At 44.6% G+C, this 144,179-nt stretch overlaps 1 protein-coding gene across 1 annotated transcript; it reads left to right on the top strand.

The window, feature by feature from the left end:
• Positions 1 to 76,634: 76,634 nt before the first annotated feature.
• Positions 76,635 to 133,426, top strand: LOC138492176 (phosphatidylethanolamine-binding protein 1-like). Its single transcript, XM_069619195.1, has 4 exons — positions 76,635 to 76,876; positions 105,972 to 106,081; positions 114,046 to 114,146; positions 131,731 to 133,426. Exons 1-4 carry the CDS (start codon positions 76,742 to 76,744, stop codon positions 131,946 to 131,948), a joined length of 564 nt encoding a protein of 187 aa, XP_069475296.1. The 5' UTR covers positions 76,635 to 76,741; the 3' UTR covers positions 131,949 to 133,426.
• Positions 133,427 to 144,179: the final 10,753 nt, after the last annotated feature.

The raw sequence follows: 144,179 nt of genomic DNA, 5'->3' as shown, positions 1-144,179 counted from the left end.
TGGAAAGAGCCGGCAGCATACAAGGACCACTGGCCCTGTTGGCAATTGACTTTGAAAAAGCCTTCGATTTGGTGAGGTGGGAGGCTGTCTGGACCATCATGCGCCGCATGGGCTTTGGTGAGAACTTCATGACTTGGGTGAAGCTACTATACGAATCCCCGGTTGCCAGGACCAGGGTCAACGGTTGGCGATCAGAACTCTTCTGTCTGGGAAGGGGTACAAGGCAGTGCTGCCCACTATCCACCATGATCTTTGCTATTGCGATCGAACCCCTGGCGATCCTGTTACGAAACGACCCAACATGGGAGGGTTTCCGATAGTCCGATACCTGGGAAGACAGAATATCCCTCTACGCAGATTACCTACTCATCTACCTGAAGGACCCAAGTACCTCCTGCCCCAGAGTCGTGCAGCTGCTGGGCCAATATGAGGCATTCTGTGGACTACACGTGAACTGGTCCAAGTCCATCCTTTTTCCTATAGGGAACACTCCATCGTCGTGTCTGGCGACCGGCCCCTACCAAATTGAGAAGGACCGATTTAAATACCTGGGTATACATATTACAATGCACCTTACTGAATATACTACCCTGTACCTGTCCCCCTTGATGGCAAAATTTGCAGACGACACTCACCACTGGATCTCCTTGCTGCTGACACTGATGGGTAGGGCGGCATTGTTTAAAATGATCGCCCTCCCGAAATTTCTATACGTCCTGCAAAATGCGCAATTACATATCGACCACCGGGAATTCCACAAAATCGAATGCATCCTGCGAAAGCTGCTCTGGAAAGGTGGTCACCCGAGAATTGCCCTTGCGACCCTTCAGAGGTCTGTTTGGGAGGGGGGATCGGGCTGCCCAGGATGCAATCATACTACTGGGCCAGTCAGATGGATGTAATAAACGACATGCTTCATGGTGACAGGAGTCTCCCACATATCAGGGGCTTCCATTACAACACTACAATCAAACCAATAGAGCACCTCTACAGAGACTTGGACTGCCCTCCGAAATCTGACATGGCATCCCACATAACGAGAATTTGGAAGGAAGCGCTTCGATTCTTGGGCTGGGGCGGGAAAACAACACTGGTCCAGCCATTGTGGAACAATTGCAACCTCCCCGAAGTTCGGAAACTGCCGAAATGGCCCGAATGGACCCAGCGTGGAATCTCCACTGTTGGAGAGGTGGTACAGGAAGACAACATGGCAGCATTTGAAATGATGCAAGAAAGGTTCTCCCTGCCGGACACGGAAAGGTTCCACCACATGCAGCTAAATCATGCCTGGACAGCCCAACGACGGACCATACAAGATCAGCCCGAAAGCTCCCCGCTTGAATGAAACATAGTTCTGGATCGGGTGGAGCGGAAGGTCACCTCCACCATGTACACTATAATAACCTCCTTCGCAACTTCAGAGCTATCCGACCTGAAAACAAAATGGGAACAAGATGTAGGTCCCCTCCTTCCGGAAGACTGGACGGAGGCCCTGATGTACCCGCGTGAAACCACCATCTCCTCGAGACTCCGACTCGTCCAGCTGAAGATCCTGCACCGCACCTACTACCCGAGAGTAGCACTCTTCCGATGGGGCAGGGCCGTCGACACAAAGTGCCTACGCTGCAAGCGAGAGGAAGGTACCTTTTTTCATATTCTGTGGGAGTGTAGCAGTATTCAGTTGCTCTGGCATAAATAAACTGTCTAACGTCCTGGGAAAGACGATACAGAGGTGCCCGATACAATTGCTTCTGGGGGTCTCCGGGGACACTGACTTATCTCGATATGAGAAACTGCTGTGGTCAACCGCACTCGCAGTCCTTAGGCAGAACATTGCACAACTGTGGGGTTCGGAGCGCACACCCAGCTATGACCAGTGGGTCACGGAAGTGGACATATGTGCGGTAATGGAGCACCGGGTGTATAAAGCAAGAGGGTGCCCCCATAAAGCAGAGAAAATATGGAGAAGATGGGAGGAGGACAGCTGATGGCTCATTGAAAGGGAAGTACTAATTCTGTTAAGACCGCCCTTTGCCACGAAATCATCCTATGAAAAACCGATGGTCTGTCGGACCAAGGTCCCTGAAGCTGAGTTTGTAACGGTTAATGCTGTTTTCTTTTGATTACATTGCTCTCTCCCCCCCACACTCCTGCCTTGACATTTCCTCCCTTCTCTCCCCTTCTTCCCCCCCTTCCTTCCCCCCTCTGCCCTCCCACACCCACTATGCCCCCTCCCTGAAATGTTGAGAGATGTTTGTAATGATGTTTAACTTTGAAAATCAATAAAATCTTTGATTAAAAAAAAAAGAATTTGTATGGTGAAACGAGTGGCAGGAGGGATATTTTCCCCTGTTCACATTCACCCGGGGACCCCGTGTTATATGTTATGCTGGCCTGTGTGTTGAACACCAAGAGCAGGGTCGAAATGGGACAAGAAATAGGCCCGGACACCCAAAAAAAAGGGTCCCACCCCTTGCCTCAAAAAAGTGGCCTGCCCCTCACCTCATGACCCTTCACCTCTATTGACATCACCGGAAGTGATGTCATTTGACCCCCCCCCCCCCAACCCCAAAGTGACATCACGGGAAGCGATGAGACACGACCTTTCACCTCTTGACAAAACAGGAAGCGCATCAAATAGCATTGTTCCTAAGTACACTACGAAAATATGGTTATGATTTCACTAATGTGATATACATTTCATATAAGAATGGATCACTATATGTATCATTAATATCTGTGTGTATGGATACATATTGTCAAATTACTGTGAATGCAAGCAGACGTGCAAGGCCAAATGATAATATGTTATTGTATAGCACTTATACGTAAGCTCTTTTTTACAGAACAAATATGCATACAATAACACCTAACCTGTGCTGGTACGCATTTATCGACCTGAGAAGGATGAAAGGCTGAGATGGCATTGCTGGGATTCGAACCTGCAACGTGCAGTTCACAAGCACATTGCAGCAGCGAGCGCTCAACCCACTGAGCTATCATATTGGCTATAGTAAAATGAGCAATTATTCTGTAGTGGATACAATTAAACTGGTAACTGAGATTTAACAGCAGACCAGTTAAGTTCCTCTGCAGGTCTGGTGCAAGGTTGGCCGCATGTCAAGCCTGCGTGCATCTACTCTCAGGCTTCAGAGGTTGGCAAAATAGGGAAAGCAGCGCACTCACAGGACATCCCATACTCTGAGCACTTGTTACCTCATACATGCAAACAAACATCCTGAGCAGCATGCCAGGGAGATGGGAGTGATAGACACATCACAACAAAGCATTAATTGTGGCACAATGTAGTAAATGGCCACTTGATGTGCTATGGACAAAAATGTCTGCACTCTACACAAGCTTTTAGGCACAAGGATTTTGTTAAGTGACCGTGGACACCAAGCCAGCAGCTGTGAGGTGAGTCAGTACTCGGAGAAATGAGGAAGAGTGCGGAAATTTCCCACTAACCTTGAAAGTCAGAGAATCACCGCAGGGCAGGAGTCCCCGGGATGTGGCAAGTCGAGTACACAAGCTGGATAATGTCATGATGCCTGCCCCCGGAAGACCAGACCACGCCCAGCAGCCCTGTAAGCAGGCATCATGCCACTTGGAGCATGCCCAAAAGCCCCAGTTAGGGGCTGTTTGGGTGCAGTCCTGGCACCAGGCTCATAAAGATAAAGTCAGTCCTGGCGCCATGGGCGCCAGGCTCATTATTGATAACTTACCTGAAGCAGACCATGCTGCATACTCACCTGAGGCAGACCATGCTGCATGAAGACTCAAGCCAAATGAGGTTTCGGAGGGACTATTTTACTGAAGGGACTATTTTGTTACTTGGGTGGGGCTGTGGAAGAATACTTACCTGGATCTTCTTCCAAGGCTATTTAAACCACGCCCGGACAGCCACACGTGCTTCGCGTTATTCTGCTTGCTGCAGTGTAACGCTCACAGTGTTTTCAGCAGCTCCAGTCTTCAGCCACGCCCGCTTCAGTCATGGGACTCCTGAAACAAGAAGAAAAGAAGGATAAAGGTTAGAACAGGAGTTTTAACTTTAATCCTTACCTGAATCCTGATCCATTTCGCCACGGAGCTGAAAGACAGAAGTCTTTGAAGCATTGCTTCGCATTCCTACGGCGCCGCGCTGAACTCACCTGCTTGGCGGTACTTCAGCATTCCATCACGCTCTCTCCATCTCGCGGCCGCCCTCCGACACCTAAGGAGACAAAGACAGCAAGGTGAGCAAGGGGACTCTCTAAGGCTATACAAGCTACACCCAAGGACTTACCTGATTTACCACGGGGGGTACTCACCTCATCTCAGGTCGGCACAGTCAACTCTGCTTCATATCCGTACCCCGGCCCCTAAGGGGAAAACCACAATACACTTACCTGAATCTTACCAATTGCCATTTGGAAATCTTCGAGTGGATTAATCGGCAACCTGCAAGGAATCGGACAGAGTGAAGATCAGACATTTGAACTCTTATGAACAATTGGACTTTAGAGTCAATACTGGAACTCACCAATTCCTCTACGCCAGTGAAGTAACTGGTCATCAACGCGCCCCTGCGGTCGACGCAGGATGGAGAGCTCATCCTTCCAAACCATCAGGTGAGACTAAGGAGGGGACATCAAGAGTGATCTGTGGGAAGACAACGGGAGTGGGGAAGGTGGGTTGACACTCAATTCCACGGACGGTTAATTCCTCTTCTCCTTTGCAGAAGAATATTCCTGCGAGCCAGACAAACTAGGCTGAGCGGGCCAGTCCAGTCAGTCATCTCGGCGCTACACGTCACGCTGGTGGAAACAACAGCGGCCCAGTTCCGGTCAACGCCCCCGTGGGAACCAGGTGAGCGTAACAGAACGCGAAGCCTACCCACAATTACCCACCTGGGCGTCATGGAGACCTCGGAAACTGATCAGTTGGCCCAATTATTAGGGGAATTAAGGGCCGAAGTGCATTCCGCCCACCAAGAAACCAATGCCCTCAGGAGGGAACTGATAGTGTCAAAAGAACGAACTGATGAGTTGGCCAGACAACTATTACAGAGCCAGGCTGGACAAACACCTCTACCAGGACTTGGGGCAAGTCCAGCTCCTGTACCATCGAGTAACCGGGTGCAGATAAATTTACCTGGAGCTGTTCCTTTGGCTCCGCCTGAACACTTTGCCGGAGACCCAAAAGGGTTTGCAACATTCATGAATCAATGCCGCTTGCACTTTTTATGTAGACCTGGAGCTTTCCCAAACGATCAGGCCAAGGTAGCCTTTGTACTGTCATATCTCAGCGGCAGTGCGGCGGATTGGTCCATTCCACTAGCTAACCAGGATGACCCGATTCTTCGAGATTTCCAGGGTTTTCGAACAAGCATGGAAAGACTATTCGCCCGACACTCCCGAGGACAGGCTTTGGACAACAAACTTTTATCCCTACATCAAGGTAACCAGGATCTTTTATCTTACATTGCAACTTTCAATAGATTAGTAGTGGAAACCGAATGGCCTGAAGCCAAGCGAATCACATTATTCCATCGAGGACTTCGGGGAGAACTCAAAGATGTTTTAGCCCAAATCGTGAACCCGCCTCAAGACTGTGCTGAATATATAGATCTAGTGGTCCAGCTCGATCACAGACTTCAAACCAGGAAGGCTGACCGAACCAAGTTTGAGAACAGGGTGTTGGTTAAAACCCACGTAAGCTCCAAGGGAGTAGATGTCTCAGAACCTATGCAAATCGGGGGGGTTAAAGGACCCTTAACCCAGAAGGAAAGAGATAGAAGACGGCAACTGCAATTATGTTTATATTGCGGAACTACTGGTCATTTTCTTCGGAACTGCCCTGTAAAACCACCCAAGAAAGTTATAGGAGCAGCAGACGAAAACCATGTGAAATCTGACTCGGGAAACGACCACGCCCGGCAAGCGTAGAGGTCCGCTTGCCCATCTTAAAGAAGGACACTCTGACCTCGCATTTCACCATACCCATGGTCCTTGTAGATCCAGAGCAGCCATCACGCATGCACGCGGTAAAGGCGTACGTAGACAGTGGAGCCATAGGAAATTACTTGGACTGGGAATTGGCTACCAGGATGAATATATCTCTCACCCGCAAGACCACGGCCGATGTTGTCACCACTGCCTCTGGACCCGTAACTCATTCCACTGCAGAGATGACATTGCTGAGTCAAGATGGGCATCGGGAGGCTATGGTGTTTGACTTAATCAAGGCCCCACAGTTTCAGCTGATACTGGGGATACCTTGGTTGGAAAAACATAATCCCTGTATTGATTGGCGAGAGAAGAGACTAACCTTCCCAGAATGTGCTCACACCTGCTACCCAAGGAAAACTCAAAACTCAGTCCTGGCCCCAGTAATTCCAGTAGGCATACAATTACCTGTTGAATACCAAGACTTTCAGGATGTCTTCCAAAAGGAACAGGCAAACACCTTACCACCTCACAGATCGTATGATTGTCAAATAGATCTTGTACCTGGAGCACAACCACCTTGCAGCAGAATCTATGCCCTTACGCAACCCGAAAATCTCCATTTGCGCTAGTACCTAGACCAGTACCTTGCTAATGGCTTCATTCGCCCGTCCAAGTCCCCTGCATCTTCAGCTTTGTTCTTCGTACCGAAAAAGGAAGGCGACCTTAGAACATGTATAGACTACCGCGCACTGAATCAGATAACCATCAAGAATCGATACCCACTGCCTTTGATCCCAGAACTACTAGACCAGGTGAAGGACGCTTGTATATACACGAAACTAGACCTTCGGGGGGCATATCATCTGGTACGTGTCAAAGAGGGTGACGAATGGAAGACTGCTTTTCACACCAAGTACGGACTATTTGAGTACCAGGTGATGCCCTTCGGACTATGCAATGCACCAGCAGCCTTCCAGTTCTTCATGAACGATGTCCTCCGAGAGCTTATCGACGTTTGTGTGGTCGTTTACATCGACGACATCTTAGTATACTCTTTATCAGAATCTGAGCATGTAAAACACGTCAGAGCAGTCCTAGAGAAGTTACGCCAGCATAAATTATATGCTAAACTGGAAAAGTGCATCTTCCACACTACAGAAGTGGAATTCCTTGGATTTATTCTGACCCCGAGAGGAATCCGGATGGATACACGAAAAGTGGGTGCCATTCTTAATTGGCCTTCGCCAAGTTCAATCAAAGGAGTGCAAAGCATGCTTGGCTTTGCCAATTTCTACCGCAGGTTTATCCCAGACTTCTCACACATTGTACATCCCTTTACCAATGTACCCTGTAAGGTGCGCGCCTGTGCGGCCGCACACCTTTTGATTCTGAGCCGCGCATAGTGCTTTTTTTGCCACGCACTTGTGCTCCAATCACCATTTCATGATTTTTTTTTTTTTTTTTTTAAAAACATTTTTTAAGGCTGGCCACCAAATATAAATACTGGTGGGTTGGCGGCCAGCCTAGATGCAGGCCAGAAGGCAGCAGCAACGTTCGTGATTGCTAGAAAACACACCTTCGTGCGGTGACACAAACTTTGCTGCGGCCTCCTGGGCTGCTACTCGTGCTGACTGTGCTTGGCTCAGGGCTGCACTCTGCACGTGCGCAGGGAGCCTAGCCACCGCCCTGTCGCGGGAATGCACGTGCCCTGCTGCTGGGTCTCTCCTTGCCTTGCGCACTAGGCACTGTATGCCAGTAGCAAGTGCGAGAGACCCCAAGTCTGCATGCAGACACTGGCTGAGCCTGAGGAACTCGAGCTGCCAGTGCCACGACGGACGACGCCACAGGCACCTGCTGCAGCTTGTGTGACCCCACCCCTGTGAAGAGAGCTGCACACAGCCACGTGCCACCTAGCCTAAGGTAGGTACAAAAATAGTTATATGGGTGGGTGGCAGGGCGGGCAGCCTAAGTTTGGATTTGGAAGTCCATTTAAAATGAGACTTCAACTATCTGTCGGATTTCATCAGCAGGGGACCGTCTCTTATCACCCCCATGACAGCAGGCCCAACCTGCCTCTACCCCCGTGGATTTGGCGCTCACGCCGGCATTCTACACCTTATTCCCCTCCCCCGCCTTCCACCAGACCGCACCTAAGGCATGCTCTATTTTATTGCATTTTAAGTATCCGGGGGGATCCCAGGCCAGCTTTAAAAACACGCTGCGGGCCGCGCTGAGGACTGAAAAGCCTTCTTGATAATGTCCAGGCGTATGAGTGGCCTGTACCCGAACATTGCACCCTCCGAATTCAGGAGGATCAAGACACACTACTCAGCGTTATAAAAGTAATGTCTTTTTGCACAGCCCGTCATGTTGGAATTCTCCAGGTTCTAGGACCTGTAACCTGGATAATTCCAACATGACGGGCTGTGCAAAAAGACATTACTTTTAAAATGCTGATAGTGGGAGACGCTAGCAAGCAATGACGCTTCCCTTCCAGTTGGCTGCAAGCGCTTTCACAAATTGCCATGAGAAAGCATCCTCAAAGCCCCAGCCTTTGCTGTGGCAACCTTGGAGGGTCTAAGCAAAAAAACACCCCAACAACAACAAATAGCTCACAAAGCAATTACAAACAGAGCAACCTCTCCGACAGATCTGAACCCTCACATCGTTCATTGCACCCATGGGGATTAATTAACATGTGCGCATGGGAAGGGACAGGGGTTGCAATGTTTTCTTCCTTTCAAAGCCTGGCCTCCGCTTCAATAATCCACCTTGTCTTCTTATGGGTTGAAAATCAACACAAGTGCACTGAAAAAGTCTAACCATCTAATGGACATCTCATGCGACACAAAAGCAGGGACGGACTGGGTCATAACATTGTCTCGGGCACCAATGAAAAAGTGGCTCACAGTTGCAAATGGCAATTCATTCCTTTTGTGACGGACAGTTTGAGTAGTACCCAAGAGGGTGGTTTTTGATAAAATGCAATGCAAATTGTGCAATTTCAAGAATATTTATTCAGAAACACTGGTCAAAACGACTAGCCACATGGTGAAGTAATTCATTGGGCCAAAATAGTGACCCACTTTGACCAAAAAACTGGCCCACACTAGCATTTTACGTTTTTGGCTCGGGCATTGCTCTATTGACCTATAGGCCATTCCGAGCCTGCGACAGAAGAAACCCCGTTGTTGAACTGTCTGCATTTCATTCTGCATAATCTCGATGGGTGGTGGGTCCGCTTTCTATGTCCTCCTGATGTTGAACACATAGGAGCTCATCTTTTTGGAGGCATATGTCAATGTAATGCATTGAATTCACGTTACACCTCATTTTCATCCATTTCTATGGCGGAGGGGAGGCATGGATCGTAAGTTATGACTCTGCCTCCCTCTTCCTCTCCGCCATACAAATACTCCCGCATTTATGACAGCATGACATGTACATGCTGCTGTAAATGCTGTGGGTGCCATAGTAATCCATTGCAAATGCTGCCTGTGGTGCGTAAATGGCAGGCAGAGCGGCGTAAAGGCGAGTATGCCACCATTTTACACTCCACTTTCAACTCTGATGTGCTAATGTTGAACAGTCCACAGAGGAGACCTGTTTACACCAAAGTGCAAACGTAACAGGTCCCTTCTGTGTAATTTATGCACATTTAAAACATGGGCTAATGAGTCTGCATTTTGAGCAGCAACACACACTGGTCATCTCTGCCTTACCTATACTGGGTCTAAAATTGACACAATAGTGACATTGACACTGTGCTGTATGCACCACAAAGAATGTCCAGGGGAAATAGGGTGCTACAGACTAATGAATATTCTTAGGATGGATCTATGTGATTATTGCGAAAAGCAGTTGTCAGGTTTCCAGGCTGGACGCTTCACCAATGCACTATATAACCTATATAAGTCCCAGGGAAAACATTTGTATTGGTTGTTGGAGTTTAAAACATGCACACCTTTTAACGATTTCAAATACACTATTGGAAGAAAATATCCTCTCTTGGTTTTGTGTGTGTGTCGATTTTATGAAAGCCAAATGCCGTTCGTCCTGTGCAATTTTGGTGGTTATGCAAAGGCAATTTAATGAAATGCACATATTTCACCTTGATATGTTAACTTCTGGTAGTGTCACATCTGATTGCGTTTGTGGATGAGTCCCCCGACTTTCATTCTTAGGACTTGACCCCTGGCTATTGGGCTGCATTCGAAAGTTAGGGCATCCACGGCGCTGCATTTACCTATGTGCCACACTTGACCTTGAAATATGCTGATAGTGGGAGACGCTAGCAAGCAATGGAAGGACTGTTGTCATGACTGGTTTACTTTCTGTTGTTTGAGTTGAGTCCCGAGTTTGAGTCTCAGCACCTCCGTTTCAGCATGTAGTGTGTGTCATCCTTGAAAAGTCACTATCCCCCAACCCCCAGTAAATGACTAGAACTCAGGGGCGGTCCGACTATAGGGAACTCCGTAGATTTCCTGGCAGGCCTCTGCGCCATGGTCGTCTTTTGTGTGGTAAGGTAACTGGTATTTTATTTCCACAGTTTCTCATAGGAAAGGGCTTGGGCTTGCTGAAAATGTGTAATTTGGGGAAATGGGGCCACTTATAAAGTTTTTCCAGAGCCTCTTTTTGTTCCAGGTCCACCCCTGCTAGAACCAGCTCTCTACTGGCACAGTGACAAGCGTTGGATTCCATATAAGTGAAATAGATGGCGAAACCTCAAGCCCACTCCGAGCCTTCGCGCATCCATCCAGAATGGGACCCTAGGGCTTCCACTTATAGGTGGCTATTGGGCTGCATTCGAAAGTTAGTACACCCGCTGCATTTTAGGGTCCTGCATTTACTAATGTTCCACACTTGACCTTGAAATATGCTGATACTGATTTTTTTCTGTTTTAAAATACTTGTTGTCAGACTTCCACTCTCAATTTAAATGCGGAGCGAAAATAAACAATATAAATGCGAGACATAGGGCCTCATTACAAGTCTTGTGGTAACCATGCTGGATTTGGGAATTTTACTGGCGGCTAGCTTGCCGGAAACACTGGGGCCTTATAGCCCCTGCGGTTCCGGGAAGTCAGGCGCCAGTAAATGGTAAATCCCAATTTCCCATTTTGGGAATGGGGACTATGATATGTTATGATAATAGTCCAATGTCCATTCATACCCCCCCTTCGTCATCTTTGTCATTAATCATGTTCATGTATTGTTTATTTCATTAAACCAATAGAAAGCATTTCCTTTATATTCCATACATTTAGTGAACTGAGAATGGAGAAGCTAATGCTGTGCTAATATTAATTTGTGAGGCAGAATCTGTGTTCCACTACAAGAACCACTCTGTTCTTGTACCAACCCATCATAAAACGAATGATCTTGCTAATGTTTAGAGATGTAAAATGGCACAATTTCAGATGAGCTAAAGTCTTGAGAATAGAGCACCCAAATATCCCTTGAAGTAGAGCTTGTTGTGCCGCAAATTCGCATTCCTCGCTTGCACACTGTGGAATCTGATCACTAAGCCTTGCTCACTGGTAAGGCGCTGCACCACTGCCGCCGTGCCGCCGCCGACCACCCTCGGTCTGGCAGCGTATCACTCAGTTGCGCACATGACTGAAAAACAGCCCGCACACAACTATTCTTTGGCGCACACAGCCTAAAAAAATTAGAGGGAACATTGCCCATTACGACGCTATTGCGAAAAAACAAACACTTTGTGTGGACTGAGGAAGTCGAGAACGCCTTCCAAGAGTTAAAAGCTAAATTCACATCTGCTCCCATATTAAGACACCCGCGCCCCGAGCTTCCCTACATAGTCGAAACAGATGCATCCAGTTCAGCCATGGGAGCAGTCCTTTCCCAAAAGGATCCCGAAACTAACCAGCTTCACCCAGTGGCGTTTTGGTCAAGAACATTTTCAGCCCCCGAATTAAACTATGCCATAACCGACAAGGAGCTGCTGGCCATCAAGTCCGCCTTCAAGGCTTGGCGGCACTATCTACTGGGTGCCAGACATACCATCACGGTCATCACCGATCACCGCAACTTACAATACCTAAAGACAGCCAAAGCCAAATCTTCGCGCCAACTCCGTTGGGCATTGTTCTTCGCCAAGTTTGATTTTGTAATAACCTATCGACCAGGTTGTAAGAATGGTAAAGCAGACACCTTGTCCCGGATTGGAATGGGAGAAGCAGAAATAACTTTAGAACCCGTACCCATAATTCCGGAACAGAGAATCCTTGGCCTGACATCCATACAGACAATGGAGGACATTCAAAACAAGATCCACCAACTCTTTGATTCCGTTGCCCTACAGGACTGGGCAAAGAAAGGTCCAGAGTACTCTGTCATCGATGATTTACCTTATTACCAAGGCTGGCTATTTTTACCGCAAAAAGAACTACAGGAACTTGTCATTTCCCATTACCATGACACCTTAATAGAAGGGCATCCGGGTATTGCAAAAACCGAAGCTAAAATTAGGAAGCAATTTTGGTGGCCCACCTGGCGAAAGGATGTCAAGTCATTTGTCATGTCTTGTGGCATTTGCGCACAAAATAAAGGGCAAAAGAAAAAACCTGCTGGATTATTGCAACCATTAGACATACCACCTACCCCTTGGCATACCTTGTCATTAGACTTTATCACAAATTTACCCCCGTACCAAGGTTACAATACCATTCTATTTATTGTAGATCTTTTTTCTAAAATGGCCCACTTCATTCCTTTAAAAGGGATACCTTCAGCTTCAATCCTGGCCAAGGAATTCCTTGAAAATGTTGTCCGCCTGCATGGCTTTCCTTCAGTGTTAATTTCAGATCGGGGCAGTCAATTCATTTCACATTTTTGGAGGAAATGCTGCCAACTGGCACAAATTGATGTTAGGCTTTCGACCAGTCACCACCCTCAGACCGACGGTCAAACGGAGAGGACCAACCAGACTCTTGAACAGTACCTCCGTTGTATGCTACATCAGTCTGAGGGGAATTGGAAAGACATTCTGTGGATCGCAGAGTATGCGTACAATAATTCTGTACACTCAGGAACTGGACAAAGTCCTTTTTTTACCATTTATGGGCACCATCCTCGAACCTCGGATTTGGACTCACCCCAGCATTTAGAGATGCCCGCAGTGGACCATCTCCACGCTGTTATTACACAAGCCTTTAAAGAAGCAACCATCCATTTGCAAAAGGCTAAGGAAAAATACAAAAAGGATGCGGATCAGCGCAGAAGTGAAGCTCCTCAATACCAAATAGGGGACCAAGTATGGTTAGCCACTAAGCTCTTACCACTCACGGGGACTCGGACCTTTAACCCCAGGTATTTGGGACCTTTTTTGTCAAGGCAATTATTAACCCAGTGGCCGTCAAGTTGGACCTACCTGCTCATATGTGAATCCATCCCGTCTTCCACGTGTCTCTTTTGAAGCCAGTGCAACCAGGAACTAGGCTAACCACTCCACCTGAATCTATCCTCATAGACGGGGAGCCCGAGTTCAAAGTCAAGAATATTTTGGACTCAAAAAGAGTGAGATCAAAACTCTTTTACCTAATTGACTGGAAAGGTTATGGTCCGCAGGAAAGGTCTTGGGAACCTAGTGACCACGTGCATGCACCTCGTTTAGTGAAGAGGTTCCATCGGGAATTTCCAGACAAACCACGGCCAAGGGGGAGAACGACTTTAGGAGGGGCCTTGAGGGGGAGTGCTGTCATGATGCCTGCCCCCGGAAGACCAGACCAGGCCCAGCAGCCCCAGAAGCAGGCATCATGCCACTTGGAGCATGCCCAAAAGCCCCAGTTAGGGGCTGTCTGGGTGCAGTCCTGGCGCCTATGGAGCCAGGCTCATAAAGATAAAGTCAGTGCGCCAGGCTCATTATTGATAACTTACCTGAAGCAGACCATGCTGCATGAAGACTCAAGCCGAATGTGGCTTAGGAGGGACTATTTTACTGAAGGGACTATTTTGTTACTTGGGTGGGACTGTGGAAGAATACTTACCTGGATCTTCTTCCAAGGCTATTTAAACCACGCCCGGACAGCCACACGTGCTTCGCATTATTCTGCTTGCTGCAGCGTAACGCTAACCGTGTTTTCAGCAGCTCCAGTCTTCAGCCACGCCCGCTTCAGTCCTGGGACTCCTGAAACAAGAAGAAAAGAAGGATAAAGGTTAGAACAGGAGTTTTAACTTTAATCCTTACCTGAATACTGATCCATTTCACCACGGAGCTGAAAGACAGAAGTCTTTGAAGCATTGCTTCGCATTCCTACGGCGCCGCGCTGAACTCACCTGCTTGGCGGTACTTCAGCATTCCATCTGGCTCTCTCCATCTCGCGGCCGCCCTCCGACACCTAAGGAGACAACGACAGCAAGGTGAGCAAGGGGACTCTCTAAGGCTATACAAGCTACCCCCAAGGACTTACCGGATTTACCACGGGGGGTACTCACCTCATCTCGGGTCGGCGCAGTCAACTCTGCTTCATCGCCGTACCCCGGCCCCTAAGGGGAAAACCACAATAGACTTACCTGAATCTTACCAATTGCCATTTGGAAATCTTTGAGTGGATTAATCGGCAACCTGCAAGGAATCGGACAGAGTGAAGATCAGACATTTGAACTCTTATGAACAATTGGACTTTAGAGTCAATACTGGAACTCACCAATTCCTCTACGCCAGTGAAGTAACTGGTCATCAACGCGCCCCTGCGGTCGACGCAGGATGGAGAGCTCATCCTTCCAAACCATCAGGTGAGACTAAGGAGGGGACATCAAGAGTGATCTGTGGGAAGACAACCGGAGTGGGGAAGGTGGGTTGACACTCAATTCCACGGGTGGTTAATTCCTCTTCTCCTTTGCAGAAGAATATTCCTGCGAGCCAGACAAACTAGGCTGAGCGGGCCAGTCCAGTCAGTCATCTCGGCGCTACACGTCACGCTGGTGGAAACAACAGCGGCCCAGTTCCGGTCGACGCCCCCGTGGGAACCAGGTGAGCGTAACAGATAAAGTAGGACAGCCGCCAAGTCACCTTGGAGAAATGTGTGCCAATCGCTGTTCATGTCTGTTCAATTTTACTAACTTCCGGGAAAGGAAGTAATTATCTGATTGTGCGATAGAACTGTGCGTAACCTGCATGCACACAGGGCACGATATAGCAACAAGATGGGGGAGGGAGGGGAATATGCACGGCTGCAAAGATGCGTGCGTACCCTGCTTCAGGTCACAAAGTGGGCTAGTTCACAGAGACTATGATACGCAGGCGCCCCAGGGCCAACTGAAGGTGAGCAAGGGGGCCCATTTAAGAATATTGCATGCCCCCTTCCTCAAGGGCAAAGCATGGGGGTTGGTGGTTTCATACAAAAAGGGGGGGGTTACTGTTATTGTTAGAAGTCCTAGGCACCTCTGAGGGGACACAAACGGTGCCGCCGGTGGCATGCCGGTCACTTGCGAAAGGCAATTCCATGCTGGCTAGGAACTAGGAAGCCGTATGTGGGAAGAAGGGCTTCGATGGGGTCGATGGGGAGGGAGGGAGGTAGAGAGAGAGAGAGAGCACAAGAGAGAGAGAGAGAGAGAGAGAGAGAGAGAGAGAGTATCCCTGGATGAGAAGGCTATTCAATGGCTGGATTATGTAAGTCAACTCCCATAAGCAACCAGCCTCAGCCTAAGAGGATTCCTGCCTCACAAACCACTATAACGATTCTCCACAAATAGGACAGAGAAACCCCCAGAAAGCTCAGATAGGGACTTCTTCTCAAAGAGAAGCCGTGGTCCGAATCCCACCCTAATTTAAATTTCTCCTCTGATTTTGGTAATTCTACTGTCTAACTTCTCTTTCCTATCAACCCCTCCTCACGCATGCCCTTCCATTCCATAGATTAAAGTCTGGCGACAACCATTCATGGTCACAACATGCCACTTTTTGGACTTGGCCAGATGCTGTAGGTTCACTACGGTGGTGACAGGTGCAGTATAAATATTGGATAACATAACATGTATGATGGAGAAGGGAAATCTGACTCACTCCTTGGTCTGGAATTGGTTTCTATATTGTGATCTTGATCTACCTTAAAATGATCTGCCTGAAAAATGATGCACTGTACTTACATGTTCTCACTGCAAAATGTATTGTTTGGAAATTGTTTCTTTTACTGCCCACTTTTAAAATGTGATCAATAAAAACATTACAAAAAGAGTAAAACAATGTGTTACAGTTTATTATGCGGTCACTCTCAACTCATGGAGTTCCTTTCCCCCGAAGCAAGGTGGCGCAAAATAAAGCACTTTTATTTTAGGTTCAATTTGGTGAGACATCCAACCCGTCTCGCCCCAACCCTAACAAATACCCTGTGTTACCAACGGACTAGGAACCAGGCCGGTGTGTTGTAAAAATATATATTTATTTATTTCTTTATTTAATATTGGACACAGTGCTAACATCAGCCACCACTGCTCTGGCAACACCAAAGATCACACAATAACCCAGATATATAAAACAAAACAGGTGAAATGTTGAAAGACGTGATAATAGTTTACACAGATTTAATTTCAATGTAACCAATGGAAAACGTTCCCAATACCATATAAGATCCAAAGAAATAACTTAATTTGAAATGATACTTTCCTCCCAGAAACCCCCACCCTCCAGCCCTCAATTAAATATGACCCCTTTGATTGAAGGACAAGGTGCAAAGAGTGTGAGCACAATGGAAAAATAGTTTTGCTGCTTATTTAAAAAGGCTCTGTTTGGCAAAAGGAATTTGAAGAATTTCGTTTTTGCACTCTCCACACTGACTTGAATGGTGGTGTTTTGTTGATTACTTCCTTTTTGGATGATGGGCACTCCCCCCTTTCTATGTGCAAGTCTAAGATTTCAGAGACAGTCAACCAGGTCTTTATGGGCCATACTAGCTAAAACACACTGATCATGAGCATTGTTAGTTTAGAATTCTAACAACACTCATCCTGTGATTTTCTATATGGGAATTCATTGATTTACTTTAATCAAATGTGCTTAGGATCTACACAGTTTGCCCCCTCCCCACACTTTAATGGAAAGGTTTAAGGATGGCTGATCCCAACACAATGCAATTTCAACAGATGGGTGGCCTTCTAATGAGGAAATTTGTTTGAGTAAGATTTAATAAATTGTGCGAACGCCCTACTCAGTTTCACCCCACTTTACCCCTTAATGGAAAGGATAAAGGCAGGTGGCTCCCCGCACAATTGTTGGCTTTGGGATATCTACTTGCATGGGAGGCTTTGGTCAGGGAAAACAGCAGGGCTCCTCTGCGTACAGCACAGGTCTGATCAAGGGATTTCAGTTAGGGATTTTCTACTGCACCCAGACTCCTTCTGCTCCTCTGGTTTGGGTGCCGCTAGCTTCTCTATGTCCCAGTCGCTGCCTCCAATGCCAGGATTGAGGCCTCTCTGCTAGTTATTCCGTGCAAGACCCCAGCAGAAGCTCTCTCCCCGAATAATTCACAAAAAGTCCAGTTATGATGCAAAACCAGCCTTTTCTATGGCTAGTGGCACAGCAACACAGCAAGGATTGGCTAGCATGTTCCCTTCACATCCCACCAGAACGCCCACTGGCTTCTGATAGGACCAGAGGGTGGGAGATATGTATAATGTAGGCTGGCGGAGGGAATAGATTACATCATTTCAAATTGACAGGGATGTGTGCAACTTTTGTTCTGAAAAATCTCATACTGCAATAACTCGCTTGGTCTTTCAAATAATCCCATGATGATATATATATGGGTTCTATATTTTACGGTGAATACAGCCATACTAATTTTACTTCAGCGCGCCCTACCTGAGCAGAGTTATTGTTTTTCATGGTTTTCTGATGCACCAAAATATCAAAAAAGGGGACGATTTCCCATTTAGACCTTTTTTTCATGATCTACCCCCGGGTCAACTCTCCAATTGTTCAGGTGTATGTAAATGGCAAAAATCATACTTTTATATAGTCACAATGGGCTTTTTCTCCTGTCTAATTTGAACCCGGGATGGGCTCTATTGGACACATGCTGCTCCTCTTATTATGGAAAAACTGTATTCAATGTAATCAATGGCAAAGCATCAAATGGCCTCAGTAGGCTGGTTTCCATTCCCCTGAAAGCATGTGACCAGCCATCTGGTTTACCTGTGTTTATCTTCACATGTTCTTCGTGGCTTCAAATGCCTTGCTCATTGCTTAAAGTACAGTTTAATGGAAAGCTTGACCTCAAGGTTACTTCTGCAGGACCTGTTATCAGCTACTAATTGACAATCAGACATCTTTCTCCTAGAAAGCCCAAACCAACAGGTCATGGGTCACAGTTTCGTTTCAGTGGAAGTGCCCCTCTGCATCTATGCTTCTCAAAGTACAGCTTTAGATCAACCAAAGGCGTTTACATTTTGCACGGCATTGTGTTTACACAGTTGCATAGTAAATTACATTGAAATCTGTTGTTTATAACATATAGTTTTTGCTTCCACAATATTAACCCTGAGGTACATTCTGAATTTAAAAAAACAGGGCAGTTAACAGAGAGCATCAGTGTTCAATTATGAAAAATGAAATAAGCCTTTCCATTAAATAACATTTTTTTAATTTTATTTTATTGTTTTAGCTGAAATATTTCAACTTTAGAATGCTTTATACACATTTTTAAATGAAAAATTACAAAGAATGAACATAAAATAATACAATTACTACCTAGAATAAAAACTCATACATCTTGCTAAGAATTTTAACGAAGAAAATCAAGAACACATGAAATCACACCAAGTCAGACACTATGATAAAAAGAAGTACAAATAAAAGACCTAATGAATCCATTCCTTACATTATACTTGAATTGCCAACTATTTTCAACATATGAAGAAAACCAAGAGCTCCAATTCTCACTCGTGTGAGTAACCACTATGGATCAAAAGCCATAAAAAAATCACAATCAACATTTTTATAGACATGTTGGAAATGCTTCTTTCTCTTGTCGTCTAAAATAACGCATTCCACTAATATATGTCTTAGTGTCTCTCTGCGTAATAGAACAACAAAACCTACATCTGTTGTCAGTCTGCGTAATCATCTTCCTTTTGGCCAAGATATCTTTTGTTGGCCACAGATTAACCGAAAGCGCATAAATTCTATGCAATGCATACTTGATGGGAATTTTAGTATGTAAGCCTCCGATATGCCATATTTTTTAGACTGAAAAGGGTTGCTGCAAAGGTTTTGATAGGTATTGCACCTTGCTATTGTTTGGCACCAGTCCTATTGAAAAAGCTTGGTCTTAACTCTTGTAGGATGTTGAATCATAGTTATTTGAGTAACTTCAATACAAGCAATAGTGTGAACAACCATTTTGCGCCAACTCGATATGCACTTATCTTTTGAAGTGAATATATAGTCTGCCAAAATGCCAACAACCATTTTGGACTGGGCTGCAATAAGACATTTCCTAAATAGGGCTATAATTTGCCATATATAGCGAGCATGCAGCGAGATCAAACCCAACTCCTGTCTCACCCACACTATTGGTACACAATTCGGCAAGTACAGCAATTTACGCCAAAATCTTCCTTCAACAACAGGCCAGGTTTTTTCAGCTATGATAGGTTTTGTCTCAGCAGCATATAAAATAGTAGGTGTGAGTTTCTGTCTGTAGTAAGTGAGGACTGGAGTAGTGGTAAATTTCCCATATTTATTCTGAATGATCTTTGCTTGGGATATTCCCGTGTTTAGTTTGGTTTTCAAAGTGTCAATGTATTCACTCATATCGTGCACATTTGCCACATTGACTCCCAAATACGTATACTGGGAGACACATTCAAGCATTTGTCCATCCAAAAGCCATGTATAGTTTTTAGAATTAGTCTTCCTACTTCCAAAGCACTGCATAGCTTTTGTTTTGTTCAAGTTTATGCTCAGATGATTCTTGTGAATATAGCTTGCCAAGGCATCAAGCATTCCTTGCAGGCCTCGCTGAGTTGTGGACATAATAATCAAGTCATCAACATAGAGTAAATAGCTAATTACCTTATTCGCCAGCTTAGGTGAGTCAGTGATGATATTCTCAAATGATTTACCTACATCTGAGATGAAGAAATTAAATAATATGGATTCAAGAGTGCACTCTTGACGTAAACCTCTAGAGGTGTTAATTAGGGCAGTTAATTTCCCATCCAATGATTAAATATCATTTTGGCTGTTGAAAATAAACACTCTTTTCCCTAATGTGAAATGCCATAGACTTGGTTTCACCTTGTTGGGGAGGACCCCCAGGTATGCCAAATGGACACTGGAAGTCCACGGACTTGGAGGGCCCAACTCCCTCCCCCAAGATACATGGAGGACTCAGTCAACGGCAAGTTCAAACTGTGGTTTATTACAGGCAAAACCAACAGGGATCAACACAGGAACAGGAAAGGTCCATGCATGTCTCGCTCTTCCTCGGCTCGCAGTCTGGTTTTACTTCCCACTGGCATCATTATGAACTCACAACCTGGGCCCTTCTCCAGAAAACCTATTGGGCCAAATGGTTAGGTATTGAGTATCCTACCACCTATAGTGGACTATATAGTTGTTACTCTACTGGCCCTCGCATGTCAGGTGGCTGGCCTGGTCCATCCCCAAGTCACTTGCTATAAGAATATTACAGTGTGGTGGACTTACCATTGGTTCTTGCCTGTTGCTACCCACCCCTAGTGTACTAAACTGTGGCTGGCTAGAGCTGATGTCCCCCAGGCCTGGGATCCGCAAAGGTTCTCAGCTTGCTGTGTACCTCTTCAAGGTAACAAGAATCTCTATGTGTCTGCATTGTAACTTGTGTACACCGCCTTAGCTTATGATCTCCTGATGGGCGCAACACATGTTACATACTGTTGCATGCTTGTCGCTGTCTGTGTCTGGTGGCCTGGGACCAGTGCTCCTTTCTCACCGCTGCTCGCTGTCCATTGTCTGCTTCGGCCACGTCACGTGTTCAGAGACCACGAATTTGAGCTGTGAAGCTCTGAATTATGAGGATTTATTAGCCTTTTCTGTAGCTGGTCCCCTTGTCATATGTGGATTGGAATGTCATCCGTATCTCTTGGCCTTAGTTACGACTCCTGTTTCACACGTCTTGCTCTCTGTCCAGCCTGAATCAGCTCAGCTTGTCTCTTGCTCAGAGGCCCGAGGACTGCTGTAATTTTCCTAAACCTTATAAGGTAGTTTCTACAGTGTCCATACTATACTACATTTGCATGGGTTAGTCACACTTGGTTCTGTCAGGTCCCATAGGTGCTCCTGCAGTTTCATTTGGTCATTTGCATGCAAGCCTCTGCAAGCTTTGCTGAAGATCTCTTGTCTCTTCGGTTTCTGCGTTGCTGCATTTGGATAATGGCAAAAATAATAAAAGCAATGACCATATGTATATGTATCTGTCCTCTAACTATAGAACTGTAGGCTCATGTTCTTCATGTATTCAAGTGTGTGTTTGTGTCCCAAAGTGCGGATGACACGTGTGCTTCATGTCTAACGGTGCTATGTCGTGTTTCGGGAACTCATCGAGGTTCACATCCTTTCTTGGCACCACCAACAAAGGCATGTTGATGTGTACCAACGAGCAATCTCCTCCCCAGTCAGGAGGCGGCTTATCATATGCTTTTGATATGCAAGCCCAATAGTAATCCATCAGCACTGCTGTTCCTACCTTCATAGCTGTGAGTTGTTCAATGCTTTTGCACCCAACATTCTCACCAACTTCAATTTTGCCATTGTTCTGATAGCACAGTTCTGGTGTCTTCAGAGGCATTATCTGCATCGAACCAGCTTCATTTTCCACCCATGTCAGTAACCTTTTTCACTTGCCTCCCATTCCTTCAGGCACTTGTCGTTTTCTTGCTGTACCTTGTTCACTGGTGACTGTTCTAGTGTCAGTGCTTTGCTTCCCACCAGTCCATCTTTCCATCCATTGTTTGTATATACTTGTCCATACACTAGTATCTGTGGTGTTTCCCAATAACCAGGCTCTCCTTCTGTCTCCCTCACTCTTGTCCAGGGACATGGCAGTTCCTTCAAGGTAATAGTCTTTGTTTCTCTTTTGTCAGGTCCATCAGTTATGCACTGTATAGCTTCATCTAGCTGCCAATAATTGTTTATCAATACGGGAACATTGCTTTGGACATCCATCTCACAGTGGCTGTCTTCCCTTGAAATCTTCCTCGAGCTTGCACCATCGAGAAATACCTTTGGCATTGTGCTCTTGCGGCTGGTATTTCCGTTGCTATGAACGTTCTGGAGGCACTCATTGCATAGGCGATTAAAGAGCAGCTATAACAGCTCTCCCTAGTGGTTTCCTTACCTACTTTTGTCATGTGTTTGTACCACATGTTATTAGACACTCGAGCAGTGGCGGTGAGATACATGTCAACCCCCTTCATTTCTGTGTCAACACTGTACTTACCTCTCCTTACCTTATCAGCAGTGTTCTCCCGTCCACCTGGCATGGGCATTCCACCTGCTCAGGTTGGGGCAATGTTAGTAGAGGGTACAGCAGTAGCACTAGCAACAAGGTATATTTGCCAGAATATGAATCCCATCAACCCACTTGGACATTAACAACATTATTAACATTTTCTTTATTGCTTCCCTCATTTTCACTTATGTTGCTTGATCCTTGCAGCTTGAAGATGTAGTTGTCCACCTGAAATGCATGAAGAAACACATTATTTTGTTAATGTTGTAAATGTTGTTAAACCCTGCGGACAAAGTAATCACTGATGGTAAAGGCAAACACCTCTTCCCACAATTGTCTTACTCGTGGGTCTGTTGGAGTGGCAAGTACTGGGGGATCACCGTACTCAAGCTGTGGGTATGTTTAGGCCAAATACTCTATGAAAGCAAGATAGCATACTCCAGGGGATCAAGCTCGGAATCTGCTGGGTCTCCTTACAGCATGGACAAATTGGTTGGAGTCAGTATCTGGGTGATGGGTAGAGGGCAACATGAATATACACAAGCATCAACAGTTACATTGACTTTCACATAGACTCTATGCGTGCGGAAGAGAAAAATAACAAACAAACAGGGTGTCCTAATCTATGTCCACAAGTATTCCAGTCTCTACTTCTGCTGTTCGTGAGCATGTGACCATGGGATGCCTTTCTCTCGGTCGTGTCAGTTCAAACGCAGTTTTAGCTCTCCTAGGTCCTGAACATTGGCCTTGTCGGTCAAGATGACTTTGTTGCCAGGTGAGGCCACTGCTTTGTAGGGCTTGCCATCCCCCAAGTTGTTCCAGATTGTCTTACCCTCTAGTTTCATCCCCCAAGTTGTTCCAGATTGTCTTACCCTCTAGTTTCACAGCCCGGTCGACCTCTTTCTCCACGATATGCGGGCCAGTGAACCTGGGCGCAAAATTCCTGAGGTGGACGATGTCCCCCACACTCACAGGGTTTTTGAACTCAGAGTCTTGTGGTGCTCTGTCTTTGTTGCTCTCTTCGCTGTCTTCTGGGCCTCCCCGGTGTTGCTGTATCTGCCGAGAGATAAAAGAAGTGCTAGCCACCAAAGAAGTAACATAATCATTCATCTCTTATCCTAACACAGCTGCACTATTCTCACAATTTTTTAGTGCTCATGTGGGAGGAGCCAGGGTAAGATGCATGCGCCGTCCAGTCACCACCTCATGGGGCGTTAAATGGTGGCCAGACTTAAGCTTATTGCGCAATGCAAACAAGGCAAGACATAAACAGTGCAACCAATTGTTTTGGCTATGCATTCATTAAGAAGGCCATTCAGGTGCTCACACATTCCATTGGCTTGTGGGTGGTATGCACAAGCAAATTTGTGTTGGATGCCCAACAATGCTGTGATATGCTGAAACACTTAGTTGACGAAGTGAGGCCGATTGTCAGACCGCAGGACCTTACACACCCCCATCTTGGGAACACCTCTCTGACTAGGAACCTGGCCGCTATAAGGGCGTCAGCATGTCAACAGGGCCCAGCCTCAATCCACCTGGAGAATGGGCATACAACCACTGTCATGTAGCGGTATCCTTGACAGACTTGAATCATGTCAACATAATCCATGTGTAAATGCTGGCATGGGCCTACTGGTCTCAGTATGTCTCCTCTCACCACTCTCAAGGTATGCCCTGCTATAAACTGCTAGCAGGTGAAACAGTTGCTCACAAATTTAGTCACATGTTCCATCAAATTAGGACAGAATCATGTTTCTCCAATGCGTGTAGCAATGACCTCCTTCCCTGTGTGTGTTGGATAGCGCAATTGGGTCAATATAGTGTTCAATAATGCTAGTGGCACCACCACATTCCCTGTGTTATCTTGTCACCATAAGGCATCTGTCGGGGACATTGAACATCCCCTCCTAATCCATAGCTCCTTCTCTTCCTTAATGAACTCTGCCTTAATGCCAGTAAGACTGACATTCTCCTCATCCATGCCATCCTGCTCAACCATCTCTGTGATAACCTGGGCATCACTGGCCAGGCTCTGGCGTGGCTGACTTCTTTCCTCTCTGACTGCCCCTCCGAGGTCCAACTTGGGTCCTTCCTCTCCGCTACCTTTTTCTCTACATGGGGTGTCCCCCAGGGGTATAACCTCTCTCCCTGGCTGTTCAACCAATACCTTGCACTCCTTGCCCACTGCATCGCCGCACTCTGCCCCAAATTTCAATGCTATGCAGATGACACCCAGCTCATTTTCAGGCTACCCTCTGCCTCCTCCTCTCCTTCCCTCATCTCTGACTGTCTGTCTGCTATCCAGGAGTGGTGTGCCGCCAATGACCTCTGCCTTGATGCCAGTAAGACTGAGATTCTCCTCATGGGCACACCCGCTCCCTCCTTTCCTGTTGCTCTCTGGCCGGCCTCTCTTGGTCCTCCTCCCGTTCCCACCTGCAAAGTCAAAAACCTTGTGGTCATCTTTGACTCCACACTCTCCTTCTCTCCTCACATCTCTGACGTCTCTAAGAAGTCACACTACCAGCTGCACCTCCTCAGAGGTATTCTGCCTTTCCTGTCCATCCCCCAGAAGCTCACTGTCTCCAGAGCTCTGGTTCTCTCTAGGCTGAACTATTGCAACAGCCTCTTTCTAAATCTGTCTGCTTCTACTCTCCGCCCTCTGCAACTCATCCAGAACAGGACTGCGAGACTTGTTCTTGTCCTCAAGCCCAGGGATCGTATCTCTCCAGGGCTAAAATCTCTGCACTGGCTCCCAGTGGCTGCGAGGATTAAGTTCAAAACCCTCTGCATTGTCCACAAGGCCTTCTGGGGTCTGGAGCCTCAATACCTTCAACTCGCTCTTCCTAAATATCTTCCTTCTCAAGTTCTTCGCTCATCTGCCTCCAACTCCCTCAGGGTCAGTCACTTCTCCAAGCAATGAGTTGGTGATAGATCTCTCTCCTCGGCTGGTGCCTCCCTCTGAAACAGCCTCCCTGCCTCCCTTAAACTTGAGGAGAACCATCTCTGGTTCCGGAAACACCTCAAAACCTTTCTCTTTGCCTCTGCTTTCTCTCTTCCTCTCCTCTGCTGACCTCCTGGCTGATACTGGCACTGCACTGGCTACCTGGACAGCCTCTGATTCCGGGCCCAGGTCCCTCTCCCACCAGCGTCACACACCTGCACTGCCCTCCTAGCAACCCACGCACTTGGAGACTGTGCTGTATCCCTACAGTCCCCCACCAGACCTCAATAGCTTATGTCTGCACTTACTCATGCACTTGCCACATGCTGGCCGCCATTTTACTTATTGCTATTATCTATTCCCATGTACTGCACTTTCCTTCCTCCCTTCCCACGCACTTGTGTGATCTGAATGACACCTGGCCTAGAAGGATCGTTGTATGACCCCCTTGTTTCCCCTCCCTTGCCTCGTCATGCCTTGAAACACTTGTGTATAGGCACGTTATAAATACCATATCATATCATATAATTTCCTTGGGTGCAGCTCCCTGCAACTCTATAATCTGTGCTTCTGACAGCACATTGTATCCTTCCTTGAGTACCATATTCCTGGTGCACTCTCTCACATTTGAAGCTCCTCCTAGTTCCCACTGCTCTTCCAAAATATGCTGGGCGCATGGCCTCAAGGTCTGCTGCTTTGTTTCCCATTGAGATGGGATCTTCCCCTTTTGTGTGGGCTTGGCACTTCACTATTGCTACCTGTGTTGGATAAGCAGTTACCTCAACCAGTCTGCCCAATAAAAGTGCATGTTGTACTGGAGTCCCGTCTGCCCTTTTGAACCCTCTCCTGAGCCATCGTGACAGTCCAGAGTGTACCGTCAAACGTCACATAGGCGGAGTCAGAATAGATCATCACCTCCTTCTCTATGCTGTTTTCCAGTGCTACTATTAGAGCCACTAGTTCTGCTGCTTGTGCTGAGTAATGGGATGACAGCCACGCACCGGCTACTACTTCAATTGTCCCATCTTCCTTCAGGTTTACCACTGCAGTCCCAGTATGTCTGACCCCATCTGTTTGGTCAATTGTTGACGACCCATCTATGTAGAGCACATATCCCCCCTCAAGTGCATCCTCTTCTACCTTACGAGTGCCACTGAACATCTCTATGTTTGCTGTACAGTCGTGTGCATTTTCTCCTGTCTGTAGAATGACTGCTAGAAGTGTTGCTATGTCGACAATCCTGCATCTCGCTATTTTCAGGCCTACATTGGACAGTATCACCTCATATCCTGAAGCTCTCTGTGTGGTCAAAGTGTTCTTTGGCTTCTGCAGTATTGCAAATATGGTGTGCTCCATGTAAAGAGTGGTGGTGCATCCCATTGTTATTGCTGCTGACTTTTCCACTGCGAATGTGGCATCTGCCAAAGCTTGTAGGCACTTATAGTGTCCTCTCATAACTGGGTCCATTTGCCCACTGTAGTTGGCTATTGGTTTGTGCCCCATGCTTGTCTTTTGTGTCAGTAATGCCTTCATCACTACACCGTCAGTGTGAAAGAATTCCCTTTTGTAGTCTGGGATCCCTAACACTGCTGCTGTGCTTATTGCTCCTTTCAGTTCCTCAAAGGACTCAGTCATCTCTCTGGTCCATGCCAGTGTCTTGTTTCCTTTCTGTGCTTCTTTCAATGCGCCCAGTAGTGGCCTCATGTATGTACTGTAGTCAAAGACCCATGCTGTGCAGTAGTTGCATAACCCTAAGAACTGTTGCATTTCCCTCACTGTCTTGGGCTTAGATGTCTTGCGTATTGTCTCTGCTCTCTCTGGGGTGATCTGTCAGCAATTTTGGGATATCGTCTGTCCAATGTATAGCACCTCCTTCTGGCAGTATTGTAACTTGGCCTTGTACACCTTGTATCTGTCACGACCCTCGCTCAAAACCCCCTCTGGCAAACCCATTGGCCAGGTGGAGTCAGGACTCGGGCCTCTAGAGCCTGGCATCCTCTTCAAAGCGCTCATGGGGCCAGTCATGGTGCCTATGGCGCCAGGCTCATACACCATAAAAAACAATGTGCTTGGGAACTACTTCATTGTATTGTCAACCAACATGGAGGCATCCACATAGCTTGGTTCATAAGAACCAAGCTATGCGGTCTAGTGTTTTGGGTGTGGTAGCCTAGGGACTACTTTACCTGGACTATTTTGTTGGGGCTATTTAAACCACACCCGAGCAAGACAACACGCTTCGCATTACTTTGCAGCTTGCAACGTGACGCTCACCGTGTCCAGCTATTCTCTCGAACCTCTGAGAAGCCGAACCTGCAAGGAGACAAAAGGAACATCATTAGCATCAGCATCTTACCTGCAGTCTTAATCTTTAAACACTTGCAGCTACTGAGAACAGCTTCCTCGAATCTGCACGCCTCCCGGACAGAACGACCTGAAAGAGGAAGATAGAGGCAACATTACAGAAAGCAGTAGAGACATTTACAAATTACGAACTGCTCAAAAGGCTTACCTGGCTGGTCGAGTCTCGGCTGGCACCACTCCGGACATTCCACTCGCGCTCAAGAACACTGCAACCTACAAGGAAGGAAAATACAGGTTAGCAAAGGCAAGACTTCGTAGCGCTGCGCATAGCGTTTACTTACCACATCATAGCGCTCTTAATGCACCATCATTTACCAGCGGGCTCAACCAAGCCAGTTCGTCGCGCTTAAGCTCTAAGGGTGAAAAATGAGACATTTTAAACAAAGAAAGGCATGCAGGATAGCAACAAAACTAAAGAACAGCAATAAGACCTACCTGAACAATATCAAAATGGCCAGCGTCAGTGAAGTAACTGGACTGCACTCGCCCATGAAAGACAATGCGCCCCTGCAAAGAAGGCAGGACGGAGAGCACGCCTAATTCTACCAAAAGATGAGGAGAGGGCGCCAGAGGGACTGAAATCATATGGGGGTGGAGGGAGGATACTTACCCCAGTCGGTCAGTCTTGAACACAGTCCTCCTGTATTTTCAGGCAGAACCTTCCGCGCAGACCACATCAGGGTAACGCTGAGAAGCATACCAGCGAGTAACCCGGCTTGGTGGCGTCCCTGTAGATACCAGGTGAGCGTAACAGTATCCCTTGTCAGCTAACACAGTCAGCATGTGTACTGAGTTCTTTCTACACTGATTTTCTGTCGTTCTGGAGATCAAAATGTCATCTACATATTTCAAAACTGTGCTCTCCTTCTGTATGTTGCTTAGGTCCATATGTATCACTCTGTTGAAGATAGATGGTGACTCGCAGTACCCTTGTGGTAAACAAGTATGTTTCCACTTCTGATTTCAACACATAAAGCTGGTCAAATTGTGTGAGTCTGGATGTAGTGGCACTGGGAAGAACACATTCTTCAAATCACTTGCTGTGAAACAGGCAGCTTCTACCAGAATGCTGCACAAAATTGTCACTGGATTTGCAACTAAAGGATACTCGGTTTCTACAATATGGTTAAGAGGTCTTAAATACTTTATGAAACGCCATGACCCCCCTTTGCCTTGTGCACTGGGTATACCACAGTGTAGCATGGGGATTCCGATGGTACAAGAATGTCTCTCTCAATCAGGGCTGTGATTGTCTCATAAATGCCCGCATATACCTCTTTGGTAAGGAGATACTGTCTTACTCTTGGTAAAATTGCTCCAGGCTTCAGCTTGATCTTCACTCCCCCTATGCTCTTTATGCAACCCACTTGGAGTCCATAGGGTGCTGAGTACCTTGGCCATGTCCTCCTCCCAGAATGGGGCGGTGCCTCCAGCGCCATTGCCATTCTCTGTGGTACTTCCATGTAGTGTATTTGCAGCCAATAGGTCACACTCATTTCAAACACCATCTCTATTTCTAGCCTCTCTTCCCTGAAAAGCTCTTTGTCTGTCACTGTGGTCAACCTGCATCCCTTTGCCACTGCAATCACTGCTCTCCATGCCAGTCCTGTGTCACCCAACCCATTCACTGCAATCCACTCATCTCTTGCAACCACTGCTTCTATTTCTATTCCTCATCCATTGGTAGCTCTGGCCTGAATAGGTACTTGTTTGGAACTCGCCACATCTTCCCTGCAATTCCTGGAAGCCATTCAATGGCAATGTCATTTCTATACTGGAACATCTCTGGGTCCACTGGCACCCCCCTCTGTACCTTGGGTCCACAATAAGCTTGAACAGTCTGCCTTACATTGAGCATGTATATTCCTGGTGTAGAGCATATTATTCCCTTGTCTGTGAATGAGATGGTTATGTTCAGTCTGCTCACATTGTCTCGTCCCAGAATGTTTACAGGTGTCTGTCAAGAGTAAAGCAAAGGTAATGATTGTGAGAGTGTTCATGGCATCGCCTGACAATGTAAATGCTCCTTCCCTGATGCAGGACCTAGTCACCCCTGTGTCAAAAAGAAAGGAAAATGTTTTGTCACCTATCGCCACCCCTATGTGAGGTACCTCCATAGGTTTGGGTGTGATCGACAGGATGAGACACATCAAGTTTGTCTGTGGGCTGTCGTATTAAGGGTAAAGGGACATCCCGTTCCCTGCAAAGGGGTTGTTCCCCACCATGGTGACTCCTCCCAATTGCCTGATGGGAACTGTTGCCACTGTGTCCACGTATGCTGGTGCATCATTGTTCTGTATCTGTGCTAATGGCTGCGTGTTCCCTAGAATCTGTGGTGCTTGTAAATACTGTGGCACTGGTGCTAGCATCTGTGGTACCTGCATTTGTGCTGGTGGTGCTTGTGCTTGTGCTGGTGGCATCTGTTGATATGTGCCCTGCATCTGTCCTTGTTGTTGCTGCTCCTGTGCATAATAATTGTCCTGGACTCCTTTGTTAGGGCTGCTGGACCTGCCCTCTCCAATTCTGCTGCATCCCCCTATATCTACACACTCTTGAAATATGTCCTGTCTGCTCACATGTCCAACACTGTGGTGGCTCCCTCCCTTTCCCCTGAAAACACCCCGAACACATCTCCAGGGTTCTGTTGCAGCTGCTGCCCATATCTTCGAAACCCCACTGGGAAGCCCCTTTGGTTGTGATGTATCTGTGGTCTGAAGCCATGCCCTCTCTGTTGGAACCTGTAACGCTCACCTGATTCTCGCAGAGGCGCCGGTCTTGAGTGGGCGACTACCGTATCTTCAAAGGTGATGTGTAGCACCCGGTTGGCTCTTTGGGCTGGACCTCTGTGCACTGTATGCCTGACGTGTAGAGTAAGATGTCTGCAGATAGAAAATATGGGGTTAATGAACTGGGGTTATTGGGGTGTCCCTATCTCTTTCCTCTTCTCCTCTCCTGTAGACCCCCAAAGGTTAACGCTCTCACCTTAGGTAAGTGAATGCCGAGCTCTCCATCTGCCTCGGGGCAGGGTGCTGTAACCAGTTTCTTCACTGGATAGGTAGCGCAGGCCTCTTGACTTCAGAGGACTGCTGTCCGTCGTTTACTGCACGAACGGTAAGTTTCGAGTCATTCAAATGTCTTTAAAGTCTTTAGTAATGATGTCTCTTGTTTTGCAGGGTTCCGGCGATGGCGGATGACGGGCTGAAGTGAGTTGAAGATGGAGCCCGTGTGATGAATAGAAGCGCCTGGAAGCACGTAAGTAAGCGCTTGTTGCCTGCTTCACTATGCGCTCTAACTGTCTTTTTATTTTGCAGGTACGAGTTCGGAGCGGCTGCAGGGTGCCGGAATACCCACTGGATTAGATGTGGAAAGGAGTAATGGCACGTGAGTATTAAAGTTCCCCAATGTCTTTAAACGCACCTTGTTTTGTCTTTCAGATGCGGGATGCAGCGCCGAAGGCCTCCGGAGCGTACGAAGAGTAGGTAAGCCTTTGCCTTTCAGATGCCGGAATGCTAACCTGTTCTTTCTTGTCTTTATAGGTGTTGCTGAAGACTGGATTCAGGATGGTAAGCCTTTGCCTTTGAGATGCCGGAATGCTAACCTGTTCTTTCTTGTCTTTATAGGTGTTGCTGAAGACTGGATTCAGGATGGTAAGCCTTTTTCCTTAGGTCCAGGACCGGATGCAGAAGACACGATGAGCGTTCTGCTGCAGAGGTTGCAGAATAACGCAAAGCAAGATTCATCCACCGGGTGTGGTTTAAATAGCCTCCTGTAGTGCTTAGGTGTCTCCTTCCACAGCCACGCCTAAGTAAGAAAAGAGTTCCTGGTAAGAAAAGAGTTCCTGCCTTCCAGAAGAGTTCCAGTGTTCTGAATCTAGGGAGTGGCTCCAGCCCCACCCAACAGGAAAAGTAGTTCCAAACAGAAGAGGATCAGAGGCTCAACTGGCAGGCAAGTAAGCAGCATGGTCTGCTGAAGGTAAGTCCACCCAAGCATTATGAGCCCGGCGCTTCCAGCGCTGGGACTGGGCATATTTATGAGCCTGGTGCCACTGGCGCCAGGACTGGGTCCAAAAGGTCCCAATTGGGACTGGTTGGCACTCGGAACCTGGGTTATGGATCTGCTTCCAAGGGAGTTGGGAAAACCCTGACCTTTTGGAAGCAGAGATCATGACAGTACCCCCCCTCAAGGCCCCTCCCAAACCGGGCTTCTCCGGGGGTTTTGGCTTGTCAGGAAATGTTCGGTGAAATCTTTTGATTAGGCGAGGAGCGTGGACATATTCAGCAGGTTCCCAGGATCTCTCTTGGGGGCCGTAGCCTTTCCAGTCAATTAGGTAGAATAGTTTAGATTTGGAGATCTTGGAGTCCAGAATGCTTTTGACTTCAAACTCGAGTTCTCCATCCACTAGGATAGGTTTTGGAGATTTGGTTAGTCGGGTTTGAGGTTGCACGGGTTTTAATAGAGAGACGTGGAAGACCGGATGTATCTTCATGTGCGGGGGCAAGTCCAACTTGACCGCTACTGGGTTTACTATGGTAGTGATGGAATAGGGACCAAGGTATCTTGGGTTGAATGTGCGTGGCCCTTTTAGAGATAGATATTTGGTGGATAACCAGACTTGATCCCCTACTTGATAGTGAGGGGCTTCCTTCCGATGTTGATCTGCTCCTTTCTTGTATTGTTCTTTAGCCCTTTGAAGGTGAGAAACAGCTTCCTTAAAGAATTGGGTGATTGTAGAATGCAGGTAGTCTACTGCTGGTGTTTCAGGATCTTGGAGGGGATCCAACTCCGAGGTTCGAGGGTGACTGCCGTACAAAAGAAAAAACGGGGTTTTCCCAGTTCCCGAATGGACAGAGTTATTGTAGGCATACTCGGCTATCCAAAGGATATCTTTCCAAGTTTTTTCAGTTTGTTGCAGCATGCAGCGTAAATACTGTTCCAGAGTTTGATTGGTCCTCTCGGTTTGTCCGTCGGTCTGAGGGTGGTGACTGGTCGATAGTCTCACATCAATTTGAGCCGACCGACAGCAACTTCGCCAAAAATGAGAAATAAATTGACTACCTCGATCCGAAATTAGAACCGAAGGAAAACCGTGCAGTCGGACGATGTTTTCGAGAAATTCTCGGGCCAGAGTTGCTGCTGTTGGCAAGCCTTTGAGCGGAATGAAATGCGCCATCTTGGAGAATAAGTCCACGATTACTAGAATCGTATTGTATCCGGAGCATGGAGGTAGATCGGTGATGAAGTCCATAGAAAGCGTATGCCAAGGGCGAGGTGGGATGTCAATAGGGCGTAAGAGGCCTGCTGGTCTTTCCTTTTGACTCTTGTTTTGGGCGCATACTCCACAGGACATTATAAAGTCTCTGATATCTTTTTTCCAAGACGGCCACCAGAAGTAGCGCTTGATCTTTTCTGAGGTCTTGGCTATACCGGGATGACCTTCCATTAAAGAGTCGTGATAACAAGAGATTACTTTTTTCTGTAAATCTGTGCTGGGTAGGTATAATCGTTCTTGGAAATACAATAAGTTGTCCTTTACTGCAAAGTCCTTTCCCTGCAGATGCCAATTCTGTATGTCTGCTGGAGTTACAAGTTGCCTGGCTTTATCCTTAACTTCCTCTATGGATTCTGTGGCGATTACACCCAGAATTCTTTGTTCGGGAATGATTGGTACAGGTTTAGGGTTGACCAAGTGTTCTTCCACTCCCATCCGAGAAAGGGCATCGGCTTTACCGTTCTTTGTACCAGGTCGATAGGTAATTATGAAGTCAAACTCGGCAAAGAATAATGCCCAACGGAGTTGTCTAGAGGATTGGGCTTTTGCGGTCTTCAAATATTGCAGGTTTCGGTGATCCGTAATCACAGTAACGGTGTGTCGGGCCCCCAGCAGATAATGCCGCCAAGCCTTAAAGGCAGACTTGACAGCCAGAAGTTCCTTGTCAGTAATCGTGTAATTGATTTCAGGAGGCGAGAATTTGCGGGACCAAAATGCCACGGGATGCAACTGATTGGTTACCGGGTCCTTTTGTGATAGAACTGCCCCCATGGCAAGGCTTGAAGCATCAGTTTCCACGATGTAGGGGAGTTCGGGGCGAGGGTGTTTTAAGATTGGTGCAGAGATAAATTTAGTCTTCAAATCCTGGAAAGCTTGTTCCGCCTCGGTAGACCATTCAAAACGTTTGTTTTTCTTTAACAAGGCAGTGATGGGCTGGACTATTCGAGAGAATTCGGGGATAAACCTGCGGTAAAAGTTAGCGAAGCCTAACATGCTTTGCACACCTTTTACGGAGGATGGTGATGGCCATTTGAGAACTGCATCGACCTTCTTTGAATCCATACGCACTCCGCCAGGTGATAATATGAATCCCAAGAATTCAACTTCAGTCACGTTGAAAACACATTTTTCCAATTTAGCGAAAAGTTTGTGTTGACGCAATCTTTCGAGGACCATTTTCACGTGTTTCCGATGTTCAGATTCCGATGAAGAATAAACGAGGATGTCGTCAATGTAAACAACAACACATACATCTATGAGCTCTCTGAGGACATCGTTCATAAAATATTGAAAGGCGGCCGGGGCATTGCAAAGTCCGAAGGGCATGACCTGATATTCAAATAGCCCATACTTGGTGCGGAAGGCCGTCTTCCATTCATCGCCCTCTTTTACTCGTACCAGGTGGTAAGCTCCTCTAAGATCCAGCTTTGTATATATGCATGCTTTTCTGACTTGGTCCAGGAGTTCAGGGATCAAAGGTAACGGATACCTATTCTTAACGGTGATCTGGTTCAGGGAGCGATAATCGATACAAGTTCTAAGGTCTCCTTCCTTTTTTGGAACGAAGAACAAAGCTGAAGAAGCAGGGGACTTGGAAGGACGAATAAACCCATTTGCCAGGTATTGATCCAGGTATTGTCGAAGGTGAAGGTTCTCAGGCTCGGTGAGGGCATAAATTCTACTACAAGGAGGAGTAGATCCAGGTATCAGGTCTATCTGGCAGTCATAAGACCTATGAGGAGGTAGAGAGTTAGCCTGATCCTTCCGAAAAACATCTTGGTATTCTAGGTATTCGGGAGGTAACTGGGGAGTCTCTGAAGAAATTGCGGCCAGTGCAACACCAGGTGGAGGGTGACAAGATGAGACACATTCTGGAAACTGGACCGTTCTTGCTCGCCAATCGATCAGAGGATTGTGTTTCTCTAACCAAGGTATTCCTAGAATAATCTGAAACTGAGGGGCCTTGATCACATCGAACACGATCTTCTCATGGTGTCCATCTTGACTTACTAGCGTCACCTCTTGAGTGGTATGCGTTACTGGCCCGGAGGCTATCTCCGTACCATCCACCGTAGTAATGACGTCCTTTACAGCCTTGGGACAAAGAGTTAGATTCATCCTCAAAACCATTTCATGATCCACATAATTGCCGATGGCACCGCTGTCGACGTAAGCTTCAATTGCATGTAATCGATCCGGATTATCAGGGCTAATGAGGACCATAGGTATCACGAAATGCGAGGTCACGGAACTGGTTTTCACGCTCGGCAAGAGGACCTCTATTCTTGTCGGGCGAGGTCGTTTCCCTGCTCAGAGTTTGTAACTTTGGTAACTGCAGCTCCTACTGCCTTCTTGGCAGGTTTCACCGGACAGTCTCGAAGAAAGTGCCCTGAGTTTCCGCAATATAGGCATAATTGCAACTGTTTCCTCCTTTCCCGCTCCCTTTGTGTTAGAGGACCTTTCAGACCCCCTATTTGCATGGGTTCCCCGGAGTCTACTCCTTTGGAAGGAGTTGGCGGTTTGGAAAATACTCGAGCATCAAACTTGGAATGATCGACCTTCCTGTTCTGCAGCCTGTGATCTATTTGAACGACCAAGTCTATATAATCCGAACAGTCTTGTGGGGGATTCACTACTTGGGCTAAAACGTCTTTGAGCTCTCCACGTAGACCTCTATAAAACAGCGTAATCCTTTTGTCCTCAGGCCATTGAGTTTCCACTATTAGTCTATTGAAAGATGCAATATAAGCCAAAAGGTCTTGATTACCCTGTCGCAACGAAAGAAGCTCATTGTCCAAGGCCTGCCCCTGTGAATGTCTTGCGAACAGTTTTTCCATATTAAGCTGAAAGGCTTGAAAATCATGGAGAACCGGATCATCTTGATTAACTAAAGGGATCGACCAGTCTGCCGCATTGCCACTAAGGTACGAAAGTACAAAAGCTACTTTTGCTTGATCAGTTGGAAAGGCTGCTGGCCGGCATAAGAAGTGCAACCGGCACTGATTGATAAATACTGCAAACCTCTTTGGGTCACCAGAAAATCGTTCGGGCGGAGCCAGAGGTACATTCCCAGGTAGGTTGATCTGCACTGGATTCATAGAGGATGTTGAAGGAAGATTTGCCCCTGATGCGGGTAACGGGGTCTGTCCGGCTTGTGACTGTAGCACTTGTCTAGCAAGATTGTCTGTTCTCTCCTTGGAAATAATTAGTTCCCTTCTTAGAGCATTTGTTTCCTGACGAGCTGCATGCACTTCTGCCCTTAGTTCCCCAAGTAACCGGGCTAGGGGGTCAGTATCCGAGGTTTCCATAGCGCCTGGGCGAGAGTTTTGCGGTAGGCTTTGCGTTCTGTAACGCTCACCTGATTCTCGCAGAGGCGCCGGTCTTGACTGGGCGACTACCGTATCTTCAAAGGTGATGTGTAGCACCCGGTTGGCTCTTTGGGCTGGACCTCTGTGCACTGTATGCCTGACGTGTAGAGTAAGATGTCTGCAGATAGAAAATATGGGGTTAATGAACTGGGGTTATTGGGGTGTCCCTATCTCTTTCCTCTTCTCCTCTCCTGTAGACCCCCAAAGGTTAACGCTCTCACCTTAGGTAAGTGAATGCCGAGCTCTCCATCTGCCTCGGGGCAGGGTGCTGTAACCAGTTTCTTCACTGGATAGGTAGCGCGGGCCTCTTGACTTCAGAGGACTGCTGTCCGTCGTTTACTGCACGAACGGTAAGTTTCGAGTCATTCAAATGTCTTTAAAGTCTTTAGTAATGATGTCTCTTGTTTTGCAGGGTTCCGGCGATGGCGGATGACGGGCTGAAGTGAGTTGAAGATGGAGCCCGTGTGATGAATAGAAGCGCCTGGAAGCACGTAAGTAAGCGCTTGTTGCCTGCTTCACTATGCGCTCTAACTGTCTTTTTATTTTGCAGGTACGAGTTCGGAGCGGCTGCAGGGTGCCGGAATACCCACTGGATTAGATGTGGAAAGGAGTAATGGCACGTGAGTATTAAAGTTCCCCAATGTCTTTAAACGCACCTTGTTTTGTCTTTCAGATGCAGGATGCAGCGCCGAAGGCCTCCGGAGCGTACGAAGAGTAGGTAAGCCTTTGCCTTTCAGATGCCGGAATGCTAACCTGTTCTTTCTTGTCTTTATAGGTGTTGCTGAAGACTGGATTCAGGATGGTAAGCCTTTGCCTTTCAGATGCCGGAATGCTAACCTGTTCTTTCTTGTCTTTATAGGTGTTGCTGAAGACTGGATTCAGGATGGTAAGCCTTTTTCCTTAGGCCCAGGACCGGATGCAGAAGACACGATGAGCGTTCTGCTGCAGAGGTTGCAGAATAACGCAAAGCAAGATTCATCCACCGGGTGTGGTTTAAATAGCCTCCTGTAGTGCTTAGGTGTCTCCTTCCACAGCCACGCCTAAGTAAGAAAAGAGTTCCTGGTAAGAAAAGAGTTCCTGCCTTCCAGAAGAGTTCCAGTGTTCTGAATCTAGGGAGTGGCTCCAGCCCCACCCAACAGGAAAAGTAGTTCCAAACAGAAGAGGATCAGAGGCTCAACTGGCAGGCAAGTAAGCAGCATGGTCTGCTGAAGGTAAGTCCACCCAAGCATTATGAGCCCGGCGCTTCCAGCGCTGGGACTGGGCATATTTATGAGCCTGGTGCCACTGGCGCCAGGACTGGGTCCAAAAGGTCCCAATTGGGACTGGTTGGCACTCGGAACCTGGGTTATGGATCTGCTTCCAAGGGAGTTGGGAAAACCCTGACCTTTTGGAAGCAGAGATCATGACAGAACCCCCCTTCCTCAGAACCCTGCTGTGGGCCACCCCACGAATCCTCCTCCCATGGGCAGTGGAAACTGTTGTGGCTGTTGCTGCTGCTGCGACTGCTGTGCCTGTGGAGTGGGGCTAGTGATGACCGCATTTTCCATTGCATACTTGTTTTTTCTGCACTGATTTCGCTTCGTCCATCTTCCTGTCCTCCTCCTTGTTCTTAATCTTCTCCTGCCATAACCTACAATGGTGAACTATCATGAGTTGTATCTCAGGCCACCCTCTGGCTTCCATCCCTACTAGTTTCCCTAAACCCTTCGGAAGTAGCTCTGGTAGTCCATGTACTAGTATGTGGTTGAATTTTGCTACTGTTTTGTCCCAAGGCTCTCGAGTTTCAAGGTGCCAAAGCTCTTGAATCTCCTGAATGTACTGCACAGGGTCTTCATCTTCCCTCATTTTCCGTGACATAATCGCCCCAATGTCTGACGTGGCTGGGTATTGTGTCCTCAGTGGTTGCCATACTGCTGCCCTGCAGTTTGCAAATGGTGTACCATCATGTGCTGTGTTTTGTGTCATCACCCCTAGGAACCCTGCCCTTTTCCATACGTCATCAGCAGCATCTTCTAAGATCGATACTAAAAGTCCCTTTACAACACCTACAGCTAACCTGTGCCCCGCTGTCATTTTCTCCATCTGATAGATCAATTTCCCATCCCCTGTGCTCAACCTACACTTCATATCCTTCTTGTCTTTGTGTTTCCATGGTACATACAGAGGTCGCACCCCTCCTCTCTCTAGTAAGGGCATCTGTGTGAATGCTGCCTCTTCCTCATGCATTTTTCTAGTCAGTCTGAATTTTTGGTCCCCTCTCTCGCTCTCGATGCCTGTGCATACATCTATTGGTTCTAGTATAGGCAGTCTCCTGCTGTTGTTATACCTCCTTGTCAGTCGTCCTCTCAAAAAGGCCATTGCTGTCTCCCCTTTCCTTCGTCTTGGGCGGTCTCTAAGTCTATCAGTATGTGTAGTGGTGTCCTGTTGTGTGTGGAAGTCAGTTGCCAGTCGTGTCTGCTCACTCATGTTATCCCTTCCTTCTTCCCCTTTGTGCATTCTAAATTCCCATGACACCCGTTTGTCTGACCGTGTCCCCGTCGACTTTGATTGGACCGGCCCCCCACTCTCGTCACTGCTGTACCTGTCCTCGTTGTCAGAACCTGTGTCCATATTACTACATAAATCGTTGGCAAAACTCAGCCTCCTCGATCTCGGTGTAAAGTGGCTGTTAGATTTTGTAATCAATCAATCAATGTCCCTCAGATCATGCCCACTTCCACCTGCCGAAGTCCCAAGGCCTGCCCCTTCCCTGTCTATGGTGCTCCTGCCCCATGAGCTTGTGCTGTCTGGTTCTGTCTGTCTGTCCTTCTCCAGTCTGTTGTCTCCCCTGTCTAAAGCTCCTCATGTATTTACAGCCCTTATTGCTCACTCGTCCCTCTCCCTGTGCGCTTGCTCTCTTGCCAACCTGTACAGCTACAACTTTCTCTTTAGCCCTAAGCTAACTTGCATGTTTCCTTCTCTACTACCCCTTTACGCCACTCTTTCTCTTCAGCTCCCTTACTCTTTTCTCCCTCATCTCCCTTTCTGCTCTCTTCCTTTCCTTAAAATCTCTCGATCCTTTCTTCCTGTTCCCTTTCCATGTGCTTCTTCTCCTCCTCCTTCATTCTCTCCCTTTCCTCCCTTTCCAACTTCTCCTCTCTCCTTCTGGCTCTGTCCTCACTCTCTAATCTCTCTTCCCAGTCCTTCTCCCTTCCATCCTCCTCATCCATTATCTCTGCCGAGTCTGCAGCTTCACTGCTTCTCTTCAGACCCTCGATCGCCTTTGTTGCCCCTTCTGCCTTACCATCTTTCTTTCCTTAAAGCTTCAGGATTATCTGTCCTCCTATCCATTAATTTGTAGCTATGCCCTCAAGCCCCTCCTTCGCATCCTTCTGCGCCTCACTGCTTGCCTCATGATCAATAGCTGGCTGCGCTGCACCTTTTGGCCTCTCCTCCTTAGTAAATGGTGTTGGCTTATATGTCGGGTTTGAGTACCCCTCTGCTGCCCTTAATTGTTGCATTGGGTCTGCTCATCATCTGTGGCATCAGATGCTACACTTGAAGGAACATGGGGAGATGCGGAGGGATGAGTACCTGGCTCCTTCACCTCCTGCTGGCTCAACATCCGCTGACGCCTCGCAGCGTCCCCCTTGCCCTCCTGAAATATGCGCCACAGCTCGAATATAGCAATGTGCATAGTTAACTTCTTCCCCTTGTAGGTGCCCTGTATGTGTGTCAGTAGTGATTGCTGAATGTCTTTGGAGAAACTTCCACAAGGTGGCCACAGTTAAGTTAACGTCCCCTCTGTACTTGTGGACCATTCCATGCTATAATTGAAAATCTTTTCTCTGTATGGCGAAAGTGTCTTACACAAATGCTGGATCTGTGTGTGTCCCCCGCATTTCCCCTGATACATTATTCCGTACCTTTACCTGACCTCAAGTCGAGGGTTTTGATAGTCTGCTGTTAAGGGAGAAAGGCACAATATAATGGCAATACTTTTCAGTTACTACGAGCCTCTCTGGCTCCTCAACTTATCAGGCCTGCTCCGTGCACCGCCCCTCCTCTACACTTGCTGCCTCTTCAGGCAAACCCACAATCTTGCGCATGCACCTTGCGCGCACTGCCACTGGTTCAACTTGTCTGTCAATCCCATGTTTCCAATACTAGCTCCTCCCCTTATCGTGCTCTCCTTGTCCTATATACAAACCTCTGGGTGACATCACCAGTTCTAGACAAGGTACTCCACAAACAAATACTGCGCACACACTGTAGTAGCCTATTACCCCTAAACCATACAAAAACCCCACAGCTGTGTTCCAGCCTCCGGGCCGAGTATACCAATATTCTCTTGTGATCGAACTGCACCCGCTGTGTGGCCTACCGTGTGGAACGTCTCACTCCAGGAGTCTTAACCAGTCTACTCACCTTCCGCAATCTAGGCCAGCTCCCTTGCTAACCCTTACAGGGATACAGTCATCTATGACCCGAGCTAAAACAGCCAACCCATATTAATACATTTGGTTATATATCTTCTGTCATCCAACTCCTCGAGTTAATAGTCTAGGTTATTCACCAGAACCTTTTACCTCTGAGACCGAATGTGCTCTAACATAAAAGAAGGACTTCTACCTCTGCTCCTGTCCCTTCTACTTTGACAATGCTAGACAATACTTTGACAATACTCGATGATAGTAAACAATACTTCACAATACTCAATACTCTTCCTCACACCCACACTTGTCTTTATAGTCAGTCAATACTTACAGTTCGTGGTCTGCTGCCGCTGTTCGGCTGCCAACTCCTCCCTAAGACCTTGACCTCCTCGTCCTGGTCTGCCAGGACTACTCGCTGACTTCGGGCAGGATGATTTCCAAGGGGCTCCTGACGCCCTTTACAAGGGCATGCGTTTACCCGTCTTCCCGAAATATGTGAGGGTCCTGCAGCCTCGCAGGTTCGGCGGCGAAGGAGATGACCTGCTGCCGGGCTGGCTCAGCCAGCCATCCTCTGCTACCAACTTGTTGGGGAGGACCCCCTGGTATGTCAGAGGGACACTGGAAGTTTGCGTACTTGGAGGGCCCAACTCCCCCCAGGATACACAGAGGACTCAGCCAACGGCAAAGTTCAAACTGCGGTTCATCACAGGCAAAGTCAACAAGGATCTGCACAGGAACAGGAAAAATCCATGCACATCATGCTCTTCCTTGGCTTGCATACCGGTTTTACTACCCACTGCCATCAGCATGACGTCACAAGCTGGGCCCTTCTACAGAAAACCTATCAGGCCAAACGATTGGGTATTGAGTATCCTACCACCTATAGTGGACTTTAGAGATGTTACTCTACTGGCCCTCACATGTCAGGTGACTGGCCTGGTCCATCCCCAAGTCACTAGCTATAACAATGTTGCAGTGTGGTGGACTTACCATTGGTTCTTGCCCGTTGCTACCCACCCCATGGGTACAGAACTGTGGTTGGCTAGAGCTGACGTCTCCCAGGCCTGAGATCCACAAAGGTTCTCAGCTTGCTGTGTACCTCTTCAAGGCAACAAGAATGAATATGTGTCTGCATTGTAACTTGTGTACACCACCTTAGCCTATGAGAGTGCTCTCCTGATCGGCGCAACACTTGTTACATATTGTTGCATACTTGTCGCTGTTTGTGTCTGGCAGCCTGGAACCAGTGCTCCTTTCCCACCTGCTCCTCACTGTCCATTGTCCGCTTCGGCTGCCCGAGGCCTGCTGTAATTTTCCTAAACCTTATAAGGTGGTTTCTACAGTGTCCATACTATACTACATTTCCGTAGGTTAGTCACACTTGGTTCTGTCAGGTCCCATAGGTGCTCTCGCAGTTGCATTTGGTTATTTGCATGTAAGACTCTGCAAGCTTTGCTCAGGATCTTTTGTCTCTTGCAATTTCTGTGATACTGCGTTTGGCTAATGGCAAAAATAATAAAAGCAATGACAGTATGAATATGTATCTGTCCTCTAACTGTAGAATTGTACGCTCATGTTATTCATGTATTCGAACGTGTGTTTGTGTCCCGAAGTGTCCTCAAAAAGGGACTCATTTTCCTTCTTTGAGGCTTGTATTGTCTGGACATATTCAGACCGCTTATTTTTCAGGAGACTAATCTCTACCCCTTGTGCAATTTTGGCCTGTGTTGCCTGCATCATGTCAACCTTTGCTTGCTTCACATGTTCAATAATTCTTTCATTTTCTAGCCTCATGTCAGTCAGTTCTTGAGAACATAACTCACTAGCCTCCATGTCCATCCTTAACCCGCGCACTTCCAGAAACAGGGTACTATTCTCTTGAATCAATTCGTTATTTTCTTCCTTCAACTGCTCTCTCTGTTGTTTCAAAGTATTCAGATCATGGTGCATCTGATCGGATTCCATGTGAGAATATAAATCCCAAATGACTAACTGGCTATTTTCAGCTTTCATTTGTTTAAATGTGAAAACGCTCTATTGTGAACAACCTGACACTTAATTTGTGTTGACTCACACTCAGGTTTTTAACAGCTTCTTGATACTCCCCTTGCAGTGCAGAAAATTGAACTTTTGAATTTGCTTGCTGTTGTGTCCCTAACTCATCTTTTAGCTGCTGAATAATATTTTCTAATTTGAACTCAGAATTTTGGCTCTGTTGAGCTTTTTTTCTAATTGTTTCAACTCTCTCTAGGCTTCATTCAAAAGCTCAGACTGGTTTTGCACAGAGACTTCAATATCCTGGTATCTTTCTTCCATGATTATCATATGGAAGTACATATATGCTGCAAGCTGAGCCATTTTAATTTGCTCATCTTTGCTGGTCTGTGTCATGTACAAGTTTTTCAGGGCCTGATGTAACAGCCCATTATCCTGGCAAAAAAATAAGGTGACTCCACCCTATTAGTACTGGCACTCTCAGTTGGCCCCTAAAGGAGCTGAAAGAAGTTTAAATGTTCGTTGTTTTACATTCCTCTGGTAACGGTCAGTTCATTTCTTTACATTATTGACTCATCTGGTTCATTATTATACTTATTAAAAAAATGCAGGGACTCTTATAAATGTACCAGGAACTGTTTAATGCACATTCCTGTGTGAACCATTTATCTCATAGCGAGTATGTCATAGCGAGGAATGTCCGCACACTGTATTAGTTAAAACACAGTCTTTATATAAGTAAGGTTCTAGGTTATATACACAATCACAATAACTCACTTTTTGCTCAGTTAATCTATAATGGCAAATATATACATTTCTAAGTGGTACCACAATTATTATCAGATTTCATTAAAGTGCATAAACTGTACTCCGGTCAAATGTCACACAAATCAATTAATAAAGGTAACCAACAATAGACATAGGAGGAAAGCAGTTGGTTAGAACAACTGGCAGAATACTGGCCCTGTTACCTAGACACAGCTCTGTGTAGATATCCCCCACCTGGGTAACCTGTAAAATAAAGATATACCACAAGCCCAGTCCATGTATTGTTCAATGAGTCTTATTTCTTTCTAAAGTGTTTCTACCACCCCAATGTACCTGGAAAAGCAGAGTTCCTCGAGGAGGCGTCAATGGATCCTTCTTGAGTGACTCCCTTTAAAGCATGAGCCACGGATCGTCAATGGGCCTCGAAGAAGGTGAACTTGGCGGCGAGGCAGCAGCTTCAGTCCTGACGGTGCCCGTCGATGACGAGTCAAAGATGTTCTGCAAGGATGAGGTGTGCGGGGCACCTCGTTGTCGATAGTTCAGGACCGCAAAGAGTTTGTGAAGAACTGTAGCCCAGAAAGGGCGTCGAGTCATCCAGCATCTCTACGGTCTTTGGGTGGCAGGAAACCCACCCGTGGATGCTCCTCGGCGCGTCGACTGCCTGGCCTTCTCCGGCGGGATAAGGTGGTCTGCGGTGCGGATGAGTGCGTCCGGGAATCAAATGTCTTAGGCAATGGAGCGTTGCGGCTCCAGTCGTCAAAGGCACAGCATCAAGCTGTCCCCGCTTCTGGGCAACGAACTTCGACGGGCCTCCAGCAGTTATAGCAAATCTGCAAACCCATGGTCGATGACGGTGGAGGGCTGTCCAGTGCTTCTCTTCGTTTCTCGTTGGTGGTCGCCGTCTCTGGCTGACAGTCTTTCGTAGGCTGACTTCCAGGGCGCTTCGGAGAAGGTTAGCAGTGCACGATGGTCCCTCATGGCTCAGGAAGAGGGCACCTAACCAGGTCCTCTCTGTATCAGTTCTTGAAGACACAGCAGCTTTCAGATCGACGAAGTACAGCAACCGCACTACTTCTCTTCCAGCAGGGCTTCAAAGTTAAGCTTCAGTTTCAATGTTAGTTTCAACTCCAGCTTCTGAAAGAATTCTAGCAGTGATAGGCCCCCAGATATACTGTTGATCTTCCATTCATTCTGCTGGGTCACACTCAGGCAACCAATCACTCAGAAGGGCATTCAGGCAGTCAGTCAGCCAATCAGGCGCACAGTGCATTCAGGCCATTCTTCTCCATCCAGACATCCACAACACAGAATGCAAATTCGTCACGCACTCCATTCACCCAGGTCCCACCCACAGGCGTACCCACAACATACGGTCATTGGGAAGGCTCCAGCCAGTCTGGTCGGCACTTCCCCAAACTACCATATATGGAACTTCCACCCAACAGCCAGTCAGGGGGAAGGGACAGAGTCAGGGCTTCCCGGTACTTCGGGAAAAACCAAGGTAACAGGCGATGGAAGGCAAGAGGCCACGGGGCCATCTTGTTTCTATCAGGAATCAACTGATTCCAATGACAGGGCCTGGGCATCCCAAAATGGAGGACGCTCAGGGCACCTGTCAATTCAGCTCGGATCGGCCACCGGCCCGTACCCTGCTCTGTGGGCCACACACAAGTGCCCAAAAACATACACTAGGGGCATAGGTTTGTACCCCCACCCATGGGTGCCATAAGGGTATCCCATGGGTCTGTAAACCAAACCAAAAGAGAGAGCTGCACCGCCAGGAGACTCACATGAACTCCTGTGCGGCAAACATGACAGAACACATGATAAAAACCAGTAAAGGACAAGGATACGGAGGCCCTGTCCCTCTGATGCATTTACAGCATCACACGCTCATCCTGTGAATTTCTATATGGGAATTAATCTATTTATTTTAATCAAATGTACTAAGGATCTACACAGTCTCCCCCCTCCTCACACTTTAATGGAAATGTTTAAGGATGGCTGCTCCTAAAACAATGCAATTTCAACAGAGGGGTGGTTTTCTAATAGGGAAATAGGTTTGATTAAGATTCAATACATTGTGCGAAGGGCCTACCTAGTTGCACCCCCCTGTACCCACTAATTTAAAGGATAAAGGCAGGTGACTCCCCACACAATTGATGGCTTTGGGGTATCTACTTACATGGGAGGCTTTGGTCAGGGAAAACAGCAGGGCTCCTCTGAGGACAGAACAGGTCTGGTCAAGGGCTTTCAGTCAGGGATGTTCTCCTGAAACCAGACTCCTTCTGCTGCCCTGGTTTGGGTCCTAGCTAGCTTCTCTATGTCCCAGCCACTGACTCCAATGCAAGGATTGAGGCCTCTCTGCTAGTTGTTCCTTGTAAGAGTCTAGCAGCAGCTCTCTCTCTGAATAATTCACAAAAAGCCCAGTTCTGATGCAAACCCGGCCTTTTCTAGGGCTAGTGACACAACAACCTTGTCATAATTCCTGCGGTCAGGATTGGCTAGCATGTTTCCTTCACCTCCCACCAGATCACCAACTGGCTGCTGATAGGACCAGAGGTTGGGAGATATGTATAATGTAGGCTGAGGGAGGGGAACAGATACATCATTTCAAATTGACAAGGATTTGTGAATCTTTCATTCTGAAAAGTCTCATACTGCAATAACTCCCTTGGTCTTTCAAATAGCCCCATGATGATATATATTACACAGCCACAGCAGTGGCTGTGTAGTTCTGGTTAAGTTGCTAATCCCATAGGAAGAGCACTTTTTGGGCGGCTTATAACTTTGCTCCCCCTGGACGAATCCACACCAAACTTTGCAAAAAAGAGTATATGGTCCCCTCTGAATTTTTTTGCAAAGTTTGGTGAGGTTTGGTCAAGGGGGGGAAAGTTATAGGGGGGTCCCAAAATGTCTTTTTTTCCATAGACTGAATGGGGGAAAAACTTTGCACCCGACTACAGCTCAAACCGCTGGACGGATTTTTAACCAAATTTGTGGCAGGAGCAGCAGATTGGTCCCGAAAGCGTGCTTTTGTAAATTTGGTGAAAACCCATCCAGTAGTTTTTTTTTAAAACCATCAAAAAGTAGATCTCAAAAAATGTGTGATATCTATGTCTGCTCTGCGGACACACTTCCCTGTTCGCTCCGCGGGCAAGATATCGATTGGCTAATCGGTCACGTCATGTCCACGGACATGTGACGCATTTGCTGATTGAATGGTGAAGAGCGTGAAGTGCGTCAGATTGTTCCGATGCGCCTGCCATCTTGGATCCGTGTTTTGGTGTCCGCGGACATCCCCGCAAAAACATATTAAAAAACATAACATTGAACGTGTTAAACTTATCAAATACTGTCTGGGGAGGTGAGGGTTGATGAGGATGGGATGGGATATGGCAGCAAGAAGAAAAAAACAGGTTTTTTTTGTCACAAAAGTCATACGTTACATTTGGAGGTGTTCCACAATATAATGTGCGTAAAGTACAGGCGAAGGATTAATGTGTCTGTGTTAAAATGTAATTAAAATAATAATGGAGTCAGACTGCCGTCCCCTAGAGTCTGGCATCTGAGGCAGTCAGCTGCACTGTCTGATGCAAAGAGTGGCCCTGCACGTGTATGAGAATAACAGTTCTCATGTCGTCGGTGAGGTAAGTTGGTGCAAAGTGAGAATGTATTTTGATTCTGATTGAAGGTCACCAGCTTTGAATTTTGGGTTGCGAGCTAAGGAAGCCCACGCATGGCACACACAGTATAAGGTTCAATTGTTTTTTGACCTTGAGAGAAAGGGACCATTCTGTAAGGAATGCAATGAGAGGAGGTTTGTAATAATGAAGATTTCATAAGGTTATGCATTCCAAAAGTGTGTAAGGAACATGTAAATTCAGTTCATGAAAAATGTTTGGTGCGAACGCACTGAGCGTTACGGTCTGACTTACTCCAAGAGAATGGAAATGGTGAATATAATTTAAGTTTGATTTTGACGATTGTATACCGGAATGAGCATTAACTTATTATTATCTGAAAATTAATTTTGGGTTATATTCTATTAGTTTGTTCTGTGTTGCTTATTGCAATGTAACGCAAGTACTATCTTTGTGTGTAGTTATCTTTTTTACGTGGTTATGGGGAGTGCAGCATCGAGGTGCATGTAGACCATCACTAGGTTCACCCAGGTTCAGCACTAATATTTCATTAAAATGTCATGTATGACCATATCGAATTGTGTATTAGTTTCCATGTTGTTTTATCTTTGTTGAGATTGTTTGATGTGTGTGCTAATCATTAGTTTAAACACTATTAAGAATTAATAAGTCAATAGATACATTGTAATAAAGTTCGGGTATTGAGACACATTTTCTGTTATGTTTTTGAAACAGATACATTCTGCCTTTCTGCGATTGTCATAGATTCCAGATGCCAACTGACGCCTTTTTTAAACGGCAGCTGCACGTAGTTGTCAACGCCTGGATCACAGTGACTGTTTTTTAGGACGATCACCCAGGGCCCATGTGCCCATACGCTGTACTAGCGATTAGGAGTAACATAACATCCTTCATGGTGGTCTAGGCCTAAGTTAATACAGAAGCCCTGGAATTCACTGTGCGACCGAAGCGGTTCTTTTATCGAAAACTAACACCTTGTGTACGCAAAAAGAACAACGTGTGCCTCACGATAAATATTTTGGATCACGATAGAAGAAACAAATTTGCCATTTGATTGAATATGGCAATAGTCGGATGTTCTCGGAGCGTTTATTGTGAAGTAAAAGTACTTTACAAATTGTACAGTGTTATTGTTTTCTTTTAAAGTACGGTTAACATTCTGAATTGTGACGTGCTGTGTTGTTAGTCGATGTGTGTTGATTTTCGGGTTCTGCGTCACGTCACGTAGGTGATTATGAGCATGATTGTTAAAGAGACGTTATGGTTCCAAGTAAAACCGGAAAACCCCTGAAATTCGTAAGTTATGGTAAGCTAACCAACCATAACTCGTGCCACCACCGTGCACTGCTAAGACTAACACCCAGGACTTCAAAAATGACATCACAAATGTCATTGATGACATCAGTGATGACATCACATCTCTGGCTCCCTCTTTTTTGCTTTACTGATATATCTAGGCCAGTAACAGTCAGGAATTAAAAACTCACTATACTATAATACAAAGTACTATATTTGTAGACTTATACTTCAAATATGTTCTTACAGTAATTCACTTAGGGTCCACTCAAAGCATATGAAACATATACAAAGGAGAAAACACAGACTTGGAAGACAACAGTGATTCCTATGTATGAAGATGATTAGTACGGTTATCAACACTGTCTTATAGTTCTGTTGTTTTTTTATTATTGTACTTTCCCTGAATATGCTCATATTTGTACACATTGCACGTACACTACTTTCATTAGGGTCTAGTCACAATATGTGATAGTTATACATAGGGAAGTAGTAGCTTTGAAGCAGAGCAATCATTTCTGTACATGAAGATAATCAGTTACGTTATGAAAATTGTCGGGTAACACTGCTGTTTTTTGTTTACTTCACTTTCCCTGTATATATTCTATTTGTATGTGTTGTTGTCTGTTTGTGTTTTGTGTGCAGTAATGCAATAATGGAGTAATTGGGTTTTATTAGCTATCTATTACATGTTTCACAATACGCAAAACTCTAATAAAAAAGCAGTTATCATTTCAGTATTCAACATGACAAGATTATGAATATTGCACCTTCATCATGCATACTGCACACACTGCTTATGTTTCTGAATGAATAGCTTAGTATACTGGATAGAACTTCATAATAGAATGCTATTTATATCAACACATTCCTTAATGCACTAATTAGCACATAATATTTATTCCAATGATCCTTGACACTTTTTTGTCAACATTACAATAAGAATCCCTTCCACAGAGTTTTCATGAAAAGTAAATGCACATGTGATGTCATCACTGACATTTGTGATGTCATCTTTGATGTCCTGGGTGTTAGTCTTAGCAGTGCACGGTGGTGGCGTGAGTTATGGTTGGTTAGTTTACCATAATTTATGAATCTCAGGGGTTTTTCGGTTTTACTTGGCACCATAACGTCCCTTTAACAAAGATTTTTTTACTGAATTTCATAGGTTTTTAGTAGCACAACTTAACGATAACGTCCCTTTAACAAAGTTTTTTTACTGAATTTGATAGGTTTTTAGTAGCACAACTTAACCATAATATCCCTGACTTTATACACATGTAACATAGAACATATTGAAGCCCCAGCTAGGGATTTTGATCTGGACTGTGCGTATGTCCGCAGACGGATGCGGACAACAGCAACACTACCCAAAAACTCAGGGGATATCTTGAATTATTATATTGTGCCATATGAACAGTGCACAAATTCAAAAACCAGCACACAAACACATTATATGTAGTAATGTATAAGAAATAGAACCTATATATCTTACACATCAACCATCCATTTAAATACCATATGTGATAAGCATTTTCGCCAGATTGCACCAATTTTGAATCTAGATGCTTGCATTAGTTAGGTTTAGTACCTTTGATTGTCTTTACCTTTTAATTTGCCTGCACTGAAAACGAATTTAGCCAGCCCTGTGAATATTCTAGTGATAAGCATTTTCACCAGATTGCACCAATTTCGAATTTAGATGCTTGTATTTTGCATAGTCAAACTAGCCTACTGTTGCACCATACCGCAAAGTCGCATTTAGCCCGCTTCCTGCGCTGTTCTGCAATACGGAATCCGCCTATCTGTTTATGCCACCGGTATAACAGAAGTAGCCCACTTGCAAGACCACTAGCGTAATTGACACTGCCCACTCTGCTAAAACACAGACATGCCGTACCTGTATACGCCTAACCTACTGTAATTGCCCTTGGTGCTTACCTGCATGTGACTAGCCCACAGCACTTAGCACCCCATAGCGCTACAGCCCAACTGACATTGCTTTCGCAACTATGCCCACTTGGCTCATCATGTTCCCTTTTTGCATCATGCCCAACCTCACGCCATGCAGAAGAAACAGCTACATATTGCTTAGCAATGGACTAGCCAAACTCGGCTGCCCAAGACACCACCCCATCCCCTGGCCTACACCCTTCTTGCCTACCCTGCTTCCATTCCCCCATAGTGCCTCCTCATACCTCACCGCCAAAACCAGCGCCCCCTCAGCAACCTTTTACCCAACTCACCAGACCACACTAAAGATGACAACACCGACACCAACCAAAACTCCCACATTACCAGAATACCGCCTCACAGCCAACTCTAATCTCACCACTTGCAACAACAGACTAGGCTGCAGACTCCACGCCTTATCTAGTAAAGGGCCAGCAACCTTTAGGTCGAAGGCCACCAACAAAAATAGCACCAACGCTAACACCATTGCACTAAAAGGCACCCTACTTAATATCAGGTCCCTTGTTGCTCACCCCACCAAAATTGCCGACATTATCCACTCAGCAGATCTTGACTTCCTTACCATCACAGAAACATGGCTACGTGATGCAGCAGGTCCCTATCTACCCTTTGCGGTTCCCGACAACTACTCTATCCTCAGGGCCGACAGACCCAATGCTCGCGGAGGAGGTGTAGCTATCATATTTAAATCCTCAATTGACATTAGATCTGTTACTTCCCTTCCACTGAAATCATGTGAGCACCTCTCCACTAAAATACAAACCACCCCTAAAAATACCATCACTTTGGAACTAATATATAGACGCCCAGGTCCAACAGGCACCTTCGAGGAAGACATTACCTCTCTCATAGTCGAGAGCTCTAAGCCCCTCTCACAAAATATCATTTTAGGCGACTTTAACCTGGGATACAATGACCCTCACGACATTCCGGCGTCTTCCCTTGCTAATGCCCTCTCTGAACATAACTACACTCAACTTAACACTCTACCCACCCAACAGAAAGGCAGAACCATTGACTGGCTCGCTGCCCACAACTGCAATCTTACCTGCAAAGCCCCCCAACCTCTCATATGGACCGACCATCTCCTCTTATCATTCAACATTTGCATTAACAACCCGAACCACAAACAACGCCCCCCTGCATGCCTGACCAGAAATAAGCAAAACATTACCGCGGAAGCCCTCACTCCATTGGTTCTCCCTACCCTAAATACGCTGCCTGACACCTCAGACCTTAATTTACTAGTAAATACCTACAATGACGCTATGACCAAAGCTATTGATGCCATGGCCCCACTAAAGCTACGCAAAGGTAAATCCAGAGCTCACCTTAACTCCTGGTACACACCTGAACTCATAATACTTAGAAAAAAGACAACCAAGATGGAAACCCTTTGGAAAATGACTCCATCAGTGGAAAACAAAAATAACCTCACGAATATTTCCTCCCTTTATAAAAAAAGAAATAATCTGCACCAAGAAGGAAACATATAACTTCAGAATAAACAATGCATGATCCAGTGCTAAAGAACTCTTTACCATATTGAAGGAGTTAGAAAACCCTAACCCACCAACGGACACGTCTGTGAAAGACCAACCATGGTGCACAAGCATCCAAGATGCCCTTGCTAACAAAATTACCGGCCTGCAAATGAAAATTGAGATCAAAAGACTACAACTTTCCAGCAGTAACCCCTCCACCTCTAGCTTACCTACTACCTCTAATACCACCTCTGGCTTCACTTTCAAAAAGGTAACTATACCAGAAGTCCAAAAAATCATAACATCCCTCAAACTGTCAAACTGCAAAGGGGACAGCTGCCCGGCACAGATCATCAAAAATGCAGCAAGAGACCTATCCCCCTTCATTTCCAAGCTAATAAACCTATCTTTCTCCACCAACTCAGTGCCCAACAACCTGAAACAATCATGGGTTCTCCCTCTTTTAAAAAAACAATCTCTAGACCCAGCCATTCCCACCAACTACAGGCCTATCACCACGGTTCCTTTCCTGCTATAAATTCTTGACAGAGTTGCCTATTTGCAAATTCAGGATTACTTATTGACCAACCAATTATTAGGATTGCGTCAATCTGGCTTTTGACCTCAACACGGTACAGAAATCGCCCTTGTTGACCTCAATAGTAAGATTGATGACATTAAAGATAAACATAAGGCTGCCATCCTACTCCTCGTAGACCTCTCAGCAGCCTTCGACCTGGTCGACCACAAAATACTCTGCAACCACCTCTCCTCTGCCGCCCACTTCTCCTCCTCTGCTGTCACGTGGATACAATCCTTCTTGGCCAACAGAACCATGAGGGTTTTATCTTCCGTGGCAGCAGCAGACCCCATCCCCATCACCTGCAGTGTCCCACAAGGTTCATGTGTTTCCCCCACTCTATACAACATCTTTACAAAGCCTCTCTTTGACAAACTGGACCTTCTGGATGTCACCTACACCAACTACGCGGATGAAACCCAGATACTCCTCACCATCTCTGGCAACTGCTGTGCTGATGTCACCAGGATTAACAAAATCTTCTCCATCATTCAGGCATGGATGGCCACTCACGGCTTCTGCCTGAACGAAGAGAAGACTGAACTTCTCCTTGTCGGATCACCTAACAACTTACAAAAGTTGAGTCCTGACTGCTCCAACATCATCATCGACGGCAACACTATCCCCATCGCCAAAAATGTGAAAACCCTCGGCTTCTATCTCGATGCCAACACTAACCTCTCCAAACAAGTTAACTGGACTGCCTCAGCGACTGCCTACACAGAGAAACTAATTAGAGCTTGCAGACCATTTCTAACCACTAATAGCTGCCTCACGTTGGCAAGGGCTCTTATACAATCTAAACTAGACTATTGCAATAGCCTCTACCTAGATGCCAATCAATCTATAATCAATAAGCTTCAGGTTCTCCAAAACAATGCGCTACGAGCAGCACTAAACATTCCTAGATGGGAACACATATCCGCCACTAGAATATCTTGCAAACGGCTCTCCATTCAACAAAAAATTGACTTAAAAACTCTCTGCCTCACCTACAAAGCCCTCAACCACCTAGCCCCCCCCACCTTACTTCCAAATTCACCATGAAACAGGCCATCAGAACCACTAGATCCTCCAACACTCTTTGCCTCACTGTGCCCAGATTTACTTCTAAAAGAGCTGGCGGTTCTAGTTTCACGGTCCGCGCCTCTCAACTTTGGAATACCCTGCCCTTAAACATTAAATCGACTAAATCCTTCCAGCTATTCAGGAAACATGTAATTGGGTGGTTACTAACTAAAAACCAACCTTAAGCTAGACCGTGCCGTCGACATACTGTATATATTGTACATGCCACACCTATGCCTAACTGCAAGTTTTAACCACCTCTGTCTGTATATATTTTACACAACTTCACTAATGTACTTCTGCAATTTTTATGTATTGTGCCTTTTAACCTGTCCAAAGTGCCCTTTTACTCCCGGGTCTGGAGCGCTATACAAATAAAATAAACAAACAAACAAAACAATACTAAATGGAACATACCAAAATTAAGATAGATAGCCTTCAACATAATTACCTCACAGAAACTGCACAACTAGGAGCAACAGCAGATATACAGACCAGTAAGAACACAATTTACCAGAAGCTAGTAAGTGTACTTCATTTTTCTTATATATTCCTAAAATTTCTGTATTAGATACAATAAAAGTAATATATATTCTTTTTTTCACAGAAATGTCCAGTACTTTGGAGTGGCTTGATGAGAATTTCCCACGTGAGGAAATGTCTGAAGATAGTGATACTAATGGTAGACACTTCTCTATATAACCAAATTAATAAACATTACTTTATGTACACTTAACATATATATATTGTTTTTTTAACAGACCATACAAACATTGAAAATAGTACACCAGAAGATACATTGGATAAGACTCTCCAGCGCATGGAAGAAAAAATGGACATGCTCATGGCAAATTTCAAGAACTTTATAGAGGACCACATAAAAGGAAAAATTAAATATCATTGTCCCACATGTACCTCTCCCCATCACCATATCTCAGTCAATTATCCCCAAACCCTCTCCACGAACAAAAACGTTTTGATGAGACTTCCTTCCCTTCATCTCCTCCTATCCATCCTCTTGAAACCCCCAATTCCCCTGTGTTTGTATCAGTTTCTGCTTCCCCTTCTCTTTCATAAATGCTACATCTATATATAATAAAACTAAAATATTATGTGTCTTAAGTCAGTTATTTTTTCTTTTTTTTTAAAAGTCAGTTAGTGTATCCGCGGACAGTGCGGGTGTCCGGAATGTCCGCAATTAACCAAAATGGGGGTGTCCTAAGGACACTATACCTGTCCATACTCTTCGCAGGCAAGTTACAAATGTTCTAAGAACACACTCTGTGTCTGGGATGTCCTTAAAACCCAAAATGGAGGTGTCCTACGGACACTATACCTGTCCGTACGGTTCGCAGGCAAGTTGAAACTGTCCTAAGAACACAATCGGTGTCCGGGATGTCCGTAAAACTCAAAATGGAGGTGTCCTAAGGACATTATACCTGTCTGTACTGTTCGCAGGTAAGTTGAAACTGTACTAAGAATACAATTGTGTCCGGGATGTCCGTAAAACCCAAAATGGAGGAGTCCTAAGAACACTATACCTGTCCATACTGTTCGCAGGCAAGTTGAAACTGTTCTAAGAACACACTCGCTGTCCGGGATGTCCGTAAAACCTAAAATGGAGGTGTCCTCAGGACACCATACCTGTCCATACTGTTCGCAGGCAAGTTGAAACTGTTCTAAGAACACAATCAGTGTCCGGGATGTCCATAAAACCCAAAATGGAGGTGTCCTAAGGACACTATACCTGTCTGTACTGTTCGCAAGCAAAATGGAACCGTTCTTAGAACACACGCGGTGCCCGGGATGTCTGTAATTAACCAAAATGGGGGTGTCCTAAGGACACTATACCTGTCCATACTGTTCGCAGGCAAGTTGAAACTGTTCTAAGAACACACTCCGTGTCCGGGATGTCAGTAATTAACCAAAATGGAAGTGTCCTAAGGACACTATACCTGTCCGTATTGTTTGTAGGCAAATGGGAACTGCACTAAGAACACAATTGGTGTCTGGGTTGTCCGCATATATGTAAAATAGGGGTGTTCTAAGGACACTTTACCTGTCCGTACTGCCTAAAGAACATCTAGGCACATGCGCACCACACCCGTAACTTTTCTGAACCTCGCGCCTGTCCGTAACTGTTCGCGTCACTTGTGTCGCACTTTTGATTAATTTCAAGACCCGAACACTGTCCGTAGAACACCCGTGCACATGTGCACAACCATTCCCGTTCAATTTGACATCCTGCGGACACAAATCCCCTTCGCGGATATGTTCGTGACGCCATCATGTGACCGCACCCACGCTGATCGTGTGTTCTGAATTGCGGACACTGTCTGGGTCCCCGAACATTTTTAAAGTGCATTTTCAGGCTATCACAGTATTTTATAGTAGACATTCACCATAGCACATGTCCCAGACAATCACCCTGACTCTCTACATACTTTTTGGAACTTTTAGAGCCTTTTTGGGATGTTTGATATGTCTGCGGAGAGCACGGGTGTCCATGGACCGCACACACGCACCCCTGTAAAAGGCCACACTCCAGAGCTTATCCTCATTGTGCTTTTGGCTATTTGACAAAGCATTGTCTACTTTGGCTGGTATTTTGCTCCCAATCTTCAGATTTTTCTGAAACCTGATGGCATCCATGGCTTCTCTACTGCCACCTGGTGCTACATCTGCCTCAGCACCACCCCCACCCCCTCCACCACCACCACCACCTCCCCAAAGAAGAGGATGACGAGGATGAGGTAGTGGATGTCCCTACTACCAGCACACACTGTGAGTCTTGGGTGTGGCGGTTATTTACCATTCGAACAAAGTCACCTGCAACGAGTGCCTAAATGGTGCTGAGTTGCGGGAGGCTTGGTTCATACAGCTTTGGTACGACTACTATGAAGCGACACCTAAGGTCGTTCCATGGTGGGGCCGTTCGCAAGGTTCTACCTTGTGAGCAGCGTAGTAGGTTGAGTTCCTCTACTTCATCCTCCGTTTCCACTCCTCTCACCACAAGAGACACTCCTGTGGGAGAGCGCATCCCTCCAGCTGCCTCACAGGCAATTCACAATGCTGATGACCCTTACCTTTCGAGGGTCACAGTTTTGTGTATGTACTGCGACGCAGTACTCTGCAGGGGGAGAGACTTTGAAGTGCTACGGTCTCGGAGCACGAGAAGACCTGCCCACTACCTAAGTAAGGCCCACCCTACATCTTCCCCTCTCCACCTGCCCTTTCTTATCCCCGTGGTTGGTGTCCCCTCCTTTCCCTCCTTTCCCCTCCTCTCCTAGTGTGTCGTGTATAAAAAAACAAAAAAAATGTAAAACAACAAAAATACAAAAAAGTCTTTTTTCAGAGCTGCATTTCACAGTCAAAAAATAGAAGTGGCAAATAAATTCAGCAGGCTCCTGTGCATTTTTTTTTAGAAGTCCACGGACAGTTCGCAAACATCAAAAATTTTGGGGTGCTGCCCTATCAAAATTATTGCACTTTTATCTGGGAGGAAGTGGTGGCCTTGAAAAGAGCTTTTTGGTGGTGTTTTTTTCTATTTGAAAAACTTGAAATGATCAACGCCTACTGCAAAAAAGATGGCTGTAATTGCACAAAAGGACACAATGCATTTTGAACATTTCTCAGAAAAATCTGATTACCAGCATAAGTAAAATGGACTCCATCTCTACGAAAAATGTATGCGCTACGAAACATAATATTTTCATTGTGAAAAGAGGACATGCCAACATCTCTTAGAAAGGCACAAACAGCCTTATGAACACTGCGCCTCGCTTTCTCCATGTGTGGACCAAATGAAGAAGAACGCAGCCACATTTGTCTCTGCGCAATACGAGAAAATATTACTTGGGAATTTGGAAACATTTCCATGACCTTCCCAAGTCCTTCTTTCATCACAAATTGCAAAGAAATTCCTGACACATGTCCCAAAATGTTCCCTCCACAATGAATTATAATTATGTCTGGATGATGCTCTGTCTGCAAACTAGAACAGAGAGGCAGCAAGTCTAGCCACTTCATTCCGCGTACTCAATGCCAGTGCACTTCCACATGAGGGAATTCAAGATCTGCAGCTACTCCACAGTGTTGTGCATGCACCTCCAACCAATGTATTCATGAGTCTACCAAAATCCACCCAATCTGCTTTCTGAAACACACAGCCATAGCTAACTGTTTTTCGATCAGAAAAAGACTTTCTGACAAACTCTCTCCTTAAAGAACACACCCACTAAACTTTACTAACCAATCAATTGCTTTGTTCACGCTCATTTACATGCCTCTCCACCCCATAATCCCCATATGTAAGACACGATGTCCGCGGACTACCGCCATGTCCACGGACACATCGTAACTTGGACAGTCCTTCTACCATTTCCACTTCACTCTCTGTGTATTCCCTCATTGGATACAGCTAACCAGTCACACAGCCATCCACCAATCACATCCACAAACTACATCTAACTGCATCATCAGAGCTGAGCACTTCAAATGTACGGTTGATCACTCTGAGTACAAGTCTCATATAATTGGAAAGCACCTACAACAAAAACTGTCTCCAAGATTTCTACTTGCAGCTGCATGCATATCCACATGCATGAATACATACTACAGGTATGCATAGTTTCTGCACAGTACATGTACAACTCTTATAAATGCATATAAACAGAGTAACTGCCACTTAAACTGTATAACCTATAAAATGAACTTACTGTCATTTTTCCCATCTGATATAATCGACTGTCACTTCCCAACCTGTCTACTATTTATTTTATTTTTACACACCACACACCTATCTAAAAAATTATAATATTAGAAGATGGGAGAAATAACAATATAATAGTGGAAAAACACTTAGTATTGTATTATAAAATTATACACAGCCAGTAAAAGGTCATGCATCTTCATACACTCACACACATACACACTATAATTGAAAAGCTTCCAGCTGCAGTAACTCCAATACCTGTAAATCACATCCTTCTGCTTTATTACCCACACCTTCAAAAATGCATACATTCCATGCTTTTCTATACAGTTTCTGCCATTTACCTTATAAAAATTGCAAAATAAATATATCATTATTTCTTCTTTCTCCTAACATCCTATAAAACAGCTTTAAAAAAAACAAGTGAGTTTCATACACTTAATATTCTACTAATTTGTAAAGCATGTTGAACTAACATATTGTAAATGAAATATGAAAGCTGAACATCGTCAAATGAAACTGCATGCATACACTATGTTCAGATATCAAACAAGAATACTACTACAAAAACATAAATATGAATCTCTCAATTAACATCACTGCTATAAACACACAAAATTACTTACGTCTTTCTTTTACAATTGCAGTGAAGACCACTCTCCTGGAAAACAACAACATCTGAACTACAAACACCAACTACAAAGAAACCTGCTCATTCCACAAATGGAATGCCTAGCCTTTAAACCTCTCTCCAATCTTACTCTCCCTTATCTCTCCTCTCTCCTCTCTTTCAACACTCCCTCCCACTCCCTTCACTCTGCTGGCCACTTTCTTCTCACTGTTCCTCCTTCCCCTTATACCACACCCCATTTGCGCTCGTTTCATCTCCTAGCCCCCCTGCACTGGAACTCCTTACCTTTCTCACTCCAATGTATTTCTACCTTTTCCTCATTCTAAACTTTACTCAAATCTCTCCTTCTCCATTCCCCAACATGAAACCCCTCCCACCTTCTTCACCCTCCCCCCTTGCCTTATCTCCTTAATCATCTCCCTCCCCTTCCATCCCCCATTCTCACCTTTAACCCCATCCATTTCCCTCCTCCTCCTCTTCCCCACCCTTCCCTCTCACTTCTACTGCACGACTCACCTTCTTCCCTTCACTTTATTTGGTCTACTTACTGTTTTCTTGGTCTGATTCTCAATTTTAAATTGTTTCCACTGTTACTGTTATAATTTAACTTGTTATATTTATCATCTTGTTATTAAAATGTATTACTCAAACACACTGTGCAAGTGATTCATGTAATTTGTGCACCAAAAAAAATGAACATTTGTGTACCATTCTACCCACAAATCACCATTTAATAAACCACGCAGAATGGCACACAAATCTCAGTTTTTCAGAGCACAAATAACATAACTCAGTCCCTAGAATATTAGTATTAAAAAACAAAGAATAGTTTTAATTTTATACCATTTGATTTATTATTAGTGCTTATCCTCACCACTAGCTCACTTTTTACTATCATCTGAACAACAGTATAGTAACACACAAATAGAAGAGTAGCCTTCCCAACTAATTGTAGACAATGCACAATCACACACCACCAGATACATCTTTACAATCATGCTCAAACAATCATGCATACAGCACACATACATTGCACAACAGCCCGACCCATGCCTTCTATTTTTTTTTTCAACAGACCCCACAGAATACCTACCAGAAAGCAAGTCCGTAGAAAGCAACGCAGAAATAGAGCAAATAAAAATAAAAATGTCCAAAAAAAGCATCCATCTCTAGCAGAGTTTGTACAAAAAGTTCAAACAAAACAGCTAATACAGTCATTTAACAAAACTAAACAATCTTCCAGTACTGAAACTTTGCCTCCTCTATCAAAATGTAAAAGAAAACAGAAAATGATTAACAGAAATACAGGTACCATTACTGCTAAAACTGCTCTATAAATCTTGACATAGCAGGAAGTAACCATACCAAATAAAGTATATTAACAAAAATGTTCTGCCACAGAGATCTTCAGAATCTTATAAAATCAGGAGACAAAGAAAAATATTTATTTTAGTGTTAAACAGAATGAAACCAATAACAAAACGAACTACTAAATTACAAAAAAAAGCTTCTCAATAAAACGGAATGTCAACAATAATAACTTCTTAAATATCTGTGGAGGTAAATGGAGTCACACCACAAGCACAGAACCATATTTCAATGAAGAAGCATATAAACAAAATCAAACAAACACAATTGCTATCCATAGCAGTGGACGAGGTTATGAAAAACCTAATAATAACATAATGGAACAAGAAATACTGCTTACAAAAATATCTCCAAAGAACTCAGAATCAATTCTCCATTTGACTGAACCAGAACATCCAGTATACAAATGGCCATGCACGTCAATGTTTAGCATTGCCAAAAAATCTTTCAAATCTTTACGGCAGTTCCTCAATCAATATGTGAAAGGCAAAGACAAAATCAAAATAAAACTGCTGCAAAATATGGATACTTGTCCAGTGCGCAAATACACAGGACTGCAATGACATTCATTGGCCTGTATTTCACGACCTATTTGCAAAAGCAGCTTCCATCATATCAAAATGATATCAACACATCATTCAACTATAAGAAATCTAGTCTATAAACTGTACTATGCTAAAAGTCCTTCTTTAGCACTAGCCAATTTAAATAACAATCTTCTACATGGTACAGCCAAAGACCTACTCGAAGACATCAACCATATCCAGAGTAAATATTTTGGAAGTGAAAACCACTTACAAAATGCAATCCCTTTACAACAGACTACCAACAATTCTGCACATGGCAACCTTCTGCTACACACATACAAAAAAGAAATACTAAAATTCAAAAGTACATCCACTGAAATACCAAAACATGTGTGTGCGTGTTGCCGCAGAACTTTTTATAAAAATAACACAAACACCATAGACATAACATACAAAATAGAAGACAATGAAGATTCCAAATGGTTTGAATTAGCTCTCTACCTTATAGCAGAAAACAAATACGAAATAACTGACCCCTTAACAGTTTGCAGTTACTGCACTACAAAACTTGACAACAATCAAACTCCTTCACGTGCTATCACAAATATTTTGGAATAATTCCCTCTATCAAAACCCCTGCAACAACTCAATTTATATGAGAGCATCATAATTCAAACAGTACACCCATTCCATGCAATAATACGCCTTCAACCAAAAACAGCAAAATTACCTCCCTCTGAATTGGTGAAAGGCATTCGCGGCAAAGTAGTATATTTACCATTAGATCTAAAAGAAAATGTGCACACTCTGGGAGTGCAACATCCAATAGAACTATCTTTAATTGTCATAGTAAATGGTGTACCGACAAAAGAATTTGGCAACAACTGGTAGATTTACATAAAGTTAGACAAGCCTTGCAATATCTAAAAGACAATAATGAATACTACAAAGAAATATATATTGAGGAAAACTTAAGAGAAACAACTGAAATAATACAAGAGTCACCAGAAACAGGTCAATTTGAACTTCTAGATCCTGCTACAATATGAAATATTTTAGACCATTATACAATTCATCCATTGCACTCTAAAGACACCACAGATGATGAACTAGAAACGTACCAAATGCGACAAACAAAAGGAACACCAATCAGCATATGGGAAAAAAAGTATAGAAGCACATGCTTTTCCTTTAATCTTTCCTACTGGCAAAGGAGGAAGGTACGATGATAGACCCACTCAGATAACAGCATCAGAATATCACTCATTATGAATGTATTCTGAAGATCCCAGATTTAGACAAAATGTGGAATACATATTCCACCTACTCTTTGAAAGTGAACTAGCAACTCTATGTTACGGAGTTGCACACACATTAAATTCAGGAACCCACTTTCAAAATATGTCAGCTACGCAATTACTACAAAAACTGCAGGAAAAGATGAAATTTTACAATCAAGCATTACAAATCTGTAAGCAAACATGCGTGGTACGAAAGAGTACTGGTTCTGACGTCACGGAGATGTACGTTGCATGATAAGAAACCTTTGCCCACCAACTTGGTTTGTTACATTATGTTGTGCAGAATATGCATGCAAATATCTACATGCATATCAAACAAAAACAAAACAAACATAGATATACTAACACCTGGAGAACTGTGCTCTCTAGATCCTGTTAATGTTTCAAGATATTTCCATCACCGCTTCATTGCTATGCTACACTTTATTTGTAATAAAACTGTTCCTCCCCTCGGAGAAGTGCAACACTTCTTTTGGAGAAAAGAATACCAAGCAAGAGGAGCACCACATATTCACATGCTTTTATTGATTAAAGATGCTCCTAAATTTGGTCAAGACAGTGATGCCACTGTGTTACAGTTTATCGAAAAATATGTCACTTGTGAAATTCCATCAAAAGCAACAAATAGTGATCTTCATGCACAAATTGTACAATTTCAAACACACAAATGTGGCAAATATTGTCATCGCAAATACAAAAACAAAGGGAAATACTACACCAAATTCCGTTTTGGTTTCCCTAGACCGGTTACAGAAACAGGTGAAGTGAACAACTTCATGTCTTCAGTTAGACATAGGCCCTCATTACAACTCAGGCGTTAAGGGTTAACGCCACCGTTAACCCTTAACGCCTGATTCCCACCTTAACGCCTGCTTTTTGCAGGCGTTAAGTTCCATGGTGCTAAGGCACCTTGGTGCTAATTACGGCACCGTAATTTACGGTGCCGTAATTAGAGCCTTCCCCACTCCCATTATGCCCTATGGGGCAAAAATGGGAATGGGGAAGGGAAAATGGGAAATGGGGATTTACCGCCCCACTCACCTTGTAATGGGGCGGTAAATCCGCCATCCACCATGGTGTAAACGTAGTTTACACCATGGTGGTTAAGTTGGTGCACTTAGCACCTCAGTTGTAATGAGGGCCATAGTGTTAAAGGTAAATCACCTAAAATTACATATTACATAAAAAGAACAGAAGAAGTAAAATATATCAATGATTACAATGCACTCATTGCCCTATTGTGGAATGCAAACATAGATGTGCAGTACATTGCAGACAATTTCACTGCAGTTGCACAATATGTTACAGCCTACTTAACAAAAGCAGAAAAAACAGAGCTTCAAGACCTCTGGAATGACCTGTCATCAGACAAAACACTGTCTCAGAAATTGTACAGCTTGGGCATAAACATGCTCTCACATAGAGAATGTGGCTGCTATGAAGCTGCAGGTCGTTTAACCGGTACTGCTTTGTATGGAAAATCTGAAAATATAGTATGGCTAAGTCTTGGTCCTGCTAAATCTAGAAAAAGATTTCTCAAATCATATGACGACATAGAAACAATCGCCAAAAATGATCCGAACAGCCAAGACATTTTAAAAAACAATTTAATAGACACATACTACCTAAACAGAAGTACCACTTTGGAAACCATGTGTCTATACCACATAGCTCAAAACTTCACATACAAAAAAAATATAAAACCAGATGAAAAAAAGGTAGTTACAGAGTGACAAATTGTGAAGGCAGCTTAGTAAAACTTACCAAGCCAAGCTTAATTAATCATATCAAATTGTCATTAAAATCTCCTCAACAGAAAGAACTATATTACATGTCCCTGCTACAACTCTTTAAACCATGGAGAAAAGGAGAGTTACTAGATAACTATGATTCCTATGAAGACGCTTTCAAAACAAATGAAAGCACTATCTCTGATGTAAACTTTACACAGTACAAAACAATGTTGCACAATGAACAGCAACATGAAGAAGACCTCCAGGCTCTACTAGATAAGGATACTCCTGAGAGTAGTCAACCTTCTGTTACAGGAAGCCAAGAACCACTGGGACAGCCACTAATAGCAAATGAGGCAGAATTAGCTAGGACAGAAGTAGAAAACACAATTTGTCAGTATGAAGATACAGAAGACTTAAGTACACTACAATCAAAAGTAAACAATGAGCAGTGTAGCATTTTTCAAGAAGTAACAAAAGAAATTGCACATGGTATACAACATGAAAATAAAGAATGTACCTGTCAAAATTAAAAACCTATACTATTATACGTTCGTTGTGAAGCTGGTTCAGGCAAAACATTCTTAATCAAAATCATCAGCAAGTTCCTTCAACAATTGACAAACAACAAACTGTCAGCTGTTGTAACTGCCCCCACAGGTTTAGCTGCCTACAACAAAGGGGGTGTAACTTTACATCAATTACTAATCCTACCAGTAAAACACCAAAACAAATTATAATATTACAAACTTTCTACAGAAGCTGCAATGGAACTACGCAGAGTGTTAAAACAAATGAAAATGCTACTAATAGATGAAGTGAGCATGGTCTCCAACCTAATGTTGGCCTTGATTCACCTCAGATTACAAGAAGTACTTAAAACAAACTATGAAGAGCTCTTTGCAGGAAAACACATTATTGTTTTTGGAGATCTTCTTCAATTGACACCAGTGAAAGGTGAACCAATTTTTAAAACCTTAGGACACAAACTCTGCTGGAAAACTATTGGTAGCATGGGAAATGTCAACATTTGGCAACATTTCCATTACAGAGAATTAACAGAAAACATGCGACAGTCTACAGACCTCACCTATGCCAACATTTTAAAAAGTATTAGAGTTGGTGTACTATCTCAAGAAGCACAAGCAATATTAAAAACCCGGCACATCCAAGCACTTTATGGGCATAACTCATGTGCTACTAATGTTATGGAACAATTCGCACACAATAATATCAATTGTATGGCCTTAATGCCAACTCTTGTAAGCTGTTCCAAATTCAATGAAACAATGTTGAAAAAAGAAATACAACCAATAATTGAAATTTCTGCACATACATACTGGACATACATGGTATGACACTACCCCTGTGTGAACAAGCCACAACAAAACTAAATACCTTAGAAAATTCTATCTCCAACACAACTGGTTGGAAAAAATATTAAAATTATCCTTAAACAGTAGAGTAATACTTAAACATAACCTTGGCGTGGAGCAAGGACTAGTTAATGGAGCACTGGGTACAGTTGTTGGCTTTCAAACATACCCACGTGTCAATAACATTCAGTTTGTCAATATTCTCTTTGACAAACTTTCAAAAATAAAAAGGATAGGCCGCTCAACAGCTCGATTCCTTCTCTTCAAAGACATGTATGTACGTAGAGAACAATTTTCTCTAACTCTAGCATATGCAGTCACCATTCATAAATCACAAGGTCATACCCTAGACAAAGCATTGATAGATATTGGTTACACAGTCTTTAAAGAAGGCGTGAGCTACATAGCACTATCACACTTACGTACACTTGACAGTCTATTTCTAATCAACTTTGATGTAAAAAGAGTAAACGTTGCTATTCCTTGCATTTTAGAATACAATAGACTACGTTCTCTATACACCCACGTATAACAACATATCTGTTCCACAAAAAAGAAAATGTTGTAAAATAATTCAAACAGAAATGCAACAGGATCTCACTGCAAATCCTCCAAACAGAAAAAAAAGAAATGAATACTTCATCAATTACCACAACCAAAGAAGAACCTATTACTCAAAGTAACTCAAGTACTTCTTCAAAGAAGCAACAAACACTCCGAAAAAATTACTTGGACACAGACCTATCTGGTCCATTCAAATTTTCAAATATAACTGGTGTAAATTGCTACGCAAATGTAGCAATGAATATTCTATTTCAATTACCACCAATTGTTGAGAACATTTACTTACACAGTACAGGCCAATTGTGTTTGCAAATGTTAGCACTTCATAGAAACGCAACAAACAATCCTGACAACAAATATAGTGTTCATGGAATAAAACAAGAATTAGACTACTGTGCTGGAATGGTGAAATTCACTATAAACTCACAAGAAGATCCACAAGAATTTCTAATGTACTTACTACAAGTACTGGAAAACAAAAACATACCTATAAATGAAATCTTCCAGATTCCATACATGTGGAAACATACATGCACTCTCTGCAACAATGTGACACAGGAACAAATCCCTAATGAACACTTCATGTATGTAGCCATACCTAATTGTGAATCCATTCCATTTGAGCAACTTGTACAAAATGCAAACCTTGGTAGATTATGTACTACCTGCAATTCAGATAATCGCTCCACCATACTAATACAAACACATAGTAAATACATAATACTAATGCTTCTACGTTACAATGCAGATGGTACCAAAAACAACTGCAAACTGACTGGATTCACACATGGTCAAGTATCACTTGGTGAGAAACCCTTAACAACAATAGGTATAATCTACCACGCAGGAGCCACAACCAATGCAGGTCACTACACTGCATATATTAAAAAGAAATGTGGTTGGTTCGAATGTAATGACAGTACCATTACTCTAAAGCAAAGATTACCAGCAAATCTTACAAATGCTTATTTAATATTCTTAAAACCAAAATTTAATAACTAATCTGTACTTAAACATTAACAAAACTTCAATTAAAAAACTATAAACAGTTAGAATACGCCTACAGGTATCTAACTGCCCCAATATTTTGCAACAACCAAACAAATACATCAAAACCACTAAATTATAACAAAAAATAGACAGTTAGAATACGCCAACAGGTATCTAACTGCTCCAAAAATATGTAACAAACCAACAGATAGAACATTAACCAGAAACAACAAGTGAACTCTGAAAACAAACAAACAAATGAACTGTAGCATAACAAAAAACGTTTTTTAAAAATTCGACATGGAGCACAGTACACTGGTTTGTAATCTACTAAATATGAGGGACAAAATGAATAAACAATGTCTATTATTCAATGCTATACGTCCTTACAAACTACCAATACTAACATGATCTTTTCTTTTATCACAGAAATTGACAAAGAATATATGTACTGCAGTTGCCAAACCAAGCAATAAGTATACTACAGTAAGTATAACTCATATATACTGCACCATAACACAACCACTGCAGCATATCACACCATGAAAGCTTATAACTTCGGTACTTATAACTTTGGTCTTGCGTAGACCCTGGCCACAACCACCACACACACCCAAGACTTTAGACCCTGACCACAACCACCACATGCACCCAAGACTCTAGGCCCTCACCACAACCACCATATGCACCCAACACTCTAGGCCCTCACCACAACCACCAAATGCACCCAAGACTCTATGCCTTTCCACAACTACCCCAGCATATCACACCCATAGATCACACCCATGTTTGATTCTGTGGCTGTGATCTATGGGTGTGATATGCTGCGGTGGTTGTGGCCAGGGACTAGAGTCTTTGGTGCATGGCCGAAGGTCTCGACTCTAGGCCCTGGCCACAACTACTGCAGCATATCACACCCATAGATCACACCCATAGAATCAAACATTTTAACCATGCCATATAGCCTTTTTAATGTCCGCGGACACCATCCATATTCTTAGAACAGTTTCAACTTGCCTACGAACAGTACGGACAGGTACAGTGTCCTTAGAACACCTTCATTTTTGTTTTTGTATGGACAGCCCGGACACCATGTGTGTTCTTACACCCACCATATGCACCCAACACTCTAGGCCCTCACCACAACCACCAAATGCACCCAAGACTCTAGGCCTTCCCACAACTACCCCAGCATATCACACCCATAGATCACACCCATGTTTGATTCTATGGGTGTGATCTATGGGTGTGATATGCTGCGGTGGTTGTGGCCAGGGCCTAGAGTCTTGGGTGCATGGCCGAAGGCCTCGACTCTATGCCCTGGCCACAACCACTGCAGCATATCACACCCATAGATCACACCCATAGAATCAAACATTTTAACCATGCCATATAGCCTTTTTAATGTCCGCGGACACCATCCGTGTTCTTAGAACAGTATCACCTTGCCTGCGAACAGTACGGACAGGCATAGTGTCTTAGGACATCCCCATATGGGTCGATTACGGACATTGAGGACAGCACGGCTGGCCGCGGACACATCGAACACAACAGTGGTGCCTACCACCTAAATAGATACAATATTTGAACCACCTCTTACTCCCCCACCATCCTCAAACAGTCTTACAGACCAACACACTTGCCAAAATTGTATTTCCCCACAATTTGTCACCGCACTGTCCGTGGACGTCTGCGGATACTAGATGGTGGGTGTTTCCAAAAATCTGATGCACACCACACTCTCCACCATCCAATCAGCAGACACGTCGCATGACGCAAGCCGATTAGCAAATCAGGACACTGTCCGCGGAGCGAACAGGGAAGTGTGTCTGCGGACCGAACATAGATATCACTATTTTTTTTTACCTACTTTTTGGTCATTTTAAAAAAAACTACTGGATGGATTTTCACCAAATTTACAAAAGCACGCTTTCGGGACCAAGCCGCTGCTCCTGCTGCAAATCTGGTGAAAATCTGTCCAGCGTTTTGAGCAGTAGGCATGAGCAAAGTTTTTCCCCATTCACTCTATGGGAAAAAAAGACATTTTGGGACCCCCCCTATAACTTTGCCCCCCCTAGACCAAACCTCACCAAAATTCAGAGTGGGCCATATACTTTTTTTGCAAAGTTTGGTGAGGATTCGTCCAGGGAGAACAAAGTTATAAGCCACCCAAAAAGTGTTCTTCCTACGGAAACAGCAACTTAACCATAACTACATGGCCACTAGCGTGGCCGTGTAATATAGGTTCTATATTTTACGGTGAATCTGGCCATACTAATTTTACTTCAGTGCATCCTTCATGAACCGGAGTTACCGTTTTTTGCAGTTTTCTACTGGACCAAAATATATCAAAATGGGACCATTTCCTATTTAGACCTTATTTTCATGATCTACTGCGGTGCCAACTCCCCATTGCTCAGGTGTATGTAAATGGCAAAAATCATACTTTTCCACATAACTTAAACTATGTACATCACACAAATTTCGTTTTTACATAGTCACAATGGGCTTTTTCTCCTGTTTAATTTGAACCTACCTGGGAAGAGCTCTATCAGACACACACTGCTGCTGCTCTTATTACGGAAAAACTGTATTGAGTGTTTAATCGATGGCAAAGCATCACATGGCCTCAGTAAGCTGGTTTCCATTTCACTGAAAACATGTGAACAGCCATCTGGTTTATCTGTGTTTATCTTCACATGGCCTTCTTGGCTACAAAGGCTTTGCTCATTGCTTAAAGTACAGTTTTATGGAAAACTTGACCTCAAAGTTACTTCTACAGGACCTGTTATCAGCAACTTATTGACAACCAGACATATTTCTCCTAGAGAACCCAAACCAACAGATCATGGGTTACAGTTTCATTTCAGTGGAAATGCCCCTCTGCATCCATGCTTCTCAAAGTACAGCTTTAGATCAACCAAATGTTTTTACATTTTTACATTTTGCATGGCATTGTGTTACACAGTTGCGTAGTAAATTACATTTAAACCTGTTGTATATAACATATCGTTTTTGCTTCCACAATATTAACCCCAAGGTACATTGAAAATTTCACCAAACAGGCCAGTTAACAGACAGCACCAGTGTTCAATTATGAAAAATAAAATAAGCCTTTCCATTAAATGTAATTTTGGCTGTTGATAACAAATGCTCTTTCCCTCGTATGAAATGTCATAGAATCGGTTTCACCTGGATTCCTGAATCACAGTCTCATGTTACATAAAGATATTGTACACGCTACTATCTATCTCTTTAAGTAGAAAGTGTAGCTTTTCATATTTTATGAAAACAGCATGTTCAGCCACCAATGTCTTTTGCCATGCATTGGGCACAGCTAGTATTTTTAGTTTTCCAGCACATTTTCCTTCACTCGAGCGTCTGTTCATTTTAGCGAAGTTGAAAGAGGCCCATATCTGTTCCTTAAATCTGGCCTTAAATCAGAAAAAGACGTGTTTTGGGACTGACCTGCTTTTTCCAATGGGTAGCACCAGTCAGCTTCACTCTCAAATACTGGCCTGGCCTCGTCTTTTTATTTCCAATATTCAGGGGCTTTATTTTACCCCACACATGTGCTCTCTTTAATGGCTGAAAGGAGGTTACTGGCTACACTTATTCTTTCAAGTAAGGGACACAGGGGGTCATTACGAGTTGGGCGGTAAGGGTTAATGGGCACCGGTAAGGAGACCGGTGCCGGTAAACCCTGACCGCCCTATTTCGAGGTCCCTTAGCGGGTCCAAGCAGGAACGGCTGTTCTGACCAGCTGTTCTCTGTGGGTCCCGTTAAGGGACCTTGGAGCTAATAACGGGCCTGAAATTTGAGTGCCCGTTATTAGCGCCTTCCCCATTCCCATTGAGCCCTATAGGGGCTCACATGGGAATGGGGAATGGTAAACTGAATGAGGATTTACTAGGTCCGCACAGGTCGGAATATCCCGGTAAGTCCCCATTCTGCCAGAGAGGACCCGGACCCAGGTTTGGAGGCAGCCATGGCGCTAATAGCACCATGGCTACCTCCAAACTCATAATGACCCCCACAGTGTGGAAAAAATTGGTTATGCATTAGCAATAAACGCTTAGGCAACAGACATAGCCGTGAGATAATGGAAGTGAATTAGATGTTGTAATATTGTTGACTGCGTTGCTGTATCTATGTAATTTCTTAAAGAGGTTCAAATACAACTTAATCAAACCAGGTTTTGTTTGCATTACAGAAATGTTACAATGTTGAGGTGGACCACATTTGAGGGTGTTACCCTCTTCGATATACTGTCTAGAACCTAACAGGCTGTACTGCTGTTGTGATGTACTGTATTGTAGTTGTAATTGGTTATTAATAACGTGCTTAATACCCAGAGGTTTCTAAGCGCAAACCCGGGGATCGAACCTGTGTGGCTCTGCGTCGTCTTGCTTCCAAGGCGAGCGCATTGCCCCCTGAGCTATCCTCCCCGAGTTCCCCACTCATGCCGCACTACGCTCCTGCAGGTTATACCTTCCTACAGAATGCACAACAGCCTGCACTCTTGGGTGTTTACAATTCCTCTGCCTAGGTACATTGCACTAATGAGTCCTGCCTGTCTGTACTGCATGGGCGAAACAACATTGGGCAAATTACGCTCCATCCCCTAAACCCCTGAAATTCTGGGCCACTCGAATTGGACCTGCTGGCCTTCAGAGCTGTCATGAGCAGAACGAAAATAGGGTGATGAAGGGAGTCCTGGTCTGCGAAATTACTTTGATTTTGTTCTCAAAGTGCTGTTTTTAGGCATGAATTGTTAGGCAAAATGCACTGCAATGGGACATTTCCAACTGGAAGACTGCCATTATAGGTCCAACTAACTATTAATTCTATGTCTGCTTCAAAGACAAAGGGCCTGATTTACGAAAAGTGTTTTTCAGGGCTTTTGTCAATTAGGCCCAATGTCTGTAAAACAGAAACACTACCTTTTAAGATGAGTTTAAACCGGTGATGTACACTTGCTTGACATACAAAAAAAGGGTTTGCTCTTATAAGGATATCAAAAGTTCTTAACATCATGAATTACAGCTAGCTGGAGGTTTCTTACATTTACCAGGTGACCCTTGTACACAACTTCTTCTAGCGTGGGGAGCATGTTTATTATAAAGAAGCACACACAGCATGTATATATTGTATGTGTAAAGGTTTTACATATGTTTTTTGCTATTAAGATGGATTTCTGAACTCTGACCTGGTAGGCAGAGGTTCAGAAGGCCAGCCTAGTTTCTTGGAACAGGGTAACCTTCTGGACAAGCCAGAACAATCAAGGTAGCATTGGCGGCAGTCAAGACTAGGTCTCAGGAGGGGTGAGGGTGATCAAAATCCCACAATGAGCACACACAGTGAAGGACACTACAAACTACTCTCATTCAGATGTATATCAAAAATACATATACATGTATTAAAGGCTTTTTAAATCAAATGTAAGCAATGATCAGCAGTAATACTTAAACCAACATAACACTACTATAAAACACATATACAGATAGCAATGGCCTAAAGGAATGGCACAAAGTAAGGATCCACAACCTGTAGGAAAGGGAGCAAACAGAGAGAATATACTTTTGGCAGTCCTTCACATTATCAACCATAACTGAAAGGCAGTCCAGTCCCTAAGAAGAGTTGAGCCTATTGCTCAAAAGTACTTTCTGATGCAGATGTACGCAATCTTTCGGTTGGGCAAAAAAGGCAGCTCAGGAAGACAGGTGAGACAGTGAAGAATAAGTTCCGACTATTCGAGGAGGGTCACCCCAAGAGGGCAGTACAGGATTGAAGAGTTGGGAATAGGGGTTGGCGCAGGCTACCTCAATAAAGAAGAGTGGCCCTCAGGGGACACTTGTGCATAAAAATAGTTGGATGCACCAGTGGCCACTGGTAAGGGTTGCAAGTACTCAGCAACCCAAGACGCACTCCAGACCAAACTTCGGCAGTCAAGTCCACTTCCGTTGCAGGTTGAAATGCTGCAATTGTGCGGCTCTGCAGCTTTCAGTGGCTGAGTTCCAGGGATGATTCTGTGGCGGGACAGTGGCGATTTCTCCTCTCCTGGTGAAGGGATCAACTCCATTTCACTGCAGCTCGTATCAGGTCACAAGGGGGCACAGCAGCAGGGCACCCATGAAGTTTATCACCACAGCTGGGCGATACAGTGACCATGTGCTCTCCGGTTCAGATGTACTCTCCTAATTTCAGACCTAGGGCACCTAGGTGTACGAAGCTCGGCTGGAGAGAGCCTTGTACCCAGTGCTTCTCCAAAGTCTCAAGTGTCAGCTCAAGATGGTGGCAGTTCCAGAGCAAATGTCCTGCACATGCTGGTCATTTCACTACCTGGCCCAGGAACACTTTCGAAAAAGCTCACTTGCAGGTTACGGTGGAGATGTCGTGAATAATTGTTTCCACTATTCAAATGGGTCGAAGCGCATTTGCAGACATTCTAAGTTCGATCAGAAGCAGGGGGTCCTGCGGGACAACAGTGGGCTGGGGGAGCCAAACCTACCAGTGGGTCACCAGCGGTTCCTCGACTCGGCTTCTTAGTTTCAGGATGCTTGGATCCTCTCCTCGGTTTGTTGTGAACTCAAGAGATCGACCTGGTATGGGTGTTTGGGTCCTTCTCTTATCCAGAATATCCTTCGCGCCAAAATGAAGAGGACACAATGAGAGATCTGCTCTCATACAGCCATGCCAGGCGTGGACCAATCACGGACCACAGTGATCCCAGTCATTCCGAGCACACCACACTCTCTGGCACCCATGATGTGTATTGGAACTAGACAGTCCAGCCCACTTCCTGGAGGAACACACACAAGGAATGCAGAAGCCAGCGAAAGCTTCATTTTGCACGGGAATCTGCATGACCAAATAAGGGTTCTCCCGGGTCTGCTCGACCTGGGGAAGGCAAAGGGACAAGATGGCCAAAGGACAGAACAAAGGACCTTGTGGAATGGCCATTATGGGGCCAAGCCACTGTAATGGTCCAAATGCGGAAAACGCGATAAGAAACAAAAGAAAGGGTTACAAATATATGAAAAATAACAGCTGCCACCAGCTCTGAAATCCTTTGAGGGTGTCTAGGGCCTTAAAAATGAAAGGAAGACTCGAGTGCACTACACTGCACTACACTGTAAGGTACGTTGTGCACTGGTAAGCTAGCCAAAAGCTAGCAACAAAGTGAAAGACTAACAAAGTCTCCAATACTGACTGTCTTTAAGGGCATGTCAGTTTCCCCATAACAAAGTGAGAGAGAACCCGGCAGAGTGCAGCGGAAGGCTGAGCTCCACTAGCAAATGTCAGGCTAGGATGGTCAGACAACAGAAAAAAGTTGGGGGGTTCACCACTGGAGGGAAAATTACACATAAATGGAAATCTTTCCTAACATTTGCCATGCCATACATAGTTCATTTATTTGTATAGAGGAGAGTGGGCACAGCAAAAAATTGCCTTTTCCGCAAACTCCACTCTCTCTACCTTACAAACACACAGGTATTTACACCAGCATATTTTCCTGCAAACGCACATTCTTTGAATTCTTATGGAATCTGACTTCTTTTACACCAACTAAAAGCAACCTGATTCTAAAGGTATATACGTATCACAGGAGCAGATAAGACCTGAAAGCCACAGCATTTAAAAAGTGCAATTCAAATTCAACGATTGGTATAAAGGGCCAGCTGCAGGCGACTGTATCCAGTAGTGGAGACTCTGCTCAAGTCTCCAATAGTCAAATAATAAACCAACTAAATGACAGGGTCACATGGCAGATATGTCCAAATATAACTAGCCAAAAATACAGCACATGATAGATTTTATAAAGGAATCCATTGCAAACACTGCCTGATTTGCAGAAATGACAAGTGGCATTTACTCAATTTCCACTGTGAACAAACTAAGGCGTCCAGGTGATTGATAATGCATGATTTACACCTTTGTTTTGCACTGCATAGTGCAAATAACTAAAAGTGCATGCAGGGGGGCTGTTTGCACGAAAGGGCAAATGGGTCCCCTCAATGCAATTTACATGTTTAAGGAAAAGATCCCCCTGTATTTAAGTGCTGAAAGCAGTCTGCTGAGCAACACAACATTTTTCGGGATATTATTTCACATTCTAAAACATGTAGTTTTCCATCCAGGGTGTGGAAAATAAAGTCACAATGATATCCTTTTGGCTTGATGAGTTGCTATAAGTATTTGCATATTGACGGATTGCTTTACTATTGGATTTGTGTATTTTTCAAGTAAACGCTATAAGACAGTATTACTGCAGTCCTTGAAAGCCAAAACGTAAATATTTGTACCAAGTAGCACTCAGAAGCTATGTTGTCATGTGCCTATTGTACGGGCGGTTCGAGGCAGTATAATCCCAGAATCACTGCTTAAACTAACTTCAGAAAATAGAGTCCTTATGCGTGATTACATTTGCATTATTAAAACAAGAAGTCTGCCTTACAGTGGGGCAGATTTAATGATTTTAAGGTCAAAATGGTGTCTTCTTGTGCTCCTCCATTACTGGACTCGAGAGCCCCACCTAGAACTGTGTTATTGTTGCAGTGACCATTCCTAATTTGACAGGCAGAAATAGTCTCATCACCCCTTCACTGCATCAACGATTATAGCATAGCAGAATTAAATTCATTTGCTGTCCTCTTGCTGCCAATCTCCGAAGTTGCCCGGCAGTTCAGCCTACCAGCACAAATGATAATGAGTGAAGCTCTTTGATGTGTCCGGTTCTGCTATGTTATTTAGTCTTGCATAACACACCTTCGCCCTTTTTCACAGTTTCTTGGATCATCAGGACCTGTAGGTCGTGGGCTGTGGGACTAACACAGGGCAGGAAAGGAAAGCTTTTTTGCAATGTTGAGGTGTGCAGCTGTGTAAAGATAAGGATTTTTGTAGAGTATACGTTTAGGAAATGTTCTGACATGTCTAGAGCAGTGGTTAATTTGTGCTCCAGGATGCTAACATACATTGTTTGTGTAGGTGGCTGTGGTATCTATCTGTCAGAGTGGTGCTTAAGGAGCGTGGAGAGTTGTGTTAATTTACCTGTGGTGGGTTAGTCTGGTGTTAGGGAAATGTAGTGTAGGCGTTTGTCTTCAGTTGGTGTACGCTCCGTTGTGTAACCTATGTTGTATTGCTGCTGGAATTGTGTGTCCAGATGTGTTGTTGGGCTAGTGGATGGTCAGGGAACACTATGGCATGAAGAAAATTCCGGGGCCACAGTAACTAGTCCAATGCACCACAGCTCCCTGCCCTGCAGCCCGCTAGTTACGGTTTCGCTGCCCACCGGCTGTACTGTCAAGTGTCACCACGCAATAGTCTGGGTGGCACTTTACTGCTTCGAATGTTGTATTGTGAGCGGCACTAAACGCGTGTCTAATCTTCCTCTGTGTAGTTTTATACTGCTAAACTGTGCTTTAATTGCTGTACTCTAGCCTATTCTACACTATACTCCTCTTAAACTGTACTGTATTTTCTTTTCGGGTGCAGTGGATTCATATCTGGCTCACTGTACTCTTGGCATGCTTTACTGCTCTCTTGGTAAGCTACGTTGTAGTCACGTCAGTCCGAGTTGTACCATGCAATACGGTAGTCAGCTTTGGAAGTCTGCCATAGCCACTTATCGTTCCTGTGTAAAATACTCTCGTATCTATGGATAGACAGAGGCAACGCCGCCAACTCGGCAGTGCCACCAGAGGCAACAGACAACCCAAGCCAGGACCAGCGAAACGAAGGGGCGGCGATGAGGAACCCGGGAAGTGGGGGCGCGGGTTCCCAACAATTGGCTCTTGCGCGCTGTGCCTGCCCCCATTTGGGGGAGGTCGCGGTTACTCAGCAAGGGCGGGGCAGTGTTTGCTTGCGGGGGCGGCGAGTTAAAGATATATTTGCTGCACTCTGGGGTTGTGTCACTCACGCCGCTGCTCCGCCGCGGTCTTAGTTCCCAGCTGTCTGCTCATCATGCCGCTAACTTTGGACGCCTGGAACGGGCCGCTCTGCCTCACTGACGTGGACGAGAAGCCCAAGCATTTGCTGCGTCTCGGATTTGGGAATGAGGAAGTGGACGCGTTGGCCAAGGAGCTCACCCCCACGCAGGTAAGCACGTCGCTGGTGTACATCTCTCCAATGGGAAGCACTCTGCCCTACCCATTCTTACGCATAATCGCGCTGAACTCATAAAGTAGCCCCCAGCCCCTCTCCACCTTGCAAAGCTAATTTTGCAATGCAGTAACTGCGATGGGGGAAAATATCCGCATCTTGTTGTCAAATGAAAGAAACGATAAACAGTGTTCAAAGTCAAATCAGCTACCCTATGCCCCCACAGAAATGGGGAAATAGGATTATTTAATAACATAAACTTGCAAATTAAGGTAAAGACCTGCCGCCAACACCCAGGCGCGCTAGTTCTGTTACTTATTTAATGTGGAATGTAACAATCCAGGGATGGATGGATGGATGGATGGATATGATATGGCATTTATAACGCGCCTATACATAAGTATTTCAAGACGCGATAATGAATGAATGGATGGATGGGATAAATGAATGGATGGGAGCCCTGCCTTCTCCAAAACTGTCCTCGAACCGGGGCACTACGGGGGCTCCCTCAGTCCATGCAGCACGCATCGCGACATACGGTCAAGAGAGCATTGGCAATACCATCAGTTTGGGCTTTCGTGTATACATAGAAAAGGCACATGCCAGCAGCCCTTAGTAGCAGCAGCGCACTAGGCAGCAAAACAACCCCCCCAGTCATGAAGGGGGTGCCACATTTTTCAATAGGCGCTGATGTTACGAATCAGAACCCTATTGTTATAAAATGCGCTCTGTTCCTGAGCAGGGGCCATATTTAATATCAAAAGGGCGCCTGCCGCGTCTTCTCCCACCACGCCAGCTCAGGGGGGACCTTGAAAGACTCCCCCGATTTGGCAGAACACCAGGCAGCCCGGCCCTGCTCCAAGGCCAGACCTGCTTGTAGTTGTAATTTTTTATTTGTAAAGCGCTTATACACAAGTGACATGCTTTAAAGCGGGAAGGGAACAAGGGATTACAGTTGTTATTTTTAGGCCTTGAAGATTCCGAATGTTCAAACAACAATAACTAGTATCCTAGGCCAGAGGCATATCTACTAGTGCAAGTGCCTGACAGGGGGAGAGGAAAAGGAACGTACAGTACAATAAACTACAGTACTAGGCCTGGCTAGGGAGGCAAGCCATAGGGGTGTTATCTGGCCATTGATGATAGCAGGTGCAAAATGGTGCAAGTACCTGGCCATTTAATAGCTGTGCCTGGCATGTGCTAAATACATTTACATAAGCCAAAACTGCTGGCTTTGCCAATGCGTGTTTTTAACAGGAGTCTACCTTGACACCAATTGACACCCGATGTGAGTGTAAAGAGCTGTTCCCAGTAGCTTGAAGCTAATAAACCCCATCAGTGAGTGGACCGTATTGCTTCTTGGCACCATGAAGATTATAAATGCCGGCTTTAGGGGAATGCACTGTTTTACAGTCCATTGACGCTAATGCACACCAGAAAGGAGTGGGCTGGGCTGCTTCCCAGTACCTTGACTCTAATGCACACAAGGAAGGAGTGGGCTGGGCTGCTTCCCAGTAACTTGACTCTAATGCACACCAGCTAGGAGTGGGATGGGCTGCTTTCTAGTAGCATGAAGCTAATGCACACCAGCTAGGAGTGGGCTGGGCTGCTTCCTAGTAGCATGAAGCTAATGCGCACCAGCTAGGAGTGGGATGGGCTGCTTTCTAGTAGCATGAAGCTAATGCACACCAGCTAGGAGTGGGCTGGGCTGCTTCCTAGTAGCATGAAGCTAATGCATACCAGCTAGGAGTGAGATGGGCCGCTTTCAAGTAGCTTGAAGCTAATGCACACCACCTAGGAATGGGCTGTGCTCTTCCCAGTTCCTTTAAGCTAATGCACACCAGCTAGGAGCAGGCTGGGCTGCTTCTTAGTAGCATGAAGCTAATGTACACCAGCTAGGAGTGGGCTGGGCTGCTTCTTAGTAGTATGAAGCTAATGCACACCAGCTAGGAGTGGGCTGGGCTGCTTCTCAGTAGCTTGAAAATAATGTACACCAACTAGGAATTGGCTGCGCACTTCCCAGTACCTATAAACTAATGCACAACAGCTTTGAGTGGGCTGGGCTGTTCCCAGTACCTTTTAAGCGAATGCACACCAGCTAGGAATGGACTGGGCTGCTTCACAGTAGCTTGAAGATAATGCACACAAGCTAGGAGTGGGCTGGGCTCTCCCCAGTATCTTTTAAGTTAATGCACACCAGCTGGGAGTGGGTTGGGCTCTCCCCAGTACGTTTTAAGTTAATGCACACCAGCTAGGAGTGCGTGGGCTGCTTCACAGTAGCTTGAAGGTAATGCACACCAACTAAGAATGGGCTGCACACTTGCAATACCTTTTAAGCTAATTCACAACAGCGAAGGGTGGGCAGTGCTATTCCCTGAACCTTTTAAGCTAATGCACACAAGCTAGGAGGGCGCATTGGCTGCTTCCCAGTAGCTTGGAGCTAACGCACACCAGCTAGCAGTGGGATGTGCTGCTTCTGAGGCCCCTATTCTCAACTTGGCGCAGTGAAGGTGGTAAACAGCACGATTCACTGCGCCAAAAGAGGACGCCCAGGCTCCACTAGTATTCTCAAGTGGGCCTGGGCGTCCTCGTAGAGCATGACAGTGCTCTGTGTGGATTGCGCCTGTTTTAAGGTGTTACGGGCGCAATCCAATCTCGGCAGCATTTTTGTGAAATAACGACATATTTGTTATTTTACAAAAATGCTGCAGAGAACACAGATTAACACGTTCCTATACACCAAAGTGACCAGCTTCAACATTGCAGGATGTTGAAGCTGCTTACTTTGGTGAATAGGAAAGTGTTCATATACACCCGTGCGGTGTATATGAACACTTTCATTTAAAGCGAGCAGCTTCAACGTTGCATCCTGCAACGTTGAAGATGCTCACTTTGGTGTAAATGAAAGTGTTCATATGCAACGTTGAAGCTGCTAGGTTTGGTGCAAATGAAAGTGTCCATATACTACACATGGGTGTAGATGAACACTTTCATTTACGCCAAACAAGGCTTCTTGTGGCACTCCTCCAGTTTAACGGCACCAAAAGGGTACCGTATATGTGCGCTAGTTTAACGCCCATATTAAACTGGCAGAGTGCCACAAGAATAGGCTTCCAAGAAGCCCATTTACGAATGTGGCGGTTGCTAGGTTGGTTTCCAACCCATCCCAGCAACCGCCACATGTATTCCGAAAGTGGTGCATTCTTTCCGACTTTGGAAGAATGCGCCACCTTCAGAATAGGTCTTAAGTACCGAAAAGGTCATTAAGCCTTTTAACGTCCTTTTCAATTCTTAACACCTGGATGAGAATAGGGCCCTCATGGGCCTATTCTCAACTTGGTGCAGTGAAGGTGCCAAATAGCACGATTTACTGCACCAAAAGAGGACTCCCAGACTCCACTCCTATTCTCAAGTAGGCCTGGGCGTCCTCGTAGTGCACGACAGTGCTCTGTATGGATTGCCCCTGTTCTAAGGTGTTACGGGCGCAATCCAATCTCGGCCGCATTTTTGTAAAATAACGACATATATTCGTTATTTTACACAAATGCTACCGAGAACACAGTTCGTATACACCAAAGTGAGCAGCTTCAACATTGCAAGATGTTGAAGCTGCTTACTTTGGTGTATAGAAAAGTGTTCATATACACCCGTGCGGTGTATATGAACACTTTCATTTACACCAAAGCCAGCAGCTTCAACGTTGTAGAATGCAACGTTGAAACTGCTCACATTGGTTTAAATAAAAGTGTTCCTATACACCAGTGCGGTGTATAGGAACACTTTCTATTAATGCGAGCAGCTTCAACGTTGCATTCTGCAACGTTGAAGCTGCTCGGTTTGGTGTAAATGAAAGTGTTCATATACACCAGTGTGTTGTATATGAACACTTTCATGTACACCAAAGCAAGCAGCTTCAACGTTGCAATAACAAGGCTTCTTGTGGCACTCCTCCTCTTTAACGGCACCAAAGGGTACCGTAAATGTGCGCTAGTTTAGCGCACATATTAAACTGGAGGAGTGCCACAAGAATAGGCACAAAAAGCCAGTTTACAGTTTACGATGTGGCGGTTGCTAGGTTGGTTTCCAACCCATCCTAGCAACCGCCACATGTATTCCAAAAGTGGCGCATTCCTTCCGACTTCGGAAGAATGCGCCACCTTCAGAATAGGTCTTAAGTACCAAAAAGGTTGTTAAGCCTTTTAACGTCCTTTTCGGTACTTAACACCTGGATGAGAATAGGACCCCGAGGGCCCGATTCTCAAAGGTGGTATTAATTACCGAAAATCTTGTAAAAAGCACTTTCGTTATCTCTCCTTTTGCATGGGTATTCTTGAGGCAATCCTCCAATTTCGGAACTGCCTGAAATTGCCGCTGAAGTACGGTACTAAATTGGTGTCATACAGGAGGAGTGCCACAAGAAGCACATGCACAGGAGTAGTGCCACAAGAAGCACACAATGGGTGTGCAGATGGTGACAGGTGGGTCCTGCACTGCATCTTAAGGCTCGATTCTCATCATGGCGCAGTGAACGTGCTAAATAGCACGATTCACTGCGCCATTTCGTGACGCCCAGGCACCACTGCTATTCTGAAGTGGGCCTGGGCGTCATCGCAAAGCATGGCAATGCGTTCGCTGTAATCCGCCTGTTTCTAATGGAAACAGGCGGATTGCAGAATCTCTGCAGCAGTTTCGTTAAATAACGAGGGAATCGTTATTTAACGAAAATGCTGCCGATACACCAAAGTGAGCAGCTTCAACATTGCAGGATGTTGAAGCTGCTTACTTTGGTGTATAGGAAAGTGTTCATATACACCCTTGTGGTGTATATGAACACTTTCATTTAAAGCGAGCAGCTTCAACGTTGCATCCTGCAACATTGAAGCTGCTGGCTTTGGTGTAAATGAAAGTGTTCATATACACCCCTGCGGTGTACATGAACACTTTCATTTACACCAAAGCCAGCAGCTTCAAAGTTGCAGAATGTAACGTTGAAGCTGCTCGCATTGGTTTAAATAAAAGTGTTCCTATACACCCGTGCAGTGTATATGAACACTTTCATTTAATGCGAGCAGCTTCAACTTTGCATTCTGCAACGTTGAAGCTGCTCGCTTTGGTGTAAATGAAAGTGTTCATATACACCCGTGTGTTGTATATGAACACTTTCATGTACACCAAAGCAAGCAGCTTCAACGTTGCAGCAATGTTGAAGCTGCTTGCTTTGGTGTACATGAAAGTGTCCATATCCATTTACACCAAACAAGGCTTCTTGTGGTACTCCTCCAGTTTAACAGCACCAAAAGGGTGCCGTATATGTGCGCTAGTTTTGCGCACATATTAAACTGGAGGAGTGCCACAAGAATAGGCTTCCAAAAAGCCAGTTTACAAGTGTGGCGGTTGCTAGGTTGGTTTCCAACCCATCCTAACAACCGCCACATGTATTCCGAAAGTGCTGCATTCCTTCCGACTTCGGAAGAATGCGCCACCTTCAGAATAGGTCTTAAGTACCGAAAAGGTTGTTAACCCATTTAACGTCCTTTTCAGTACTTAACACCTTGATGTGAATCGGGTCCTTAGTTTGCAGAAGAGTGCATACTGCCATCCATGGTTCTACTATGGATGGCAGTATGCACTCGTCTGCAAACAAAGATAAATAAATGCAGTGCAGGACCCACCTGTCACGATATGCACACCCAAACAGCATGTGCTTTTTTGTTTTCTTCTCGGCAGCATTTTCGTTAAATAACGATTCCTTCGTTATTTAACGAAAATGCTGCCGAGATTCTGCAATCAGCCTGTTTCCATCAGAAACAGGCAGATTACAGGGAAAGCACTGTCATGCTTTGCGAAGACGCCCAAGCCCACATGAGAATAGCAGTGGTGCCTGGGCGTCAAGAAATGGGCAGTGAGTCATGCTATTTAGCACCCTCACTGCGCCATGATGAGAATCGTGCCCTGAGTGTATTTAAGCTGATAAATACTATCAGGGATTGGCTGTGCTGATTCTGGGTTCATTTAAGCTGCTAAATACCACCTTACAAATTGGTGTGGCTGCTTCTCCTCATATTGCAACTGATAAACACCATCAAAGGGTGAACTTTGGTGCACCTTGTTACCTTGACACTGATAAACACCAGCTATGCGTGGGCTGGGCTGTATTCCAGCACATTGAAGCTAATGTACACCAACTGCCAGTGGGCTGGGCTGCCTCTTGGTACCTTGAAGCTAAAGCATACAAGCTATGAGTGGGCTGGGCTGTTTCCCAGTACATTAAAGATAATGTACACCAGCTGTGAGTGAGCCGGATTGCTTTCCAGTACACCGAGGCTAGTGTACCCACGCTGTGAGTGAGATGGTCTGCTTCTTAGGACCTTGAAGCTAAAGCATACAAGCTATGAGTGGGCTGGGCTACTTCTCAGTACATTGAAGCTAATGTACACCAGCTGTGAGTGGGTTGGACTTCTTCCCAGTCCTTCAAGCTAATGCACACCAACCAGGAGTGGGCTTGGCTACTTCTGAGTACATTGAAGCAGCCTTGTGAGGTTAACTGCCATTTCATTCAGAATGGAAAGACGCATTTTCCTTCTCAGTTGACAATAGTTGCTGTCACTTTGGCTTGGGAGAGAAACACTGCAGCACTAGATAAAAGTCCTTTATTATTTCAACAAAAAAAGTTTTTAAAAAAAAGAAGCTACATAGTGTCTCTGATGCTGTAAACGACTACAGCTCTGTGGCAGCTGTTGACATTAGAAAGACTGGACAATTGCATCCACAGTAGGGTCACTGCACGCGCCGGATGACCACAGTCCCATTGATTTCTTGTAGATATCCTATGGTGGCAACATCCGGGATGAATCCCTGACACCCCTACCCTCACATACTAGTTCTCTGCTCCTCATCAAATATCAAGGATGGAGGGGGTGATAATGGTTTCTATGCAACCGATCTTGAGCCAAATCGGGTAGGAAAGTGCCACATACCCCTCTGGAAAGCCCCTAGTCTCCAGACCTTGTTCATGGAAATGGATTGATGGATCCATGGTTCCTTACACCACCAGGGAATGTATTTGCCTTTTAAATGGGATGACACCAAAAACGCAACCTTTCTGTTTGAAGCCAGTTGTTTAGAAAGGCAAGTAACATTTAGAAGTTATATCTTCTACTACTAGCAGAAAGCAGTCGTGACCATAAACATACTTTGTAAAGGCATCAGGGCCTTCTGAGGAGGAAACAAGTGGTCTCTACATTAGTATTCAAGCATGTCCCCTTTTAAAAATCTATAGAAGCATGAGTAAACTCACTGGTCTCTGCTATTAAAGGTCGGCACAGTTTTTAGACTCCTGCATGTTCACCTCACACATCATATGTTCCTCTTCTGCAAATGACAATGATACGGGGTGCACAACCAATTGAACAAAAGTAAATGCCTACCACTGAAGGCCCGCCCCTGCACGCTCACACCAGAAAAAATACAGCCCGCTAGGGAAAAAGGCCCAACACACTCTTGCAAGGATAACAAGTATTTATTTCTACAAAAAAGAAAATGCATCAGCAAAGAACTCTGCTGCTGGCGAATGTTCTGAGCTCGGTAGGCGTGTGAATGACACCCCTCATATAGTACAATTCTACAATATAGATTGGAGGAGCCCTATACATGTAGAGCCTGCTCCATATGGGATGCCAGGTCATTGGTCCGTCTTCATCTGTCCCTCTTGGTCCACGTGGGCGTCACTGGACTCGCCATCCGCAGTAAAGCTGACCGAACAATAAATTGGCTACTTGCACAAACAATGTTATTTAATCATTGTAACAATGCACCTGGCAGATACATGGATGGGCTCATGGGGAGAGCCGAGGACACCCCAACTCACATGCTTCACTCACTACCAGACAGATCAGAAACTCCCAAAGTCCTCCACTGTAGTTTTAGGCTATAATTCTGAAGCTACCTTGCACCTCGCTGCACAAATCACATGACCATCGCCGAAGGAGCAATATCCTTGCCTTCTGATCTTCGCGATCGATCGAGGGGTGTAAAGGTTTTATGGTCGGTGGTCTGGATTTGGATGGTTCTATGACATGCGGGGGTCATGGGATAAAAGCACGGCAAAGCTGTATTTCTCATGTGGGGATTGTTGGGGGCAGGAGGGCCTTGCTATCTGTTTTGTGGGATGGTGCTGCCAAGAGGGCGCAAGGGCCTGTAACTGTCTGAACAATGGAGGAGGTTTGTGGATCTCTGAAATCTGGCCAGCGTGGGGGTGGTGTTCACGCTCATGTAAGGGGTCTAATACTAAGACACAAAATGCTTTTCGCTGCGCTTAGGCCTAAATTCTAAGATGGCAGCTGCTTGCCAAGATGGCGTTCACATCTGCATTTACCATATAGCTTGCAATGCATGCACTAAAGTGATCACACACCCACCTCTATGTGCACTCTCTGCCCCCCTGATGTTCTCTCTTAGCATTTATTTCTCGTTTAGTATTCCCTAGGTTGGTGGACTTCCCAGCACCACAAAGCTTATTTCGTATTTCAGGTGCAAAAGCAATCAAATCCTAGGTGGAAAAGGATATACGTAATAAGAGTACCATGTGACTGGTTGAACCCAACGAGTAACCCTAATGCTCCTTCCCAAAAATGTAATCAGCATCTGAATTCTCTATCCCTCAATATTAATGATGCAATCACACACCTTATTTGGAATTCAAAATATATCAATGTAATTAATTCACACAGTACAATGAAAACGAAATGTGCAATGCTATATCACACTGCTTACAAATTCTCAATTTACCAAAAGCCTCAAAGCAGTTCATAAAATAATGCTGCTCAAATTCAGCTAATGGAATAAAGTCCTATAACATTCCATGTCTTCCCAACGTGTTTCGGATCACATAAAGTATCCTTCAGGGGTATCAAGCCAGCACATTCAGTACTGTAGTTCATAGTCAATGAGTATCTAAATAAATGTATTTATTTAAATTCAAGACAATGACAAAGACCAATGTTTCTACACTAACACCAAGATTTATACACACAACTATAGTGTATTACCTTCCTTCAGTTCCCCCAACCACACGTATCGGCAAAGCAAGAGTAACGTATGTTTTAGCATAACAATGTAGCAAGTCTATAACTATTGTCAGACCACGAGCGTGAACCCGATCCTTCACTTACTTTGATTTATTTGAAAATCGAGCAGCAAGGCACAGACTGGAAAAACCAGTTGGGAGCCCCACACCCATTTATAAAGGAAACCTTGTGATAGTTTCACTCCCACTTCACAGCTCCTCAAAACGGCATTTCATGATTTTGGGAGCTGCAGGAGCCAAAAGGGAATGTTCAAATGAGAGAAGAAAAAGTTCCCAGTTGGGGAACTCCCGTCCCCTGCACACTATCAAATGGCTCAGCAAGTAAACCCAACTGTTAGGAAAAGAGATATTAGTCCTTTATCCAAAAAGATCCTTATCTCTTAAATCTTAATCATTACAAGTTATAGTATAAAGTTACAGAACAATATTTCAAAGAATAATCATCACAATTCAATATATAGTTCTCATAAAATGTTACTTTTCGTGTGGCCCAACGCGTTTCGAGAATCTCTCTTCATCAGGGGCGTATTACATTTTTCAATTTTAAAATTTTCATATTTTTCTACAGATTTTTTGGGGGGAAAGATATGTATCAATAATGAATATATTAATCACCACAGTGCATAAGTTCTCAATCGATTTTTCATAGAAAGAACATAAAGCATGGCATGCTGATCAGCATGCTTTAAGTTTCCTGAACAGGCCACTGGGCGAGGGTTCCCATACCCATTCCCGTAGTTGTTGTCCAATGTTCCCAGACGAGATAACATTAATAAATTTACCAGCAGGCAGGGAGGATAATGGCAGGCTGCCTGCTTTACTGCCCTTGGCCAGACGACTGCCAAGAGATAGTTGGTCTTTCATTCGTTCTGAGCATAGACTGTGACACGCCACTCATGGTCCACCTGCCTCCGCGCTACAGCTCCGATTGGGATTACAGCCAACCTGGCAGCCGCCGTACTTCCCCTCTATCCCTGTATTTGCTCTGGCAGCCACCATTTAGCAGCCACTATACAATGCCCAGTACAACATCAACACCAGCTATACACTGGTCCAACATACTATTTCTTCTTTTCAGTGGCTAAACAGCTTCCTTATTCAAGGGCCCTTACTAGAAGTACCTCACCAGTAAGAACCTCAACATCCAGATACCTAGAGTCCCAGCACCAGCCCACCCCATCTAACCTATTCTCTCTACTCTTTTCTCTCTTCTCGTCCTTGGTGCAATCGCCATATTACTACAATATGTATCCAAATGGGCCTCTATAACCTGAATTGTTACCCTTGTTGTACCTGAACATGTACATGTATATAATTGTCACGACACCATCATCTCACTTCACCACACTGTACAATTGACTAATGTGTGCGATCATGTCATTTGACTTTCTGTTATTTATCACATCACGACTCACGGCAACTCGCACACGTCTCATATATGCACTCTCACTTTGCCAAACAGCATAGCCTTGATAAAGACTCTGTGGTCGAAACAAGTGTTGGCTTTCACCATGTGAATAGCACTGTGGGTGCTTCCACAACCGTGGCAAACTATATGCCTATTAAATCCAGATTAGACGCACAATTAAGTGTCAAGACTCTTCATTCACCCATGTTCTCACAGCAGCAGTGAAAGATGTCTCTAATCCAGTGCCAAATCAGACAGGGTTTCCATCCTTCCTCTTTCCTCCACATACGGGACTTTAGGAGCTTGTCCCGCAGGAACCCTGGAACGACAGCAGGAAGAATATTGTTTTCGGAACCAGATCAGGGCAGGGATCCAAAGTTCATTTAAACTCTCACCTTCCGTTCCCTTCCTTCAATACACGCCTCTCCAATAAGTCAAAAAAGGATCTATTGGGAAAAGAGATTAATTCGATACCATATAAAACACTAGACGTTACTTTTAATCTATACAATTCTAAAAATGGTTTAAGTAAATATGCACACAACCTACTGTAAATTGTTTTAATAATATATGTGCACAGTATCCTCTGGCCCAACAGTCCCAACCTTTGAATCTCTTTTGCTTTCCTATTGGAGAGAAGGAAGTCAAGATAACAGAATTAATGTATTTCCTGTACACTATAGTTGTTAACATTCCATTTATACTTTCTTCTCACCCTCTTATTTGAGATCACCATAATCATCGACTTTTGAGGATTCACTGTTAAATTATTGTTTTCAAGATAACCTACTACTCCATTCAAAGCTTGCTGCAAACCTGCTGGCTTGAAATCCAATAACAAGAAGTCATCAGTGTATGCTATAATATTGACTTTCAAGAAAGCTATTTTGGGAGCATACATATTCCATTCCAAACTCTTTGACTACAAATCTGACCTATATAAATTGAAAAATGTTTGGGCCAAAACACATCCCTGTCGAACCCCCTTGTTGACTGGAATTTTATGACATAATGCTCCCTCTGCATTCAATCTTATTTTAACAATCGGATAAGTTGAAGTAGCCCCAAATCTATGCCTAGATTTTTCAATTTATCCCACAATACTTGACGATCTTCATTGTCAAAAGCTTGAGACAGATCTAAAGTAGCTACATTTAGCGTTCTTCCTGTGGCTTTTTGTGCCATACATGATAGCAGCATATATGCAAATATATCCACTAAGTATAGTTCCTGTTCCCTTTGTATAACCCACTTGAAATGGACTTAATATTTTATTTGTGTTTATCCATTTTGTGACCTCGTAGAATCATATTAAGAAAGGCACCCACGAGCACAACTCGTAGTTTGCCGGTCCGGGTACTACAGTACCGGCAAGCTTACCGGTACCATATTTTCCGGACCGGAAAACTTACAATGAGATAAAATGAATCTACTTTCTGCACAGGTAAATTATACAGGTACCATTTAAAATTAACTTTCCTTCTTAACGTGGCAGGCTTCAGAATCCTAATGTTCGATTTGGAGATATTTACCATCAAATTATTTTTTGTGGCATAAACTTGCTCCACATCCATCAATCTCTGCAGACCTAGCTGAGTGTGGTCCCAAAAAACCCCAAATCATCTGCATATAAAAACAATTGGATTGGCTGCCCTTTTATGTGAGGCAGGAAAGCCTTGGCAAGTTCTAAAGTCCCTTTTAAATTAGAGACAAACACGTTAAATAAAGCAGGGGCCATTATACACCCCTGCTTTAAACCCCTGCTTGTACAAATATATTTAGATAACTTCCCCTGCTTATTAAGCCTTAATTCAAGAGATGGATCTCTATAAAGTTGCACTATAATATCTAACAAGCCAAGTGAACACCACCAAGAACATACCTTCCTCCAGAGCAACATTCTATCTATGCTATCAAAAGCTTGGGCAAAATCTATAAAAGCCAAATAGGCTGAAGTGCCCACAATCTGTGCCCTTTTCCTAAAATAACTGAGAATAAAACCATTAAGGGCAATGCCATTTCCCTTAACGAAACTTGACTGATCTACATCAAATCTGGAAGAAGTCTTCTTCATCCACTCATTCAACTTGTCTAATATCACTGCTGCGAAAGGTTTTCCCGGGGCCTCTAATAAAGCGATCAGAACGTAGTTCTTAGGACATCCTTGATCACCTTTTTTAAAAGTTGGTATGAAAATTGCCGACTTCCAGGATGCTAGGATTGTTTATTCTTCACAATGTGGGTATACACCATGTACAACATGTTAGCCCATTATTCTGGATACATTATTAATGTGAAATTGGAAAGGCCATCAGCGCTGAATGCCCATGAACTACTACACTTTATAATTAAGGCAAGGATATCATTTTATCAGGCACCAAAGGCCACTTATCCTCAGATGGAATGTATTCGAGAGTGCCCTTCAGGATTAGCTTCCATAAACACACTAGCAAAATGTTCCACCCACATCTTCTCAGTGTGATGATTGTCTCCGCATCTAATCAGAACGGTGGTAATATCTCATCTAAGGCACATACCATCATGGCCGTTCTGTCTGCCCGCGGTGACAGGCTAGTGTTTTCTTCTCAGTGGTGTACGCTGGTAGCCACGCCCTCTTCCTCTCCAGCATATCCGGAAAGATGGCCAATGGCTCCTCGCGTTGCTACTCTCTTTAGAGCTTGGTCACGCTCCGTAGGTTCGCTTAGGTTCTTGTCTTTTCTTATAGCGCTATCATTCCTCCTTCTAATCCTAATCTCTCTTCCTCTACGCAGATGCCACACAATACGAACACACCTTACACGGGAAGCAGCTACTCGTTCATACAAGCCCCGCCTTCTAACCGTGCAGTGGGTAACATGCGTAGGGATTTGCTGCACTTATTCACAGGTTCCCTTAATTAGATTTCTTTCCACTCTATCAATCACAGGCTTCCGTGCTGTCAGCCAGCTAGAGCCCCGGGCATTTTGATTCCTGGAAGCCGGTATTCCTTCCGGGTCACGTCTTCGTCAGTCTGCGGTAGAAAATACATTCCCTTTCCAGCCAGATTACCGACCTCAAAATCTCTTCCTTTTGGGTACACATTTTACCTCTTCTTGTTCTCTCTCTCCAGCTATACTGCACCTTTCCCAGCTCCACTCTGGTGCCAAATCCTTATTACCCAAAAGGAGGCTCATCTGCCGGCCAGGGGTAAGACACCCGACGAACTCTCAAGGGAATATTATCAAGGGTGCCGTTCCCAAGAATATTGCTTTAACATCTGCTCCTCCTGTCTTATTTAGTTCTCATCCTGCTGAAGATCCAACCAGTACCGCAATAACAGACCCAGGACCTCTTCACCACCGGCCCTGACTCACTAGAGACCACGCACCCCAGCAGCTCTCCACAGGGTTGTTTCACTTTGAGGGTTTCCCTGGGACCCTTTTCGTGTTCAAGCCTTTGAGCAGGGCCACAGAGGGGTTTCCAGGTGAATTCCTGTAGTCAGCTATATCCAACAGAGGCCCTCTGACCAGGTGGTCTTCTGGGTCTTACCCAAGTTCTCTAGGTGTAAAAGTATTTTGTAGCATAACACTCAGACACTAGCTCTGCTCTTGATTGGCTTTTACTCTCTAGGGCACACAGAGCCGAGCCAGATGTTTTGCTCGAGTCTGCAGTGGCTTGCCCAGCTCTAAGTGACACTATTGTTTAGGGCAGGATTCCAAGATGGTCGCTGCAGCCTAAGGACGTGTTTGAAACTCTCTCCTCCTCTAATGCAAATGGGTGCGGCGAGTGGTCCTAGTAAACTTTGCTACATCGAACCAGGAATGCTGCATATGGGGACTCTAACTGCTGGACTCAGAAGCGGCACAGGAGCGCAACTAGATGCCTAATTAATTCCATAAGAAAACGATTACCAGCACGACAAGACTTGGTCTGGACGTGGCTCCAAGCACTCACCACAGGAATAGACTCACCTCCTGCTCACTCGCATGAGTGCCGGAGTGGTCCACAACAAGAATATTTCCATGGGGTGAGGTGCATCAGGGCGCACCAGAATTTGGAAGCTCAGAATCACTCTGTGACCTATTCCACAACACCGCACCCGCGTTAAACTTTTGAGAGCAAGCCGCAATGTGAAGCGCAACTGCCAGCCCTGCACGTGTGGTGCAGATTCATTTTAAGGCAAGTGCCACGCGCGGCACAGTTGGTTACGTTTTGGACCTTCCAGGAGGGCCTTTCACTAAGCGGATTGCACTGTTTGCTCTGACAGGAGCAATGCAGTATTACAAGTGAAAACAGGACTCACTCGGATTAGGGACGGCCCGGCTGCAGTTTTAAAACAGGGGAGTTTACCAACACTTCACATCATGTCAGCATCTACTTTGGCCCCAGCCTCCCCCTATGCTTCAAAGTTGATTGTACTAACTTGACTCAGCTGGCAGTCAAGCAAGTAGGAGGTGCCACCAGCATCTTATAAACAGTCTCCGGTAAGAATTCCTTTCTGTCCTATCCAGTGGGCATCAGTTTATACAGAAGCCAAATCCCGTAAATTTGCAGTAGCTCAAACAATCGGTCCTTCAGTCACCAAAGCCTTCAGATAGTTAAGTTGGTGGACAGAGGTAAACCACGGAGCACTGCTAGATCCCTGAAGGATCACAGTGTCTACATATTACAGCTGTGCTGGGGCATACGAGATAGGGTTTGTCACACAGCTGTGTAAGGGCGTTTATATGCCCAGTTACGCTCATTGGTGGAAAAGAATATTAACATAACTTTTCATGTGCATTGCTGGAGTGGTATCATCAACATAGGCCGAGGGGCAAGAGGCAGGTTACTCCCTTTGTGGGTAAATGAGTAAATGACTGTGGTATAACTGATGGGCATCCACACGTGCATTAATGACAAAGGATCCAATATCTCAGGGTTGGCAAACCTATGATGGCTCTGTAACTACATATCTGCCAAAAACTAAAATCTGGGATTTGAACTTTGGAGTAAGGGGTAAACCCTATAGCACCCCCTTAATCTCCCTCACACAGATAATTGCTCTAGCAACAAGAGGCGGCTTTAGCTTCAGTAAGCAGTCCATAAGGGGAGCATTGCCTGGAAGACACTACTCAGAGGTGAAGTGGGGACACATTACTGGCTTCCTTTTCAAGCACCTTGCAGTAGCAATATCCATCCCTGAACGTCAGCGATCCGGGAGAAAAAAATCCACCAATTTCACTAGACTGAATACATTGGACTGGTCTGCGGAGGAGCAACCCTGGGGCCTGCCCACGTGACGTTTTGGCTGCATGTACCTCATACCAACATAAGGAACAGATATTGAGAAGTGCGCGAGAGCATTGCCTGGAAGACACTACTCGGAGGTGAAGTGGGGACAAATTACTGGCTTCCTTTTCAAGCACCTAAGCAGTAGCAATATCCATCCCTTGAATGTCAGCGATCTGGTTGGTTTTGTCAAATGCCGAGGGGTAAAAGAAAAACCTGCCAACAGCAGCCTTCTAAAGACACGCAAACCAAACAAAACCTGCTGCAAAGGCTCTGGGGAGCAACGAGTCCGGATACATTTTCTGCAAGCACAGAAAGGCAACCCACCTTGCCCCAAGATTCTGCCCTCCCCCGGAAACGACAATGGCGGCTGCTAAAGAGGACTGTGCTACACGTTTTCAAACCTTCCAAGATAAATTCTCAGCTGCTTTTCAAGCTCAGTTCACATCATTTATGGCGAAAATAAAGCAATCACTCTCAGGTTTCATTAAAGACATTGCTACCCTAGGTGAGTGGGTTGAGGTCAACGAACAGGCAATTCAGGTATTGACACAAGAAAGTAAACAGACAGACATTGCATTAGAAGACCCAGCAAGGACGACACGAAACCTGGAGTTGCAGTATGAAGAACTGTAGAAGCGGTCGCGTCGCTCAAATATTCGGGTGCAAAATGTACCAGTATTGGTTCTAGATGCTCAATTACAAGAATCAGTTACCCAGATTTTTGCAGACCTGCTTCCGGCAGAACAAAATCCACCAATTTCTCTAGACCGAATACATCGGACTGGTCCGCGGAGGAGCGACCCTGGGGCCTGCCCACATGACGTTTTGGCTCCATGCACCTCATACCATCAAAAGGAACAGATATTGAGAACTAGCCGAGAGCAAAATACAATTACCTACAATGGAAGGGAAATTCAGCTCTTTCAAGACTTGTACCAGATTACTCTTGCAACCGGTGGTCGGAGCACTACGCGATCGGGGGATAAAATACAGATGCACCTTTACTTTTGGAATCCTCTTCTCTATAGAGGGAACACAAGGCAGGGTTACGGTTCGAGAAGCAGGATTGGCAATGCTGCAAATTGAAGAAGAGAAAGGGGAAGGGGCATCAGCCCCTGACACTAGTCATTCGCCCCAACTGTCAAGACCATGGGACTGGTCGGTTGCTTCAGGTCGAGGGAGGAAGCAGAAGCAGCTGCAAAAGAAAGATTGGTAGGCCCGCTTGAAAGGCCCAACTCCCAAATAGTCTGATTAAGGCAAATTATATGCAAAGATGGAAAGCAACTGATAAACAGGCGCATCCTTGGTAGCATCTGAACATGGAGGAGGAGACGCTACAGTTCATTTTGGAATAGATCTTTTCAGGTAACATATGGGGGTACTAGGATACCCCGCAAGTTGTCCTGGGGTTTTAGTGGGTACATGGCTGAGAATGGACGCCCCAGATTATGGTAGGAACTTTGGCTCACACCAGGAGACAATGGTTAGGGTTTGTTTTGGACAAGTTGGGGTTAAGGGGCAGTAACAGGTGGGATAAGTCAGGACCGGTGGGGGGCTGGGGAAGCTTTGCATGGTATTTTTTTGATAAGATATGTGAACATGTTGGAACACGCGGAATATAAGGTATCATTAATCATGGCAGTGAATTGGGACAGTTTAAAAGTTTAACATTAAATATTAGGGTCTTGAAGTGTAGGAAACTAGATGCTTTCTTGGGGCATCACCAACCAGATTTGGTGGCGCTCCAAGAGGCGCATATATGTATGTCGGATAAGCACAAACTACGTCTTCATCCGTACTCACTGGTGCTACATAGTAGGGATGACTCGGGTGTGGAGGTGGCGATTCCCTTCTGAAGTGCTTCAGGATGCAGTGGTAAGGGGGAACATAGAGGGTAAGATACTATTGGCTAGGGCAAGCCATCAATTCAGTGCTGCAATCCCCTGAATTCAGAGCTTTTATAGGTTGTCATGGGAAGGGAAGAGTATCTGGCTTCAGTTCTCCATCTCCCAGGCAGGGAGGCTTTATTTGATGCTCCTACTTGCGAAGTGCAGAGTGGTAGGAAAGAAAAGTTAGCACATCAGGGTGCAGAGGTAGAGGATAGGCGAGAGAGAAAACATTGGACAGAGACGTGGAGAGAAGGTGGGTGGAGTTGGATGGAGTATAGGAGGGTGGATAGTAACAGGTGAATGGGGCTTGAAGACCCACCAGCACACATGCATCACTCTTTTTCTAACTAACTCTTGGTAGTGTAGTGCCAGTTGGAAAGTCCAAGTCCCCGAGGGAGTTAGACAGCTTGCCTACAGTTATGCAGCCATTTGGAGAAGGCAATGGAGTGAACAGAGTTTAGGGGTTACTGTTCAATAGAACTAACTGGGGATTTAGGATGCCTGGGTTAAGGAGGGTGGTACCGCGGCTGACAAGAGAGAGAGGGATGGCATTGGTGCCATTTCCCAAACCCCTTTTCCAGAACGGTGCACTCTATCAAGCCATTTGCCGGTTTATTATGAACAATCTATGCGCTTTAAAAAGAACAGTCAACACACTCTTTTTCAGGCCATCTGAGACACCAGCTAAAACTCTGCCCAAAGCCATTGGGTCTAAGCCTGGTGGCCCCGGCCTCTTTTTCAGTGGTTATCCAAATCTGGACACCCATGATGTGCGATTTGCTAGAGCAGGATCCTGCCGAGGAAATACCGCAGAAGTCTCAAAGGATAACAGACACCCTGAAACTAGGGCAGGCGACGCTTCAACAGCCCACACAGTGAATGCTTGGGGTTAGATTGGATTTCCCAGGTGAAGCTATTATTACTCATAGCGAAAGCCTGGAAACTTTCTTATGGTACTTTTTGTTGGAACTGAAGGATAGGAACCCTTTTGTCAATATTTTGGGACCCGAAAGAAAAGCGAACATGGGTGTTTTTGTTTTTTTGCTATTTATTTTCCAAATTAATAAAATAATTAAGAAAGCAAAACATTTTTACACCTTAAGTTCTATTACATGTGTTGCATCGCCACTAAGCATTGGGAGAGAAGACAGCTTGCCGCCTTTGCAGGTTCCCCAATGTATTTTATTTCGTATAGTTAGCGTGTTATTAACTGAAACATGAGCTGATGCTTAGAGGCGTTCTAGGATAGGTGCTTTAGCTCGTGCTTTATTCATGGATAATTCGATTTCCAAACCTGTGAAAAAATCCTTTTTAATTGCACACGTTGATGCGCATGCTGCTTTGTTACTCTGAAACTTTGTGTACATTGGCTCTTCAGCTTCGCATGTGTTGTTGTTAACGTTCATGGAACCGTTTTTGGATCTGGACTTGATCTAGGGTAGTTTGCATGTAAGGGGGTCAAAAGGCAAACTCGTTGGCGACTGCATGGGTGTCTTGCTACAAAGGTCTAGTCTTGCAGTCCGAAGACATAACTTAATATTAATACAGATGTGTAGTTTCATCTACTCGCACTACTGCGTCAGACAGGTGGATCTAGTCTTTACGGGACTTGATGTCCTTATGCTTTCTGCTAAACTGTTCATGCAAGTTCAAAATGATACTGCATGATGCCTTGGACTTTGCATTGTGAAGAATCATTTAGATTTGGGAAGTTCATTTTCACACTAGGGGAAATCATCCCTACTAGCTCCCTACTGGAGCCCTTTAAGAAAGGGAATGCAGCAAGTCTGCTCAAATAATTCTAAGAAGGTTGGAACCGATTTGTTTGAGAAGTTGCTTAGTCCATTGGCAAGCGTTGTCAATAAAGGGATTCTTGCACAAGATGGCCTGGTTGGTGGGGGCGTAACACTCCTTGTGTTTAGAGCTATCCAGTTGGCTCTTAAGTCCTTTTTATAATCATTTTGAGGCAAAGCAATCAAATCATTGGAGTTCCTACCTCCGTCCCCTACATTGACTAGGAAGGAGAACTTTGTTCTAAATTCTTTCTTTTGGAAACCTAGGGTCATTAAATATGCGCCCCTGAAAGCAATATGTTGTGATTAGTGAACCAAAGTATTTGCAAAAAAATAATGGGTCCTCCCTGTGTTGAATGACTAAGTACCTTGTATTTCAGCATCAAAACAAACCAAATTGTCTCTAGGTGTTGGCCATTCAGCTGTTGCTGTTCTGGAATACATGGAAAGGAAAAGAGACTACAAGGAAAGAAAGAAGCCAATATCGCTACTCATAGAGATTGATCTCTTCAGCAACTTTTGAAAACGAGTGCTTGAGGGGGAAACGCTGTTTTTATCAGGAGTTGCCTGCATGCCCAATTCCTTACATGCAAACCTTCTTTCACCTTTTCCGAGAAACCCTGGAACTTTGAGCAGTCTGTTTTCCAGCTGATTCAGTTGCTCACCAGGAATATGAGGTTGAAACATACATCAAAGAGGTGGCTTAACCAAATGTCCACAATACGCCCCAACGAGGAACCATATTTTGTAGGAAATTTCACATGTTCTGGGAAAGATTTAATGCATGCCAACATTGAAATTACAGTGTTCCAATATACAGAGATTTGGTGTGAGTAACTAGGTGTGAAAGTCAACTAACCGAATGTCAGGTAGCATAGCTGTCACCACTTTCAATTACTTGTTCACTCTGCTCCTGTTGTCCATGCTCTACGACATTGACCGATTAAGAAAAGCAGGCTATTAAAACTGAACAACTTTTAAACATGACAAGGGTACAATTACCCATTAATTTATAGTGAATACATTTGCTTTTGAGTGAAAAAGAGACTGGAAAATAAGGTAGCTAAAGCATGGGGGAGAGAAAATAATTTGCCCACGATCACCCACTTTTGGTCAATTAGGAAAGGTGGGAGCAGGATTTAGAGCTTCGGTTTCCAAAGTCAGCAATTTAGCACATTGTTGTGTTTTACCCCCTCCATTTTCAATTCTTCCTAATATATCATTTTCATTTCATACTGGTGTTCATTGCTGCATTCACCAGTTAAGAATACAGATATGTCCAAAAATCTTGCAATTCTTGACAAGTAGGGAAACTGAGATGAAATCAGTGGCACTTTCCCCAAAATTGTAGGTGGTTGCAGTAGTGATATCGCACAAACCACGATGGGTCAAATAACTTGCAGGGGATTGCACCACTGTCTCAATATTTGCAAGCAGACAACAGAGGGAGATAAAGGGATTTGCTCAATATCACACATTTTTTGTTCAGTGGGGAACGCAGCATTGGGAAACAAATCTTATATTTTATAAATGGTTAAATAGCAGGGAACTTGTTATGAAATGTGCGGCTGTATCTTTCAGGGTGGTTGTTAGATTGAGGACGAGGATGAGCTCGAATGATATACATGAGGGGGTGCTTGAATATAAAGAGGGATATGGGCATTTGTGGCTCTTGGTATAGTGTTGGGATGATTTCCCAGTGAGGGGAGTGTAGGGCTACATCTGTGGGCGGTTTAATTGGTTAGAGATGGGTTAGATATTGCTGCACTTTAATGACAGCGCCCTATGATTTGTAATTCCTGCCAATCCTGCATGAAATCATTATGACTTATCCAATTGGATTGATAAAACATCATTAGGTTAATAGTGTGACTGACTAAAACTCCTTGCTAATCTCTTGTCTACAGTCATTATTGCTGATATTTTGCCTTGTGGTCATGGAAAATCATGCTTGCTGGTTTCGTCCTAATCCTCTCTGTTGGCCACCATTCCTGATAATCCTCTCTATCATTGTTGTTCTTTGATGGCCACAGATGTGGCTTTCCTTAAGTAATGCACACAGAGAAACTGTGCCCTAAATTCCCGAATGTACATATTAATTTTTAAAAAACGTAGGTGAGCACTCACACATTTTATTAAAATGGTTATGTTCACTTATTTTCATATCATACTTTTATCTCAAAGAGGGTTAATATTTGTCAAGGATCCATTGTTTGTGCAAAATATAAAGTTTGACAGTAGATCTTGCAGGGCTGGGTTTCACTAGTTAACTATTAAAGACCAAATTAGGCATACTGTGTTTACCAGTAACTAATGAGGGTATCTCCTGGCATAACTAACATGTTCAAATAGTCTCTGCAATCCTCCAAATAATTGGCATACCTATCTTTTTTATGCCCTTAAATTAAGCAAATTAGTAAACAATACGTACGCCGGTATATACACCTTGTTGCCGCATACACTGCTGTATTGATGTGTGGAGGCAGTAGCAACACATGCCACACAGGAGTCCTACTACTTTGCTGTATGATCTGAAGAGGGTCTATACTATAAAAACAAAATTGAATACCAAGAAAGTACTCTTTGCAAACGTTTATTTTTACTTGCATAAATATAACCAAGTCGACAATGAGAACTACTTTTTCACTGCATGAAAAATCCTTTTTACTTCCAGCTTCCAAAAGTAATGAATAAAATACTCTTGCCTCAAACTCTTAAGGTAATATCTAGTTCAAGCTGTTTTAATTTGTGTTGGCAAAGAGGACTAAAAAGTGTATATTAAGTATCTTAAGAGACCCACTTGCATAAAGGTAATGCCCAACAATGATGGATGACTGAAATGGAAGGACTGGATGAAGCAATATTTGGGTAACTTGCAGTTATTCATAATAAACTTTCATGATGATCATTGTCAGTATTTTTTTTATTTCATTTAGTTTTTAAAAACTTTTTGAAAATTTGAAGAAAACAAAAAAAAAAGAAAACGGCAAAACTTTCACTTAACTCAACACATTTCATCCACATCTTCAAACAATTAATACGTTTTGTCTAGTGCATTTTTGTTTGCACACTATTTAGACCTCAAACATTTTATTTCTATATATACTTGATAAATGTCTTTTATGATTTTAGAGGCATCACCAGTCCTCAGTTCTGTCTTATGGGGAGACCTCATCCTCGGAGTGTGCTGATGTCGCCTCTAGTCGAATTTGTATTTGTTCAAGGAATCTCATCACTGCAATCATCAGGGATTTACTTTCCCCAATATGAAGATGCGTCCACCATTCCTCGGGATTGTACGTCTGGACTCAAATTCTCTCCTTCTCTAAACAATTTTCACGTTGATCTTTTAGCTCGGTGCAAAACAAGACCAGATGTTTTAGATTTTCATCTTCTATTGCACACAACCTGCATTTAGAGTTTCTTGCCGAGATCATCCTTCGATTTTTTAAGATCTCTTTTGTTTCATACATATTCAGGCGAAACTTTAGGTACAATCTTCTTAACCGTTTACAGGGTGATAAGATTAAGTAATTCGGAAGCGTGTTACATCTTTTGACTTCTGGCAGAGTGTTTTGCATACATTTTTGACATGATCTTTTCCCATTAATTTCTATCCAAGTCTAGTAGTTTTCTTTTCACCAGATCTGGATTGTGCCATAGAGTTTGTTCATCTGAACCCACTTGTGCTAAGGTCTCTTTGCACTGTCGCTTCCAGTCACACAACACTGATTGTCTTTGTACCTTTTTTTCTATCAAGAATTGAATGGAGGGCAGATTTGCATCTTCATACGTCTTCCTGAATAATGCTAGTTTATTCCAGGTAATTCTTGCGTTGAGAGTAGAGATTCCCACTTCAAACAATACACATGCTGTTGGTGTGCTTAGTGGGATCTGCAGAATCCTTTTCCAAAAAAGACCTTCACATCGAGCCCATATTCTGTGATCGCACCCAAACATGTTCTCAGCGCCTTAAGTGAGAATTGGAGTTACTTTACTTTGGTAAAATTTTCTTACCGGTTCGTAAGAAAATTTCACATATCTTTGCTGTATAATGGTGCCTTGTGCTGTTAATAGTTTACAGCTATTTCAGAGTTTTTTCGTCATTGGAACGTCGTTTATGCTAGAGTTGATAGTTGTTCCTAAATATCTTGTGTGCGGCACCTTATTTATTTTATTTGACCCTATAGACCAAGATGATTTTTTTTTACTGGACTTCTTTCCTCTTTGATTTTCAAGTACTAACATTTCCGATTTTGCCACATTGATCTCAAGACCCAGATCTTCAATGAAGGTTCTTAAAGCTGTCAGTTTTTTTGGAGACCAATGGGGGTCTGGTCTAGGGTTACCATTTCGTCCGCATACAAGATGTGATTTATCGGCACTCCATTTATGAGCGCCGGGAATGACACCACAGATGCCAATGACGTTCCTACTTCTGATATATAAAAGTTAAACAGAGTAGCACCCTTGTTTCACTCCTCTCTGCGTCGCTATGGGATTTGTTAGATTTCCTTCACGATCTAGCCTCACCTGTATGTAGGTGTCGGAGTATAGGTATTTAATGGCTTGGATAAGACTCACGTTGCACCCTCTTTCTTTGAGTTCCTTCCATAAGGTTTCTCTGTCCACTCCATCAAAAGCATTCGCCATATCGATAAATGCCAGATATATTTTTTGGCCTGTTCTGATGGCATCAATTTTTAACAGATTCAATGTGAGCAGTTTTACACTACACCCTACTCCTTTGATGAACCCCGACTGGCGTTCGTCATAGATTTTATGTTGGTGGATCCACGTAGTCAGTTGGGCCAATAGCATCGATGCAAACACTTTCCCTACTACATCGGGTAGGACTATTGGTCGATAATTCGCAGGGTCAGATCGAATACCCTTCTTGAAGATTGGGACAATGATCCCAGATTTCCATGTCATCAGGATTTTTCCTTCCTTTGTTATCGAGCTAAACAGGGTGTAACAGAAATCTGACCATTCTTCGATGTTTTCTTTTAGGTCTGCATTCGACAGGCCATCCGGCCCAGCTGCACGGGAGGCGTTACATTTTCTGATGGTCACTCGGATGTCATCTCTCTCCATTTCAATTTCCCACGGCTGTCTTGGATCCACCTTTGTTTGACTAGAGATTTTTCTTTTTTTGAATAGATTTGTGTAGTGGTTTTCCCACTCCTTTTCTTGAGCCATGCTTGAGAGTAGTGCCTTGTAGGAATTCTGTGTGTCATTGATAATGGCCCAAAAAACTCTAGGGTTCCTTTGATTTAAGGCCTTCAGCATTGATTCAGCGTCCGTTTGTTCGATTACTACTCTATGTTGTTTACACCAGTTGTTATATTGGTTTTTCACTTTTTTTAGTTCAGTTTCCGCATCCACAGGTTTTAAGGCACGAATTTTTCTTGTAGTTTTTCTTAGCTCTCTCTTTCTTCTTGCCACCTCCGGATCATACTGGTGTTTTTGAAACTCAGGTCTCGACAAGGAGGCCCTCTTTTTGACTTTGTAAATCTCAAGGAACTGCTGGTATTCAGTTGACGTAGGCGGGCTCTGTTCTTGAGTTTGTTGAGCAATTCTGTTACTGTCACAATATCACACTTTTTCATGCGCAATCTATTCCGGCGTGGGACCACAGTTAATTCTTGTCTCCATTGCCTGCGCTCCGCCGAGTTGATCTTATTCCATTCAGCTGACACCATGTTGTGGTCGCTTTGGTTGGTCAAAAACACCTGCAATGAATCTATTTCATGCAGTAAGTTGTCTGAAACAAAGATGTAATCTAATATCGATTTTTGACGGCCTCGTGTCCATGTTGGTTTAGCTGGTGGTGCCCCTTGTTGCTCCATTCAACATTACTAGGTTTCTTAGAGACATTTCTTCAAGCCAGCGATCACAATTTACTCTTTCTCTGTGATTCGCTAGAGCCTTGGATTGCGAGATCTCGATCAATTTCATATTAAAGTCCCCGCACATTATCAACAGTGCGTTGGGTCTTCCGCTAGTATGTTGTCAATTGCGTCTAAGAGGTCATCTTCGAATTTAAGTGTGATTTCGAAGTTGTGTTCCAGTACAAATTTAAGATGTGGATGGTTTGTTTATTCATTATTGATTGGATCACTGGTTCGATGCAGATCTTTTGGAGGTGGGGCGATAGATTCAGAGCTGACTTGATTCTCAGAACACTTTTCCTTTTGATAAGGGTTAATTGACCCGACATTGGGTGACCTTTTTTCTTGCTAATAGCTGGATTGAAAGCTACTTCGAATCCTTCAACACATGGTATACATGTTAGCCACGTTTCTTGCATGCAAATGAGATCGGCTTTTATTAGGAATTCGGATGTTGAACTCAGTAGGTGGGAGAACCCCCTTGTGTTCCAGGAGGTTATCACCAACTTTGACCTTTGGCATTAACTCATGGATGAACCATTTAAGGTTTTTGCTAGCCATCTCCATGTTTGGGACTCCTCTTCATGGGTCAATGACTCCATGAGCTTTGCTCCCTTTGGACCTTAGGTATTATCTACTGTTATTTTGATTTTCTTCTGTTTTAGCTCATCCAATGAACATTGTAATCCCGCTTCAACTTCATCCTGGCGTCTTTTGCCTATTTCTTGTTCTTCACTTTTTGAGCTAATTTTTCGGAGAGTTACTCAGCTGGATTTCCTTTTCTTTTCCCTCTAGTAATCTTTTGTCTTTTGAATTGTCGCATTCGTTTCCCACCAGCGCATTGTCTACCTCGTAAACTTGGTAGCATGCGTCCAACAAATGTCTCTCACTCATCATAATCAATTCCACAACCTTTTTCTCTGTGATGTATAGCAGAACAAATGTCTGGTTTGAATCTGCTATGATTTCGACCCAGTCAATTTGTGGGCTCTTTAATGATCTTAACACCGTGATCTTTTGGAATATCTGCAGTATCGTATGTCTATTTAGGGGGGGGGGGGTCGCTTTTCTTGTGGTCAATTTTTTTCTACCAACACCCTATATGGGTGAGGATTGACCTCACTGTTAGAATTGCAAATGGAGGCAATAGATTTGGATGCTTTTTCTGGAATTTTCGAGATGTTTGCCTTTGCTTTCTGTACCCCCACCATCGGTTTGCACTTCGTTACATCGTTAATAGACTTACTCAGTGGACCAACTGGACTACGATCATCATTTTTTGCTTGCTGTGCGCTCCTTGCACGTTTCTCCTCTAGAGTATAGAAAATGTGGACATTTCCCTCATTAAGACCTTTGTTCTTTGTTAGAGATTGCTCTTTTTTTTGGAGTCTGGGGCCATGAAAAGACTCTTTTTCCTGATTGAGACACCTCTCTCTCTTTCTCAGGCTCAATAGGGGTCTTGCACAGAGTGATTGTGTCTCCTTCGGTCTTATCTTGTTGACTTTTCACTTTGCATTCTTTGTTGATCTCACCAGCACTTTCGTCCTCAACCTCCTCCTCTGCGGGGGAACTGTAAATTGACATATTTAATAGTTCTTCTTCATCAGCAACATCGTCGTCAATCACCAATGGAGCATTTGTTTTCCTTTCTTTTTTGTTTGTCTCTGTGTGCGGGGCCTTGATCTTGGGTTGAGATTCTAGAATCACCTTTTCTGCCACCTCACTGGAATCTGTGTTACATTTTTTGTTGTTTGTATCCATGGGCTCCGTGTTGTTTACTGTGATGGTTAGTGCTTTGATATATCGGAAGAAGTTTGCTGAACTTTGCAGATTTTTGGTCTTTTGTACTTGTTGGTTTTTGGATTTCTTTTTACATTTGCTCTGTTTCAGGTCGGCAGTCCGGCTTGCGAGTTTTGCCCTGTGCTCCCCTTTGGTTTTCGGGTCTCAAAAATGTCAAACCAGTCAGCCTCGTTCTTCCTTTCGTCTGTGGTGGTGGTTTTGCTGCCCAATAACGTAGGCCTGTCGCCTTTATCTTTTTCACTCGGCGTCGGTTCGACTGGAGCCTCGTTCTCTCCTCCATCTTCATTTCCATTTTGTGCAGTCTCTGTAAGGTCTACTTCTGCAGTCGTCATTTTTTTTAATGGTGATTTGAGGATGTTTCCGTTCATAGCCTTATCTCTTTCGTTAGTCTCTTTGGAGGAATCCTTTTTCTTATTGGCTTTCTCCGGGCTATCGCTGATCACGGTAGATATTTCAAGTTCTATTTCAGAGCAGCAATTCTGGTTCCTCTTTGTTTTTTGAGACAGAGGTATTGATTTCGGCGTTTTTGTCGTTCCTTGGAGGTCCTTCCTTGATGCCCATTGAGGTTGCAACAGTCACTATTTCCAAACTCGATTGAGTTTTCGGCAGAACACATTTCGCCACCGAGTCAACTCGGTTTTCACAATCTTTTTGTAAGAGCGTCAGAGCTTGTTTCGTCACTTCTGCCAGGAGTCTTTTATCTTCGGCTGTGGTTTTTAACAACTCTCTTAGCGCTGTTAAGGATATGTCGTTACCTCTTCTTGCTGTCACAACCTGGGCCATCATATCCGTCAGGTCAAGCTCAAGTTTTACAATTTTCGAGTTCTGGAGGGCAACCAAGATGGTTGGTCGCGGAAGCTCTCATTTAAATTCTTGTAGAGTTTCATCAAAGGGGCCACCGCTATCGTTGTTGCTAACATCAATATGTGGCTTAGTTTTTCAATTATCGTCTCTACGAATGTCGCGACTTCTTGAAGATTTCTTGGAACCATCGGGTCTGGAAGTTGTTCGAACTGCTGCTTCTAGTTTGTAGCAGATGGAGACTTTTCTTCGTCATCAGACTCGGATGATGCCGGTCTCGCCACGTACTCTCTCAGTCCCCTGGGTGTGGGCGCCATGATCTGTCTTTTTCTTCCTTTGAATCGTTTATTCGCACCTTCGAGTTCTAGGTCGGAGCTTAACTTTCTCCTGCTCCTTTTTTGTGAAACTGCAATCTCTTCATTTCTTGACTCGCTTCCAGGGTCATCACTTCATGTAAGCTCCTTTCCTTAATCGCTTGCCATTCTACTTGTGGGATTGTTCTTCCACAGGTGTTTGTTACTGAGGTCTGTCGTGATTGTGATAGTTTGGATTTACCATTGTCACTCATGATTAATTAATCTTTTAGAAGTGTGCTAAATATCGGATTCCAGTCTCTAAGCACAGGACCGGGATTCAAACCTGTGTTCTCGTGCTTTCAAGACAAACGCTTTACCCCGGAACTATCCTCCCTGCCGATATGGTCATTGTAAATTACGATTTTGATGATAGATAATTAAACATATTGGCCATTCCTAATTTTGGCTGGTTAATTTGTTCACTATTTCTTTTTTCAAAAGACAATGGGGAGTACAACACAGACATGACTATATCCTGGATTCTATGCATACGAGACAAATATGAGATCATAATATTAATCTTTTTCATTCAAAGGTAGGTTTCTTGTCCCTTTTCTACAATGTTGGTTATCCTTGAGCATGATAAGTATTGTACAAGCATACCGCCTAGGGTGGTGGAAAAGCAACTATAACGTTCATGGACTTACTCTGTATTTTATCTTCCTCATCGTGATGTTTTGTATGCATCCAGACTGCCTGGCATTTGAGCAAAGATGGTTTTATTTAATTTTGTAATGTTGTTTTAAACTGCTAAAAGTGGCATTTTAATGCAGATGATTTTTTCTCCTTTTTTCTTTTTTTTTTTTTTTGCAGGTTCAGAACAGGCCAACAACCTTTGACTGGCATGGTGCAGATAAAGGCAAGCTGTACACTGTGGTTTTTACAGATCCAGATGTCCCTAGCAGAGAATGTCCAACCTTTAGGTAAGGAGGGGGTTGAATTCATGTGATCAACTAAAGGGAACTGTGTTTATGGATGATTACATCAACATTGAGGGTGCAGTGTAGGGAGCGTCAGTCTATTCCAGCAATCTATTCCATCCCCAATGTAAAGTAATATGGTCTTGTATAGCGCACCTCTGTCATTTTGGCAGCCTTTCAGCATGTGGCTATGCAACAAAAGTGAAAGGGGATGTTAGTGGAATACAGTGCAAAGCAGATGTGAATCCTGTGTCATTGATGTTTAAAGGCCAAAAATAACAAAGTCCTGAGTGTTTGTGATGGTATGTGGGTAGTGGCAGAGGTCCCTGGATGTGTGCTACATCTACACGGGAGAGCCAAGGATCCACCAGCTGAAGGCAGCACTCTAAGGACCTTCTTAGCCATTCATGTTTCAGTGTTGTGCGTCTAAGGAAATGAGCACGGTACTGCTCTGTTAATCCAGTATGTTTGTAGGCAGCTCACTGCAAGGGATTATTTTTGTTTGTTTTTTTTTCTGTGTTTTGTTTTGTTGTAATTTGAGTACTTTGTTGTGGTCTATGTGGATAAATGGTTTCTGATGTTCTGAACTCGTGTGAGGGGAGTCGAGTCCGATCTCCCATGTTCTTTCACTGATGCATTGTGTGCAGACCTGTGGCATATTCGTGATAGTATCTTTTCTATATCTCTTTTCAATATCATTTGAAGGTTTCTGTGAGCCCAACTTTAATGAGTTGCCTGACATTTTGGGTAAAGGTCTGTGGCATGTTCGTGTAATTAAGAAGTTCCGTCAGGTTGTTGCTACAGAGAATTATTGAGGTTGATATGAGCAGCTTAGTTTCAGATCTGAATTTACTGGTGTTGTATGTGTGTCGCTAGAATAGACATGTTTCCAGGGATTTTTATGAAGGCCGGATGGCTTTCCTCTGTGTGTAGACATTTGGGCATAGCATTTCAGAGCCTGATTGAGAGAAAGGAGGATCCTCTGTGACATTTCTGATTGAAGGTTGGCACTGGTAGGGAAGCTGTGTTACTGGGTCGAACCGTTTCCTATGGCTTTTAGTGTAGGAATATCATGTGGTGGATTCCAGACCCCTAACATGAAAGGAGCAATTAACTACGCAGAGGGTTTTGAAATAAATCCTCCATTTGATTGGTAGCCAGTTGAGTGTTTGAGGTGATGTGTTTATGTGTGAGTTTTGCTGCCATGATTTGGACTCTAGATTGGTTGGTAAGTTTAGTTTATAATATTTGTAAAACTCAAACGTTTGCTTCTAAGGGCACCAGGATCCTATTTTGTTTAGACAAATAAATGATGCAACAGCATTTTCTGATGGCAATGGGGGTTCACAGGTGTAAAGTTTGAATCCAAGGAAAGCAGTTTTCTTTTGATTCCTGAAACAGAGATGATTGGTCTCCTTGGTGAAGGCTGTATGAAGAGTATTCCTCCAGGACAGGACATTGCCTGAACATAAAACTCACAACCTCCATAATTTTGTAAATCTGTTTTAGGTAAAACAAGTTTGAGATTTTCTCAGCAAAGTTGCTGATGAGTGTAATAATTTAAAAATTTAGCCGAAAGACATTTTGTACCTTTTTTGATTTAGACGTTAGAAACAATGTGCAAAGCTTTAGCTTAATACGCTCCGTAACAGGGAGACACTGTACATGCTTGAAGGCTGGATAGGTATAGCTTCACTCTGGCTTCACTCTGGCAGTTTCAATAATAACCTTGCTAAAGAGTTCGAAATTCTTTCTCACCTCATAATAATTCTTTTCAAAAACCCACACATTTATTTATGAGGTTAGAAAAAAGTGAAACTCCATTGTTACCCTAAAATAACCTTTTCAGAGGGAGGAGGGGGATGTCACGTAAGGCTCTGTACTTGGCCCCCTCCTGTTCTCCATATACATGACATCCTTATTCTTTCAAGCTTTCCTGACACTTTAACACTGATGACACTCAGATATTTTCCTCCTTTATGCACTCTGACTCTCCCGACACTTGTGTCTTCTGTCTCTGCCATACAGGATTTTATGTTTTCACGCTTTTGTCATCTCAATCCTTCTAATACCAAGATTCCTTTCTTTCCACCCTTCTCTTCCCGCTCCCCATGGTCTCTTCCTCCCCCCCACACCCTCTTTGGAACTACCTTTTTCTTCTTTGCTACTTTACCATTTAACTATCAGATCAAATCTTTGTACAGTTCTTGTCAAACTGTTATGGGCAAAAACACTCTATAAATTGCAATAAAAGAAAAAAAAATACAAATACTTAGAACATTAGGCCAAAAGGAAGGATTTTAGTTTCCAATTGAATAGCCACATGTGATAAATGTTTCTGGCATTACATTTTGAGGTATCTGTTCATCCAACTGATATCCATTATCATGACGTCAGACAAAGATGCACTTTCAGTGGACGACATTCCCTCCAAGTGCAAAAGGATTTGGAAGTCATCAGCATAGGTCTAGAAATAAAAGCTGAAATAATGATAATAGTTGCAAATGGCAGTTAAAGAGCTGGTGGAAATAGCAGCCACCACAGAAGTCCACAGGTAAGGATCCTTGTTTTGGATTGAAACGTGTCTAGCGCTACTGTGATGCTGGAAATGCCTTTTGGATGGACATGGGCTCCTAGTCCCTGTCCTATCACTTCTGTGTGTGTGTTTTCTGTATTTCTTCTACCACTGAGGTCCAGCCAGGACCTCTGGCAGTGCAGCCCTTCATGTTTGTCTTTTTGTGAACAACACCCATGGGATACCCTTGTGGCACTATGGGTGGGGGTACAACCGTGTACACCTTATGTGTGTTTTTGAGCACCTGTGTGTGGCCCACGGATCAGGGTATAGGCTGGTGGCAGCTATATGTTGACTTGGCAGTGGCTCTGAGTGTCCTCCATGTTTGGGACACCCAAGCCCTGCCACAGGAATCAATTGATTCTTTAAAAAAGGCAAGATGGCCACTGTGGCCTCTTGGTTTCTATTGCCTTTATACCTTGTTTCCCAAAGTCACTGGAAGCCCCGACTCTGTCCCTTTTCTTCCTGACTGGCTTTTGGGTAGAAATACCACGTGTGGCTCTGGGGATGCCCCCTGTCAAACTGACTGGAGCATTCCCAACGGCTGTGTGCTGTGGGTACACCCTGGGGTGGGATCTCTGTGAATGGTGTCTGACGTCAACTCACATTCTGTGTTGTGGGTGACTGGTTTTGGTGTGTGTGTGACACAATGCCTGGGCCAGCACTGACTGAAACCAGAGTGAATGCAGTGTAGTCTGCTGAAAGGCTGGGTTCCTACTCCAATCCACATTCTGTGTTATGGGTGTCGGGGTGGAGTGAATACAAAATCCTGAAACACAACACTTCTGCCACTGCACCTGTCGCCACCAAAAGGCATCCAAAATTCCCAGTGGTCTTCAGCAAAACGAAAAGGTGATGGCTGTAAGGTTTTGAATAAATCAAAACCCCGGGCACAGCTCTGGGCAACCCCCCAGACCATTGTTTTTCAGCCTGCCAAGCCATTACAGAAGGGGAAAAACCATATGCAAATCAGGCTTGGTCCTACCCCAAACGGGGCAGTCCAGCCCGAACTGCTAGGACACATCCCTTCTGCACGAGACCACAAGCATCCCCAGACATGTTTCAGCCTTGTTGGGCGTCATCAGTGAGGAGTAGCTTGGGTCTCTAGGCCCAGCAGACTCGAGAACTACGTCTGGGCATACCCATCCCACTCAGGGTGACTTTAGCAAAACGAAAAAGTGATGGCTGGAAGGTTTTGAATAAATCATAACCACGGGCACAGCTCTGGGCAACCCTCCAGACCATCGTTTTTCAGCCTGCCAAGCCATTACAGAAGGGGAAAAACCATATGCAAATCAGGCGTGGTCCTACCCCAAAAGGGGCAGTCCAGCCCGAACTGCTAAGTCACATCCCATTCTGCACGAGACCACAAGCATCCCCAGACATGTTTCAGCCTTGTTGGGCGTCATCAGTGAGGAGTAGCTTGGGTCTCTGGGATCGGCAGACTTGGGACCCACGTCTGGGCATACCGTCCCATTCGGGATGACTTTAGCAAAATGAAAAGGTGATGGCTGGAAGGTTTTGAATAAATCAAAAACACGGGCACAGCTCTGGGCAACCTTCCAGACCATCGTTTTTCAGCCTGCCAAGCCATTACAGAAGGGGAAAAACCATATGCAAATCAGGCTTGGTCCTACCCCAAAAGGGGCAGTCCAGCCCAAACTGCTAGGACACATCCCTTCTGCACGAGACCACAAGCATCCCCAGACATGTTTCAGCCTTGTTGGGCGTCATCAGTGAGGAGTAGCTTGGGTCTCTAGGCCCGGCACACTCAAGACCTACGTCTGGGCATACCCATCCCACTCAGGGTGACTTTAGCAAAATGAAAAAGTGATGGCTGGAAGTTTTGAATAAATCCTAACCACGGGCACAGCTCTGGGCAACCCTCCAGACCATCGTTTTTCAGCCTACGAAGCCATTACAGAAGGGGAAAAACCATATGCAAATCAGGATTGGTCCTACCCCAATAGGGGCAGTCCAGCCCGAACTGCTAGGTCACATCCCTTCTGCATGAGACCACAAGCATCCCCAGACATGTTTCAGCCTTGTTGGGCGTCATCAGTGAGGAGTAGCTTGGGTCTCTAGGCCCGGCAGACTCGGGACCCACATCTGGGCAGTGGTCTTCAGCCAGACATTTTCAGAGTTCACACCAAGTTTCACTTTCCTAGGACTTACACATCTGAAGTAACACCCGTCCAACAGAGACCACCGGAAAGAGCGAACTTGCTGCTTTTCCGAAAGCACCTGGTTTCTCTTTTGCTCTTGGCCACAACATCCCAGCGACTCCTTCTTGCAAAGGGGGTCCATCCTTCAGGGGTCCCGTCAAATAAAGCCTAGAAAGTCTGCCACTTTGCCTGCCGAGGCACCAAAGGTACTGTGACGGGGGAGAGCGTATTTTAGCCTCAGGAGTCATCCAGGGGTCGCAGAGTCATCGTGGATCCTGCTCTCTTGTGGCATCTCAGGTACATTGCGGTGATAGAACCTGTAAAAACAAAGCAGAGCATTATTGAAACTTTTTGGACTGGGTTGTAAAAGACAAGATAAGGTACTCCCTAACTTTTCCTTTACAGGTTGTCCAGGTGGAGGAGGCTCACACAGTATTACCATTTGAGTCTCATGAAAGTATACTGCCTATGTTCTAAAACTAACCTGCCTTTCTTCCTTGATCTATGAAAGTACACCTTACTTAAGAATTCACATGTCTGTTTAAAGCTGTCATCGGTTGGTGCATTTTTACTGAATGTAAGCTTAGTTTGGTACTATATATAGTTTATATATTTGCCATCATTGGAAAAGAACTGCCTGAGTACAAAGTGTTATTATCCATATGTATATATTTTACTGAACCTCATTTATGTAAATCTTGATGGTAGTAAAGAACTGTTTTATCACATAACATAGTGTGTGGACATTCCTTTATGGGATCACTGTACTTAAGAACCAGCCTGCATCACCTCCTGAGAGCTTAAGCCTTGATTGCTCATCCACAATACCAATTGGGAGCCTTGGCTGGGGTGCACTATGCCTCTGCCGCTACGATATAAAGAGCAGAAGTACATATACCCCCTCCAGTCTTTACAACCACAAACTGCATTCTGGGTTTGTTTTTTGTTATTTAAGTCAGACTAGCCACCACTGAGCCAGTGATCCCAAAACTGTGTAAGAGGCCCAGGAAGGATGGTACAGTCAAAGGTTTCAGTAGATGTAATAATACAAGAACCCTGTCTTCCAATTTCTTTTGGCAGAGTTTCTTGGTTGCTGGTTCTTGTTTGATGGTACACCTAAAATGTTGGGAAAGTCCTAAACAGAAACACACCTTGTCATTGTGGGCATTTTTAATCTGGTGCAGATTGGAAGGATAATCAAAATATGATGATCCCTCAAAATAGTTGAAAGACTAGTGGAACTGTTTCTTTTTTTTATTTATTTTTTATTTGCATTTAATCAATAAAAGATTTTTACAAAAAGACTTTTAGCGTTCTTACTGAAAAGTTCTGATGAGGCTACTTGGGACACCGCTCTCGGTTTCTTTCTTTCAAAAGTCAAAAGTCAGTTTCTCCGCAATCGTCATCAGACTGATCTATGACCATCATCAGATTGATCTATGACCATTTGACATTTGAGGTTTCCCAGGTTTGCTTTTTTTAAAGCAATGTCCAAAAGTTTGGCTGCGGCCCTCGACCATCTAGCAGAGTCGCCAGAAATAAGCCGACACCAGCCCGTCTCTTCACTTAATACCGATGGATGGGATAATAGTGGAACTATTTCATTATTTTTAATGTTAGACAGAGTATTTCAAAAATATGAAAAATTCTAAGAAAATAATTTGGGATCCTTCATTAAAACAAATCATCATTTGAGTTATTTTCTCTCCATTGAATTATTACAGCGAAGTGTGCATGGACTGTAAATGCCATTTTGAAGTCCATACAGGGGTTTTACACATATGCAGTAGTAAGTCTCCAAATGGAAATTTCCATACGCTTACATTAGGGGTTATCTGTTTTGATTGATAAGTGTGCTAAACCTGCATCTGCATATCTGAAATTTGTAAATCTCATGTGCCAAACTTCTGCAGTGAAGGAACATTTGAAAAAAATAGTAGGCAACAAAAATAACAAATAATTACAAAATATTAAATATAATTGAGTAACGCAACAAACCATGCTTTATTGCAAAAAATATCAGAGTGAAAGCAGCCTAATTTTTAAATGATACAACTTATAAGTTATTTAATTACAAGTAAATACTAATTATCAAATATCAATCCTGATCTAGAAATAACGTTAATTTTTTACCAGCCACTCCAAATTATTTCTTTGAAAGTTTTGAATCAGAGTTTAAGTTAAATTTAAAGGAAAACATGTGGAATGGTACACAAACCAATAGCCTTCCTGTTTTACTGGGAAATTAAACTAGCCAGCATTAAAGTTTGTACTACTTTTTACAAATGCTCAAACGTTGGGATTTCTACTACAGCAAACTAAATGAAAACTCCATACTTGAGTTGACCATACTCTTATGGCTCTGGTTTGAATAGAATCTTCAATAATGTAGCAGTATTTTTCAGACTTTTAATTTTAAAATCTTTGCCAAGTTCATGAATTGTGTGCAAAATTCTGGTGATAAGTTTGCATAAGGTAAATAATTCAATTTCACACAGACCTATTGCTAAACAGGCATAATGTTCCAGAGTGGTTAAGATGTGAATTAAAGCAATTATCTTTAGCACAATGTAATGTAAGTGGTCATGTATAGCGCCCTTCTGCCACTATTGATAGCCTCGCTGTGCATAGCCAACAGGAGCCTTATTTACTAACAATTAGTACCTGGCACTACAATCCACAGGATTACACTGAAAGGTGATTGGCTGATTTCCCAGCCCTACTTCAGTGTAATCCCATGGACGCACGAATGTTGTTTGCGTGCCAAGTACACTCTTTTTTCAAGGCAACCTTTGAAAGGGAGAAGGGACCACAAGTGGCCCCTTCTCCCTTTCCCAAGGTGGCCTTTTTTTTTTGTCCCATTCATTAGTACGGAGCAACTTTGCCTAAAATGGCGACCTGTTGCTTCTTACTAATGAAGCAGTACACGCAGTCTAGTGTTCCTACACTTACCGCCTATGTTAATGCCCCCGGGGCCACCGTTAAGGCCCTTGCTGCGCTCGGGCCTGTAACTTGAGACCCCGGGGGCATTACCATAGGCGGTAACGGCCCGCCAGCTCGGCGGTTATTGCCACATTAAACATTTCACAAAGGCATTATGTAGCATTTGATCCCCATAGTGTAGTGCAAACAATGGTTGTCCCATTCATTGCAGACCTAGAATGGTAGGCTAAAGTTTTGTATATGTTGTTTCCATCCTTGCTCATGACACATTTATTTTTCTCCAGGGAATGGCATCACTTTATCGTGGTAAATGTTAAGGGGAATGACCTCAGTACTGGGTTTGTCCAAACGGAGTATGTCGGTTCTGGGCCTGCAAAAGGAACAGGTCAGTATGACAAGTTGTTTCCATATTACTTCTTTCATATAAACATTTAATGTGTAATTGTTTTGAATGTCCCTGCCTTTCAGTTTTAATATTCTCCTATGCAGATATTGTACCTGTTAATTGTTGGGGTATGTAAACGCTACATTATGTGTGATGCACAAAGCATCATCAACTGGCAAATAGTGATGAAGAGATGACATGCATTGCTGTCACCCTGCAGCATGTCCCCGCTGGTCACTACAGGATAAATGTGTGAACATCGCAGCATGGTTCTGATAGGAGTCGTCGGCTTCTGGGTAAAGTACATTTGGGAGAGTTAAGCATTGCAACGGCCAGCATTATGGTTTCCCGGGTTCTCATGCTGCTCCTGCTAAGTAGGATACTGTCTCTCTGGTTATATATTGCCAAGTGCCTTCACACCAAAGGCAAATGGTAATCGTGAGGATGCCTGGATTCTTTCACACTGCTGGACGAGATGTGGCAGAAACCATCCTACAGATTATTTGTTTGGGTGAATTGGATTTAGGAGGGCTCCCTCGAGTGTGGGTCCCAGGTGGGCCTGGTAGCTGGAATGCCTTCTGATGTACATCATGGCAGTAAGAGATTGATGCAGTGAAGAAATTAGCATTCAAGTACATGGGTGACTTAAATGTCCACAAGATCTTCGTTCGCCTACCTCTCTGTGGTTGCAGCTGCTCTGTCTGCATATTTCAGTGAATTTCTGAATGTGTGATTACGAATGTTTTTAGCTAAAATACACAAGTTCCATCTGAAGCATTGGATGCTTACCATGCCGGTCTGTATATTTCGTGTGCGCCTTGATCGATGCTGTGAGAACGCAACTGATCCAAGAATATTCCTCAGTGTGTCTTCGACACTGAAACCTGAGGGAACAAAGTATAATGCCACCGAGAATTCTGGAACTGGGTTGCTCCTATGAGTTTGCAGAATCCAGAGCCACCCGTATGAAAGATGTACTACAGACTGACCAGTGTTTCATCCCCAGGCAAACTAGGAATGCCTCAATTGGATCAGACCCTGGCTACTTATGCTGGTGATGAGGAAGCATACTTAATTTCCACAGTCTTTGGAGCTGGGTCACACAAGATGAGACATACGTAACCGTACGTGGCTCAGAGATTCTCCTAGACCCCCTAGAATCCAGTTTTAGACTGTGTTTTGGGACAGAGACAGCATTGCTGGCGGTCTGGGATGATCTATTGGACAAGGCAGACCAAGGGGACATGTACTTGTTGATTATGTTATAGCTGTCCACCGCCTTTGATACGGTAGACCACGGGATCCTGTTAAAATGCTTGAGGGAGGTAGGAGGTGTAACGCAACAAGCGCTTCATTGGTTTGAATCTTTTCTCGCCAGAAGAGAACAAAGAGTTTGGCTTGGAGACTTCCTATCAGACTCTCTGCTATTAAAATGTGGAGTCCCACAGGGGTCCTCACTCACCCCTCTGCTTTTTAATGTTTATATTAAACTGCTCATGGACATATTGAGGAAGCACCGCATACAGTTTCACTCGTATGCGGACGATACTCAGGAGTTCGTGAGGATACAGAATTCAGAGGGCACGTTCGAGTTGGTGGAAAAATGTATACAAGTGGTACAGGCCTGGATGTGTGATAATCAGCTTTTGCTGAATGCTGGTAAAACAGAGGTAGACCAATTTGCTTCCAAACACCATTTGCAACATAGGAAGGATTTGCAACAGCCACCATGCTTTTTAGGGACAGAGCTGAATTATGCAAAAATAATCAAGATTTTGGGCTCCGTCTGGGAGAATAATATGAGTTGTGGAGCACAGGTGGGTGCAAAGGTGCAGTTTGCATTCCATTCCCTGCGCCTTTTGAGACAGATCCTGCCATTTATTGCGAATGAAGATAGAGCAGTCATAGTAGGTACATTGATATACTCAAGATTAGATTATGGCAATGCATTGTTATCAGGTATTCCAGCCTGCCAGTTATGAAGACTTCAAATGGCCCAAAATGCAGCTGTTCGGCTGGTGTACAGGGTAAAAAAATCAGCCCCCATCTCTGACCTTAGAAGATCTCTACACTGGTTAGCGGTGAAAGAGCGAATTGGTTTTACAATTCTGTGTTTGGTATTTAAATGCATTAACAAAACAGCGCCGAGATACTTATCAGATCAAATCAAAAGTTACGTTTCAGCACGGCAATTGCACTCAATTGACAAGAACCTACTCCAAATACCACGTAATAGGTGCGTGAGTAAAGGGGACCGCAGATTTGGGGTCTACAGCCCCAAAATATGGAACAAACTACCACAAGAGTTTTGTGAGATGAAAACCCTCCCTACATTCCGCACGGCCCTTAAGACCTACCTGCTCTGCTACAGATGGGATACAAAGGATATTGCACTAATAATGAAACCATGAAAGTTAGTAAATGGCAAGATGAATATAATTTGATACCGCAGCGCCCAAATACGATCTAGTTCGTCAGGTGCGTGATACAAATTCCTCAAAATACAAATTCAAAGCAATTCCCACTGGATGGGGTATTCCCAGTTGCAATACGAGCAAATAAAAGTACAAAGTAACTATTACATTGCCACGACAGGCATAGACACACAACTGTAGTGTGTTACAGCAGAGGGATTACAAATTGTCCACATTGCGTTTCCAAGGGGTAGGTTGTATGAAATGCCAGCAAATTTGCATTCATTTAGATGATACTGTGCAGCCCATTACTCTATCACTGTGAGGTCCTTTTTCACCTGTGCAAGTAGGTGGAGCTGGACTTGGTGAAATGGGATTATATTACTGAGGTGGTGACAGTCCAATGCCACGGGCCTCCAAAATAGTGGTCGCTGTAAAATCCAAAACAGCCATACTCAATGTGTATATGTGTTGCAAACAAGGCTACACAGGCAAAAGACTCCCAACTCCTACGGTCAATGGCATTGTTGCTGACTTCTCAGGAGCAAGAGTAAGTTCTAAATTTGATCTCTGTGGTGGTATTATCGGATCCGACCACATGAAATACATCACCACCTTTTTGTCTCACAACTGCTGTACTGTTACAAAAGGATGACTTTCTTCAGCAGCGGAGGACTTCATTACACAATACGTAGTGTATTCGCAGGCCTGCCAGGGCTAGTGACATTTTGATTTGTGCTACCTCGAAGTCTGAATTTCTGGAATGTTTTTCAAATGCCCTGTGCCAGCTCATTATGCAAGGTGTGACACTGAATATGAGCAAATGTTAGTTCCTCATGTCAAAGTTTAAATTGTTTTGACTGCCTTTCAAGAGTGTGGCCTCTCAGTGGATCTGAACAAGGTAGGTGGCATCAAGGTTGACCAAGGCCCTACCAACCAGTCGAATGTCAGGATGCATTTGATTTATTGTGGTTCATCCCACTATATGGCTATGCTTTCTGAATCTTTGAGGAATCTCATGCTTTTCAGGCAACTATACCAACTAAACTGGTGTGGACAGAAGAAACTGCAAAGTCATTCTTTAACCTCCACCAAAGGCTGGTTGTGATACATGCCAACCCTTATGGTCTGGGCTCAGGAGGATAAGCATGGGAAAGTCTCCCCATAGCCTAAGCAAGCAGAGTCCTCATATCAACAGAGTAATGGTACTCGCAGATTGAGAGGGATGCCCTAGCAGGTCTCTGGAAAGGCAGCATCTTCACATATATATATATATATATATATGCAATATTAGAAGTGATGGTCCAAAGCCCCTTACATAAATCCTAAATGGATGGCACCCAGGCCACCAGTGACATCAAAGGGGGGCTTTTTAGGCATTGATAATCCAGCGGTTACTTGTTTCATCACCCGGTGACTGGGTCGGTCACCAGAAGATGAAGATCAAGCTAAAGACATTATTGTCTAAATGGTTATGGCAACTAGGGAGGATGAATGCTTTCAGTTGGTGGTGGGAGGCTAAGGTCAGTGAGAGGACCTGCTCATGAGACAATGACCCAGAACTGCAACATCCCTTACACTCCAGAGGCCTGGAGTAATGACTCTGTTTATATATAAGAACGTAGAAATGCTCAGAGGCAGCACTCTTTCACTCCGCTCCACTAAATACAACGCTGTACACACAGGAAAAATACTTTTAAAAATGCGGTGTTTTTTATACTGGCACAAAATAGCCTGCAGACTGGCAGCTAAAAAGCACACACAGCAACGCATTTCACACCTCACACAACGCTTGATCACACAAACACACAAACACACACACTTGAGGAACAATTCTCTTTTGATCACAAAAGAATGTACAATAGATAAAAAATCAGATATGTCAGGAAGCAGTGAGCGCAATTTACGGCAATCGAACCGAATCCCTTTTTCCGAAACTACAAGGGAACACATGGGCCTAAACACATACGGATCTTATACCACAATATAAGAGAACAACAAAAGAAAAAGATCACTTTAAATCTAAGAAAAACAACTGTATGGAAATAAAAAAGATTTTCACCTAAACAAGGCTGCTCGCACTTCGCTAAAGAATAGTGTATTTACATAAACAAGAACCTTTCTCAACAGTTCGAAAAAATAGGAAAAAAATACAACCTAATAAGCAAATTCGATTTAGAATCAATTAATAGAAGCAAATTCAAGCTTATCCCTGAAGAACCATCAAAAGAAAGACAGAGAAACACGTGTCGGGATAATAATAAAGAGATATGTGCTACATAAAATAACCAATAAGAAAGTCCAGCTTACACACCAACTAAGTATTACCATTGGATTTGAATGAAGACAATTCAACAACAGTATGATAATTGAATGAAGTAAATTCAATGCAATTTGTAGCGACCTAGTAAGCATTAAATAAAAATCACTGAATTTTGAAATAAAACAAGTTTCAAAGTACTTTTTTATGAAGTACATGCGCAAGACAAGCTGAATCCATTACTTTATACTCTAGTGGCGTGAGTTTAAAGGATATTATGACCAGGTTGTGGAGGGGGAGTAAATGGAACAGACACCAGGTACAATACATAAGTGGACATGCATAGATCAAGGACAATGAACATTGGACATTTTTAAGGGCAGGTAGGTGGTACGGCCAGCTGTGCTCGGGATGTGACCAGGGTGGGTGAAGTTCCAGTGTGGAGGCAGAGGAAGTGAGGGACAGAGGCAGGTTAGAGGCAAGGGAAACATTTTTAGCTAGCAGGCAGATGAGAGGTAGGTTAAGAGAGTAGCTCGGAGGTGAGGAAGTAGGCTTTTAGCTTGGTTTTGAACAAATCTGTGCAGACTGTTTCCCGGATGTCTGGGGAAGAGAATTCCATGTATATGAGGAGCAAGAGTAGTCGAGGAGGCAGAGCGGATATTATGGGAAGGCTTGTAGAGTTGGATAGAGGAGAATAGATACAGTGGTGCCTTACCGTGGATAGATTTGTGAACCAGGAGAAGAAATTTACAACAGAGGGAAAACAGAGGGAAAGCAAATGGAGTCGAAAAGCAGGTTGAAGAGTTCATCAAGCTGAGAGGTCAGCAGAGGGGCAATAGGCTTGATGAACAGTGGAGCAAGAGGGTATGATGGGGCACAAGAGTGGTTAGCCTTCATCAGTAGAGATAGTACTTTTTTCAGTATAAATGTGCCTAAAGTGGGGGATAGAGGCAGAGGATGATGGTATAGTAGGCGGAGTGTAAACTGTAAGAGGAGGGAGTGCGAAGGTCATGAGAGAGTGTCTATTTTTGGAACTTTTTGCAGCGAAATATTCAGCTAGGTCATTAGCTGTGAGAGTGGAGTTGATAGTCATAGATGTAGGAGGAGTGCAGAGTGAGTTTAGATTACCCTGTAGCCAGCGAAGATGGTTGGATTGAGAGTCAATGAGGGTTAGGTAGAATTTCTTTCTGCTCAATCCAAAGTGGACTTGAGAGAGTTCAGGGCAGAGAGGTAGAGTTCAGGTCCTCATTTGAGTTGGTACTCCTGCATTTGCCCAGCAGCCAATGCATGTCTCTGTATGAATGCGGTGACCCATGGCTGAGGATGCTGAGACTTAGAGGTGAAAGTAAGCAGTGGAAAATGAGAGGAGAATGAGACATATAGTAGGGATTGGAAGCTGGGGAAGGCAGTGTTTGTGGAAGAGGCATTGGGTGTGAAGGAGGAGAGTGAAAACTGTATGTCAGAGAAGAAGAGGGAAAATGCAGAAAGTTTACATTTCCTTTTAGTAGTAGGTGAAGCATGCAGTGAGGAAATGTCAGAGAGGGGAAAGGAGATGGTGGTGGCAACAATTGAGTGATCAGAAATGGATGGTGTGACAGTAGTATAAGTGGCTGAAAGAGAGGTGGAGACGAATAATAGATCCAAAGAGTTAGCCCCTGTCTAGGTAGTTAGGTTATGGATAGAGTGGAGAGTGTGTTCATATTTCTGAGAAGTGGTTGGAGAGTGGAGGTTAAAGTCACCTAAGAGAATGAGGTGATTTATAGTGGAAAGAGAATCAAGGAGTTGCCCAAGATCATTGAGTGGTCCAGTGGGACCAGGAGGGCGATAGGTGGAGATGATGTGAACTGAGTGAGGTAGAGAAATAGTGGAGATGGGGAATTCAAAAGAGGTAGGAGAGGACGTGGCATTTGGAGATTTGTGAGGCATTGAGGTGGGAAGAGAGTAGTTATCTGATGCCTCTGCCAGTCAGTCGAGGAGAGTGAATGAACTATAGTTGAGAGTTGTTTAGGGCTGCCAGAGTGCCAGTGGCAGATGGAGAAATCCAGGTTTCAGTGATAGCAAGAAGGTCTAGGGGAGGAGAGCTGGAGTGAAAGTTGTCCGTGATGAAGGAAGTGTTGTTGCATACGTACTGAGCATTCCAGAGTGCAATGTTCAGTTGATGAGGTAAGGAAGAGTAGAGTAGTTGAGTCTCAGAGGAAGTGAAGCAATTTTGATAGTTGTTAGAGGAGGTATGGTTAGCTTGTCACGTTTGTTTGGTGGAAGGAGGTGGAAGAGAGATGGAGTAGTGGGGGTTTCGAATTGTGAGTGTTATAATAGGGAGAGGAGGAAGTTGTAGCATGATTGTAGTAAGCGTAGCAAAAGGCGAGTAGGAGGAGCAGGAGTGAATGCATTATAGGTGAGTAGCAAAGGGTGGAGAGACATTATAGTAATTAGGAAGTTAGGGGTACTTGCAGGAGTATGCGATTGATTGGTTTAGTGGAGTGATGTGTTGGAGTTGGATTTGAATGTTGTTGTGTGCTGTATGCAAGTTATTTGTGTAGCAACATGTGGCCAACATGTGGCCAACAGGGGCTAAAAGGGAACAAAGATCTTGTTGTCATCCCCCATTGTTGCCCATATGAGCCTCCAAGGCTTGACAAAGACAAAAGCACAGTTTTACAGAAAGGTATAGTTTTCTGACTTGGAAAGAAAGGTGAAGATGGTCATTATCCAATGTTTGTGGTGGCAGGAAGAACAGCTCCACCTCCCCACTTAAAATGCCACGTAGATGCAGACCCACCTGGCAAAGAGTGTGTGTAGACTTTGGCACAATTCTTTTTGATGGACATTTCTTGGTGGTTTTGGAAAAGGGGTTGCACTATCCAGATGTGGAATTTGTATTCTCCGCAGCTATTGCAATCCCTGCAATGAAAAAGATACTGGCTGCTCATAGCATTCCAGACTCTGTGCAGTCAGAGGTCATAAATGTTTGAACATATCTCAACGAAGAATCATGCCACAATAATCTAGGGCCATTTGGGATGTCGAGTGGTTTATGCCCACTATGAATCAGATGTGTTGCATTGCTCTCCACCAAATGCCAAATGAAAGTCCTTGAGGCAGCTCTATACAGATTCCTAACAGAGTGCAACAACTCATTCAACCATGGAGGGCGGACTTTTAACGAGGCACTTATGAATACTCACATCTCACCCTTTTAGTAGCAACCTGTCCTAGATGCTAAGAGTGAGACTAATGTAGGTGGAGGTTGAATGACAATAAATGCAGAGGCAGTGGATGATTAGAAGGGACTTTCAAGTGGGAGCCAGGCTCTTCTCTGAAACATTTACCACCACCACCGGCTCTTTATGCCATTTGAGATGTGGTCATGGACAGTGGTTGTGACTAATGCAACAATAATATCCGTGAAGAATGGAAACCAGCAGGTGACGAGAATCTCCACTTTACTCGAGATGTTCTCTGACAACATACATAAAGCACAATTCCATATATCACACTAAGGGAATACTGCTGATGGGGCAGCAATGAATAAGGATACCATCAAATGACGAAGGGGTCAGGGGACATTACCTGGTTGCACAGTCCTGGACAAAAGCAGGCAAAAGAAGTTGATCCCACACCAGAGTCCAGAGGTTTCACCCTTTCATTCAAGGAAACAAGGTCCCCCAGAAGGGCCTCCAGATGACTAGCAAGAACATACAAGGGCTTCAGAGTACATGAATAGCACCAATGCGATGGTCTGATTTTTATTATTATTTTTTTCGAAAGGAGGAGGGATGTTATGTGTTTGGTATGCATGCACAATAGCAGAAATGATAATGCATTACCACACAAGTCAATAAATACTGGTTTACACCACGCACAGAAGGAATCTGCTTGATCAAGCAAAGGTTGTGCATGTGTCGCTTCATCGCAGCTCGTACTGCGCAGTATCTCCAGTCCTTATCTACTCTGAATATCTTGGCCCAGTGGCATAGTAACTGTAAATATAAGCCATACCTGAGATGGGATATTGTGGGCAGCATCTCTCATAGTTATCCCAGCCGCATTAAATTGATATCACACGTGTCATCCCTGTGGGCCCACTTCAGCTGTGGAAGGGTTATGTGTAGTCACTCCAAACAAGCACTGCCTGCCAACCAGCAGGACTATAACCTTGGGGAATTACCTCTCTGTGTTCCTTTATAAGGGCAAGAAACACCCTTTCCCCAGATACAGCCACTCCACGGGAAGCTGGCCTGGGAACAAGGAATCCAAGGGCACACCCCTTCACCAGGGCCTAGGCCTCACACCAGGGTTCTGCATTCCTAAAGGCCCTCGATTTTATTAAGAATGGAAGGGGGTGGAGTTGGTGTAGCTAGGGGGAGATCTGTACACTTATGGGGAAACCTCTGCCATCTTGTTTCTCTCTGCCTCTCTCCTCTTGCCTGTCCCCTACACTTCCTGTAGCACAACACACTTTGGGTGTGATGTCAGAAGGGCAAAGTTGTCTCATTTCAAGAGCAGGGATTGGACCTCTAAAGCAGGCTAGTTTTAGTTCAAACACCTGTGGACCTTTACCTCTAAAAGAAGGGGTCTCCAACCACTTCTTTGGACTCCAGATTTGAAAGATTTCATTGGACCCTGCTGGGAGGGTAGTACTTTCCAGCGTCCTCCATTTGTGAGGTGTAGGCAGGTGTTGCAAGGCAGGGGTGAGCTCTGCCCCAATTCATCATACCACTATCCAATCCTCCCTCTCAATTGCTACTGAATGGAGTGAATGATCTTTTAGGCAGAAAGAAATATAGTGTGAGTCGAGGATGCTTTTCCTAACCCATGCTTTCAAACTTTCACATGCTTGGAGACGTGTATAGCATTTTCTACGGCTGTAAGAGGCTCAGTCTATAATGGTCAGATACCTGGTGTACCTGTGGCTGGGCAGGAGGCCTCATCTGAGTAGAGGATGGTAGCACAAATGACTCTTCCTGCCATTCTCACCTTCCTAGTAATCTTTGCATGTGCCTGCTCTCCCTGTGTCAATTACCCCCTGTGCTTTGTGGTCCTCCCCTCTGATCCCTTTCTTCTGTGCCATCCCCCTCTCTTTCTCCCCCATGTCTCTAGATTCGAGAGTGACCACATGTCACAGAGAAGCCGTTTGAACATTTATTGTAATAATGTGGCCAAAGTCTAAAATGTAAAGATGCAAAGTACTCGACTCAAAAACACATCCAATCGTGTATATGAAGGAACCTAGCAGCTGATACATATATGCGTTAAATCCACAGCTTCTCAATATTTAAAAAAAAGGAAATCTAATTGTTCAAATAAGTCCGAAAGTCAGCAAGCCAGATTCTCCCACCCTCTCTACGAATTCTTTTTTTTTTTTATTAAAAAGGATCCAAATGGTACATTTTCCAAAATGTTTTTCAATAATGTCTTATAGACACGAGTTAAACGCTCGCCTCTGACACGCAGCAAGCATCATTTCCTACGTTGAAATCACAGTGGGGGGCTGTCTCAGCCTTTCACACTTACAAGGACGATAAATCGATAAATCGAGAAAGATTAAGTTGGGTAATAAGAGCTATGATTACATTGCTTACAGGCCGAGGAGTCTTCATAAAGTGCTATAAAAACTGATTATAATATACTGGCTCAAAAGTCATATACACTTTTGAACAGGAGGTTATGACATGATTAATGATATTAAGATGCTTCACAATACCTATAAACTTTGATCCGCTGTAGATGTGTGTGCCAGTACCGAAAACTGACATATCACAGCAGTCGGTAAATGTCTTTTAGAGGCTCGTGACTCTGAAGAAATGGATACCATCTGATACAGGCTGCACCGTTATACATACTGTGCCAGGAGAAGTAACACCAACTAATAATATGCCATTAAATAGAATTCCTGTTAAAGTTCCCATATCACTAACAGTTGGTTTTGTGCCAAAAAATAAAAAGGCACTATATTATGACATCTTATCGACCGCTGCAGAAGTATGACTGTTCTACCTCCTGAGGCAGCTGTTTTCAGTATGCCACGGTGCTTGATTGACTTGTTTTGCTTTATGTGATTGAATATAGTGCTCTTCATTAAATAACGCATGGTCTGAAAATTGCTTTTCACTGAAACATCAAGTAATGCTAAATGGGCAAAAGGGGTAACCTTTAAACATGCTGCGTTGTAGGCCTTAATGAAAATGAACTCGTGTCATTTAAAGGTGTTTCTGCATATACGCTGTCATGTGGAAGGGGAACATTGGGAATTATGCAAGTTGAATGTTAGTGGATGCATGGAAAGTTATTACACATTACCTGGGATCAAGTATATTTACCAACTGAAGTGCATAATTTCAGATTGCCCTTACAAGTAAGACTGACACACTTTCTTTTTAGATGTTACAGTACGAGTTAATAAGCCCACCTTTGTTGACTTGGGGCAAAGGCCCAGTTTCCAAATGACAAAAAATACATTCAAATGCATTACGAGTAAGCACTCTCACGTATGTTACGTGAATAACACCAGTTTATTTGTACGTAAAGTGGGTAACAGGGCCCCAGATGCTCTCACTTCTGCTCCCTTCACCAACAGTCGCTCTACTTAACCAACAACAAACAGAATTCCCTCCCAAATTCCGACAGGAACATTCTCTTTAGGAATGGAAAAGAAAGTTAACTATATACAAGTACATTTGCAGAAAAGTACAGCAGAAATAACAAGCACGCAAATTGAGTACAACATTACCCCTCCCCATATTAAAAACCCCAAACTTCTAACCAGGCTGGAAAACCCTCAGGTTATCACTCTTTCAGCTGCTTGGCAGCCCTCCCCTTGTTCGAGACTCTTAGATCTTCCAGCACAATGGCATCATCAAATACCTTCCCTATCTTTTCCAGTCTCCAAGACCTACTATGCCCCTTCAGACCATGTTTCGATTTTCTGACCCACATACTCCCTCCCCAAAATCACACCTCCTCACTATCCTTAGCTCATTATACCTCTTCTTTATCCGCTATGTTTTCCTTCGTAATGCAATCTCTCAGGCCCTGCTCATTCTACTCGACAAACACGCCCTTCCCAACCACAGTGGACAAACCAATGTTTGCGGCTCCTCTTGACCTCAAACGTCAGCAAGCCCATGGTGGCATGCAGAGCCAACCTGTACGCACAAGCCCTCCTCTCCACCATCTCTTCCCAAGCACAACCCGTTACTAATGCCATTTGTACACCATGCATGACTGTGCGGTTAAACCGTTCCACCGCCCCATTGGTCTCTGGGTGATGAAGTGACGTCTTGTGACGTGCCATCCCATTGCCTCCCAAAAACATTTCCATCAATCTCGAGGTAAGCTGTATGCCATTATCAGTTAAAACTTTCTGGTGTGAATAGGTTAATAGACGTCTGGGGAGCCTTCTAGAAGCCCATGAGCACCCTGAAGATAAGTTGGGAAACCAGCAGTATGCCCAGAAATCTGACGCTCTGAAATCATGTTATAGTTATTATCTTACTTTTCTTCCCCATATTTCACATGTTGAACAAAAACGGGTGCTCCGTAAGCACATTTCTTATATCTTTGGGGAATGTGGCCAGAGACGTTTTTATGGGAGGGCAAAAGGGGCACTTGCCCAGGGCCCCCAACATGGAGGAGGCCCCACAAGGCTGCCTGATCTAAAGAAGACTCCTTTGTTCACGAGACTTAAATAGCACACATCAGGATGTTTTATAGCATAGTGCTGAGGCTCTACACCTATTGCCTGTCTTTTTTGGCAAGTACATTCTGGCCCTCATTACAAGTCAGGCGGTGGACCATGGTGCTATTAGCACCATGGTCCATGCCGGATTCCGCCATGGTGGATGGCGGAATTACCGCCCCATTCCAAGGTGAGTGGGGCGGTAATTCCCCATTCACCATTGCCCTTCCCCATTCCCATTTTTGCCCCATAGGGCATAATGGGGATGGGGAAGGCGCTAATTAAGGCACCGTTAATTACGGTGCCGTAATTAGCACCAAGGTCGCTTAGCGCCTTGGACTTTAACGCCTGCAAAAAGCAGGCGTTAAAGTGTGAATCAGGGGTTAAGGGTTAACGGCGCCGACGGCGCCGTTAAACCCTTAACGCCTGACTTGTAAAGAGGGCCTCTGTCTCCATCAATTCATCATGTAATGCTTTCTGGGTACACTGTGGTATGTATAGTGTGTGTGTTCCTTGTGGCACAACTCATGTAGCATTCTTTCCTTCCTGTGGGAATTATATTGATCATGTGCAATAGCCAAATTTGAAATGCATATTGGTAAATGAGTGCCACAATGGTTCAGAAGTTAGCTCAGTGTGTTAAGCACACATTACAGAGATATGTGTTCCTATCCAAGATTAGAATAGCACATTCCTCTAAGACTGGCTGCGCCTTTCCTATGTCTGAAGTTTATAAACCTGCCAGCATATATACTTGGTCTTGCAGCACAACAGGTGCTATTATCAGCAATGTACCTGCACCAGATAGGGGTTGCAATAAAAACGAACATGTCATCCTTATGGTGAAGGTCTAGGAATTGGTTTGTTCAGATGGGTTGTTGTGAAACCTAGGCAAGAATCTCCAATGATGAGCATGAACTGTCCAAGAGATGAATAAGTATCCACATTTGGAACCAAAGCATTCATGCTTGTATTCTGATTTGCCAGCAGACAATGATGTGATCCTGGTCAAATCATTTAATATCTCATAGATTACTGTACTGTCTTCTGTGACGTTTGCCTTCTCGCATGCTGGTGGCATTGTTTAGCCCATTACTTGATCTTTCTTCTTAAGTGGGCCATTTGAGTGGAAGTGATGGTAGTCAGAAGGGAGCGGACCAGATGGCACAGGATTCGGGCAAGCATATTTAAAAGTCTGCTCATTTGACACCAAGAAAGCTTTGCATTTTTGTAAAAGTCAAAAGTTTTTCTGCACATTTATAAATGACAATTTTACAAGCCAGTGTTTTGGAAGTATGTGAAGCTGTTAAATCACACTGATTGGTATGCTGGTACTTCCATACTTCTCTTGATGATGGAGAGAATGAAGCTGGAATCATTCTGTGTTGCACCCTAGTATACTAGTTTGTTTTTAAATATTGTCATGTTTGCTAATGTGATTGGTGTACTTTCCAAGCCCGTTTTATAAAAATTAGATTATTTTAGTTCATGGTAAGAACTGGTAACAAAAGTGTACAAATCCCAGATTCACCCCTTAACCAGTGTGTGTAATACTGGGCATCTAATTTAATCTTATTGCCTTGCCTCTCGAAATTGCCAGTCCCTAAACTTATCAAATTTGTCAGCCCTTCCTAGTGATTTCCTTCTCAGGATATGATCTTCAAAACAGCCTCACTCATGATTTCACTGGATATAGTGTTCCATCCACTATAATAGTGAGCATTGACATATTGCACACCACAGGCACTTATTCTTTTGATCTCTAATGGCAACACTATTTGAAGACCATGTCCCACTTATAATCTCAGTCTGTCTGGATCCAGACACCTTCCTGGTAGCTTCTAATCTGCATCCACTATCCATGTTATGGTATGTGTAGCTTTCTCCTGCCTCCCACTTGGTCTCCTCTATCCATGCTTGAGCATGTATGCATTCTGTGAGGCAGCAAATGTGAGTTCTCTGTCTATTCTGGGTTACATGTACCTTTTACATACAGTCCTGCATTAATACTAGAAGCTGCATACCTTCCTGGATGCTCTTGATAAAAAGTCTACTGTATCTATGCTAGAACAGAAGTAACCTCTTCGTAGACTGATAACGTTGGCCTTCAAATTGTACTTGTTTATCATTCTGATTCGAACAAGAATGAAGAGGCTAAGCAGACTCAAAGGGAGTAAGCATGCTTATTTTTAAGCTGTGAGGCAGCATATCAACCTATGGGTTGTGATTGTGCGGGGGGCGGGGTACATACTCTTGTTCACTTAATTCCTTTGGTTTGGTGGAGGGGGGCCCCAAAGATGTCCGTGCCCAGGCCCCCAAAATTGGTTACAGGGGCCCTGAAATCGACCCGTTTGTACTGCTGATCAGTTTGTCAATAACCTAGAATATTCACCTTTTATTTGGGGCTCTTCACAGCCCAGCTTCTAAAGCGATATTCTCTTGGTATTCAGCAGGAGGGCCTTCTTGTTTGTGTTCGTTCCAGCCTGCCGTTTAAATCCCTTCAGATCGTCGTGCTGGCATGACAATGAATGAAAACGGGCCTGACAACCACCCTAAAGCCCAAAGGAACAGGTGCATACAGAAGTAGGGCAGTGAAACAATGGCGCTCTGAACTCGCTTCATGTTATTTAGCAAATATTTACCGATTGCAATTTTAATAGTACCCACATGGTGGTGGTATTTCCACGCTTTGTAAATGTTTTAACCCGTACTCTTGAGCTTTGGATTTTACTACAGAAGCACTCCGAGGGACGAGCAACCATTAAAAAGCGCCTGCGTGGGTCCGCCCACGCATTCCGTAATTAAGAAGAAGAAAAAGGGCATTGGGATAGTCGGTGGGTCTGATTGAAAATGTGGTTGGGTGGACGGATGAGTGGGTGAAAATGGTTATATGGGTGCTAGATGGATTGATGAAGAAGTTGGTGAATATGGCCATATAAGCAATATAAGCGCTCTGGCAAGAGGTCAAAGCTTTCTCTGAAAAGAGAAAACAGCGAGAGTATTCCAGGTGCAGGTTTTGTGGCAAAGAAAAATTACAGAATTGAAAAATGTTGGTGATGTCCAACGTGAGTGGTAATTATCTATCGACTTATGGGAAAGGTACATTTGAACTTTTTTTTCTTTTTGAAATCCATCAGACCGAGTGAAGGCAAGCTGTAAATAGCCGGCAGGTGGCAGTGACAAGTAAATCCTCTAATCCGCCATTTTATGGGCGATGTCAAGGTATTCATTCTTCGTGTGTATGCAGATTCCTGGACGGCACACAGCCACAGGGGCAACAGGCCGCAGGCACCACCAGGCTTTGGAATGGGCCCAAACTCTATCGGGTCCATTCTACTGGTCGAGCTATGTGCAATCTACAGACAGACATGACCCAAAAGGAACATTTAGGAGGGAGATGATTTTGCGCGCCCCATCTCTGCCCGCCTGGCTCCATCCTGTCACTGACAGACTCTGCAACTCGCAGACAGCCAAACGAGACACATCATCCTTCCCTAGGAGCACCAACATATTTGAACTAGCACCCTGGTGACAAAGGGCATAGGTGGCTCTAGCGAATAGAGAAAAGTAATGACTTAATTGAAGCAGTCCATGAACCAAAGTCCAGCAGCAACCTGAACATTTTCCCAAACCTAGTAGGCAAGAGTGTAGATCAGTCATTAAGACAATAAACTAAGATGCCATGGGAAGCTGCCAAGCGCTACCAACAGCCTTTGGGGAAAGGAAATCCTCACCCAAAGGATCCATGATTACGAATGGTACGTCTTCAACCAGACCAAGCAACTTAGGGAGAGAAGATTGATGAGTTTGTAACTAGACTACAAAAACTTGTAACCAATTGGGAACATCACACCTTCACAGATGGGCAAGCGATAGGACTTTGCATCATCCAAGGATGCATATCCTCCTCATTCCACAAGCAGTGGTCTGACCTGGTGGCCGTACCGGCACCCGCAAGCAGAACATGATGGTAGCACCGGTACCGTTCTTAACGGTACCGGTGCTACCACCCTCCCCATTCCCATTTGAGCCCTAAGGGGCTCAAATGGGAATGGGGACGTACCAGGCCCGGCCCCCGCAAAAGGGCAATTGCTGGGTCCGACTGGGCCGGAATAGCTCTGTAAGTGCCCATTCACGGGTGCCGTGGCCGGATGCGAGTTTGGAGGTAGCCTTGCCGGTTTTACCGGCAAGGCTACTTCCAACCTCGTAATGAGGCCCCAAGTCCTTTATTTTTCCATCCGCTTTATTTGGGATGTTCTTAGTTTCTTTCCATGATGCTTTAGAATAATTATTTCTTATTTAGCGCTTTCGCCAACGTGCTGTACATAGAACAAATGTACATACATTTATCATCCCAACAGAAATTTGTACTACTTTATCAACTTCTGAAGGATTAAAGGCTGAGTTGGATTTTCTGGGATTCGAATCTGCGACCTGCAGATCAAACATAGATTGCAGCAGTGAGTGCTGAACAAGCTGAGCTATCTTACAGGTTTATAATGACTTTGAAGTCCTCACGCATCTGATTTTCCATTTATACCCCAGGACCTGCCAGCGTAACGCTTTTTTTTCTGGCTCTATTGAACATAATGCACTTGTGCCAGTCCTGCTTAAATTGGCAAGTCAGCAGGGTTGCGGAAATTTAAAAAGGCATTTTAGTCAAAAGAAAACCCACCGAACACTGTGCCTCATTATGAGTTCGCCGGTGTGGTCAAAAATGGTGGTAATGCAGTGGTGACAGAGTTACCACTGAATTACCTCTGCTTTACCACACCACAGAACTATGGGTTTGGAGATAAGGCAGAGGAAGAACCTCAGGCAGTATGCAGAGGTAATTCCTCCACTTTACAGCCAAAAAAAGGCCAAATCGGCAGAATTACCTTCTGGGCCAATTAACACTGGTGGTAATTCCACCAAAATCCCCATGGAATCCTATGGGCTCCAATAAATGGGGAATAACCTCACCTACCACCACTCGTGATCCGGTGGTTATTACGCCGTACCAAGTGGTGATAACGGTAAATAGATAAAACTAAAACGTGTAGTGAGGCCCATTGTGTTATTTCATGCATATATTAACACATTATTGATATATTATTTTGTTGGGATGGATATTTGTGTTACATGGCAATCTGCCATCCTTAACTAGTAGCATTCACAAAGCTCACGGATTGGTCTGTTTGGTATTCAATCTACTTCACCATGGTACTAACACATGTTTTGATCTCTCAGGTGCTCACCGATACGTGTGGCTGGTATACGAGCAGCCTGGGCCAATCAAGTGCGATGAGCCTGTGCTTGGCAACACCTCTGCGGATCACCGAGCTCAATTCTCTACATCATGCTTTCGTAAAAAGTACAAGCTGGGGCCTCCGGTGGCTGGTACTTGTTTTCTGGCAGAATATGATGACTCTGTACCAAAGCTGTATGAACAACTGGGGGCAAAGTAATAACTGGTGTAGAAAAACAGAACACTTGATTATTTCTATTTTCTTAAAAATGTCATTTGTAAAGTAAACCTAGATTTGTACAGGGACACGTGTACATTTTCCAAATCTGCCTGCCTGTTATTAGTTTTACTTATTTGTCAAATGCTTTAAAGCCTCTCACTAAAACCGTTAAGCACGTATCCACTGCATTATTCGCCACAATTTGGATATTTGTATCTTCACACACTGGGATCACAAGCGTTGTTAAAAAAATGATTTTATGTTCTTTCAACAGCAATTATAAGTCCATTGCATTTTAATGGCCCTGATCATTGTTTGAAATGAAAGCTGAGCCAGCTCATGGCCTGCCTCTATCCTTTCGCTCTGTCCCGACCCTTGTTAGATTCATATATGGACAGTGTGCCTCAAAAGTGACTATATACCACAAATGATCATGAAGAAATATGACAAACTCAGAATACTGGATGTTGGCAACAGTCCTTCAAATTCTCACCAATGACACCCGGACAGATGCCCAGAGGCACGGCATGCAAAACCTTATGGCAAGGACACCGTAGACCATCAGAACTCTGCCTTATTTCGACCCAGGCACTCCAGGGGTAAATAAATGTATTAACTTATATTGAACCAACTTGAGTCAAATCTACCTACAAGTTAGGGACATGTAGGCAGGTTTGGCTCAAGTTGGGTCAAATCAAGTTAATACATTACATGTATGCACCCACGCCCCTGTTGCCAGCCGATCTCAACACTGCTCCCCTCCGCCCCCCTTTTTTGAGTTAGGTGTCTTATAAAAATCATGTTTTAGCTCGTTCTGTCTACATGTTAGGAACTTGGCATTTTTTTGCAAGTAGCAGTCTACTTGCAAAAAAGTGTCATGTCCCTAACTTGTCGACAGATCGAGCTAAAACATGATTGTTATAACAATAGACATTTTGTTTTACGTTTGGGTTGAACTACTTAGATAATTATTACATAATATGTTGGGGTGTATTGAGCATATTAAAGAGATCAAGTTACCTTCCATATCTACTCTAGCTATTTCATGCTGATATTTTAGGCCCGAACGAGCTTTGTGTATGATTTTATACTATTGTATGTCTGTATTGAAATATGCGCTTCAAACATGTATGTTGCATTTCAACCAGTATGATGTGGCTGTCTGTCCCTGGCTTGCAGAGTCTTGAATATACATGACAGCTGGTGAAACCAGATTTGTAATGAACCTTAAAAATGTTTTGGTTACTATTTTAATTAAAAAAAAGGCGTGTGAAATTTGCTGTGGACTGACATTTTTACTAGACGAATACAAATCTAGTCTTCATTTATTTTGAGAAATGATCTGAATAAAGCAAAAATGGGGTCTCTAACAAAGTCCAGGGATAGAAGGTTGTGTTGTAGTTGGTGAAGTTGCTATGTGTTTAACGTGTGTGATCTTTTTAAAGTCCCTGCAATTAAACATTCCAATTCATATTTAATATTGTGGCTTCCTGTTTTTTTTTAAAAACTGCAGCAGTGGGATCCAATTTTTTACTGAATGGTACCTTAAGATTCACAAGCGCTGGCAGTTACCCGCCATCGGAAACGACTTTGGGTCACGTTTTTGGATGCAGGGATGCTGCCCTACCAGAGTGCCAAGCTCTGAGACGAAGGGCACCTAAAATGCTGTGATGCCCCGCTGCTGAATTCTGGGCTTCCAGAGAGAATCACTAAACATGAACAGTTTTTGGGTTCTGGAATAATGTGTTGACGTCGTCTTGACATGATCCCAGGCTATTTTACGCTCTCTTGATTTCCTTCAATTTTTATATTTGAGAAGAATTTTGGTTCTCCTGTTTTTGATGGTCTAAATCTCAATTGCCTGTAGGTTCCCTTGTCTCCTACTTTGTTATTTAGGGCTAAAGTCCTCTGCTTCATGGAATGTACTTTTTAGGGGACTGAGACTGCTTTGTACGGAGGCTGTGGTTGATTTTCTTTTTTCTTTTATTAAACTCTTTTGTAGAGTTCAAACTCGTATGGTTCCATGTTATAATGTCGCCTTTGCAAAAAGTCACCAGGTAGGTGTTTTTTTCCTGCACCCATAAAAGTCTTCCACATATTCTAGGACAGGTATTATTTACTATTATATACTCCCAATCTAGCATATTTGGGGAAAGTTCTTGAATTTATTGGGAGCGCAGATTTGGGGAAATGTCTCCCTGTGGCGACCTTTTCCCAGGCGGCTATCACAGGATACCACTCTTTGCGAGTTTAAATGGGTTTAGCAAAATCACAAAGTACAATGTTTAAAAAGGTTTTATCTTCTAAGCATTTAAAAAAGCACCTATGGCAAACAAGAACCCATTCGATAAATGCAAAAGCATTCCATCCAAAAACCAAGACCCCTCTAGCAGGCATACTAAGCACCAAACAAGATCCTGGTTGTGCATGTCTTTTACTATGCTCCCGGCTGCTATGCATTACTTCGGGGGTTCCCATTACTGAGTAGGCCTGTAACACTGGTGACAAGCTGGTGGATTGCTCGCTACACTACAGCAGCAAAGCCATCCTAGAAAAAGATTGTTTTAAAAAAAATATATATTTTAAAACCTGGGGATTGGAGTAATACAGAATACAGACTACTGAGGTTACTAGGGCCCCCTTTAAAGAGCCAATTTTTCAGACACGAAAACTGGAGTATGCAATGTGCAGCCTTTAGTGACACTAAATAACTGTTTAAGGTGTTACGAGATTCAATGGGGCGCTGTCAATAGTTCTAGTATCTGAGTAACATGAGGTCACTTCCTCTTAGCGGACAGGATTCTAGAGAACAGCCTTCACCAGATCCAAGTTCTGATTTCATACAGGCAGAGCAGTGTTTTCTGTCTTTGCAAAGTTGGATAATGCAGCACCTGACCAGCAGAGTTAAAGGGTTAGTTCAGAAAATGTATTGGCCCAATCGATCGGGCATGTATTTTAGAGCATACATCGATCATTCTTAAAAAATAGTTCCAATGCAACTTACCCAGGGTTTTCTCACTTTAACACATGCGGAAACTATGGGTCGGGTACCACCATCTTGTGCTGATCTTTTTTTTTTTTTTTAAATATGTGTATTTTAAACCAATACAGGATGACAACCATACAGTATAAACAAGACATGTAACACATTTTCCAACAGTCTCCTTCGACCCACACCTGCCCCCCCCCCACCATTCTTGGTCCAAAGTCTCTTACCCCCCGGGCCACCCGCTCCGTGGACCCAACCGATTTGTTCCCCCCACAGGGGTCCTCCCGGTCCCTCAGGGTCCACTGGGTATTGACGGGCTTATAGGTCAGGGCGGGGAATCGCTGGTCGTACTCCAGTATTGGGGCCCAGATGTTCTGGAAGCAGTGGAGGAGTCCAGCTTTTGCCGCTGTCACCTTCTCCGCGATCAATATATCCCATAGCTTCCCCCACCATTGGGACATAAAAGGGCCGTCAGGGGACTTCCAGAACCGGGATCGCACAATTTTCCCCGCTAGAAGGCATTGATTCAAAGGTTTCGCTCTGCTCCCGAAGCGTGGGTAGATCCGGGGGTCCGGGACCCCTAGCAAGATGGGCTCGGGCTCCAGCGGGGGTGTCGTCCGGGTGATCTGGCCAATGGTCACCAGGCACAGTTTCCAAAACTGCTGGATCTTTGGGCATGTACACCACATATGAAAGAAGGAGCCCAGTTGGACACACCCTCTCCAGCAAGCCTGATCCACCCAGGGGTTAATATGGTGAAGCCTGAGGGGGGAGTAATACCACCGCTGCATGATCTTGTATGCACATTTCCTATTGGTGACACTGATGGACGAAGAGTGTGTTCGGGCCCAGATATCCTCCCAGGTCTTGGCTTCCACCTGGTGGCCCATGTCGGCCTCCCACTGGGCCATGCATCGGGTTCTTGATACCAGGAAGCCTCCCAAGAAGCATCGATATAGAGTTGAAACCCTGCCTCGAGCTGGCAGATCCTTGAGTGTTAGTTCGAGGGGGGTGAGGGGACGTGTGGCTGCTCGGGGGATTTGGGGGTGTGAGCACCAGTGGCGTAACTGGATGTACGTAAACCTGTCTCTTTCCTGGAGTTGGAACCTTTCCTTACATTGTTTGAATGTTTAGGGTGTGCCTCCCACATATAGCTGTTCCAAGGTCCTGAGTCCTCCATTTACCCAGTTCTGGAAGTTATGAGGGTTCATACGCTGGATTGTGAAAGATTAGCGATAGGGGACTCAACCCCCTCAGAATTCCCTTTCGTTTTAATGCCCAGTCCCAGGAGTTCAGAGTATGCTTGGTCGCCAGCAAAAGTCCTTTCCAATGTTCTCTGAGGTGAGGCGGGATATGTGGGAGAAACCGCAGGGGGAGCAGGAGTTGTGCTTGCTCCAACTCTAGCCATCTAGGCCGGTTCATATCTGTCATGTGCTCATGTGTGCCAGTTGCGCCGCCACCCCGTAGGCTTGTAGGTCTGGGACCCCCAGCCCTCCCAATTTAGAGCTGTCTAGCAGTGTTTTATGAGGGATTCTGGACTTTTTACCCCTCCAGATAAACTTCAGCATTTTCCTCTGTAAGTTATGGAGGGTCGGTACTGGGATTGCCACTGGGAGGGAAGAGCAGGCATAGAGGAATCTCGGGAGTAAGTTAATTTTGCAAGCTGTTATGCGTCCCATCAGTGAGATTTCCTGGGATGTCCAACGCTTCAGGTCCCCTTCCAGTTCCTTAAACATCCGAAGGAAGTTAGCCTGGTATGTGTCTTTCGGGTTCGCAGGAATGTGCACTCCCAGGTAGGGGATGGCTCTTCTCTTCCATGCGATTGGGCACATCCTGGCCAGCACCTCACGTTCTTCTGGGGGGAGGCCGATGCCCAAGGCCACTGACTCGGTGAAGTTGACAGAGAAGCCTAACACCTCCCCATAGCTAGTTATTTCCGTCAGGGCGTGCTTTAATGAGGAGCGGGTCTCCGAGATCGTAAGCAGTACATCATCAGCGTACAAGGCAATTTTATGCTGCGATGGACCAACCTGAGGGCCTTTGATGTGGTTATTCAACCTGATCCTCTGAGCAAAGGGTTCCATGGTAAGCGCAAAAAGCAGGGGCGACAGTGGGCAGCCCTGCCTGGTTCCGCAAGTTAGGGGGATTGAGGCCGAGATGGACCCGTTGATCTTCAGGAAGGTCTTTGGGGATTTGTAATTAGCCAGAACCATTGTCTGGAACGTTGCACCAAAACCAAAAGCCTCCAGGGTGAGTCTCATAAATGACGTCCACCCTGTCAAATGCTTTAATGGCATCTAAGCCCAGTAGCGCCAGCCCCTGGGAGCTTCGGGTAGCAAGGTCCACCAAGTCCAAGGCTCTGCGGACATTATCTCCTGCCGCTCTGTTTAAGATGAAGCCTGACTGATCAGGGTGAATTGTCTCGGGTAGTATGCGAGCTAGGCGGTTGGCGAGGATTTTGGAATACAGGTTGGCATCTATATTCAGCAGGGCTACAGGCCTATATGAGGCCTGGTTTCCCGGGTCTTTTCCTGGCTTGGGTAAGAGGACAGTGGTGGATTCCTGCATCAAAGGGGTTACTATTCCCGAAAGGAGTTGAAGAGTGTCACCAGGGGGGGATCAGCTGGGGTTTGAATATTTTGTAGAATCTAGAGGAGAATCCATCCAGGCCTGGGTTCCGGGATTGGAGAGCTTTGATGGCTTCCTCAACCTCCTCATCTGTGATCGGCGCCTCCATGCTCTCTCTTGCCGAGTCAGGTAGTCAGGGCAAGGCTGTTCCCCGTAGATATTCTTCCTGTTTAGACTGGTCCCGCGCTGGTGCCGTATTTGTTTGGGTCAGGTGGTCCTCCTCGCAGGCCTGCGATAGTATTGGTACATCTTGTTTTGGCCAGTTTAGCTACAAATATTTTGTTTGCCTTATTGTTCTTCGCATAGTAGGGTTTTTTGGCCGTACCATCATTTGTGCGGTAGGTTCAGCATAGTGGGCCTCTAGTTTTTTCCTGGCAATGCGAATGGCTTGCAGTGTTCTGCGGGACCAGCCTTTTTTCTTGTGGATTTCCTCCGCTGCTTTAAGTTCCTCCTCAAGGGCCAGCGGGATTTGCCGCCTGGTACAGTGAAAGGCCACCCCTTGCGCAATCAGGACTCCTCTGATCACTGCCTTCATAGCGTCCCAATTGTTCGCTGGTGAAGTGTCTGTAACTGGGTTTTCTTTGAGGAAGTTCTTGATCGCGGTTGCGATCTTGTCCCTTACCGACATATCGTTGAAGATTGGGTCATAAAGAGACCACCTACGTGGAGAATTGGGTTTGGGATTGTGTGTGCGGATTTCCATGATTACTGGGGCATGATTAGATAGGACCCTTGGGCCAATAGTTACTTCGTTGGTGCAGGCGAGTGCCTGAGGGGATGTCAGAAGGAGGTCGATCCTTGAGAAGGTTCGGTGAACGTAGGAATAAAAGGAATAATCTTTTTTGGAGGAGTGAAGCACCCGCCATGAGTCTACTACCTCCAATGACCTGAATAAGCATAGGAGGGTAAAGTCTCCAGGGGTGGGAGGGTGAGATTTATCTCTAGTAGGGTCTGGTACTCCATTGAAGTCACCCCCGATTATAGTTTGGCCTTCTGTGAAGCCCGAGAGGGAGGACCCCAGCGAGTCATAGAAAATCGCTTGCCCAGAATTGGGGGCATATACCGAAATGAAGGTGAACAGGCCTCCTCGCAAAAGGCATTTAATTGCTATAAATCAATCTTCCGGGCATGCTTTCGAGTCTAGGATCTGGGGATTTAGGTCCTTCCTGAAGAGGATAGCGGTGCCTCCCTTCTTGGTGCCTCCAGAGGCGAAGAACTGAAGTGGGTATGGTCGGGAAGGGAAGCCGCCCAAAGTCTGCCAGTAATAGGTGCGTATCCTGGAGCATAGCTATCGCTGTATTTTCAGCGTGAAGTGTTCACAAGATCGACCTTAGTTTGGCGGGGGAGTTCAGCCCATTGACATTGAGCGAGAGAAATTTTAAGTTTTGGTGTTCCTGGGCTAAGTCCCCTCCCGCCACCGCATCTGGGTGGAGGGGATCGGAGGAGCGAGGGTTAGCCATTATCTCGGATGAGAGCTAGAAGTGTGTCATCCCGCTCTTGGGATTTTAACACAAGCCCCCAACGGGAGGCCATAACTTTAACTTGGAGGGGGCGACATTGGCAGTGCGGCCAAGCCCCTGGCTAACTGGGCCAGTCGAGTTAGTAGAAGTAATACGGGGTTCCAAGGACTCAGGGATGGAACGTACCTTGGAACGGCATGGGCCGTGGGTGTAGCCCGCTGCCATGGTGGAAGCTGTTCGTACGCTGGGTCGGCGATTATGGTGTTTCCTAGAGCAGATCTGGGCGGTCGGCGGAAGCCCGAGGCGGGGGTCCGTAGTGGTCCCACCCCTGATTATCTCCTCCTGGAGTTCTGCGGCACCTTTGACCATGAAGACCACCTGGGCTTTGGGGGGGAGCAGTTTCCAAGTTTTCGGCAACTGCCGGGCTCGTCGAGTTGGCCTCTTTGGGCGAGGATGGGTGCATGATATTGTTAGCATCTTCAAGGTGGCTAATTCTCTGTAGGGTGCCATTATATTAAAACTGTAGGGCCGTTGGGAATAGCCATCTATATCGCACCTGGTGATTTTGAAGGAAGAGGGTCCAGGGCCGGAGTGATTTTCTCCTTTGAAGGGTGAGAAGTGAGAGTTCTTGATAGATCTGGAGAGGTGAGCCCTGAAAGGAGAGTTTATCTCGTGAGCGGCTAATAGCTGAAATGACCTCTTTTGTAGTGAAGAAATGGACCCTGGTGATAACATCTGGGGGGAGGTCCGAGTTCACTCCTCGCCATGGGCGCAGCCTGTGGGTGCGATCCAGCAGAAGTTGGGATTTGTCCAGTTGCAGAAGTAGGGACTGGAAGAAGTCCCCTACATATTCTGCCAGGTTTTTGTCCAGGACGGACGATGGAATTCCTCAGATCCGAAGATTGTTGTGGCGGGCCCTGTTTTCGAGATCTTCCTGCTTGAATTCAAGGATTTCACATTTGTCTTGTAGGGATCTAATTGAGCGTTGGATTTCCCCCAGTGTAGCTGAATGGTCTTGTGAGCGATCCTCAATCTCCCCCAGCCTCTGCTCCACCTCAGTCACCCTTTGATCGGTGTGTTCTAATTTAGTGGTGAGTTCTGTCATGCAGGTTCTAAATTCAGACTTGATATCAGCCAGGAAAGCTAGTATATCTCCTTTGGTGGCACGGGCTTCTCCTTGTTCCTGGGGTTTTTGTGGAGTGAGCTTAAAGGGGTCGGATTTCTTTCCTCTGTCTGTCGACAAGAACATAGTGGCGCTGTCCGAGGTCTTGCCGGCTTTTGATTGTTTGGCCATCATGACCGATTGGGAGGGATGGGAGGGGTGATGCTCAAATTTTCGTGTTGGGGACCAGTCCAGAGGTCATTGGCCGAGGCCAGAGTGTAGTAAATTTGCAATTTGTTGAAGCAGAGGCCTCGAGAGTACAGGTCAAGTCCTGTCAATGCCGGTGTTCCAAAAGGTTATGGCCTCCCAATGTCGGGCGAGGAGGAGAGGGCAGTTATGGTTCTTCTGGAAAAGAGAGGGGTTGTAATTGCTTCCTCGTTCTTTGGGGTGGATGTGAGAAGCTGTCCAAAGATGTGGGCCGGGGCGCGCCAGGAAGTGAGTGGGTGGGAGAGAAAAGAGTCTACACCGCCTTGGGAGAGTGGCGGATCAGCCCAGTCTCGTTGGGGCCAGGGATGAAGGCCCAACCCACTCCAAATGTGGCTAGAGTTCTGCAAATCCTGAGGGACTCCTTTTTGACTATGGAGGCCTTATGGTGGCTTGATCAGTAAGGCCACCGCGACAGAGGCACTGAACAGTGCACTACGCTGGTCGCCCTGCTCCCATGCATTCACTATTATGTTGGTGTGGGCTCTACTGCCATCTCCATTGGGGGCCCAGGTTTAAATTGCCCGAATCTGTTGCTCTCCTCTCTGATGGCGTTGCCAGACTGTGCCTCATTCAAGCGGTCAGGGAGTCCCCCCCTTTGTAATTTGTCGAGCATCACCCATTTGAGAGATGTGGCACCTCATGGGGTCTTCGTGTCCCCTCAGGGGCCTAGTAAGAACGCTCCAAAGCTGCGGGGGGAATCCGGTGACTGCACTATTGTTCTGGGCAAGGGGGGGCCAGAAGATGCTATGGTGGACCCCCGTCTCCCTCTTCCCCCAGGGGTCGCTGCCATACATTTTGTAGCCATGCCTCTATTTCATACCCCACATGGGCACTCCTCCGAGGCGCCCCTATAGAGGAACGGGGCCTCTGTGCCACCTCGGGGCCCCAGCAAGGCACCCAGCCCATGCGCCGGGGGGAGCCGCATGCTTCAGGCACTGTCAGGCTCGGTGCCGGGGTCCGCTAACACTGCTTTGCGGGAGCGGAGAAGACTGCCACACGGGGTCCCGCACCTAAAGGGCTGCACCAACCTGGGTCTGCCTCCGCTGCCTGTTTTTTCGGGTGCCGCGGGCCGCTTATGAAGACCCGTAGGATCCGCATCCGGCACTCGGCTCCCGTCAGGCTGCAGCAATCAGGGTCCAGGCCGGCTGCCGAGTCTGGGGCCTGTGCTGCTCCGCGGGAGTGGGGGAGCCTGCCCCTTAGCCCCCCGCTCCTGGTGGTCCACCATCACCAGTCACCAGGGTCCGCCACCGCCTGTTGTTTTGGATTCCGGGGGTCGCCTGTGATGTCCCGTGGGAGCGGGGGAACCCGGCACTTGACCCCCTGCTCTTGGTCAGCTGCAATTGCCCAGAACCGGGCCGACCACCGGGTTTCGGCATGCTCTCTGCCAGGGCTCCCCGTGTGCCTACACTCCTATGTGGTGCACGTCCACCATTTACACTTTTCAAGCGTTGTTAGGCGCCGAAGAGTCCCTCCTGAATTTAAGCATCACGCTGCTATCTGGGGTACCCATCTTCGTACCAGACGTGCAGCAGTAGTTCCGACTGCTGTGGATGTAGTCAGTGGTGCAAAAGTCTCATGGGAACCGCATTTTTCAGCTCCAGCAGCGAGCTTCCCATGGAACGCTTCACAAGAGCAGCCACATCGATGGCGCTCCAAGCCACGCCCCCATCTTGTGCTAATCTTATCCATTGATCCATTTCCCTAAATTCAAATGTCATTGTGGCAGTAATTCAGATCACCCGCCCCTAACACTGACATCACTAGATGCTCACACTCCATTTCACAACCCCAATGCACGTCTCTAGTCAACGTCCTCTGTGCGCAATCTATTGACAGGTCTTGTTCCTCGACAAGTGTAAACAAACCCTTTCTGATCACACAACGTTGGAGTTTCTTTTTCCTTTGTGTCATTGGGGCTCATTACAAGTTTGGAGGTAGCCATGCCGCTAAATGTGGCATGGCTACCCCCATACCGGGTACCAGGTCAGGGTCCTGCAAAAGGGGACTTACTGGGCCATTCCGACCTTGGAGTGCCTAGTAAATCCCTTTCGCGGGACCCGGACCCGGTACATCTCCATTCCCATTTGAGCCCCCATAGGGCTCAATGGGAATGGGGAGGATGCTAACAACGGGCCCGTTAATGACAGGCCCGTTGTTAGCATCCTGGAATGCTAGTGGGTCCCGCTAAGGACGCCTGGTCTGACCAGGCGTTCCTTAGCGGGACCCGCAACAGTCTTCATAATAGGGCGGCCCGTAATGAACGGTGTCGGTCCCTTACCGGCACCGTTCATTACATGGCCGCCAGGATCCTAATGAGGCCCATTGTATTTTATTTCGAGCTTCCCTGACTTGTTATGCTCTGTTCAGCTATCTGCCAAGTACGACACATTTAGAACCGGTACTTATACTGCCTAAAATGAATTAACGCAGTAGTTGCTTTTCATTTGTTATATTATGGACAAATGTCTTTACCAAACCATATTTAAACATGTGTCCTTGCAAACTTCTAAAGTTTGAGCCTATTGATCTTGTCTTTTCACTATGTGCTTTTGTAACATGGCGGTTTCTTCGCTTGTCTTTCTTTAACATTCATTGTTAATGGGAAACCTCTTTTCTTTACTGTATACAGACAAAACATTCTTATGTACCTCACTGTTGAGTCTTTGCTTCTTCACTATTCAGGAACTATGGCAACAATTCAGCCCTACCTGTTCGAGCCCGAATATTCAGAAGAGGAAATCCTTGAAAGAGAAAAAAGTTGAGACGATGTGGAATTAGATGAAAGTCATGAGGATCAATCACCAGAGCCTGAACCCAGTCACATGGAGCACGTTTCCACCTGGTGTACCTGCCATCATTGTGAGTTTATACCTACCCTGGTGGAGAACTGCTGTTGCAGAGAAATCTCTGGCTGCTTGGCCTACATTGCCGAAGAAGACACACCACCGCTATGCGTTACCAAGCTGCGTGACCTCAGGGCTGCCTGACTTAAAAGATCACTGTTGCAAATGATGATGTCCTTATGCACAAACTTCGAGCTACTTTTCGTCCCTGTAATCCAAGTAACAAGTAAGTTAACTCTATATATGTTGTGTGTTTGATGACCGAGACGGCTAATATAATATGTTGTTCCCCTACATCAATATAGCTTTGATGGATCACTAGCAAAATAATATTTCTGTTAATTGAATAAATTACTCATACTAATCTGAAAACAAAGAGTTCATCTTTAGATTTATCATCCAAACAATTACATTTCTTTAACTTGGAAGTTTCTCCAAAACCGTTTTTGCTGGAATGTGCGTTCACATTTCTAATTGATCCCTACTTGAAATCACAAGTAGTGTCAGTACTTCGAACGGAAACATACTTTTTAAAGTATAACAATGCCTTACATTTTACAACGTAGTGCAAACAAAAAAATTCAATTATTGGGTTAATTCAAGTAAACTATTTCTGTATCTCTTATACAGGTGGTACAGACTTGTGGCATATCATGCCTTTATATGGTGGATTCATGGAAGACTGGGATTTCGCGTTCCACAAGTAATACCTGCATGTGGGGCTTGAGCCATTCATGATGAATTCCCCAGTGATCACAGACAATACCTTGTATTTATACAGAGAGTACCTCGATCGCAGCAGTATCATTTGTAGTGTCATTGCCGTCCACTTTACCAAACTAAATAAAACAATAATAAAATGAGTTAATCTGAAAGAAAACATCTGTGAGATCGACAATGAATATCGCCAGCTCTCCACTTTTTACCTTGCTTTCTGAGTCG

This window comes from Ambystoma mexicanum, chromosome 10 (assembly GCF_040938575.1).
Source record: "Ambystoma mexicanum isolate Mex_15411 chromosome 10, UKY_AmexF1_1, whole genome shotgun sequence".
Taxonomy (NCBI): domain Eukaryota; kingdom Metazoa; phylum Chordata; class Amphibia; order Caudata; family Ambystomatidae; genus Ambystoma; species Ambystoma mexicanum.
The sequence above is the reverse complement of the archived record's forward strand: the minus strand, read 5'-3'. Positions and strand labels throughout refer to the sequence as shown.

Excerpts from the sequence above, each read along its gene's own strand:
- LOC138492176 (XM_069619195.1), top strand. The coding sequence starts at position 76,742 with ATGCCGCTAACTTTGGACGCCTGGAACGGGCCGCTCTGCCTCACTGAC. Across the intron at positions 76,877-105,971 it reads AGGAGCTCACCCCCACGCAG|GTTCAGAACAGGCCAACAAC; the intron begins GTAAGCACGTCG and ends TTTTTTTTGCAG. Across the intron at positions 106,082-114,045 it reads AGAGAATGTCCAACCTTTAG|GGAATGGCATCACTTTATCG; the intron begins GTAAGGAGGGGG and ends ATTTTTCTCCAG.